At 43.2% G+C, this 144,179-nt stretch overlaps 4 protein-coding genes and 1 pseudogene across 5 annotated transcripts; all 5 read right to left on the minus strand.

Moving 5' to 3' along the window:
• Window positions 1-2,310: 2,310 nt before the first annotated feature.
• Window positions 2,311-14,476, minus strand: LOC310791267 (E3 ubiquitin-protein ligase TRIM21-like). The gene is made up of 2 exons (XM_083652952.1): window positions 14,376-14,476; window positions 2,311-4,548 (listed from the first exon to the last, which is right to left on the minus strand). The coding sequence occupies exon 2, from the start codon at window positions 4,537-4,539 to the stop codon at window positions 2,920-2,922; it is 1,620 nt and encodes a 539-aa protein (XP_083509078.1). The 5' UTR covers window positions 4,540-4,548; window positions 14,376-14,476; the 3' UTR covers window positions 2,311-2,919.
• Window positions 14,477-21,263: 6,787 nt separating this feature from the next.
• LOC310791266 (E3 ubiquitin-protein ligase TRIM39-like) lies at window positions 21,264-44,923 on the minus strand (the record flags this gene model as incomplete). The annotated part of the gene is made up of 3 exons (XM_083652951.1): window positions 44,823-44,923; window positions 28,394-29,011; window positions 21,264-22,295 (listed from the first exon to the last, which is right to left on the minus strand). Exons 2-3 carry the CDS (start codon window positions 29,000-29,002, stop codon window positions 21,264-21,266), a joined length of 1,641 nt encoding a protein of 546 aa, XP_083509077.1. The 5' UTR covers window positions 29,003-29,011; window positions 44,823-44,923.
• An 11,970-nt stretch (window positions 44,924-56,893) lies between these two features.
• LOC310791438 (uncharacterized protein) lies at window positions 56,894-73,347 on the minus strand (the record flags this gene model as incomplete). Its single annotated transcript, XM_083653133.1, has 4 exons — window positions 73,247-73,347; window positions 70,989-72,635; window positions 64,589-66,226; window positions 56,894-57,748 (listed from the first exon to the last, which is right to left on the minus strand). Exons 2-4 carry the CDS (start codon window positions 72,624-72,626, stop codon window positions 56,894-56,896), a joined length of 4,131 nt encoding a protein of 1,376 aa, XP_083509259.1. The 5' UTR covers window positions 72,627-72,635; window positions 73,247-73,347.
• Window positions 73,348-75,392: 2,045 nt separating this feature from the next.
• LOC310791439 (E3 ubiquitin-protein ligase TRIM39-like) lies at window positions 75,393-117,746 on the minus strand (annotated as a pseudogene). Its single transcript has 5 exons — window positions 117,623-117,746; window positions 102,399-103,231; window positions 81,548-82,638; window positions 80,529-80,667; window positions 75,393-75,810 (listed from the first exon to the last, which is right to left on the minus strand). The product of its transcript is annotated as an E3 ubiquitin-protein ligase TRIM39-like (transcript).
• Window positions 117,747-126,061: 8,315 nt separating this feature from the next.
• On the minus strand, window positions 126,062-140,306 carry LOC310791440 (uncharacterized protein; the record flags this gene model as incomplete). Its single annotated transcript, XM_083653134.1, has 3 exons — window positions 126,062-127,246; window positions 133,250-133,417; window positions 138,678-140,306. The coding sequence occupies 3 exons, from the start codon at window positions 140,304-140,306 to the stop codon at window positions 126,062-126,064; spliced, it is 2,982 nt and encodes a 993-aa protein (XP_083509260.1).
• Between the last annotated feature and the right edge of the window lie 3,873 nt (window positions 140,307-144,179).

Genomic DNA, 144,179 nt, shown 5'->3' on the forward strand with positions numbered 1-144,179 from the left:
GTTCCCACTGCGCCGACATGTGAGAATAACAGGGCGAGTAAACAGAACCTCACACAACACGACACGCTGCCTGCCCGCCTGCCTGCCTGCCTGCCTGCCTGAGGCCCTTCTGTTCTGGGAACCCGGTTTATTCGGGGTCGTGCGGCTCTGATCCGGGTCTTGATGTGGGATTAGTCTGTTTCGGTCCGTAGCCACCACAGCGGCCAGCGCATCGCTGCATGCTAACAATAGAGATGACAAGTATTTACAGGGGTAACCGAGGAGTTTGTTTTGTTGACTTGACTACATGCCTCAGATCATGTCCCTCCCAACTTCTTTCACTGCAGAAAATGGTGTTTAGATCCATTGTTTATCCAGAGGCGTTTGAAAAGTTTTCATAAGATATTCTCAACCCATAGAGATCCGTAGGCTAAGGGCTGCAATAATGACTATTTTCATTATGGAGTCATCTATCGATGATTTTCCCATTTAATCATTGAGTCTATATGCACGGTGGCTCAGTGGTAGAGCTGTCGCCTCACAGCTAGAAGGTCCTGGGTTCGATTCCCGCCTGGGAAGCTGTGAGCGCTGAAGGAGTGCGTGCCCGCCCGGGTGGGGTCGTTAAAAGGGCCTTTCTGTGTGGAGTTTGCATGTTCTTCCCATGCCCCCTGGGGGTTTCCTTCATATAGGAACCCCTCACCAAAACATGCAATATCCTGGTCGCTGAGGTGGTGCCTCCTCTGGTCGTTAAGGGCGCCTGTTCAGAGGGAGGGGAACTGGTTGGAATAGCGTGATCCTCCCACGTGCTATGTCCTACCGGTGAAGCTTCCCCTGTCAGGTGAAAAGAAGCAGCTGGCTACTGCCCATGTCTTGGAGGAAGTATGGAGCCAGTTTCGGCTCTCCCCAGATCGGCAGAGGGTGGAGCAGCAACCAGGATAAATAAATTAAAATGAGCACTAATGGGGGATAAAAATGCGATAAAAAAATTGGGAAAAAAATATTAGAAATAATTTAGTCTATAAAATGTCAAACATAATGACATAATAAGGTGCCGTATCCACAGAAAGCTTTTTTTGAGCTGCCAGTGCCTTTCTGCAATTCATTCTCTATGGGGAAAGACGCACTATAGGAGCACATTGGAAGTGCTCTGTACATGATGTCCACACAGACGCACGCACACACACGCACGCACGCACGCACGCACGCACGCACGCACGCACGCACGCACGCACGCACACACACACACACACACACACACACACACACACACATATGAGGGGTATAATGTGCCAGTCTGGGCTGAGTCAATGGCACAATCTACCCCTCATACACACACACACACACACACACACACACACACACACACACACACACACACACACACACACACACACACACACACACACACACACAAATTGGTGCCAGAAGAGTAGTGGTGTGATAGAGCATAAAATGACATTGTGTTAGGAGGTACAGTAAGGAACTTTGTGAGGCGTCTTGCCTTGACTTTCATTGCATGCCAGCACATTGTGAAATGTGCACAGCCTCTAAATGAAAAGGCATTTAGTATCTGCTCTTTTATTTTATCAATATTGTAAAACCACCTGAAGAAAACCAATCTGGAGACGTTTTCAGTCCCCAGAGCCGCCAGACGAAAGCAGCCCGATAAGAGCTGTTCTCTGTGTGGTCCGTCTGGAAGCTGCTGAACAGCATCAACCTCGGCAACCTCAGCAGAACAGACTCGAGGCTGTGAAAGTCAAGGATGCTTCTCTCTTAATGCGGCTTAATGGGGCGGCTTTAGCTCAGGAGGTAGAGCGGGTCGGCCAATGACGCAAGGGTTGGCGGTTCGATCCCCGCTCCCTCCCAGCTGCTGTCGTTGTGTCCTTGGGCAAGACACTTAACCCTCCTTGCTCCCGATGGTGTGTAGGCACCCTGCGTGGCAGCCTGCCGCCATCGGTGTATGAATGGGTGAATGTAGACTATCTACTGATTGTAAAGCGCTTTGGATAAAAGCGCTATATAAATGCAGGCCATTTACCATTTACCATTTTACCATTTAATGCAAAACACTGACAGAATGAGGACAAACAAACAAACAAGAGGAAGAAAATGTAAAAAGTTTAAGCAAAAATGAGCAGAATGACCTAAAGCAGTGGTTCCCAACCTTTTTTGGCCCCTAACCCCTTAAAATAAAACAAGTCTGGGATCCCTTGTCACATGTTGCATCGTCTCCCAGTTAAGTTACTGATTATTGTCTTCATCACCGAATAAATTAGGTAGCCTACGCAGGAAGATAACAGTCATGTAACCATACAAGCTCTTTCTATTGGGGGTTATTTATTTCAGTAAACATACGTTACAATAGATTGCAGAATTATGGCTTTTTCAATAGAATGCTCTTTAGTAATTGTGTATTATTAAAATGCTCAGTATATATCCAGGTCTCAAGGTGATTGACCTGTATAAATAAAGGTTAAATAAAAATAAAAAATATATACACTGCTATGAGAGTAACCACCTTTTAGTTAATATCCTGGACATGTTACAATGAAACAAGAACATTCAAATTTTCACACTCCTGCAATAGTGATTAGATTCAATGACATTTATGATTCCCCGTGTTTGCTGCAACAAGTATATATCACACATAAAAGAAAAACAGAATATATATTTAAAAGAAAATGAATTTACCATATTAACCAGAATTCTTTACATTAACAGTTTTTTTCTGTCTCTCATGATCAAACTAAATCATTTTGCCAAGGAGAAGAAAGGTATTAGAAGAGAAGATACATTTATTTATTTTTCTTCCCACTGACAGGGAGGTTGTCTAATTCTCCTCTCACTCAGTGGAGAGCTCCATTGAAAGAACAAATGTATCTAAGACAAGTCAAATATTTAACCTGACAAAACAAAGCATGTGTACATTTGATGATTAGTCTAATCTGTGTGATTGACAGGAGAGATGATCAGAGGGGTGGAGTTTTCACCACCATGATTACGACCGGGACAGAAGTATGGGTAAAGTTTCTCAGTGAAGCTGCAGCCAGTAAAGGAGTAGATATGAGCTGCAGCATCTACATCATAAAATGAGACCAGACCCTCCTCATAATCCACAAACACCCCCACCTTCTGAGGCTTCATCTTCAGAGAGAGGAGGATACCAGGGCCAGCAAGAGCTTTGTACTCACTTCCATTCCTCAACCTTATGGTCCAGTAGCCATCCTCTGGGCTCACTCTGATGTGTCCCTTCCTGTTGATCGACCCTCTGGCCACTCCTACATCCCACTGAGTCTTCCCTTTAACCTGAACCTCGTAGTAAAACCTTCCTAAAGAGAAGCTCTGCTGTCCTAAGATCATGACACAAGTAGAAAATCTCTCTGGGTTGTCTGGGAGATTCTTCTTTACATCACCATCATGTACTTGTTTCCCATCATCAGAGAGAATAAGATATGGATTTGCTGTATCAGGATCCAGAGTCACATCCGCTGCATAGTGCTGGACCCTCTTCAGCTCAGCCTCAAGCAGCCTCTCCATCTGTTTCCTGAGAGTCTCCTCCAGCTGGGCCACAGCTCTCCTCACAGTCCCCACATATGATGAGCGATGGAGACTAACCTCTGTCCAGTCCTTGGTGTGTGGAGGAGTGTTCAGGGATGGGAAGCTTTGGAGGAGATGGAGGTGATCTTCAGTGCATGAGAGCTGCTCCACCTCAGCACTTCTCTTCATCAGCTCAGAGATGTCCTGTTCCAGCTCTTCGATGAAGCTTTCAGCCTGTTTCTCTGTTGTTTTCTGCTTCTCCTCAATCGTCTCAATGAGCTCTGCCTGGTCTCTCTCCACAGACTGCCTCAGAGCAGTGAAGACCTGCACACCATCTGCTATCTCTCTGTCTGCATCTTCCTTGCTGAGCTCCACCGATTGTTTGATCTCCTGAATCTTCAGTCGTCTCTCCTGGATCTTCTGCTGAATTTCAGCCTTCTTTCCTTTATATTCTTCTTCCAGAGGAACAATGTCATGTGACTTGTGGTGTAAAACAGTGCAGAGCAGACACACACACATCTGGTCTGTCTTGCAGAACAGCTCCAGTGGTTTATCATGCTCTTTACACATCCTGTCTTCCAGGTTCTCCACAGGATTGATCAGCGTGTGTTTTTTCAGGCTGGTGTTTTTCTGATGAGGCTCCAGGTGAGTCTCACAGTAGGAGGTCAGACACACCAGGCAGGACTTCAGGGCCTTCAGTTTGGTTCCAGTGCAGACGTCACAGGGGACTTCTTGGCCCATATTTGGTCTCAAGTATGGGAGGATGCTGGCTTTAATCTGATCTGACTTTCTGAACTGATCAGCCATCTCAGATATTAAAATATTGACCCGCAGCAGAGGTCTTATGTTGAAAAACTCTTTACACATGGGGCACTGGCACTGGACATTACCATCCCAGTACTGTGTGATACAGTTCTTGCAGAAGTTGTGTCCACATGGTGTGGAGACTGGATCAGTGAACACACCCAGACAGATGGAGCACAGAAACTGATCTTCAGATTGAAGATTGCTGGCAGCTGACATATCTAGACACTGAGAGCAAAAGTGAAAGTGTTAAATAACAATACTGTAACACATATTTCTTTTGAGAAAACATCAAAGTTACTTATCGTAATATTATCTACCGTCATGGTAACACTTTACTTGGATAGTCCGCCTACAGATAGTCTACAGAGTATTAGTAACATTTCAACAGCTTATTAGTTGACATTCAACAATTCATCAATTTTTTCATTCTCAAATACACTGCTACCGCATGCGCTAGGACGTGTCATCAGTGATGTTATCTGGGGTCGTTAGGTGTTTCGGGTCTGTCAACATCATACACCCTCGCCCAGTAGACCCAGCCGAGGCCAATTAAGACCCCGACTCACGTCCCAGAAGCCGCTACGGATCAGCCTTACTACTCTATCTGCAACGTTGCCCGCGGGAGGGGTAAAAAGAACCCAATCCGCTGCAATAGAGCTAGTGCTACGCCGCAGTATTGGCCCTTCGGTGCATGGAGGATCTAGGCTCTGTGGGTTTCTCCCGGCCGTGCTCCTCCTTCGTCTCACCAGACCCCCCTTATGTCAAAGGCAATCCAGAGGCTGAAGGGATGCCTCAAGGACGCCCCAAGAGGGCCTGTGCGCTGCACGTCATTTACCTGCGTCGAGCACCTTGCTCTAGCCTGGAGGACCCCAGGCCGCGCCGATCTTGCGCAGATTTTCAGGAAGCTTTGTCTGTAGATGTTTAACAGATGATCTATAGAGTATATGTGACAATTCATGAACAGTGATTCTCAGAATTAATGAGTTGAAGATGAGCTATGCACTCAACCTATGCTTTACAAATGTTCAACAACCTGAATATTCAAGAATTAGTTAACATTTTATTAATATTTGTCGAACATTCTAATGATCAACTAAATGTTCAAGATTATATATACCAATCTTCCACAAAGTTTCAACTGTTTCACTGTTTCAACAAACTGTTTCACTGTGTCTGTGTCACGGTTCAGCCGTGTGGCACCGCTGAACCTCATCAGCTGTTCCACTTCACTGGTACCACCAATGGTACTGTAGTCACTCTCTTGGCTGCTCCAGACAGTTTACCTGAGTTTTCACTCTCGTAGCTGCTCCAGACAGTTTACCTGAGTTTTCACTATCTTGGTTGCTCCAGACAGTTGACCTGAGTTTTCACTATCTTGGTTGCTCCAGACAGTTTACCTGAGTTTTCACTCTCGTGGCTGCTCCAGACAGTTTACCTGAGTTTTCACTCTCTTGGCTGCTCCATACAGTTTACCTGAGTTTTCACTCTCGTGGCTGCTCCAGACAGTTTACGTGAGTTTTCACTCTCTTGGCTGCTCCATACAGTTTACCTGAGTTTTCACTCTCTTGGCTGCTCCAGACAGTTTACCTGAGTTTTCACTCTCTTGGCTGCTCCATACAGTTTACCTGAGTTTTCACTCTCTTGGCTGCTCCATACAGTTTACCTGAGTTTTCACTCTCGTGGCTGCTTCCAGACAGTTTACCTGAGTTTTCACTCTCTTGGCTGCTCCAGACAGTTGACCTGAGTTTTCACTCTCTTGGCTGCTCCAGACAGTTTACCTGAGTTTTCACTCTCTTGGCTGCTCCAGACAGTTTACCTGAGTTTTCACTCTCTTGGCTGCTCCAGACAGTTTACCTGAGTTTTCACTCTCTTGGCTGCTCCAGACAGTTGACCTGAGTTTTCACTCTCTTGGCTGCTCCAGACAGTTGACCTGAGTTTTCACTCTCTTGGCTGCTCCAGACAGTTGACCTGAGTTTTCACTCTCTTGGCTGCTCCAGACAGTTTACCTGAGTTTTCCCAGTGTTGTGTCTGTAGACTTCCTGTTACTTCTGTGTTGAAGATTATTCTCCTCTCTGCTGCACCACTGACTTGTCTGTCAGCCCGTCTGTCTGCTCGGCCTGGATCACAAACTCCCCGTGGCTTCCAGCTTCCATCCATCTTATCATTCACATCCCCTTGACCATCGTTTTGCAAATAAACCTTTTCATCTCCACTCACCTCATGTCTGTGTCTTCCTTTGGGTCCAAGCTAGCCGTAAAAGTCTGTAGATGTTTAACAGAGTAGCTATAGAGCAATAACAGTCCATGAACATATTCTCTGAATAAATTAGTTGAACTTGAACTAATCACTCAACAAACCACAAGTGGAGTACTGCCTTGTCCATGTAGTTTCATAAACCTGTTGCTTTTATCACAGAATTTCAACAACATAATGTAAACGTGAAGTTGACCATCACTTGCACAACCACTAACCATCTGTAGATGTTCATCTGGACTACCCAAGTAAAGTGAAAACGAGTTGATCTACAAATTCACCTCCATATTCACCTTATGCAGCCCCGCCCACTTGACCCATTGTATCACGACTTCCTGTTGAAAACGCCAGATGTTTTACCTGCTCAAACTAGTCTGACTCACCTGGTCAAACCTAGTTTGACTCACATTATGTGTCACAGGAAGTGTAAATACAATCGGAACGTCCGATTGTATTTACACTTCCTGTTAGTCTCTCAAGCCAGACGGTCTCTTCTATAAGGTGAATAAGTAGATATGGATTCTTTCATAACCACTAAACATCTGTAGATTTTCATCTGGACTACCCAAGTAAAGTGAAAACTAGTTGACAGTCTACAAGCTATTTATATCCATACTATTCATGAAAACGTTAACTGTACAGATGAAGCAGAAGTACAAAGTTGTACAAAATTTGTATTTCTCCACACACATAACTTCTAAGGCAGATTAGGCAAAGAGAATTGTGACAGTTGTCATCACTGCCAAAAAAGATGGACTGATGGTTTTAGTAAAAACAAAATGGTATGAGGCCAGCAACACCTGCCTTAGGTCTTAATTTCACACACCGGCTTCAACAGTGAAGGGACACATCCTAACAATTAGCCAAGTCCCAGGGCATCACTAGACTTTTTAGTTTTGGCCGTACCGGGTCGTCCACAAGGCTGGATTAAAGTAGCCATGGGCCCCGGCGCTACGACTTTTTCAAGGGCCCTGTGGGTGAAGATTGATTGATTGATTGGTTGGTTGATTGATTTATTGATTTATTGATTTATTGATTTATTGATTGGTTGATTGATTGATTGATTGATTGATCGATTGATTGATGATGTGATGATGGAGTATTTCTCTGCCTTCTCCTTAATCCTCTCTGGTGAAACAATGTGCATGAGAGCAGGCAGCTGTAGCAGTTTTTTTTTGTTTTTTTTGACAAACCAGCAGTATGTAAATTGAGAACAAATTTCTTCAAATATCCAGTTCCACCCAAAACAAAATAAATTCACTACAAAATAATGAATGACTTCTACCCTTCCAGAAATGTTTTAAGGATGAGATTTGGCTTTGAGAGCAAATAATGTGTGTGTTTTCTGTAAAGGTGATATTGAAACAACTGAGCATCTTTTTGTTTCATGTTCTGAGTCACACCCAACTGTTCTGGAAACAATTCATCGATTGGTTAAATGGAAAAACCACAGTAATGCCTGTTCTTGATTATAATAGTATTGTTTTTGGTGTAATATTAGAAGACAAAAAATTTGACCTAATGATCAATGTGTTACTAATCTGAGCTAAATACTTTATTCATAAGGCAACATTTATAAAAACTCCACCCATTTTTATGTGCTACTACCCAACTACCTAACCCAACTCTACATAAAGTCCCTGAAATTATTGAAATCCAATTTTGCCAAAGACCTCTATTTATCTTTAACAAGTCTCTAGCCATACTGTATGTTTTTATTATTTATTTTAAATTTTATTTTTTTATTTTATTTTTTAGTTTCCCCCTGTTTGTCATGTGTGATTGTGCTGTCATGTGTCTGTTCATGCTTGTCGACGTTGTATACATTTGTGATGATTGCCTTACAGTTGTAAATGCAAAGACTAAATCAATTGTAAAAAAAAAAAAAAAAAAAGCTGTAGCATGTTTTCAAACAGGAAACCTTGTCTAAACCACAAACTGCCTGTCTTGAACATAACGGCTGCAAACATCCCCTTTTGCACGCACAGTCAGCTAAGACAGGAAGCTTTGATCTCAATGAGAGCTGACTGTCAAAAACTGCATCCTTTGAACCATGCTGCCTGAGATAAACGGGTCACGTGACCAGCTTGAGAGGAAGTCAGAAGGAGGGGGCGAGGCTGTTCACTTCATAAACGACTGAGCACCTTCGCTCTGGGCTTTGCTTTCATTTTCACAGTGGATGTTGCAACTCGTCTGTACAGATGAACTGTTTTATTCAATAAATCATCCTGTATTCATTTCCAACGAGTGACTGATTTCCTGATAAGGCATCACAACATTTCTATCACAGCTCCCTTATGACTTTTGCGACCCGTCCCCCCTGTAGAGGGATTTGAACTTTTGAACACACTGGTGGCCGTTTCTCGGAAGCGCCGGATGTTAAACATGGGATAATGAGGGCCAAAACACAGGCCTGGGTGCTTTAACCTCATGAGAGGATGTTGTTCCAGATATTGAAGTATGATTTTTGGATATTGGCTAATCATGGGCGAGAGTGAGACAGGTGATGTTCTCAAACTGGTTGTAGGGTTAAGGTGACCTTGGAGGAGAAGGTTGGGAAACTGAATGATGGGGCTGGTTGTTTTGGCTCTGACAAAGCTATATAGTCAACATCACTGAATGGGGAGGTTGCCACTTTTCTCTATCCTCCATACACTCCACTACCTCACAGCTCTTATACAGTATACTCTCACCACTGTTCTTGACCTGTCTATTCTATCGCTGTAACTTTCATGCAACTTAGAATAAACCACAGCTGAGAAAAAATGGACACGCTTATGATCTTCATTTCTATCACAAGGACCTATGCGTTGATGATATAATAAATGCACCATATTTAAAGGGATATTGCAGAAAGGCTCCAGCCGGCCTTGACTGCCCTCAGACCAATTTCTCGTCAAGCCGAAAGTCCAGAACTCCCACAATGGCTGAAAGCCGTGCCGCAGCCAAGGCCGGATTAAAGTAGCCATGGGCCCCGGGGTTATGACTTTTTCAAGGGCCCTGTGGGTGAAGATTGGTTGATTGATTGATTGATTGATTGATTGATTGATTGATTGATTGATTGATTGATTGATTGATTGATTGATGAAGTATTTCTCTGCCTTCTCCTTAATCCTCTCTGGTGAAACAAGTTGCATGATGAGAGCAGGTAACTATAGCAGGTTTTCAAACAGGAAACCTTGTCTAAACCACAAACTGCCTGTCTTGAACATTATGGCTGCAAACATTCCGTTTTGCACGCACAGTCGGCACACAGGAAGCTTTGATCTCAATGAGAGCTGACTGTCAAACTGCAAGCAAAACAACTTGGTTAAGGCTAGGCAAGCAAAACAACTTGGTTGGGTTTAGGCAACGAAAGGGTTATGGTTGCCTAAACCCAACCAAGTTGTTTAACTTGCCTATAGCCAGGTTGTTGGTGTTAAAAACTGTTAAAACGGGGTTAAAATCTGGACACGTCTGGGCTCAAACCAGCTCTCTACCGACAACAAAGTTGGAAATCAGTAATGCTTCAGGTCCACCAATCCCACCCCTTCGCCCTACCACGCCGCCGGCTTACTTGATTGTTGCACCGTGCTGTGGCGTGGCTTTCGGCCATTGTGGGAGTTCTGCTGGACGACCCGGTTTGTCCAAAACTAAAAAGTATAGTGATGCCCTGGGACTAGGCTAATCGTTAGGATGTGTCCCCTCGCTGTTTAACCAGGTAAGTGTTAATAGCCTAAGGCAGGTGTTGCTGGCCTCATACAATTCTTTTTAATCCATTAAAACCATCAGTCCATCTTGTTTGGCAGTTTGCCTAATGTGCCTTATAAATTGTGTGTGTGGAGAAAAAAGAATACAACTTTGTACTTCTACTTCATCTGTACAGTCAAATTTGTCATGAATAGTATGGAATGGATATTGCCTGTATACTAGTTTTCACTTTACTTGGGTAGTCCAGATGAAAATCTACATATGTTTAGTGGTTATGCAATAATCAACTTCCATATCTACTTATGTGTAAGTGAATTTGTAGACTATCAGCTAGTTTTCACTTTACTTGGGGAGTCTGGATGAAAATCTACAGTTGTTTAGTGGTTATGCAAGTGATGGTCAACTTCACGTTTACATTATGTAGTTGAAATTCTGTGGTAAAAGCAACGGCTTTATGAATGCACTACATGGACAAGGCAGTACTCCACACGTGGTTTGTTGAGTTTTTTTTCTTTCTTTTTCTCCAATATTTTGTTTTTAATCTTTATAGAACAATAATAATACACTAACAAGACAAATAAACAGGCTCAGACACAGGAAATAAAATAAAATAAAACAAAACATACATCATCAACGTTCAACATTACATGTTGCTACCAGCCGCATAAGGTGCTTTTATCTGTAATCGATATTGTGCATGGGGTCCCATGCAAGGGGTCCACGAGAAACCAGACAGGAGAGCCTCAGACACTAATCATTCTTAAGCTCATCAAAGTAGCCCAAAAAAGGATCCCAAATAGTCAAGAACCTTTTAAGCGAGTTGGCTCTCAGGGACCTGAGTCTCTCCATCTGTATAACAGAGATCATGTCCATCAGCCACACCCCATGGTTTGTGAGTGGTTCAAGTTCAACTGATCTACTCTACCAGAGAATATGTTCATGGACTCTTATTTCTCTATAGATAATCTGTTAAACATCTACAGACAACATCTATAGGCTACAGACTTTTACCGCTACCTTGGACCCAAAGGAAGACACAGACATGAGGTGAGTGGAGATGAAAAGGTTTATTTGCAAAGCGATGGTGGTCAAGGGGATGTGAATGATAATGGAAGCTGGAAGCCACGGGGAGTTTGTGACCCAGGCCGAGCAGGCAGATGAGCTGACAGAGAAGCGGCGCAGCAGAGAGGAGAAGAATCTTCAACACAGAAGAAACAGGAAGCCTACAGGTGCAAGAAACACTGGGAAAACTCAGGTAAACTGTCTGGAGCAGCCAAGAGAGTGAAAACTCAGGTAAACTGTCTGGAGCAGCCAAGAGAGTGAAAACTCAGGTAAACTGTCTGGAGCAGCCAAGAGAGTGAAAACTCAGGTAAACTGTATGGAGCAGCCAAGAGAGTGAAAACTCAGGTAAACTGTCTGGAGCAGGAAAAGAGAGTGAAAACTCAGGTAAACTGTATGGAGCAGCCAAGAGAGTGAAAACTCATGTAAACTGTCTGGAGCAGCCAAGAGAGTGACTACCATTGGTGGCACCAGTGAAGTGGAACAGCTGATGAGGTTCAGCGGTGCCACACGGCTGAACCGTGACACAGACACAGTAAAACAGTTGAATCCCCCCACTAATAAGCTGTTGAAACTTTGTGGAAGATTGGTATATATAATCTTGAACATTAGTTGATCATTAGAATGTTCGACATATATATATATATATATATACATTCACATATATAATTTTTTCTTTCCAACAACATATGACCAAAATAAACTGCTCCGACACAGGAAAGGGAAAAAGACAAAAACATACATACCAAGAAAAAGTTATTGCTTATACAGCAAAAAAGGATAAATTAATGTAAACAAAAGTTTGAATCCAAAAACAAAACAAAACAAAGAAATACAAAAAACATTTCCTCAGCCTATGTCCACCTAACTCCAACCCTCACCCCGACTCAAAGTTTCCCACCCACGTTCATAAATTAAATTCTGTTTTTTATTTCTATTAATATCCCTTTCAAGAATCCACTGAAATTTTAGAAATGTTTTAAAACGTTCAATATCTAATTGGTGTCTTTTCGTAGCTTTAAATACTGTATGCTTTCCCCATCATATATAGTTCCAATATTATTCAGGTCTTTTCCTTCTTCATCATCCCTTAAATCCCCAAACATTATGGTTAGAGGATAACTATAAAAATGTGTGCTGTAAACAGAGATCCATTCTTCAATTTTAATCCAAAATAATGCAACTTCCGGACAATACCAAAATAAATTATAAATCACTCTCCTCTTCCTCCTCACAAAATCTACACAAATCACACTGTTGGATGGTCAATTTTTTAAGCATCTTTTTAGTAGGCAAGTACCTATAGATTAGTTTTAATTGTAAAATTCTAATGGATACATCAAAGGTAGTTGTGTAAATGCAAGAAAAAGCTTTGTCCCATGGGATGCACAGCATGTCCAACATATCCTCCCATTTTGACTGAATGGCTACCGGTGCTGCACATATTTAAGATACATATGAAACTGATACATTTTCTTATTTATTTATTTCTTATTTATAACATAAATATATACATCCTGACATAAAGGATACAAATCCTTTATGTCAGGGCAGCATACCATTTGTTTTGTATTTAATAGTAGCTTCCTTTTCCAGGTCTGGGGTATAGCTGCAAAGAGTTGATTATATGTAAAGGAGTCACAAGCGTTGCCATATACTATGAACTCATCATAAAACACGATTTCACCCCCACTATTCAAAAGATCATTCAAAAATAATATTCCTTTTTCAAACATTGATTCAATAAACATAGGTGTATCCTTAATTAAAATATTTCTATTGTACCATAACAATTGGCTTTGAATTTCACAACATGATTCAGATTGATGATATTGGTATTGAAGCCAGCTGACCGTGACCTCTTCTAAAAAGCCTGATAGATATGGGAAAGACTTTCTCTTTAATAAAGTAAACTGAAAAGGAGTTAGCTGAAAATAAGGATACAGTTTTTTAGTTTTTTAGTTAAATTTGACAATAATAATTGTTCGACAAATATTAATGAAATGGTTAACTCGTTGAGTATTCGTATATAAGTGGTTGAACATTTGTAAAGCATAGGTTGAGTGCATAGCTCATGTTCAACTAATTAATTCTGAGAATCGCTGATAATTAGAAGGTTCAACAAATATTAATTAAATAGTTTACAACTTGTTTGTTGAATATTCGTGAAACATCTGTAGGTTGAGTGCATAGTTCAAGTTCAACTAATTTATGAAAATATGTAGATTTGTTCATGAATTGTCCCATATACTCTATAAATCATCTGTTAAACATCTACAAACGAAGCTGAATTGATGAATTGTTGAATGTCAACTAATAAGCTGTTGAAACCTTACTAATCTGTAGACTATCTGTAGGCAGAATATCCAAGTAAAGTGTTACCCATATTTATTTTGAGAAAACATAAAAGTTATTGATTCACTGAAAACGTCATTTTGACAAGTAAGGCGGCATTCAAACCCAAAGCGCTTTTTTTCCGTCAGAACGCTATGAAAATCATGTTGGGAGTGCTTCCATTGTGCACAAAACACAGCGCACGGAGCTGTTTTTTTGTGTGCTCCATTTTGTTTTCCCCTGCAGTCGCGTGCAGTACAGATCAGAACACAATGACCACAAGGACGGTAGCCAGCTAGTTTTGTCTGTTTGATGTTGTTCACTGTCAACATGAAAGCCAGATTATTGCCAATTCTGGCAGCAGTGGAGGTTGAGGATCCCTCGGGAGGAGAAAAGGTAGGAGTGGAAAAGACAAGCAGCGCGCTTTTCCCAATGTTCAACTTTTTTCAGCTTAAAAACGCGCATAGCGCTCGTCCAAAAACAAAAGACGCCACCAGCGCTAAACGCCAAGTGCGTTCATTAAAAGAGGAGCACGTTTAGCACGTCCTTACATAGAGAATAAATTGCAGGAAGACGCTGGCAGCTCCAAAAACGCTTGTGGTGTGAATGTCTCCTAACAGTGCAAAATGCAAACAGGGAAATTTCCCGTCTGAATACAACTCAATTATGTGTAACTGCTCTCTGTTTAAACAGTAAATATGATCTGCTGTACTCACCTGTGTAGGTCTAAGACTGCTGTATTGTTGAGGAAGGCCTGATGATCTTCAGTTTATTATTCTTTCCAGAGAAAGACAGAGACTTGTCGACTGCAGCAGTGCTGTCGCTCTGAGTTAGCCTACTTTCAGGTTGACTTCAGTAATGTCACCTTCAAACACTCCTGTCTCTGCCGTGTTGCTCCGCCTCTTCCTGCAGTTGCACATACACACACAAAAAACACACTATACACTTATATCAGCACAGAAGCACAGATATAAATGACCAACTTAATCCATCGGCAGGTTTTACATGCAACACATTGTAGGATGATGATCTGTTTGGTTTTGAATGATCACTTGCCTCAAATCAAAATAAAATTCCGTCGGCTATTGAATTACCACAAAAGGACACATGTTTAGGTTTGTTTATTTATAGGCTACTTAATGTAGGCCTATATGTCATTATTTAGAGAGAGAGAGAGAGGGAGAGGGAGAGAGAGAGAGAGAGAGAGAAAGAGAGAGAGAGATTTAGGTCCCCTATGCCAGTGATTCTCAACCTTTTTCATATCAAGGACCCCTAATTTAGTCCACCTCGCAGCCCCTTTGATGAGATTTTGTCTCTCAAACCAAAATCTGAATATTTCTGACATGAATTTGTCCAGAGTTCCACAACTGTATAGCTAGAGAGATCAAAGTGAAACTATGATCACAACAGACATTCTCTATGACTTTCGACTATAATTTCAGAAGTGAGACTTCCCCTATAGCAGTGATACTCCACTTGCAGCCCATAGTGCACCTGAACGCAACATGCAAGATACCCGCTGAATAAGTGTCAAAATGTTTATGTCATTCTGGCCAATACTCGACTTCTGTTATAGCATTTCAGTCTGGAATATGGAATATCTTTCAATAATTTATGATTTAGCTGCTAATTTGTCAAATACTGAAGTCTGCTGCTCGCTACCCAGGCACTTATGTATGTACTTAACCTAACTATCTGGTGTGCACAACATTGTCAGACTAAACTCCGGCGGACAACTCAAAAACCTACAATCCGCTACAGAAAAATGCATATTGTTTGTTTATTAACTGGCCCCTGGCCTTCTATCATTTCACGAAAGTGGCCCCCGGGCAAAGCAAGTTGAGTATCCCTGGTCTATAGCAACCACAGGGAGAACTGAAGACAAGAGCCTCAGCAAAAGTTGGTAAAAACAGGAAGCGTGCCCAGATGCTGATTCAGCTGAAGAAATCACCCAGAATGATTCAACACTTGGCGATTATTGGTTAGAGATCTCACAGAGGGAGACAGCCGCCTCTCGCCATCAGTTATCCGGTTAGAAACCTATGTATGTCCAGTTGATGTAGATAGGCTAACCTGGCCACTTGTTAAATTAGAGCTGATCCGGGATCCTGTACTGAATTGCCAAGCAACAGTCAATCCCCCCCCCCCCCCCCAAATCTCACTCCAAACTGAAACTTGCAGTATCCCAACTACAATAGTGTATATCATCTATCCACCTTATTTCTAGATGCCAATCATGCAGTATACAGTAACACTGTAACACTGATCATAATTCTCTTGAGGCTTTTAACAGGCTACCTTACAAGTAATTAATGATACATCAACAAATTATATACAGATCATCATTTGTTCATCATTTGTTCATGATTAACAAATGTGTATAGTGATTAAATAGATACTGATAGACAGAACAGATAGTTGAAATATAAAAACTGAATGACTTACAAGTGATTCATAACCAACGACTAATTACTTATACATCGTTTACTAATGATTTGCTTGTTCATGATTAACAAAGATACTGTTGGAATATAAAAACTTTGAACGACTTACAAGTGATCCATAATATATTGACTAATCACTTGTTAATCATTTACTAATGATTTATTTATGATAATTTCATGATTTACTAAAAGTTTATAGACGACTTACAACACATTTGTGATATGTTTATATAGGACGTATTAATCATCTACTAATGCATAGTAATGTTTTGTAAATTATTAGTTCATCATTAACTTACTACTGAACGTAATTATAAAGTGTTACCAAAGAAATCATTTAACACATTCACTGCCAGCCATTTTTCAATACTGTAGTTAGCTTCTGCCAAGGTTTTTTTTTTAGGATTTTGGCTCATCTTTCAAGAGCCGAGGATTCGTTTCTGTTAGGATTTTGTGAACACACAATATCTCAAAATAACTAATAGAATGTGTGCTTTCTCTGTCTAAAAGAGTTAGTTTGTAGAGTTAGTAGTTATGTAAGCATTAGCAGTTGAATACAGCATGGTTTCAGCGTCAGAAAAAATATTCCGAGATAAACGGCTTTTTGTGAAATTCGATAGAACAGTCACTTTAACCATTCATTTTTGGCATCAGTAAGACCTAAACAATAGTTTTGAACAGTAATTTCCTCCATAACAGCAGGAAACTCCCCTCTGCTTCCAACTCCTCCCTCCGTGGGCGTTCTTCTTGGCTGCAGCGGCGGCCGTGTCACAAGCTTGTCACCAGTCTCACTGCTTTGCTGCTGCTGCTGTCCTGTGCCTGTCTGCGCGGCCGCTCTTTGAGGAAGTCTGGTTGGACTCGCTCGCTTCTTGGAGTTTTGGTTGAGAGCTTTGATGAAGCCTTTGCGATTCTGGTCATATTTATGCTGCGTGTTTCAAAGTGTGTTCCATCCGTGATCTATTATGCAAATTTGCAATCCCGCACTGCCAGCAATCAGCGCGAAAACGAAAGCGTTTTCGCCAATCCATTTTCATGAGAATGGCTTCGTCACACTGCTTTTTGCTTGCCTTCCTCCTTCCTTGTCGCCACTTAGTGGGTCGGTGGAATGGGTTGTACACGTTGTACACGTCCAATACTTATATAAGAGATGTAAAAGGGTTAGATGCACATCCCACCGTCAAAAAAAAAAAATCGATTCTGAAAACGTGTTAACACGTCGTTGGCAGTCAACAGCTGGATTCTGAAAACGTGTTAACACGTCGTTGGCAGTGAACGTGTTAATTGGTTATGCATATGTATATTTTTTAGGCATATGCTATTTGCACACAGGTGTAAATAGAGTATGTGACTATTTACAGCCGGGTGTAAATATCCCATGTGGCGATTTGTACCCAGGTTTAAATAGCATTTCAATCAGGAGAGACTAGAGACCAGAGAACGAATAAAATAATATTTATTACAATAGTGAATCAATGATGATTTACAGAAAATATGATAAGAATTAGGTATTGTTAATAGTCTTTGGCGCTTAGACACCACAGGGAGATATTGAGATAGAGCTGCATCAGCCATGAGCAGCAGCCAGAGCCCAGGCGCGGACTGCATAATCGGGCACGTCGGGCAAATGCCCGGTGGCCTGGCCTGGCCTGGCCTGGCCTGAAAAAAAAAAAAAAAAAGTTTTTTTTTTTTTTTTTGGTGCTCGCAGTCAGGCCACTCACTGAACAGCAGGCCAGGCGCCACCTACTGGTTTACTAGTGGTTTTATTACTTTATTCAGGGTTAAAGTGGGTGCATCTCATTGTAAAATTGGACTCGACGCAAATTGGGCTTCAAACGGCCCAAATTGGGCTTCAAACGGCCCAAATCTGCCTACAAACGACACAAATTGGGCTTCAAATGGCCCAAATCTGGCTTCAAATGGCCCAAATTGGGCTTCAAAGGACTCAAATTTTTCACGCGCGTTGGCCCGTATCGGCCTGGCCTGCTTGGTATCTAATGCCCGGCCTGAATTAGGATCCCAGTCCGCCCCTGGTGATGCCTCTCCTTCTGAGACTGATGAGGCTCTTCAGACTGAAGAATCTGATGACTGATGGGTCTGTGAAGACAGGGTGGAGAGGGGGAGGTGGAGGGTGCGAGACTGACAGCGCAGGGATGAGCAGGCTGAAGGGGGGAAAAAGAAGCATATGGGATTGGCTTAGAATGGGGGTGAATATCAATGTGATAGGCTTACAATGAAGGTGTGTGGGGGTGAGAGGTGATCATGTGATTAAATGAGACCAGGAGGCAAACAGCTGATTATTCAATTGAAGGCGGGAAGTTGACAGGCTATTTTGAATGTGTGAGCAGATTTGAAGGGGTGGAGAAATAAGAAGTGAACTGAGGAAGTGTAAAATGCAGATTATAGTCTTCCTGACTGAGCTTACGTTAGAACTTCATGTGTGTCTATTTACACCCCAATTCACAGGGCCTAACATTTATTTTGCAAATTGGGGGGATTGAGCGCTTTTTTCTGGTACTAGGAATCTCGCACGCTGCGCGCTCGTTGCAGCTCGCCAAGCTGGCCCTGCAGCTCGCATTCGCAGCTAGGCTGCTGCGCGGCAATGCCCGCAACTCGGCTGCTGTGTGGCCAATGAGACCAGCATCACTGATGATGTCAGATTTATGACATCACTGATGACAATCACAGTGGGACAGAGAAACAGAGCCCGAGCTCCCTCATCAGTCGTGGGTTTCTTGGCTGGAGGAGCTTCAGCACCTTCTCTGGCCCATGGAGCTCGCTTTTTCTCAGCAGTAGTCATAGCGCTTTTCTCAGGAGCTAATGATCCTCTTCAGTGATGTCACTCGCTGGGATTTATGACATCACTTATGACATCAGTCATCAGTGGGATTTATGACATCCCTGATGACATCAGTGGGATTTATGACATCACTGATGATGTCACAGTGGGATTTCTGACATCACTGATGATGTCACTGATGATGTCACAGTGGGATTTATGACATCACGGATGATGTCACAGTGGGACAATCTCAGTGGGACAGGGACAGACAGAGCCCGAGCTCTCATTTATGTTGGGGTTTTGTCCTCAGTGAAAATATATCAATTAATTAATATATTATTTATTTATTTATTTTTACCACATCCAGGATTTGAACCCTGGCCTCCAGTGTGGAAGCTTGATATTTTACCACTGTGCTAATCATTCACTGAGATAAACAGTTGAACTATATGATTCAGCAAAGTTTAAAGAATCAAATGTAATTTATTTCATTCAAACCTTAATCCTGAAGAATCATTGAGACTTGTCGACTGTAGCAGTGCATGTCACTCTGAGTTAGCCTACTTTCAGTTTGACTTCAGTAATGTCACCTTCAAACACACCTGTCTCTGCCGTGTTGTTCCGCCTCTTCCTGCATTTAAATATTAATCTCATAGCAGTTAATGTTTTGTACCTTTGGACTCACTGTATGCTAGCTGTCTACACAAGAAGGCTAGCAATGCTTATATTAAATGACTGAACCCACCCAGAACTGATGACTGAACAGCTTTTTCACCAGAGCTGTAGCCTCCATCACCCCTTACACTCCCATAGCTGCTGAGTACTGAAGACTATACTGAGTTAGCTTCTGCCATCCACCAAACTGCTGCTAATGCACTCCAACATTTTATTACCTACATCTAACTTGTTGTGCAATACCTTTTTATTATCTTGATTGTATCTTGCCATGTTGCATGCCAACACTTTATTATTGAACATCTAACTTATGCAATAGCCTAACCTTTTATCATCTTGTTTGTACCCTTTGTTATATGCCTACAATGAAAAATGATCACATGATGCCTTTGACCTCTCTGGATGATGGAAAGAGAAATTCCCAATGTTCTTCACAGTATCAGTGTGCTGTATTTATTCTCACTCTTCCTCTGCATGTTCCCCAATCCCTGTATATCATGTACATGTGTTTAGTGATGTCATAGGGAATTCCCCGCCTCCTGGTGGATCTGGTCCAATGAGAGACTGGGGTTTTTAATCCAAACCGTTACCACACCTGCATGGACTTTAGGCCTGAGACCTGAGACTGTCCTACTACAGGCCTCTCCTTTGTCTAAAAGCACACAGTCTCTGTTCATCTCCATGACAAATCCAAACAGTGATTTGAAAACCCAATCTCAGACAGTTCTGTCAATCAAACAGGATTGTAACCCACAGCTTGTAGTACATCTGGGGGCCCTAAGCAGAACTGAACTGGACTTTGGAGCGTACTCGGATCCTGCTGGAAGCTGCTGAACAGCATCAACCTCAGCAGAACATGTGGGGAAAACAGACTCGAGGCTGTGAAAGTCAAGGATGCTTCTCTCTTAATGCAAAACACTGACAGAATGAAGACAAACAAACAACAGAAAAGAGGAATACAATGTAAGTTGAAGCATAAATGAGCAGAATGACCTTTTTGGCTTGTAAGCTCTTAAAATGAAGCAAGTCTGGGACCCCTTGTCACATGTTGCATTGTCTCCCAGTTAAGTTCCTAATTATTATTAATTAAGTAGCCTATGCAGGAAGATAACAGTCATGTAACCATACAAACTCTTTTTATTTGGTTTTTTTTATTTCAGTAAACATGTACATTGCAGAATTCTCTCTTTTTCAATCAAATGCTCTTTAGTAATTGTGTATTATTAAAATGCTCAGTATATATACAGTATACACTGCTATGAGAGTAATCACCTTGTAGTTCATATCCTGGACATGTTACAATGAAACAGGAAAATGTGTAATTTTCACACTCCTGCAATAGTGATTAGATTCATTGACATTTTATGATTCACCGTGTTTGCTGCAACAAGTATATATCATACATAACAGAAAAACCGGATATAAATAAAGTACAGAATTTACCATATTAACCAGAATCTGAAGTTTAACATTTCTTTAGCTGTACCTACTGTTTTTTCTCTCATGATGAAACTAAATCATTTTGCCAAGGAGAAGAAAGGTATAAGGAGACAAGATACATTTAGTAGTTACTGTTTTTTTCCACAGACAGAGAGTTTGTCTTCTCCTCTCAGTGGAGAGCTCTGTTGAAAGAACAAATGTATCTAAGATAAGTCAAAGTTTGTTTGCACTTGCAAGTCAAAGCATGTGTACATTTGATGATTAGTCTAATCTGTGTGATTGACAGGAGAGATGATCAGAGGGGCGGAGTTTTTACCACCTTCATTATTACAGGGACTGAAGTATGGGTAGAGCTTCTCAGTGAAGCTGCAGCCAGTAAAGGAGTAGATATGAGCTGCAGCATCTACGTCATAAAAGGAGACCAGACCCTCCTCATAATCCACAAACACCCCCACCTTCTGAGGCTTCATCTTCAGAGAGAGGAGGACAGCAGGGCCAGCAAGAGCTGCGTACTCATTTCCATTTCTCAACCATATGGTCCAGTAGCCTTTCTTTGGGCTCAGTGTGATGCTTCCCTTCCTGTTGATCGACCCTCTGACCACTCCTACATGCCAGTCAGTCTTCCCTTTAACCTGAACCTCATAGTAAAACTTCCCTGAAGAGAAGCTCTGCTCTGCTAAGACACAGGGACAAGGAGAAAATCTCTCTGGGTTGTCTGGGAGATTCTTTGTTCCATCACCACGTGTTACTTGTTTCCCATCATCAGACAGGATGAGCCAGGCGTTTGCTGTATCAGGATCCAGAGTCACATCCACTGCATACTGCTGGACCCTCTTCAGCTCAACATCAAGCAGCTTCTCTATCTGTTTCCTGAGAGTCTCCTCCAGCTGAGCCACAGCTCTCCTCATAGTCCCCTCATATGATGAGCGATGGACACTGACCTCTGTCCAGTCCTTGGTGTGTGGAGGAGTGTTCAGGGATGGGAAGCTTTGGAGGAGGTGGAGGTGGTCTTCAGTGTGTGAGAGCTGCTCCACCTCAGCACTTCTCTTCACCAGCTCAGAGATTTCCTGTTCCAGCTCTTCGATGAAGCTTTCAGCCTGTTTCTCTGTTGTTTTCTGCTTCTCCTCAATCGTCTCAATGAGCTCAGCCTGGCCTCTCTCCACAGACTGCCTCAGAGCAGTGAAGACCTGCACACCGTCTGCTATCTCTCTGTCTGCATCTTCCTTGCTGACCTCTATGGAGTGTTTGATCTCCTGAATCTTCAGTTGTCTCTCTTGGATCATCTGTTGAATTTCAGCCTCTGTCTTAGGCCTACTACTCACTGACTTTCTGAACTGAGCAGCCCTCTCCGATATTGATTTGATGAAAGTATTGACCCACAGCTTAGGTCTTCTGTCAAACCTCTCATTACACATGGGACACTGGCATGGGGCATTGATATCCCAGTGCTGTTTGATACAGGTGTTGCAGAAGTTGTGTCCACATGGTGTGGAGACTGGATCAGTGAACACATGAAGACAGATCGAGCACAGAAACTGCTCTTCAGATAGAAGATATTCGGCAGCAGACATATCTAGACACTGAAACCAAAAGTAAAAGCGTGAAGCTAGGCGCCCCTTTTACAACCTCTGCAGGGAAGGAGTTATGACATCACTGATGATATCACTTATTGATAGAATTGGTGATGTCACTCGAGCACTCGATGATGATGTCAGCAGTGATGTCACTCAAGCAATTGTGATGTCATCAGTGATGATGTCACCAGTAGGATTCGGTTCATTTTGGGTAAGACATGGTGGCGGAGCTCGGGCGAGTAGATAGATAGATAGATAGAGTACTTTATTCATCCCCGAGGGGAAATTCTGGCGTTACAGCAGCAGTAGCATCAATGACAGCAACAAGAGCATCAATGACAAGAGCATCAATGACATTAAACAATTAAACAATAAAAAAAGTTACACAAATAAAAAAAAGTTACACAACTAAGGTAAGGTGCAGAAACAGCAGTATTAAAATATTGCAATAAGAAAAGAAACAAACCAATACGCGAAAATATACAATATACAATATATACCACTTTACTTCCACCGCCTTTACATCTTACGTTTCCCAGAAACTGTAGGTAAATTAAATCAAATCAACTAAATACTCCTAAATAGTATTGAATAATACTATTATTTCTATTTCTATTATTTCTATTTTTTTTTTTTTGATTGATTGATTGATTTATTGGGTGAATGTCAACAATACAGGGAAAACACAGACAATCACCGAGGATAAAAACACAATAAAGCCATTGGCTTATTTCCATTGCGGTCCTCTAGAAACAACAGAGGGACAAAAAAAAACAACACACAAATGGATATCACCTTCTATACTCAAATTAAGACTATTTTTAACATTATTACTAGATTTGAATAGGAATAATGGCACACTTGACTATTATACAATACATAAACATTTGTTGTTATATGTAAGGACTTAACATACACAGAGAAACAAGAAATACTAGGGGGGGGGGAAGGAGTGGGTTTGCGGAACGGGGGTTTAGCAGTGGGAGGGGGGGGGGAAGCTCGCTCACACAGGACTGGGGGCTATGCTATCGCTCATAGCAGCCTCCATCTTCAGATGAGAACGAGGGAAGGAGGGGGGGGTGAGGATGAAGCGTGGAGGAAAGATTGCAAGAGCCAGGCTGGAACAAGGCGGCATGGGGGGGGGGGCTGTGTGTGTGTGTGTGTGCGTGTGTGTTTGAGAGTCTGTGAATGTCCAATTGTCCTTGTGTGTGCTAGTGAGCCTGATAGGGGGAGTCGTCTTCCCGGATGGTGAGCGAAACATAGCTGGTCGCTATGGTGACGGCCTCGAGTCCAACAGGTGTCAGGGGGAGGGTGGAGGGTGGATGAGCGCAGTTGCATTCGTAGATATCAGGAGAGGAATTTCGGCTGCGTCCTTGGCAGCTCCGAGTCCAGATTAGGATGAAAATGTTTTGGTTGCCTGAATTCCTATCAGGTCACACAGACCAAACAGAACAGGTCTTAAGTCTCTGGAATCCCAACATAAGTTCATTCCTTATGCAGATCAGTGGAAATTTCCGTGATATAATCCAGGTATAATCCATTTTTCACAGTTCAAATTCACTGACCGCCCATCTCAATTTTCATGACGTCACAGCCTTGGGTCAATCGCTGCTGTCTTCCCGTACCCCGCGGCGAAAATCCGTCTGGGCAGAGGGTGGGGGCTCCCCGGACCTCGCTTTCCTCAAAGTTTAGTTGATTTGCGTTGAGACCAGCTTAAATCCAATAAATCCATGTTTGTCATTTCGTATAGACAAATGCAAGTTTGCTCCGGCTAGCGTGGTGTTGCAGGCAGAGGGAAAAAGGTGCAGGAGCAGGAGAGGGAGGATTTGCGACCGCCCAGGTTCAGAGGCAAGACAAGAAGCTAAACTAAAGCTGTACATTTGTTATTTATATAATGATTGATATGACTATACATACTATACATAGTGAGTGTGCAATGTGGGCATGTGCACAGTGCATTGGATTCAATGTTCAGGAGGGCGGTAGGGAGAGGAGGGCCCTCCTCTCTCTGCGTGTCCAGGAGTTATTGTAAATTGTTATTGCGGTGGGTACGAAAGACCTCCTGTAACGGTCCTTGCTGCAGGGAAGCTGACGGAGCCTCTGACGGAGCCTCTGACTGAAACCCTAGTATTCTGACTGAATACTAGGGAGAAGGAGAGGGAATGGTCCACAAGGTAAATAGAGTAATAGAGTAAAATAAGCTATTTACAAGACATAAATACAGGCATTTTGCATGCCCTGTTTTCCTCGTTTTGAGGTCGCAGTTGAAGCTGATTATCGTTTCTGCTGATGCTAATCAAAGCAAAGTTGTCAGGGTGACTTAAACATCATAAGCTGGAAATCAGGTCTGGGGTGTAAAAAGAAAACGGAATTCTCCTTTAAGCGGTGATTGGAGCCACGGCTCCCGCGACGCGTTACCGGCCCATCTGGATACAGCTCAATAATGTGTCACTGCGTGCTCTCTGTTGAAGTGTTGAAACAGTCAATATGATCTGCTGTTGATTCTCCTGCGTTCATCCAGAGTCCACTGCTGTATTGTTGAGAAAGGCCTGATGACCTTAGCTTTATTATTTATTTCTTTCTCAAAAGAGAGACTTCCTGACTGCAGCAATGCTGTCTGTCTGTCTGTCTCTCTGAGTTACTTTTTACTTTCACTTCAGGAATGTGACGTTGAAACACTCCTGTCTCTCCAGTCCAGTGTTGCTTCGCCTCTGACTGCAGTTGTTCATCTGATTGCAGTAAGTGTTTTGTTGCCTCAGTCACTTTTGGACATTGACCTTCCTGGATGGAGGAAGGGAAAAGAGAATCGTCCTATCAGTTTTGTTGTCACTCCTCTGCAGCTGTTCATGGATTTATATTTCCCCCAAAACGAATCGCACACAACTCAAAACTGTGAAATGCTTCAACTTAACTGAAAAAGAAGAAGAAAAAAAGAGATTTGTAAAGCAGCTATAAAACGTGTGGTTTTTACATGGACTTCCTCAGTAATGTACTACACACACACACACACACACACACACACACACACACACACACACACACACACACACACACACACACACACACACACACACACACACACACACACACACACACACACTCTCTTCTTTTCTTTTCTTTTCCTGTCAACCATTTTATGTGAAGCACTTTGAATTGCCTCTGTGTATGAAATGTGCTATACAAATAAACTTGACTTGACTTGACTTGACTTGACACACACACACACACACACACACACACACACACACACACACACACACACACACACACACACACACACGTGCATATATATGCATAACCAATTAACCAGAGCAGTGAAGACCTGCACACTGTCTGCTATCTCTCTGTTGGATCCTCTGTCCCCTCAGCATCGTGGAGGAGATATAGAGCCATCAAAGCCCGAACAAACAGACTGAAGAACAGCTTTTCACCAGAGCTGTAGCCTCCATCACCCCCTACACTCCCATAGCTGCTGAGGACTGAAGACTATACTGAGTTAGATAAGATAATAAAATGTAAAAAGTTGAATAAAAAATTAGCAGAATGACCTTTTTGGCCTGTAAGCTCTTAAATGGGACCACATGTTGCATTGTCTCCCAGTTAAGTTCCTGATTATTATTAATTAAGTAGCCTATGCAGAAGATAACAGATAACATTATATTCTATATTTCTACATTTTCTATATTTCTCTATCATTATGATTGTTCAATGTGTTACTACTGTAATTGCTATTGTTGTGTCAGCTAGAATTAGCTAGACATATTTTCTGTGAAGCCCTCTGAGACATGCTTGTGAATTAGGGCTATACAAATAAACTTGACTTGACTTGACTTAACAGTCATGTAACCATACAAGCTCTTTCTATTGGGTTGTATTTATTTCAGTAAACATACAGTACAGTAGGTTCAAAAAAGAAAGGTCCAAAGGAACTCTTCTGGCAGAAAGTAAAAAGGCTTTATTTATTGTAGATGGCTATATCATTTTTGAAAGGTTTAAAAACATAGCTAGTGCATGTTAAAAGAGCTGGGACATGACCCACGCGTAGCGGCACAAACAGCCTTCTTCAGGGTACGGCCACAAGGTTTCCCCTATTTAGCATGAGATGATTGCAAACACCTGAGCAGAAAGCCAGTGAACTCACAGGTAATGATGCAAAATGCACCTGACCCACTAGATGGCGCTACAATGTGTATAGCAGAAAACCAAACATACAGTAATGCAGAGAAATGTGGAACACAAACGGAAAATGGATCTGCAGTACAGTCAATTGCAGAATCGTCTCTTTTTCAATCAAATGCTCTTTAGTAATTGTGTATTATTAAAATGCTCAGTATATATATACACTGCTATGAGAGTAATCACCTTGTAGTTCATATCCTGGACATGTTGCCATGAAACAAGAAAATTGTAATTTTCACACTCCTGCAATACTGATTAGATTCAATGACATTTTATGATTCCTCCTGTTTGCTGCAACAAGTATATATCACACATAAAAGAAAAAACAGGATATAAACAAAGTACAGAATTTACCATGTTAACCAGAATCTGCAGTTTAACATTTGTTTAGCTGTACTGTTTTTTCTCTCTCATTATAAAACTAAATCATTTTGCCAAGGAGAAGAAAGGTAAGGAGACAAGATACATTAGTAGTTACTGTTTTTTTCCACAGACAGAGAGTTTGTCTTCTCCTCTCAGTGAAGAGCTCTGTTGAAAGAACAAATGTATCTAAGACAAGTCAAAGTGTTTGTTTGCACTTGCAAGTCAAAGCATGTGTACATTTGATGATTAGTCTAATCTGTGTGATTGACAGGAGAGATGATCAGAGGGGCGGAGTTTTTACCATACTTAAGAGAGGGACTGAAGAATGGGTAGAGCTTCTCAGTGAAGCTGCAGCCAGTAAAGGAGTAGATAAGAGCTGCAGCATCTACATCATAAAAGGAGACCAGACCCTCCTCATAATCCACAAACACCCCCACCTTCTGAGGCTTCGTCTTCAGAGAGAGGAGGACACCAGGGCCAGCAAGAGCTTTGTACTCATTTCCATTCCTCAACCATATGATCCAGAAGCCATTCTCAGGACTCAGTGTGATGCCTCCTTTCCTGTTGATCGACCCTCTGACCACTCCTACATCCCACTGAGTCTTCCCTTTAACCTGAACCTCATAGTAAAACTTCCCTGAAGAGAAGCTCTGCTTTCCTAAGATCATGACACAATAAGAAAATCTCTCTGGGTTGTCTGGGAGATTCTTCTTTACATCACCATGATGTACTTGTTTCCCATCATCAGACAGGATGAGCGTGGCGTGTGCTGTATCAGGATCCAGAGTCACATCCACTTCATACTGCTGGACCCTCTTCAGCTCAGCCTCAAGCAGCTTCTCCATCTGTTTCCTGAGAGTCTCCTCCAGCTGAGCCACAGCTCTCCCCACAGTCCCCTCATATGATGAGCGATGGACACTGACCTCTGTCCAGTCCTTGGTGTGTGGAGGAGTGTTCAGGGATGGGAAGGTTTGGAGGAGGCGGAGGTGGTCTTCAGTGCGTGAGATCTGCTCCACCTCAGCGCTTCTCTTCATCAGCTCAGAGATTTCCTGTTCCAGCTCTTCGATGAAGCTTTCAGCCTGTTTCTCTGTTGTTTTCTGCTTCTCCTCAATCGTCTCAATGAGCTCAGCCTGGCCTCTCTCCACAGACCTCCTCAGAGCGGTGAAGACCCGCACACCGTCTGCTATCTCTCTCTCTGCATCTTCCTTGCTGAGCTCTACTGAGTGTTTGATCTCCTGAATCTTCAGTCGTCTCTCCTGGATCTTCTGCTGAATTCCAGCCTCTGTCTTCCCCAGCTCAGCCTTCTTTCCTTTATATTCTTCTTTCAGAGGAACAATGTCATGTGACTTGTGGCCTACAGCAGTGCAGTGCAGACACACACACATCTGGTCCGTCTTGCAGAACAGCTCCAGTGGTTTATCATGCTCTTTACACATCCTGTCTTCCAGGTTCTCCACAGGATCCATCAGTGTGTGTTTTTTCAGGCTGGTGTTGTTCTGATGAGGCTCCAGGTGAGTCTCACAGTAGGAGGCCTGACACACCAGGCAGGACTTCAGGGCCTTCAGTTTGGTCCCAGTGCAGACGTCACAGGGGACTTCTCGACCCATTGATGGTCTCAACTGTGGGTTGCTGATGGCTTTCATCTGAGTTGACTTTCTGAACTGAGCAGCCATCTCAGATATGAAAGTATTGACATGCAGCTCAGGTCTTCTGTGAAAAAGCTTTTTACACATGGGACACTGGCACTGGACACTAACATCCCAATACTGTGTGATGCAGTTCTTGCAGAAGTTGTGTCCACATGGTGTGGAGACTGGATCAGTGAACACATCCAGACAGATGGAGCACAGAAACTGATCTTCAGATTGAAGATTGCTGGCAGCTGACATATCTAGACACTGAGACCAAAAGTGAAAGTGTTAAATAACAATACTGTAACACATATTTCTTTTGAGAAAACATCAAAGTTACTTATCGTAATATTATCTACCGTCATGGTAACACTTTACTTGGATAGTCCGCCTACAGATAGTCTACAGAGTATTAGTAACATTTCAACAGCTTATTAGTTGACATTCAACAATTCATCAATTCAGCTTTGTCTGTAGATGTTTAACAGATGATCTATAGAGTATATGTGACAATTCATGAACAGTGATTCTCAGAATTAATGAGTTGAAGATGAGCTATGCACTCAACCTATGCTTTACAAATGTTCAACAACCTGAATATTCAAGAATTAGTTAACATTTTATTAATATTTGTCGAACATTCTAATGATCAACTAAATGTTCAAGATTATATATACCAATCTTCCACAAAGTTTCAACTGTTTCACTGTTTCAACAAACTGTTTCACTGTGTCTGTGTCACGGTTCAGCCGTGTGGCACCGCTGAACCTCATCAGCTGTTCCACTTCACTGGTACCACCAATGGTACTGTAGTCACTCTCTTGGCTGCTCCAGACAGTTTACCTGAGTTTTCACTCTCGTAGCTGCTCCAGACAGTTTACCTGAGTTTTCACTATCTTGGTTGCTCCAGACAGTTGACCTGAGTTTTCACTATCTTGGTTGCTCCAGACAGTTTACCTGAGTTTTCACTCTCGTGGCTGCTCCAGACAGTTTACCTGAGTTTTCACTCTCTTGGCTGCTCCAGACAGTTTACCTGAGTTTTCACTCTCTTGGCTGCTCCATACAGTTTACCTGAGTTTTCACTCTCGTGGCTGCTCCAGACAGTTTACGTGAGTTTTCACTCTCTTGGCTGCTCCATACAGTTTACCTGAGTTTTCACTCTCTTGGCTGCTCCAGACAGTTTACCTGAGTTTTCACTCTCTTGGCTGCTCCATACAGTTTACCTGAGTTTTCACTCTCTTGGCTGCTCCATACAGTTTACCTGAGTTTTCACTCTCGTGGCTGCTTCCAGACAGTTTACCTGAGTTTTCACTCTCTTGGCTGCTCCAGACAGTTGACCTGAGTTTTCACTCTCTTGGCTGCTCCAGACAGTTTACCTGAGTTTTCACTCTCTTGGCTGCTCCAGACAGTTTACCTGAGTTTTCACTCTCTTGGCTGCTCCAGACAGTTGACCTGAGTTTTCACTCTCTTGGCTGCTCCAGACAGTTGACCTGAGTTTTCACTCTCTTGGCTGCTCCAGACAGTTGACCTGAGTTTTCACTCTCTTGGCTGCTCCAGACAGTTGACCTGAGTTTTCACTCTCTTGGCTGCTCCAGACAGTTTACCTGAGTTTTCCCAGTGTTGTGTCTGTAGACTTCCTGTTACTTCTGTGTTGAAGATTATTCTCCTCTCTGCTGCACCACTGACTTGTCTGTCAGCCCGTCTGTCTGCTCGGCCTGGATCACAAACTCCCCGTGGCTTCCAGCTTCCATCCATCTTATCATTCACATCCCCTTGACCATCGTTTTGCAAATAAACCTTTTCATCTCCACTCACCTCATGTCTGTGTCTTCCTTTGGGTCCAAGCTAGCCGTAAAAGTCTGTAGATGTTTAACAGAGTAGCTATAGAGCAATAACAGTCCATGAACATATTCTCTGAATAAATTAGTTGAACTTGAACTAATCACTCAACAAACCACAAGTGGAGTACTGCCTTGTCCATGTAGTTTCATAAACCTGTTGCTTTTATCACAGAATTTCAACGACATAATGTAAACGTGAAGTTGACCATCACTTGCACAACCACTAACCATCTGTAGATGTTCATCTGGACTAACCAAGTAAAGTGAAAACGAGTTGATCTACAAATTCACCTCCATATTCACCTTATGCAGCCCCGCCCACTTGACCCATTGTATCACGACTTCCTGTTGAAAACGCCAGATGTTTTACCTGCTCAAACTAGTCTGACTCACCTGGTCAAACCTAGTTTGACTCACATTATGTGTCACAGGAAGTGTAAATACAATCGGAACGTCCGATTGTATTTACACTTCCTGTTAGTCTCTCAAGCCAGACGGTCTCTTCTATAAGGTGAATAAGTAGATATGGATTATTTCATAACCACTAAACATCTGTAGATTTTCATCTGGACTACCCAAGTAAAGTGAAAACTAGTTGACAGTCTACAAGCTATTTATATCCATACTATTCATGAAAACGTTAACTGTACAGATGAAGCAGAAGTACAAAGTTGTACAAAATTTGTATTTCTCCACACACATAACTTCTAAGGCAGATTAGGCAAAGAGAATTGTGACAGTTGTCATCACTGCCAAAAAAGATGGACTGATGGTTTTAGTAAAAACAAAATGGTATGAGGCCAGCAACACCTGCCTTAGGTCTTAATTTCACACACCGGCTTCAACAGTGAAGGGACACATCCTAACAATTAGCCAAGTCCCAGGGCATCACTAGATTTTTTAGTTTTGGCCGTACCGGGTCGTCCACAAGGCTGGATTAAAGTAGCCATGGGCCCCGGCGCTACGACTTTTTCAAGGGCCCTGTGGGTGAAGATTGATTGATTGATTGGTTGGTTGATTGATTTATTGATTTATTGATTTATTGATTTATTGATTTATTGATTTATTGATTTATTGATTTATTGATTGGTTGATTGATTGATTGATCGATTGATTGATGATGTGATGATGGAGTATTTCTCTGCCTTCTCCTTAATCCTCTCTGGTGAAACAATGTGCATGAGAGCAGGCAGCTGTAGCAGTTTTTTTTTGTTTTTTTTGACAAACCAGCAGTATGTAAATTGAGAACAAATTTCTTCAAATATCCAGTTCCACCCAAAACAAAATAAATTCACTACAAAATAATGAATGACTTCTACCCTTCCAGAAATGTTTTAAGGATGAGATTTGGCTTTGAGAGCAAATAATGTGTGTGTTTTCTGTAAAGGTGATATTGAAACAACTGAGCATCTTTTTGTTTCATGTTCTGAGTCACACCCAACTGTTCTGGAAACAATTCATCGATTGGTTAAATGGAAAAACCACAGTAATGCCTGTTCTTGATTATAATAGTATTGTTTTTGGTGTAATATTAGAAGACAAAAAATTTGACCTAATGATCAATGTGTTACTAATCTGAGCTAAATACTTTATTCATAAGGCAACATTTATAAAAACTCCACCCATTTTTATGTGCTACTACCCAACTACCTAACCCAACTCTACATAAAGTCCCTGAAATTATTGAAATCCAATTTTGCCAAAGACCTCTATTTATCTTTAACAAGTCTCTAGCCATACTGTATGTTTTTATTATTTATTTTAAATTTTATTTTTTTATTTTATTTTTTAGTTTCCCCCTGTTTGTCATGTGTGATTGTGCTGTCATGTGTCTGTTCATGCTTGTCGACGTTGTATACATTTGTGATGATTGCCTTACAGTTGTAAATGCAAAGACTAAATCAATTGTAAAAAAAAAAAAAAAAAAGCTGTAGCATGTTTTCAAACAGGAAACCTTGTCTAAACCACAAACTGCCTGTCTTGAACATAACGGCTGCAAACATCCCCTTTTGCACGCACAGTCAGCTAAGACAGGAAGCTTTGATCTCAATGAGAGCTGACTGTCAAAAACTGCATCCTTTGAACCATGCTGCCTGAGATAAACGGGTCACGTGACCAGCTTGAGAGGAAGTCAGAAGGAGGGGGCGAGGCTGTTCACTTCATAAACGACTGAGCACCTTCGCTCTGGGCTTTGCTTTCATTTTCACAGTGGATGTTGCAACTCGTCTGTACAGATGAACTGTTTTATTCAATATATCCTCCTGTATTCATTTCCAACGAGTGACTGATTTCCTGATAAGGCATCACAACATTTCTATCACAGCTCCCTTATGACTTTTGCGACCCGTCCCCCCTGTAGAGGGATTTGAACTTTTGAACACACTGGTGGCCGTTTCTCGGAAGCGCCGGATGTTAAACATGGGATAATGAGGGCCAAAACACAGGCCTGGGTGCTTTAACCTCATGAGAGGATGTTGTTCCAGATATTGAAGTATGATTTTTGGATATTGGCTAATTATGGGCGAGAGTGAGACAGGTGATGTTCTCAAACTGGTCGTGGGGTTAAGGTGACCTTGGAGGAGGAGGTTGGGAAACTGAATGATGGGGCTGGTTGTTTTGGCTCTGACAAAGCTATATAGTCAACATCACTGAATGGGGAGGTTGTAACTTTCTGTAACTGTAACTTTCATGCAACATAGGCCATGTTCAGACTAGGAGGCCAAATCAGATTTGTGAACTTTAGTGACCTATTAATGACTTTATCCAGATTGGTTTTATGAGTCTGGATGCTCCAAGTCTGATTTGTGTCACTTGTCCCAAACCACATAGGAGGTAGTTTCCAATCTGCTTTCGACTGATGTGACTTCAGTGCGGACACGCAGATCCACCAAATCTGATTTGAAAGTCACTCGCAACTCTGCGCAGGAAAACCACGTCACCAACGTACGTATTTACTGACGCCCACGTCGTAACCATAGCAACCCATGCAGATAGGCTGCTTAGGTCTGGACACACAGAGCCGACTTCAGAATCAGATTTGTGGCAGTGCGGACACACTCCCAAATCAGATTTGGGAAACCAATCAAGATAATGATGAATAATGACTTTATCAGCAAATCCGATTTGCCTGTAATGTGAACATGGCCTTAGAATAAACCACAGCTGAGAAAACTTGGACACGCTTATGATCTTCATTTGTATCACAAGGACCTATGCATTGATGATACATATTGAATGCATCATATTTAAAGGGATATTGCAGAAAGGCTCCAGCCACCCTTCTCTGCCCTCAGACCAATTTCTCCTCAAGCCGAAAGACATTTTCCCTCCACACCAACACCCCCCCCCCCCCACCCGACACCATCACAACTCAACAAGTGCCCCGTCCAACCAGCACAAACATCACCCACGCTTAATTTGCATATAATAATGCCATAGTGCATTTTCCCTTCACGTACTGTATTTGGGTCCTCCCCCATTAAGATTGAATTTTTTTCAATTATAGGCAATCAAACATGCAATTTCACATAATTTTGGATCATTATTATTACATCTGTGTAGAAAAGGTCTAATCTAAAGGAAATCTAGGGCAGATAATAAACACCCGAAAAGCTTAAAGACAAATCTTGCTACAGAAAACCAGTGTAAGTGGGAATCAACTACAACCATCAGATCTGGGAAAATACATTTAGCTCATTTTGATTCTCCACATTGATTGGACTGCAGCACAGGCTCACTGTAGACAGATATCTATCTTTCTCACACGTAATGCACGCATGTGAGTGCGCGTGCACACTCCCCTCCCCCCTCACCCCCGATTTTTTCGTGCCTCCGAGCCTCGGGGCTTACCCCTGTAAGCCCATGCATTAAACCAGGGCTGGTAGTCCAGAACTCCCACAATGGCTGAAAGCCGTGCCGCAGCCAAGGCCGGATTAAAGTAGCCATGGGCCCCGGGGTTATGACTTTTTCAAGGGCCCTGTGGGTGAAGATTGGTTGATTGATTGATTGATTGATTGATTGATTGATTGATTGATTGATTGATTGATTGCTTGATTGATTGATTGATGAAGTGATGATGAAGTATTTCTCTGCCTTCTCCTTAATCCTCTCTGGTGAAACAAGTTGCATGATGAGAGCAGGTAACTATAGCAGGTTTTCAAACAGGAAACCACAAACTGCCTGTCTTGAACATAATGCCTGCAAACATTCCGTTTTGCACGCACAGTCGGCACACAGGAATCTTTGATCTCAATGAGAGCTGACTGTCAAACTGCAACCAAAACAACTTGGTTAAGGCTAGGCAAGCAAAACAACTTGGTTGGGTTTAGGCAACGAAAGGGTTATGGTTGCCTAAACCCAACCAAGTTGTTTTACTTGCCTATAGCCAGGTTGTTGGTGTTAAAAACTGTTAAAACGGGGTTAAAATCTGGACACGTCTGGGCTCAAACCAGCTCTCTACCGACAACAAAGTTGGAAATCAGTAATGCTTCAGGTCCACCAATCCCACCCCTTCGCCCTACCACGCCGCCGGCTTACTTGATTGTTGCACTGTGCTGTGGCGTGGCTTTCGGCCATTGTGGGAGTTCTGCTGGACGACCCGGTTTGTCCAAAACTAAAAAGTATAGTGATGCCCTGGGACTAGGCTAATCGTTAGGATGTGTCCCCTCGCTGTTTAACCAGGTAAGTGTTAATAGCCTAAGGCAGGTGTTGCTGGCCTCATACAATTCTTTTTAATCCATTAAAACCATCAGTCCATCTTGTTTGGCAGTTTGCCTAATGTGCCTTATAAATTGTGTGTGTGGAGAAAAAAGAATACAACTTTGTACTTCTACTTCATCTGTACAGTCAAATTTGTCATGAATAGTATGGAATGGATATTGCCTGTATACTAGTTTTCACTTTACTTGGGTAGTCCAGATGAAAATCTACATATGTTTAGTGGTTATGCAATAATCAACTTCCATATCTACTTATGTGTAAGTGAATTTGTAGACTATCAGCTAGTTTTCACTTTACTTGGGGAGTCTGGATGAAAATCTACAGTTGTTTAGTGGTTATGCAAGTGATGGTCAACTTCACGTTTACATTATGTAGTTGAAATTCTGTGGTAAAAGCAACGGCTTTATGAATGCACTACATGGACAAGGCAGTACTCCACACGTGGTTTGTTGAGTTTTTTTTCTTTCTTTTTCTCCAATATTTTGTTTTTAATCTTTATAGAACAATAATAATACACTAACAAGACAAATAAACAGGCTCAGACACAGGAAATAAAATAAAATAAAACAAAACATACATCATCAACGTTCAACATTACATGTTGCTACCAGCCGCATAAGGTGCTTTTATCTGTAATCGATATTGTGCATGGGGTCCCATGCAAGGGGTCCACGAGAAACCAGACAGGAGAGCCTCAGACACTAATCATTCTTAAGCTCATCAAAGTAGCCCAAAAAAGGATCCCAAATAGTCAAGAACCTTTTAAGCGAGTTGGCTCTCAGGGACCTGAGTCTCTCCATCTGTATAACAGAGATCATGTCCATCAGCCACACCCCGTGGTTTGTGAGTGGTTCAAGTTCAACTGATCTACTCTACCAGAGAATATGTTCATGGACTCTTATTTCTCTATAGATAATCTGTTAAACATCTACAGACAACATCTATAGGCTACAGACTTTTACCGCTAGCTTGGACCCAAAGGAAGACACAGACATGAGGTGAGTGGAGATGAAAAGGTTTATTTGCAAAGCGATGGTGGTCAAGGGGATGTGAATGATAATGGAAGCTGGAAGCCACGGGGAGTTTGTGACCCAGGCCGAGCAGGCAGATGAGCTGACAGAGAAGCGGCGCAGCAGAGAGGAGAAGAATCTTCAACACAGAAGAAACAGGAAGCCTACAGACACAAGAAACACTGGGAAAACTCAGGTAAACTGTCTGGAGCAGCCAAGAGAGTGAAAACTCAGGTAAACTGTCTGGAGCAGCCAAGAGAGTGAAAACTCAGGTAAACTGTCTGGAGCAGCCAAGAGAGTGAAAACTCAGGTAAACTGTCTGGAGCAGGAAAAGAGAGTGAAAACTCAGGTAAACTGTATGGAGCAGCCAAGAGAGTGAAAACTCAGGTAAACTGTCTGGAGCAGCCAAGAGAGTGAAAACTCAGGTAAACTGTCTGGAGCAGCCAAGAGAGTGAAAACTCAGGTAAACTGTCCGGAGCAGGAAAAGAGAGTGAAAACTCAGGTAAACTGTATGGAGCAGCCAAGAGAGTGAAAACTCAGGTAAACTGTCTGGAGCAGCCAAGAGAGTGACTACCAGTGGTGGTACCAGTGAAGCGGAACAGCTGATGAGGTTCAGCGGTGCCACACGGCTGAACCGTGACACAGACACAGTGAAACATTTGAATCCCCCCACTAATAAGCTGTTGAAACTTTGTGGAAGATTGGTATATATAATCTTGAACATTAGTTGATCATTAGAATGTTCGACATATATATATATATATATACATATATATATATATATATACATTCACATATATAATTTTGTCTTTCCAACAACATATGACCAAAACAAACTGCTCCGACACAGGAAAGGGAAAAAGACAAAAACATACATACCAAGAAAAAGTTATTGCTTATACAGCAAAAAAGGATAAATTGATGTAAACAAAAGTTTGAATCCAAAAACAAAACAAAACAAAGAAATACAAAAAACATTTCCTCAGCCTATGTCCACCTAACTCCAACCCTCACCCGACTCAAAGTTTCCCACCTACGTTCATAAATTAAATTCTGTTTTTTATTTCTATTAATATCCCTTTCAAGAATCCACTGAAATTTTAGAAATGTTTTAAAACGTTCAATATCTAATTGGTGTCTTTTCGTAGCTTTAAATACTGTATGCTTTCCCCATCATATATAGTTCCAATATTATTCAGGTATTTTCCTTCTTCATCATCCCTTAAATCCCCAAACATTATGGTTAGAGGATAACTATAAAAATGTGTGCTGTAAACAGAGATCCATTCTTCAATTTTAATCCAAAATAATGCAACTTCCGGACAATACCAAAATAAATTATAAATGACTCTCCTCTTCCTCCTCACAAAATCTACACAAATCACACTGTTGTATGGTCAATTTTTTAAGCATCTTTTTAGTAGGCAAGTACCTATAGATTAGTTTTAATTGTAAAATTCTAATGGATACATCAAAGGTAGTTGTGTAAATGCAAGAAAAAGCTTTGTCCCATGGGATGCACAGCATGTCCAACATATCCTCCCATTTTGACTGAATGGCTACCGGTGCTGCACATATTTAAGATACATATGAAACTGATACATTTTCTTATTTATTTATTTCTTATTTATAACATAAATATATACATCCTGACATAAAGGATACAAATCCTTTATGTCAGGGCAGCATACCATTTGTTTTGTATTTAATAGTAGCTTCCTTTTCCAGGTCTGGGGTATAGCTGCAAAGAGTTGATTATATTTCAATCATGAGAGACTCGTAATATAATTTTAACAAACTTTATTGAATCAGAATAGACAGTTTGAGTATGGCGTATGACTCCATGATGTGACGCTCCTCTTGCTTATGAGAGAGGGGCGTCAGTGCTGTATGAGATAGGACATCCCCCCTAAGGGGATTTGTTTCCAACAGGAGTCATGACATTGGTGGTGATCTGGGGAGGTGGTGGGATGAAGCTTTTTGCTCTGGAGATGCTGGATGAATGCGTGATGCTGACACAAGGTGAGTGATGACTGCACAAGTGTGATTTAAGCTGTGGTGATGGGGGCTTTATATAGTACCAGGAGAAGGGCATTTATGATGTCATAACTGATGTCATTTATGATGTCATAGCTGATGTCATTTGGGAGAAGGGCATTTATGATGTCATAACTGATGTCATTTATGATGTCATTTATGATGTCATAACTGATGTCATTTGGGACGTCATGGAGAAGGTGACGTCGGAGATGGTGACGTCATTTAGTGACGTCATTTGGGCTGAGGGGTATGACAGCATGGGGTGCTCTATTAATGCCTTATTTGGTCTTCCATGATTGAACTACAGTCTGCGACTACACTTCAATCATGAGAGACTCGTAATATAATTTTAACAAACTTTATTGAATCAGAATAGACAGTTTGAGTATGGCGTATGACTCCATGATGTGACGCTCCTCTTGCTTATGAGAGAGGGGCGTAAGTGCTGTATGAGATAGGACATCCCCCAAAGGAATTTAAAGTTATTTCAGGAACTGGGAGAGTGAAAACGGGGGTCATGGAGCTCGCCTGGGGTATGCTTTAGTCAGGTCGTGGGCTGACGGGGGGAGAATTTAGGCATGTCGGGAGATGAGGGGCTGACCGGGGTTTTTTAAGGCAAAGCGGGGTTGCAAGGGCGTGGATGTGGATAGCCCGGGCATGGGCGCATTGATGAGGAAAAGGAGAGTTTGATCACCACCAACGAAGTGCTTGTTGCCTCTTTAGTCATGGAAGGAGGGATCTTTGGGCTGATAATATGGTGTCTTGCTCTGGTCGAATGAAAGATGCATAGGCGGATGAGGACCAGCGCCCCAGTTGTTGAAGGGAGGCGGAGGACGCCCCCTGCATGGCTGCTGATGTGGCTGCTCCGATCCTGAAGGAGTGACTGGAATAGTTCTCTGCAGGGATGTTGCATTTCTGGAGTGTGGTCTTGAAGTGAAGGATGAACCAGGATCCTGTCATGTGATGATGGGGAGAGATGAGGAAAAGGGGGCCAAGGGCTGATTGAGGTTTATGCAAATGCCGGAATGATGGGTTATGCAGATTGTCGGGACATTGGCTGACTTGTCAGGACGTGGGCTGACTGAAGTTTAAGCAGGATGCAGGGATAATGGGTTGAGCAAGTTGTCAGGATGTGGACTGACTTCTCGGGACGTGGGCTGACAGGTTTAAGCAGAATGCAGAGATAATGGGTTGAGCAAATTGTCAGGACGGGGGCTGACTTGTCAGGACATGGGCTGACTGATGTTTAAGCAGAATGCAGGGATGATGGGTTGTGCAAATTGTCGGGACGTGGGCTGACTGAGGTTAAGCAATGGCAAGGACACTTATGGGGTTATATGCAAATTGCCCGGGCATGGGCACCAAACGGGTATTGGGAGAGAAGACCGCCACCAATGAAATGCATTAATACTTCCTACCAATCATGGAAGGAGGCATCTTTGGGCTGATGATATAGCAGCTTGCTCTGGATGGATGTAGGACGCATGGCTGATGAGGACAGCAGCCCAGTTGTTGAAGGGAGGACCCCCCCGGGAGGGGACCACCCCCCCCAAAAGAAAAAGGTCAGCGATGACCTGCATTTTTTAAGGTCAGTAATGACCAAGGTCGCAACAACCTGCATGAGCATAGCCAGCAATGGCTTAAAGATGCAATATTTAACCTTTAGCATTATATTATTATGGCATGAAAATGTCTAAAAATGAGTAGACATAATGTTATATTCTTTAGTTGTGCACTTACTTTATCCCAAATTGTATGAGGCAAAGATAGGCTTGATATTTTTCTCATAGTTTTCCTATCTATCCGTTCTATTCCTAATAGATGCACGTTCTGATTTGTGCATTTTGACATTTGGAATATTAAAGGTGGGCTGACCATTGTTAATAAGTACGTTTTCCCCTTGGATTTGACTTTAAGTTGCGTGTCTACAGTATGTCTATTATGGGCCTTTTTCATTTGTTTTGACAGTCGTGTACTGTCACTTCGGGAGAGTTGCACCCGCACCCTCGGCTGAGCTGTTTTACGGTGGACTTAGTTCAGTTGAGGCAGAGACTGGCTGTGGAGACACGCGGTTTTCGTGCCATGACCTTTTTGATTAGTTTTGACGTCCAGCGGGAGGGGGAGCAGTGAATGTGCTGCATCTGTAGAAAGTTTTAAGTCGTCGGCAGACGAGACGATTTCGTCGTAGAAAAATGAGATTCCGTTCCAATTTTCTAAGAGGTGTGCCCAGGGGGTATACTTTTGCTGAAGCCACTGTGCTGTGCCCGGCTATATGCTTTGCTGGAGCCACTGTGCTGTGACCAGGGAGGAGCTCTGCTGAAGCCACTGTGCTGTGACCGGGGATATGCTTTGCTGAAGCCACTGTGCTGTGACCAGGGAGGAGCTCTGCTGAAACCACTGTGCTGTGACCAGGGATATGCTTTGCTGAAGCCACTGTGCTGTGACCGGGGAGGAGCTCTGCTGAAGCCACTGAGCTGTGCCCAGGGATATGCTCTGCTGAGCCACTGCTGTGACCGGGATACAGTGTTGCCAGATGGCAAATGTTGAATTATCGTACCAGAGGGTCAAAATTATCGTTTTTGGAGTGAAATTATCGTACGCCCCCTCCCCAGCGCGCGTGCCTTCGGCGCGCCTATGTCGGGGGGCTGCGCTGATCACCGGCTACTTTTTGGACTTGGCATGATTTTTCAACACTGTGGTCTCAGCCTGCGTTGCAACAACAACAAAACACCCTGCACGTATTAGCTGCAAATATGTTTGTTTGAAGAGATGATTGTATAAACAGATAGAGTGATAGACGTAGGATTCGTCTAAGTGTCACGAAATGATGAGATTTTCGTACGTTTGGGGGATTTGGGGATTATTGATCGTACATCGTACAGAGGTCAAAATTATCGTACAGGTACGATAATTATCGTACGTCTGGCAACGCTGCCGGGATATGCTCTGCTGTAGCCACTGTGCTGTGACCGGGGATGTGCTCTGCTGAATCTACTGCGCCGTGACCGGGGAATGAGCTCTGCTGACCTGACGAGTTATGCATAACGGAAAGCCGGGTGATGCTGCACTGCACATTAAAGCCGTGGTGGACTGGGAGGAGCACCTTTTGTTTATGATCGAGACTGAAGCTTCGTATGCATTTGCAATACCAGAGTAAATCTCGTAGAGGAAGATCGATTCCCTACTGAGAGAAAGTAGGGAACTCATGGTGCCTCTTTTCTGCAACCATTCACCTCTAGAACTTAATTCAAGCATATGCTGAAGCCAGAACCACCCGCGAGCATTTTTCGGTTGAAAAGACGTTTAAATTTGAAAGTGAAAGTTTTTTTTTTTTTTTTTTTTTTTTTTTCCCCCCACTATTTGCAGACGTTTATTGAACTTTCAGATTTAGACCATATTTCACCAGGATCTTAAATTAAAATATCAGCGCGCACACGGGATTCGAACCCCGCTTTCCCACATTCAAGCCAGTCCGCTCTAGCGCTGAGCTATACATTTTCTTATATTTTGAAGGACGGCAACAGCAGAACTGATGATTATCGCCATTTTGCCTGAAGCATGCGACGGGAGACGATAGTGTCGCATCTTGCATTTGCAATGCGCATCTTTGGCAACGCTAGACCGCCACGCGCATGCGCAGTATAGCATGGAAGGCCGGTGGCTAGCCAGGTAGCTAGCGCGCTACTCAGCATGGCCGGAAAAGTTTACAAGGGTTATACTTTATCTAAATGACTGGGATTGGATCGATGGATTGGATGCGTAAGAGAGGAACCATGCTGTGAAAAAGAAAAGGTTGACTGGAAACTGGGACTAGAGGCATGTTGTTAAAACCCGAATGGACACGGGAGAGGGAAGCGGCCGTATGCCGTATGCCGTATGCTAAGGGATTGGCACCCGGCCTGAAATGAGTGCAGCAGCAATGCCGCAACGTTGACTGAAACCAGGGACTAAATGCATGTTTGATAATACCCGACCGGACGCGGGAGAGGGAAGCGGCCGTATGCAACAGGGCAGAGTTGCTCGGGGATTGGCACCCGGCCTGCAATGAGTGCGGCCGCCGGAAGAGATGCCGGCTGAAAAGGGGGGATACGACCTGAAACCTGGGGCAGGGCTGTTTGGGCTGCTGCCGTGGGGAGCGTGGGGCTCGTGAGCGTCCTCGGCCGGGCATCGATGTCGATGAGCGACCCGACCAGTGAAGACATCGTTGCGATCAGGGGATCTTGGAGGCCTGGAGGGGCTGGAGCCTTGGCGCGTCCGCCGAGGAGCCGCCGGTCGTGTTGCGCTTCGCTGGGCCTTTCTTGGAGGTGGACTTCTGGGCTCTTTTGCTGCGGCCACGGCCTCCGGAGTGCTGTGCGGACTGAGATCCGGGGGAGGTGGACTTCTGGGCTCTTTTGCCGCGGCCGCGGCCTCCGGAGTGCTGTGCGGACTGAGATCCAGGCGAGACGAGGACCTCCTTGACGTTGGATCTTCTTTTGCGGCCGCGGCCCCTGGTGAGGGGAGCGTCCCATGAGACGCCTGTGACGCCCGGAGATGGAGCCTGGGGATTGGGGATTTGCCCGAGGCTGGCCGGGGCGTTGAATGTGCTCTGGAGGAAAGCGTCCACGGTGGAGCTGAAACTTTGCTGCTCGTTTTCGGACTCGGACATGGTGCTGGACTGAATGAAGCTTTTTGCTCTGGAGATGCTGGATGAATGCGTGATGCTGACACAAGGTGAGTGATGACTGCACAAGTGTGATTTAAGCTGTGGTGATGGGGGCTTTATATAGTACCAGGAGAAGGGCATTTATGATGTCATAACTGATGTCATTTATGATGTCATAGCTGATGTCATTTGGGAGAAGGGCATTTATGATGTCATAACTGATGTCATTTATGATGTCATTTATGATGTCATAACTGATGTCATTTGGGACGTCATGGAGAAGGTGACGTCGGAGATGGTGACGTCATTTAGTGACGTCATTTGGGCTGAGGGGTATGACAGCATGGGGTGCTCTATTAATGCCTTATTTGGTCTTCCATGATTGAACTACAGTCTGCGACTACACGTAAAGGAGTCACAAGCGTTGCCATATACTATGAACTCATCATAAAACACGATTTCACCCCCACTATTCAAAAGATCATTCAAAAATAATATTCCTTTTTCAAACATTGATTCAATAAACATAGGTGTATCCTTAATTAAAATATTTCTATTGTACCATAACAATTGGCTTTGAATTTCACAACATGATTCAGATTGATGATATTGGTATTGAAGCCAGCTGACCGTGACCTCTTCTAAAAAGCCTGATAGATATGGGAAAGACTTTCTCTTTAATAAAGTAAACTGAAAAGGAGTTAGCTGAAAATAAGGATACAGTTTTTTAGTTTTTCAGTTAAATTTGACAATAATAATTGTTCGACAAATATTAATGAAATGGTTAACTCGTTGAGTATTCGTATATAAGTGGTTGAACATTTGTAAAGCATAGGTTGAGTGCATAGCTCATGTTCAACTAATTAATTCTGAGAATCGCTGATAATTAGAAGGTTCAACAAATATTAATTAAATAGTTTACAACTTGTTTGTTGAATATTCGTGAAACATCTGTAGGTTGAGTGCATAGTTCAAGTTCAACTAATTTATGAAAATATGTAGATTTGTTCATGAATTGTCACATATACTCTATAAATCATCTGTTAAACATCTACAAACGAAGCTGAATTGATGAATTGTTGAATGTCAACTAATAAGCTGTTGAAACCTTACTAATCTGTAGACTATCTGTAGGCAGAATATCCAAGTAAAGTGTTACCCATATTTATTTTCAGAAAACATAAAAGTTATTGATTCACTGAAAACGTCATTTTGACAAGTAAGGCGGCATTCAAACCCAAAGCGCTTTTTTCCGTCAGAACGCTATGAAAATCATGTTGGGAGTGCTTCCATTGTGCACAAAACACAGCGCACGGAGCTGTTTTTTTGTGTGCTCCATTTTGTTTCCCCCTGCAGTCGCGTGCAGTACAGATCAGAACACAATGACCACAAGGACGGTAGCCAGCTAGTTTTGTCTGTTTGATGTTGTTCACTGTCAACATGAAAGCCAGATTATTGCCAATTCTGGCAGCAGTGGAGGTTGAGGATCCCTCGGGAGGAGAAAAGGTAGGAGTGGAAAAGACAAGCAGCGCGCTTTTCCCAATGTTCAACTTTTTTCAGCTTAAAAACGCGCACAGCGCTCGTCCAAAAACAAAAGACGCCACCAGCGCTAAACGCCAAGTGCGTTCATTAAAAGAGGAGCACGTTTAGCACGTCCTTACATAGAGAATAAATTGCAGGAAGACGCTGGCAGCTCCAAAAACGCTTGTGGTGTGAATGTCTCCTAACAGTGCAAAATGCAAACAGGGAAATTTCCTGTCTGAATACAACTCAATTATGTGTAACTGCTCTCTGTTTAAACAGTAAATATGATCTGCTGTACTCACCTGTGTAGGTCTAAGACTGCTGTATTGTTGAGGAAGGCCTGATGATCTTCAGTTTATTATTCTTTCCAGAGAAAGACAGAGACTTGTCGACTGCAGCAGTGCTGTCGCTCTGAGTTAGCCTACTTTCAGGTTGACTTCAGTAATGTCACCTTCAAACACTCCTGTCTCTGCCGTGTTGCTCCGCCTCTTCCTGCAGTTGCACATACACACACAAAAAACACACTATACACTTATATCAGCACAGAAGCACAGATATAAATGACCAACTTAATCCATCGGCAGGTTTTACATGCAACACATTGTAGGATGATGATCTATCTGGTTTTGAATGATCACTTGCCTCAAATCAAAATAAAATTCCGTCGTCTATTGAATTACCACAAAAGGACACATGTTTAGGTTTGTTTATTTATAGGCTACTTAATGTAGGCCTATATGTCATTATTTAGAGAGAGAGAGAGAGGGAGAGAGAGAGAGAGGGAGAGAGAGAGAGAGAGAGAGAGAGAGAGAGAGAGAGAGAGAGATTTAGGTCCCCTATGCCAGTGATTCTCAACCTTTTTCATATCAAGGACCCCTAATTTAGTCCACCTCGCGGCCCCTTTGATGAGATTTTGTCTCTCAAACCAAAATCTGAATATTTCTGACATGAATTTGTCCAGAGTTCCACAACTGTATAGCTAGAGAGATCAAAGTGAAACTATGATCACAACAGACATTCTCTATGACTTTCGACTATAATTTCAGAAGTGAGACTTCCCCTATAGCAGTGATACTCCACTTGCAGCCCATAGTGCACCTGAACGCAACATGCAAGATACTCGCTGAATAAGTGTCCAAATGTTCATGTCATTCTGGCCAATACTCGACTTCTGTTATAGCATTTCAGTCTGGAATATGGAATATCTTTCAATAATTTATGATTTAGCTGCTAATTTGTCAAATACTGAAGTCTGCTGCTCGCTACCCAGGCACTTATGTATGTACTTAACCTAACTATCTGGTGTGCACAACATTGTCAGACTAAACTCCGGCGGACAACTCAAAAACCTACAATCCGCTACAGAAAAATGCATATTGTTTGTTTATTAACTGGCCCCTGGCCTTCTATCATTTCACGAAAGTGGCCCCCGGGCAAAGCAAGTTGAGTATCCCTGGTCTATAGCAACCACAGGGAGAACTGAAGGCAAGAGCCTCAGCAAAAGTTGGTAAAAACAGGAAGCGTGCCCAGATGCTGATTCAGCTGAAGAAATCACCCAGAATGATTCAACACTTGGCGATTATTGGTTAGAGATCTCACAGAGGGAGACAGCCGCCTCTCGCCATCAGTTATCCGGTTAGAAACCTATGTATGTCCAGGTGATGTAGATAGGCTAACCTGGCCACTTGTTAAATTAGAGCTGATCCGGGATCCTGTACTGAATTGCCAAGCAACAGTCAATCCCCCCCCCCCCCCCCCCCCAAATCTCACTCCAAACTGAAACTTGCAGTATCCCAACTACAATAGTGTATATCATCTATCCACCTTATTTCTAGATGCCAATCATGCAGTATACAGTAACACTGTAACACTGATCATAATTCTCTTGAGGCTTTTAACAGGCTACCTTACAAGTAATTAATGATACATCAACAAATTATATACAGATCATCATTTGTTCATCATTTGTTCATGATTAACAAATGTGTATAGTGATTAAATAGATACTGATAGACAGAACAGATAGTTGAAATATAAAAACTGAATGACTTACAAGTGATTCATAACCAACGACTAATTACTTATACATCGTTTACTAATGATTTGCTTGTTCATGATTAACAAAGATACTGTTGGAATATAAAAACTTTGAACGACTTACAAGTGATCCATAATATATTGACTAATCACTTGTTAATCATTTACTAATGATTTATTTATGATAATTTCATGATTTACTAAAAGTTTATAGACGACTTACAACACATTTGTGATATGTTTATATAGGATGTATTAATCATCTACTAATGCATAGTAATGTTTTGTAAATTATTAGTTCATCATTAACTTACTACTGAACGTAATTATAAAGTGTTACCAAAGAAATCATTTAACACATTCACTGCCAGCCATTTTTCAATACTGTAGTTAGCTTCTGCCAAGGTTTTTTTTTTAGGATTTTGGCTCATCTTTCAAGAGCCGAGGATTCGTTTCTGTTAGGATTTTGTGAACACACAATATCTCAAAATAACTAATAGAATGTGTGCTTTCTCTGTCTAAAAGAGTTAGTTTGTAGAGTTAGTAGTTATGTAAGCATTAGCAGTTGAATACAGCATGGTTTCAGCGTCAGAAAAAATATTCAGAGATAAACGGCTTTTTGTGAAATTCGATAGAACAGTCACTTTAACCATTCATTTTTGGCATCAGTAAGACCTAAACAATAGTTTTGAACAGTAATTTCCTCCATAACAGCAGGAAACTCCCCTCTGCTTCCAACTCCTCCCTCCGTGGGCGTTCTTCTTGGCTGCAGCGGCGGCCGTGTCACAAGCTTGTCACCAGTCTCACTGCTTTGCTGCTGCTGCTGTCCTGTGCCTGTCTGCGCGGCCGCTCTTTGAGGAAGTCTGGTTGGACTCGCTCGCTTCTTGGAGTTTTGGTTGAGAGCTTTGATGAAGCCTTTGCGATTCTGGTCATATTTATGCTGCGTGTTTCAAAGTGTGTTCCATCCGTGATCTATTATGCAAATTTGCAATCCCGCACTGCCAGCAATCAGCGCGAAAACGAAAGCGTTTTCGCCAATCCATTTTCATGAGAATGGCTTCGTCACACTGCTTTTTGCTTGCCTTCCTCCTTCCTTGTCGCCACTTAGTGGGTCGGTGGAATGGGTTGTACACGTTGTACACGTCCAATACTTATATAAGAGATGTAAAAGGGTTAGATGCACATCCCACCGTCAAAAAAAAAAAATCGATTCTGAAAACGTGTTAACACGTCGTTGGCAGTCAACAGCTGGATTCTGAAAACGTGTTAACACGTCGTTGGCAGTGAACGTGTTAATTGGTTATGCATATGTATATTTTTTAGGCATATGCTATTTGCACACAGGTGTAAATAGAGTATGTGACTATTTACAGCCGGGTGTAAATATCCCATGTGGCGATTTGTACCCAGGTTTAAGTGTAGTCGCAGACTGTAGTTCAATCATGGAAGACCAAATAAGGCATTAATAGAGCACCCCATGCTGTCATAACCCTCAGCCCAAATGACGTCACTAAATGACGTCTCCATCTCCGACGTCACCTTCTCCATGACGTCCCAAATGACATCAGTTATGACATCATAAATGACATCATAAATGCCCTTCTCCCAAATGACATCAGTTATGACATCATAAATGACATCAGTTATGACATCATAAATGCCCTTCTCCTGGTACTATATAAAGCCCCCATCACCACAGCTTAAATCACACTTGTGCAGTCATCACTCACCTTGTGTCAGCATCACGCATTCATCCAGCATCTCCAGAGCAAAAAGCTTCATTCAGTCCAGCACCATGTCCGAGTCCGAAAACGAGCAGCAAAGTTTCAGCTCCACCGTGGACGCTTTCCTCCAGAGCACATTCAACGCCCCGGCCAGCCTCGGGCAAATCCCCAATCCCCAGGCTCCATCTCCGGGCGTCACAGGCGTCTCATGGGACGCTCCCCTCACCAGGGGCCGCGGCCGCAAAAGAAGATCCAACGTCAAGGAGGTCCTCGTCTCGCCTGGATCTCAGTCCGCACAGCACTCCGGAGGCCGCGGCCGCGGCAAAAGAGCCCAGAAGTCCACCTCCCCGGATCTCAGTCCGCACAGCACTCCGGAGGCCGTGGCCGCAGCAAAAGAGCCCAGAAGTCCACCTCCAAGAAAGGCCCAGCGAAGCGCACCACGACCGCCGGCTCCTCGGCGGACGCGCCAAGGCTCCAGCCCCTCCAGGCCTCCAAGATCCCCTGATCGCAACGATGTCTTCACTCGCGAGCCCCACGCTCCCCACGGCAGCAGCCCAAACAGCCCTGCCCCAGGTTTCAGGTCGTATCCCCCCTTTTCAGCCGGCATCTCTTCCGGCGGCCGCACTCATTGCCTGGTTTCAGTCAACGTTGCGGCATTGCTGCTGCACTCATTTCAGGCCGGGTGCCAATCCCTTAGCATACGGCATACGGCATACGGCCGCTTCCCTCTCCCGTGTCCATTCGGGTTTTAACAACATGCCTCTAGTCCCAGTTTCCAGTCAACCTTTTCTTTTTCATAGCATGGTTCCTCTCTTACGCATCCAATCCATCGATCCAATCCCAGTCATTTAGATAAAGTATAACCCTTGTAAACTTTTCCGGCCATGCTGAGTAGCGCGCTAGCTACCTGGCTAGCCACCGGCCTTCCATGCTATACTGCGCATGCGCGTGGCTGGTCTAGCGTTGCCAAAGATGCGCATTGCAAATGCAAGATGCGACACTATCGTCTCCCGTCGCATGCTTCAGGCAAAATGGCGATAATCATCAGTTCTGCTGTTGCCGTCCTTCAAAATATAAGAAAATGTATAGCTCAGCGCTAGAGCGGACTGGCTTGAATGTGGGAAAGCGGGGTTCGAATCCCGTGTGCGCGCTGATATTTTAATTTAAGATCCTGGTGAAATATGGTCTAAATCTGAAAGTTCAATAAACGTCTGCAAATAGTGGGTGAAAAAACTTTCACTTTCAAATTTAAACGTCTTTTCAACCGAAAAATGCTCGCGGGTGGTTCTGGCTTCAGCATATGCTTGAATTAAGTTCTAGAGGTGAATGGTTGCAGAAAAGAGGCACCATGAGTTCCCTACTTTCTCCCAGTAGGGAATCGATCTTCCTCTACGAGATTTACTCTGGTATTGCAAATGCATACGAAGCTTCAGTCTCGATCATAAACAAAAGGTGCTCCTCCCAGTCCACCACGGCTTTAATGTGCAGTGCAGCATCACCCGGCTTTCCGTTATGCATAACTCGTCAGGTCAGCAGAGCTCATTCCCCGGTCACGGCGCAGTAGATTCAGCAGAGCACATCCCTGGTCACAGCACAGTGGCTACAGCAGAGCATATCCCGGCAGCGTTGCCAGACGTACGATAATTATCGTACCTGTACGATAATTTTGACCTCTGTACGATGTACGATCAATAATCCCCAAATCCCCCAAACGTACGAGAATCTCATCATTTCGTGACACTTAGACGAATCCTACGTCTATCACTCTATCTGTTTATACAATCATCTCTTCAAACAAACATATTTGCAGCTAATACGTGCAGGGTGTTTTGTTGTTGTTGCAACGCAGGCTGAGACCACAGTGTTGAAAAATCATGCCAAGTCCAAAAAGTAGCCTGTGATCAGCGCAGCCCCCCGACATAGGCGCGCCGAAGGCACGCGCGCTGGGGAGGGGGCGTACGATAATTTCACTCCAAAAACGATAATTTTGACCCTCTGGTACGATAATTCAACATTTGCCATCTGGCAACACTGTATCCCGGTCACAGCAGTGGCTCAGCAGAGCATATCCCTGGGCACAGCTCAGTGGCTTCAGCAGAGCTCCTCCCCGGTCACAGCACAGTGGCTTCAGCAAAGCATATCCCTGGTCACAGCACAGTGGTTTCAGCAGAGCTCCTCCCTGGTCACAGCACAGTGGCTTCAGCAAAGCATATCCCCGGTCACAGCACAGTGGCTTCAGCAGAGCTCCTCCCTGGTCACAGCACAGTGGCTCCAGCAAAGCATATAGCCGGGCACAGCACAGTGGCTTCAGCAAAAGTATACCCCCTGGGCACACCTCTTAGAAAATTGGAACGGAATCTCATTTTTCTACGACGAAATCGTCTCATCTGCCGACGACTTAAAACTTTCTACAGATGCAGCACATTCACTGCTCCCCCTCCCGCTGGACGTCAAAACGAATCAAAAAGGTCATGGCACGAAAACCGCGTGTCTCCACAGCCAGTCTCTGCCTCAACTGAACTAAGTCCACCGTACAACAGCTCAGCCGAGGGTGCGGGTGCAACTCTCCCGAAGTGACAGTACACGACTGTCAAAACAAATGAAAAAGGCCCATAATAGACATACTGTAGACACGCAACTTAAAGTCAAATCCAAGGGGAAAACGTACTTATTAACAATGGTCAGCCCACCTTTAATATTCCAAATGTCAAAATGCACAAATCAGAACGTGCATCTATTAGGAATAGAACGGATAGATAGGAAAACTATGAGAAAAATATCAAGCCTATCTTTGCCTCATACAATTTGGGATAAAGTAAGTGCACAACTAAAGAATATAACATTATGTCTACTCATTTTTAGACATTTTCATGCCATAATAATATAATGCTGAAGGTTAAATATTGCATCTTTAAGCCATTGCTGGCCATGCTCATGCAGGTTGTTGCGACCTTGGTCATTACTGACCCTAAAAAATGCAGGTCATCGCTGACCTTTTTCTTTTGGGGGGGGTGGTCCCCTCCCGGGGGGGTCCTCCCTTCAACAACTGGGCTGCTGTCCTCATCAGCCATGCGTCCTACATCCATCCAGAGCAAGCTGCTATATCATCAGCCCAAAGATGCCTCCTTCCATGATTGGTAGGAAGTATTAATGCATTTCGTTGGTGGCGGTCTTCTCTCCCAATCCCCGTTTGGTGCCCATGCCCGGGCAATTTGCATATAACCCCATAAGTGTCCTTGCCATTGCTTAACCTCAGTCAGCCCACGTCCTGACAATTTGCACAACCCATCATCCCTGCATTCTGCTTAAACATCAGTCAGCCCATGTCCTGACAAGTCAGCCCCCGTCCTGACAATTTGCTCAACCCATTATCTCTGCATTCTGCTTAAACCTGTCAGCCCACGTCCCGAGAAGTCAGTCCACATCCTGACAACTTGCTCAACCCATTATCCCTGCATCCTGCTTAAACTTCAGTCAGCCCACGTCCTGACAAGTCAGCCAATGTCCCGACAATCTGCATAACCCATCATTCCGGCATTTGCATAAACCTCAATCAGCCCTTGGCCCCCTTTTCCTCATCTCTCCCCATCATCACATGACAGGATCCTGGTTCATCCTTCACTTCAAGACCACACTCCAGAAATGCAACATCCCTGCAGAGAACTATTCCAGTCACTCCTTCAGGATCGGAGCAGCCACATCAGCAGCCATGCAGGGGGCGTCCTCCGCCTCCCTTCAACAACTGGGGCGCTGGTCCTCATCCGCCTATGCATCTTTCATTCGACCAGAGCAAGACACCATATTATCAGCCCAAAGATCCCTCCTTCCATGACTAAAGAGGCAACAAGCACTTCGTTGGTGGTGATCAAACTCTCCTTTTCCTCATCAATGCGCCCATGCCCGGGCTATCCACATCCACGCCCTTGCAACCCCGCTTTGCCTTAAAAAACCCCGGTCAGCCCCTCATCTCCCGACATGCCTAAATTCTCCCCCCGTCAGCCCACGACCTGACTAAAGCATACCCCAGGCGAGCTCCATGACCCCCGTTTTCACTCTCCCAGTTCCTGAAATAACTTTAAATTCCTTTGGGGGATGTCCTATCTCATACGGCACTGACGCCCCTCTCTCATAAGCAAGAGGAGCGTCACATCATGGAGTCATACGCCATACTCAAACTGTCTATTCTGATTCAATAAAGTTTGTTAAAATTATATTACGAGTCTCTCATGATTGAAGTGTAGTCGCAGACTGTAGTTCAATCATGGAAGACCAAATAAGGCATTAATAGAGCACCCCATGCTGTCATAACCCTCAGCCCAAATGACGTCACTAAATGACGTCTCCATCTCCGACGTCACCTTCTCCATGACGTCCCAAATGACATCAGTTATGACATCATAAATGACATCATAAATGCCCTTCTCCCAAATGACATCAGTTATGACATCATAAATGACATCAGTTATGACATCATAAATGCCCTTCTCCTGGTACTATATAAAGCCCCCATCACCACAGCTTAAATCACACTTGTGCAGTCATCACTCACCTTGTGTCAGCATCACGCATTCATCCAGCATCTCCAGAGCAAAAAGCTTCATCCCACCACCTCCCCAGATCACCACCAATGTCATGACTCCTGTTGGAAACAAATCCCCTTAGGGGGGATGTCCTATCTCATACGGCACTGACGCCCCTCTCTCATAAGCAAGAGGAGCGTCACATCATGGGGATGTCCTATCTCATACGGCACTGACGCCCCTCTCTCATAAGCAAGAGGAGCGTCACATCATGGAGTCATACGCCATACTCAAACTGTCTATTCTGATTCAATAAAGTTTGTTAAAATTATATTACGAGTCTCTCATGATTGAAATAGCATTTCAATCAGGAGAGACTAGAGACCAGAGAACGAATAAAATAATATTTATTACAATAGTGAATCAATGATGATTTACAGAAAATATGATAAGAATTAGGTATTGTTAATAGTCTTTGGCGCTTAGACACCACAGGGAGATATTGAGATAGAGCTGCATCAGCCATGAGCAGCAGCCAGAGCCCAGGCGCGGACTGCATAATCGGGCACGTCGGGCAAATGCCCGGTGGCCTGGCCTGGCCTGGCCTGAAAAAAAAAAAAAAAAAAGTTTTTTTTTTTTTTTTTTTGGTGCTCGCAGTCAGGCCACTCACTGAACAGCAGGCCAGGCGCCACCTACTGGTTTACTAGTGGTTTTATTACTTTATTCAGGGTTAAAGTGGGTGCATCTCATTGTAAAATTGGACTCGACGCAAATTGGGCTTCAAACGGCCCAAATTGGGCTTCAAACGGCCCAAATCTGCCTACAAACGACACAAATTGGGCTTCAAATGGCCCAAATCTGGCTTCAAATGGCCCAAATTGGGCTTCAAAGGACTCAAATTTTTCACGCGCGTTGGCCCGTATCGGCCTGGCCTGCTTGGTATCTAATGCCCGGCCTGAATTAGGATCCCAGTCCGCCCCTGGTGATGCCTCTCCTTCTGAGACTGATGAGGCTCTTCAGACTGAAGAATCTGATGACTGATGGGTCTGTGAAGACAGGGTGGAGAGGGGGAGGTGGAGGGTGCGAGACTGACAGCGCAGGGATGAGCAGGCTGAAGGGGGGAAAAAGAAGCATATGGGATTGGCTTAGAATGGGGGTGAATATCAATGTGATAGGCTTACAATGAAGGTGTGTGGGGGTGAGAGGTGATCATGTGATTAAATGAGACCAGGAGGCAAACAGCTGATTATTCAATTGAAGGCGGGAAGTTGACAGGCTATTTTGAATGTGTGAGCAGATTTGAAGGGGTGGAGAAATAAGAAGTGAACTGAGGAAGTGTAAAATGCAGATTATAGTCTTCCTGACTGAGCTTACGTTAGAACTTCATGTGTGTCTATTTACACCCCAATTCACAGGGCCTAACATTTATTTTGCAAATTGGGGGGATTGAGCGCTTTTTTCTGGTACTAGGAATCTCGCACGCTGCGCGCTCGTTGCAGCTCGCCAAGCTGGCCCTGCAGCTCGCATTCGCAGCTAGGCTGCTGCGCGGCAATGCCCGCAACTCGGCTGCTGTGTGGCCAATGAGACCAGCATCACTGATGATGTCAGATTTATGACATCACTGATGACAATCACAGTGGGACAGAGAAACAGAGCCCGAGCTCCCTCATCAGTCGTGGGTTTCTTGGCTGGAGGAGCTTCAGCACCTTCTCTGGCCCATGGAGCTCGCTTTTTCTCAGCAGTAGTCATAGCGCTTTTCTCAGGAGCTAATGATCCTCTTCAGTGATGTCACTCGCTGGGATTTATGACATCACTTATGACATCAGTCATCAGTGGGATTTATGACATCCCTGATGACATCAGTGGGATTTATGACATCACTGATGATGTCACAGTGGGATTTCTGACATCACTGATGATGTCACTGATGATGTCACAGTGGGATTTATGACATCACGGATGATGTCACAGTGGGACAATCTCAGTGGGACAGGGACAGACAGAGCCCGAGCTCTCATTTATGTTGGGGTTTTGTCCTCAGTGAAAATATATCAATTAATTAATATATTATTTATTTATTTATTTTTACCACATCCAGGATTTGAACCCTGGCCTCCAGTGTGGAAGCTTGATATTTTACCACTGTGCTAATCATTCACTGAGATAAACAGTTGAACTATATGATTCAGCAAAGTTTAAAGAATCAAATGTAATTTATTTCATTCAAACCTTAATCCTGAAGAATCATTGAGACTTGTCGACTGTAGCAGTGCATGTCACTCTGAGTTAGCCTACTTTCAGTTTGACTTCACTAATGTCACCTTCAAACACACCTGTCTCTGCCGTGTTGTTCCGCCTCTTCCTGCATTTAAATATTAATCTCATAGCAGTTAATGTTTTGTACCTTTGGACTCACTGTATGCTAGCTGTCTACACAAGAAGGCTAGCAATGCTTATATTAAATGACTGAACCCACCCAGAACTGATGACTGAACAGCTTTTTCACCAGAGCTGTAGCCTCCATCACCCCTTACACTCCCATAGCTGCTGAGTACTGAAGACTATACTGAGTTAGCTTCTGCCATCCACCAAACTGCTGCTAATGCACTCCAACATTTTATTACCTACAGCTAACTTGTTGTGCAATACCTTTTTATTATCTTGATTGTATCTTGCCATGTTGCATGCCAACACTTTATTATTGAACATCTAACTTATGCAATAGCCTAACCTTTTATCATCTTGTTTGTATACTTTGTTATATGCCTACAATGACAAATAAAGTGTCTTATGCGTTATGTTTTCTCACTCTGTTGTAAATGATCACATGACGCCTTTGACCTCTCTGGATGATGGAAAGAGAAATTCCCAATGTTCTTCACAGTATCAGTGTGCTGTATTTATTCTCACTCTTCCTCTGCATGTTCCCCAATCCCTGTATATCATTTACATGTGTTTAGTGATGTCATAGGGAATTCCCCGCCTCCTGGTGGATCTGGTCCAATGAGAGACTGGGGTTTTTAATCCAAACCGTTACCACACCTGCATGGACTTTAGGCCTGAGTCCTGAGACTGTCCTACTACAGGCCTCTCCTTTGTCTAAAAGCACACAGTCTCTGTTCATCTCCATGACAAATCCCAACAGTGATTTGAAAACTCAATCTCAGACAGTTCTGTCAATCAAACAGGATTGTAACCCACAGCTTGTACATCTGGGGGCCCTAAGCAGAACTGAACTGGACTTTGGAGCGTACTCGGATCCGGCTGGAAGCTGCTGAACAGCATCAACCTCAGCAGAACATGTGGGGAAAACAGACTCGAGGCTGTGAAAGTCAATGATGCTTCTCTCTTAATGCAAAACACTGACAGAATGACGACAAACAAAACAAGAGAAAAGCGGAACAAAATGTAAAACGTTTAAGAACATTTTTGCAGAATGACCTTTTTGGCCCGTAAGCTCTTAAAATAAAGTAAGTCTGGGACCCCTTGTCACATGTTGCATTGTCTCCCAGTTAAGTTCCTGAATATTATTAATTAAGTAGCCTATGCAGGAAGATAACAGTCATGTAACCTACAAGCTCTTTATATTGGGGTTTATCTATTTCAGTAAACATACAGTAGATTGCAGAATTCTTACTTTTTCAATCAAATGCTCTTTAGTAAATCTGTATTAATAAAATGCTCAGTATATATACAGTATACACTGCTATGAGAGTAATCACCTTTTAGTTCATCCCCTGGACATGTTACAATGAAACAGGAAAATTGATCATTTTCACACTCCTGCAATACTGATTAGATTAATTTGTTTTATGATTCCACGTGTTTGCTGCAACAAGTATATGTATATCACACATAAAAGAAAAACAGGATATATAAAAATAAATAAATACAGAATTTACCATAATCCAGAATCTGGAGTTTAACATGTCTTTACCTGTACAGTTTTTTCTCTCTCTCTCATGATCAAACTAAATCAGTTTGTCTAATTCTCCTCTCTCTCAGTGGAGAGCTCCATTGAAAGAACAAATGTATCTAAGACAAGTCAAATGTTTACCTGACAAAACAAAGCATGTACATTTGATGATTAGTCTAATCTGTGTGATTGACAGGAGAGATGATCAGAGGGGCAGAGTTTTTACCACCATCATTAAAACAGGGACTGAAGTATGGGTAAAGTTTCTCAGTGAAGCTGCAGCCAGTAAAGGAGTAGATAAGAGCTGCAGCATCTACATCATAAAAGGAGACCAGACCCTCCTCATAATCCACAAACACCCCCACCTTCTGAGGCTTCATGTTCAGAGAGAGGAGGACAGTAGGGCCAGCAAGAGCTTTGTACTCATTTCCATTTCTCAACCATATTATCCATAAGCCTTTCTCTGGGCTCGCTATGATGCTTCCCTTCCTGTTGATCGACCCTCTGGCCACTCCTACATCCCACTCAGTCTTCCCTTTAACCTGAACCTCATAGTAAAACTTCCCTGAAGAGAAGCTCTGCTTTGCTAAGACACTGGGACAAGGAGAAAATCTCTCTGGGTTGTCTGGGAGATTCTTCTTTACATCACCATGATGTACTTGTTTCCCATCATCAGACAGGATGAGCCTGGCGTATGCTGTATCAGGATCCAGAGTCACATCCACTTCATACTGCTGGACCCTCTTCAGCTCAACATCAGCACACAGCTTCTCCATCTGTTTCCTGAGAGTCTCCTCCAGCTGAGCCACAGCTCTCCTCACAGTCTCCCCATATGATGAGCGATGGACACTGACCTCTGTCCAGTCCTTGGTGTGTGGAGGAGTGTTCAGGGATGAGAAGCTTTGGAGGAGGCGGAGGTGGTCTTCAGTGTGTGAGAGCTGCTCCACCTCAGCGCTTCTCTTCATCGGCTCAGAGATCTCCCGTTCCAGCTCTTCGATGAAGCTTTCAGCCTGTTTCTCTGTTGTTTTCTGCTTCTCCTCAATCGTCTCAATGAGCTCAGCCTGGCCTCTCTCCACAGACTGCATCAGAGCAGTGAAGACCTGCACACCGTCTGCTATCTCTCTGTCTGCATCTTCCTTGCTGACCTCTATGGAGTGTTTGATCTCCTGAATCTTCTCTTGGATCATCTGTTGAATTTCAGCCTCTGTCTTAGGCCTACTACTCACTGACTTTCTAAACTGAGCAGCCATCTCCGATATTGATTTGATGAAAGTATTGACCCACAGCTTAGGTCTTCTGTCAAACTTCTCATTACACATGGGACACTGGCATGGGGCATTGATATCCCAGTGCTGTTTGATACAGGTTTTGCAGAAGTTGTGTCCACATGGTGTGGAGACTGGATCAGTGAACACATCCAGACAGATGGAGCACAGAAACTGCTCTTCAGATAGAAGATATTTGGCAGCAGACATATCTAGACACTGAAACCAAAAGTAAAAGCATGAAGCTAGGCGCCCCTTTTACAACCTCTGCAGGGAAGGAGTTATGACATCACTGATGATATCACTTATTGATAGAATTGGTGATGTCACTCGAGCACTCGATGATGATGTCAGCAGTGATGTCACTCAAGCAATTGTGATGTCATCAGTGATGATGTCACCAGTAGGATTCGGTTCATTTTGGGTAAGACATGGTGGCGGAGCTCGGGCGAGTAGATAGATAGATAGATAGATAGAGTACTTTATTCATCCCCGAGGGGAAATTCTGGCGTTACAGCAGCAGTAGCATCAATGACAGCAACAAGAGCATCAATGACAAGAGCATCAATGACAAGAGCATCAATGACATTAAACAATTAAACAATAAAAAAAAGTTACACAAATAAAAAAAAGTTACACAACTAAGGTAAGGTGCAGAAACAGCAGTATTAAAATATTGCAATAAGAAAAGAAACAAACCAATACGCGAAAATATACAATATACAATATATACCACTTTACTTCCACCGCCTTTACATCTTACGTTTCCCAGAAACTGTAGGTAAATTAAATCAAATCAACTAAATACTCCTAAATAGTATTGAATAATACTATTATTTCTATTTCTATTATTTCTATTTATTTTTTTTTGATTGATTGATTGATTTATTGGGTGAATGTCAACAATACAGGGAAAACACAGACAATCACCGAGGATAAAAACACAATAAAGCCATTGGCTTATTTCCATTGCGGTCCTCTACAAACAACAGAGGGACAAAAAACAACAACACACAAATGGATATCACCTTCTATACTCAAATTAAGACTATTTTTAACATTATTACTAGATTTGAATAGGAATAATGGCACACTTGACTATTATACAATACATAAACATTTGTTGTTATATGTAAGGACTTAACATACACAGAGAAACAAGAAATACTAGGGGGGGGGAAGGAGTGGGTTTGCGGAACGGGGGTTTAGCAGTGGGAGGGGGGGGGGAGAAGCTCGCTCACACAGGACTGGGGGCTATGCTATCGCTCATAGCAGCCTCCATCTATATGGCCCCATTCAGATGAGAACGAGGGAAGGAGGGGGGGGTGAGGATGAAGCGTGGAGGAAAGATTGCAAGAGCCAGGCTGGAACAAGGCGGCATGGGGGGGGGGGCTGTGTGTGTGTGTGTGTGCGTGTGTGTTTGAGAGTCTGTGAATGTCCAATTGTCCTTGTGTGTGCTAGTGAGCCTGATAGGGGGAGTCGTCTTCCCGGATGGTGAGCGAAACATAGCTGGTCGCTATGGTGACGGCCTCGAGTCCAACAGGTGTCAGGGGGAGGGTGGAGGGTGGATGAGCGCAGTTGCATTCGTAGATATCAGGAGAGGAATTTCGGCTGCGTCCTTGGCAGCTCCGAGTCCAGATTAGGATGAAAATGTTTTGGTTGCCTGAATTCCTATCAGGTCACACAGACCAAACAGAACAGGTCTTAAGTCTCTGGAATCCCAACATAAGTTCATTCCTTATGCAGATCAGTGGAAATTTCCGTGATATAATCCAGGTATAATCCATTTTTCACAGTTCAAATTCACTGACCGCCCATCTCAATTTTCATGACGTCACAGCCTTGGGTCAATCGCTGCTGTCTTCCCGTACCCCGCGGCGAAAATCCGTCTGGGCAGAGGGTGGGGGCTCCCCGGACCTCGCTTTCCTCAAAGTTTAGTTGATTTGCGTTGAGACCAGCTTAAATCCAATAAATCCATGTTTGTCATTTCGTATAGACAAATGCAAGTTTGCTCCGGCTAGCGTGGTGTTGCAGGCAGAGGGAAAAAGGTGCAGGAGCAGGAGAGGGAGGATTTGCGACCGCCCAGGTTCAGAGGCAAGACAAGAAGCTAAACTAAAGCTGTACATTTGTTATTTATATAATGATTGATATGACTATACATACTATACATAGTGAGTGTGCAATGTGGGCATGTGCACAGTGCATTGGATTCAATGTTCAGGAGGGCGGTAGGGAGAGGAGGGCCCTCCTCTCTCTGCGTGTCCAGGAGTTATTGTAAATTGTTATTGCGGTGGGTACGAAAGACCTCCTGTAACGGTCCTTGCTGCAGGGAAGCTGACGGAGCCTCTGACGGAGCCTCTGACTGAAACCCTAGTATTCTGACTGAATACTAGGGAGAAGGAGAGGGAATGGTCCACAAGGTAAATAGAGTAATAGAGTGAAATAAGCTATTTACAAGACATAAATACAGGCATTTTGCATGCCCTGTTTTCCTCGTTTTGAGGTCGCAGTTGAAGCTGATTATCGTTTCTGCTGATGCTAATCAAAGCGAAGTTGTCAGGGTGACTTAAACATCATAAGCTGGAAATCAGGTCTGGGGTGTAAAAAGAAAACGGAATTCTCCTTTAAGCGGTGATTGGAGCCATGGCTCCCGCGACGCGTTACCGGCCCCTCTGGATACAGCTCAATAATGTGTCACTGCGTGCTCTCTGTTGAAGTGTTGAAACAGTCAATATGATCTGCTGTTGATTCTCCTGCGTTCATCCAGAGTCCACTGCTGTATTGTTGAGAAAGGCCTGATGACCTTAGCTTTATTATTTATTTATTTCTCAAAAGAGAGACTTCCTGACTGCAGCAATGCTGTCTGTCTGTCTGTCTCTCTGAGTTACTTTTTACTTTCACTTCAGGAATGTGACGTTGAAACACTCCTGTCTCTCCAGTCCAGTGTTGCTTCGCCTCTGACTGCAGTTGTTCATCTGATTGCAGTAAGTGTTTTGTTGCCTCAGTCACTTTTGGACATTGACCTTCCTGGATGGAGGAAGGGAAAAGAGAATCGTCCTATCAGTTTTGTTGTCACTCCTCTGCAGCTGTTCATGGATTTATATTTCCCCCAAAACGAATCGCACACAACTCAAAACTGTGAAATGCTTCAACTTAACTGAAAAAGAAGAAGAAAAAAAGAGATTTGTAAAGCAGCTATAAAACGTGTGGTTTTTACATGGACTTCCTCAGTAATGTACTACACACACACACACACACACACACACACACACACACACACACACACACACACACACACACACACACACACACACACACACACACACACTCTCTTAGCCATGAGAGTGAAATGATAAAAACTGCCATGAAGATCATAGGGCAGAGGGACTTCCCCCCCCTCCAGACCATTTACGATAAGAAAGCAGTGAATCTGGCTCTTAAAATTTTGGATGACCCCACCCACATTCTATATCCTGACTTTGAGCTACTACCTTCTGGAAGGCGCTTCAGAGCCTGTAGCTTTAAGAGTAACCGCTATAAGCGCTCCTTCCTCCCAACATCTATAGCCTTATTAAATAAACTGCCTGTCCTCCCACTTGAGGGTAGAGCTCTGTCCTCTGTGAGGTCAGAGCCCGGCTACCCAGGAACCCTCCATTAAGAGCCTGACGACCCAGGAAACCTCTGGATTAACGTTTCCTGGTCGTGAGAGGACAGAGCTCGGTGATTCTGGAACCCTCCTTAAAGAGCCGGATGATCCGAGAAATCTCTGATGGTATTGGTATTGGTGTGGCATACATGGTAGCTCACTCTGAGCTCGGCTGTCCCTGCAGCCTGTCTGGTCATGTGATATTTATCTTGCCTTAGTTAGTTTTATATTCATTTTATTTCATTTCATTTCTCTTATCATTTTATCTTTTTATTTCTTTTACCCTTTACTGTGGTTTTAATGTTTTTAGTTTTAAGTAACCATGGTTTTATGATGGTTTTGGTTTGATATGCAGTTTTGGAATTGTGCAATACTTGAAGTGCAATATTTGAATTTGAATACTGAAGTGCAATATTGGGGTAGGTAGAGTTGTTAACTCGTAGCCCAGGCTGTATCATGTACTATGTTGTCCTCTTGTTTACATGCCGTTCGTCTTCAGATGTACTGTACTGTCTGTTACGTTTGTCATTGCCCTATTGCTGCTGTACAAATGCCTAAGACAAATTTCCCTTTGGGACAATAAAGTTAAACTCAACTCAACTCAACTCTTCTTTTCTTTTCTTTTCCTGTCAACCATTTTATGTGAAGCACTTTGAATTGCCTCTGTGTATGAAATGTGCTATACAAATAAACTTGACTTGACTTGACTTGACACACACACACACACACACACACACACACACACACACACACACACACACACACACACACGTGCATATATATGCATAACCAATTAACCAGAGCAGTGAAGACCTGCACACTGTCTGCTATCTCTCTGTTGGATCCTCTGTCCCCTCAGCATCGTGGAGGAGATACAGAGCCATCAAAGCCCGAACAAACAGACTGAAGAACAGCTTTTCACCAGAGCTGTAGCCTCCATCACCCCCTACACTCCCATAGCTGCTGAGGACTGAAGACTATACTGAGTTAGATAAGATAAGATAATAAAATGTAAAAAGTTGAATAAAAAATGAGCAGAATGACCTTTTTGGCCTGTAAGCTCTTAAATGGGACCACATGTTGCATTGTCTCCCAGTTAAGTTCCTGATTATTATTAATTAAGTAGCCTATGCAGAAGATAACAGATAACATTATATTCTATATTTCTACATTTTCTATATTTCTCTATCATTATGATTGTTCAATGTGTTACTACTGTAATTGCTATTGTTGTGTCAGCTAGAATTAGCTAGACATATTTTCTGTGAAGCCCTCTGAGACATGCTTGTGAATTAGGGCTATACAAATAAACTTGACTTGACTTGACTTAACAGTCATGTAACCATACAAGCTCTTTCTATTGGGTTGTATTTATTTCAGTAAACATACAGTACAGTAGGTTCAAAAAAGAAAGGTCCAAAGGAACTCTTCTGGTAGAAAGTAAAAAGCCTTTATTTATTGTAGATGGCTATATCATTTTTGAAAGGTTTCAAAACATAGCTAGTGCATGTTAAAAGAGCTGGGACATGACCCACGCGTAGCGGCACAAACAGCCTTCTTCAGGGTACGGCCACAAGGTTTCCCCTATTTAGCATGAGATGATTGCAAACAGCTGAGCAGAAAGCCAGTGAACTCACAGGTAATGATGCAAAATGCACCACTAGATGGCGCTACAATGTGTATAGCAGAAAACCAAACATACAGTAATGCAGAGAAATGTGGAAAACAAACGAAAAATGGATCTGCAGTACAGTCGATTGCAGAATCGTCTCTTTTTCAATCAAATGCTCTTTAGTAATTGTGTATTATTAAAATGCTCAGTATATATATACACTGCTATGAGAGTAATCACCTTGTAGTTCATATCCTGTACATGTTGCCATGAAACAAGAAAATTGTAATTTTCACACTCCTGCAATACTGATTAGATTCAATGACATTTTATGATTCCTCCTGTTTGCTGCAACAAGTATATATCACACATAAAAGAAAAAACAGGATATAAACAAAGTACAGAATTTACCATGTTAACCAGAATCTGCAGTTTAACATTTGTTTAGCTGTACTGTTTTTTCTCTCTCATTATAAAACTAAATCATTTTGCCAAGGAGAAGAAAGGTATAAGGAGACAAGTTACATTAGTAGTTACTAGGGGTGTCACAATATATCGTCCCACGAAATTTCGCGATAGTAAAACGTCACGATATGTATCGTTGAGATGAAATCTCATATCGTGAAAAAAAAAAAAAAAACATTTTTTTTTTTTTTTTTTTTTTTTTTCAAAAGTAGACAAAGAAACGTCTTTGTTTGTTGAAGTTCAATGTGTGGAAAGTAGTTCAGTTGAACAAGTCTCTGAAGAGACACATGAGAAGTTATACAGGAGAGAAACCATTCAATTGAGTTTCTGGCAAAACTGTTTACTTGACAGGAAAAACTGAAGATGCATAAAAAATAGACTAAGAAAAGTCTTGTTGTTTGAGTTTGAAGAAAAACTGAAGATGCATAATGAGAATTTATACTGCTGAGAAACCTTTTAGTTCAAAGTAAATCTAAGTGACGGTGTAACTCATTCTATTTCAAGATAAGCCTTATCTCCAATCTCATGTTTTTTCTAGTTGTTATTGTAATAACAATTTCCCACAACAGCATGTTTTGTATTTGTGCATTTCAAATAAAATACTACTTTTCCAGTCATATATTGTCATTATTCAAGTTTAAAAAAATATTGTTAAAATCGTATCGTATCGTATCGTTATCGTGAACCCAGTATCGTGATACGTATCGTATCGTGAACTGAGTGTATCGTGACACCCCTAGTAGTTACTGTTTTTATCCACAGACAGAGAGTTTGTCTTCTCCTCTCAGTGGAGAGCTCTGTTGAAAGAACAAATGTATCTAAGACAAGTCAAACAATTACCTGACAAAACAAAGCATGTGTACATTTGATGATTAGTCTAATCTGTGTGATTGACAGGAGAGATGATCAGAGGGGCGGAGTTTTTACCACCTTCATTATTACAGGGACTGAAGTATGGGTAGAGTTTCTCAGTGAAGCTGCAGCCAGTAAAGGAGTAGATAAGAGCTGCAGCATCTACATCATAAAAGGAGACCAGACCCTCCTCATAATCCACAAACACCCCCACCTTCTGAGGCTTCATCTTCAGAGAGAGGAGGACAGAAGGGCCAGCACCAGCGTTGTACTCATTTCCATTCCTCAACCATACAGTCCAGAAGCCATACTGTGGTCTCAGTGTGATGCTTCCCTTCCTGTTGATCGACCCTCTGGCCACTCCTACATCCCACTCAGTCTTCCCTTTAACCTGAACCTCATAGTAAAACTTCCCTGAAGAGAAGCTCTGCTTTGCTAAGACACAGTGACAAGGATAAAATCTCTCTGGGTTGTCTGGGAGATTCTTCTTTACATCACCATGATGTACTTGTTTCCCATCATCAGACAGGATGAGCCTGGCTTGTGCTGTATCAGGATCCAGAGTCACATCCATTGCATAATGCTGGACCCTCTTCAGCTCAAGCAGCTTCTCCATCTGCTTCCTGAGAGTCTCCTCCAGCTGACCCACAGCTCTGCTCATAGTCCCCTCATATGAGGAGCAATGGACACTGACCTCTGTCCAGTCCTTGGTGTGTGGAGGAGTGTTCAGGGATGGGAAGCTTTGGAGGAGCTGGAGGTGGTCTTCAGTGTGTGAGATCTGCTCCACCTCAGCACTTCTCTCCATCAGCTCAGAGATCTCCTGTTCCAGCTCTTCGATGAAGCTTTCAGCCTGTTTCTCTGTTGTTTTCTGCTTCTCCTCAATCATCTCAATGAGCTCAGCCTGGCCTCTCTCCACAGACTGCCTCAGAGCAGTGAAGACCTGCACACCGTCTGCTATCTCTCTGTCTGCATCTTCCTTGCTGAGCTCCACCGTGTGTTTGATCTCCTGAATCTTCAGTCGTCTCTCCTGGATCTTCTGCTGAATTTCAGCCTCTGTCTTCCCCAGCGTAGCCTTCTTTCCTTTATATTCTTCTTTCAGAGGAACAATGTCATGTGACTTGTGGCCTACAGCAGTGCAGTGCAGACACACACACATCTGGTCCGTCTTGCAGAACAGCTCCAGTGGTTTATCATGCTCTTTACACAACCTGTCTTCCAGGTTCTCCACAGGATCCATCAGCTGGTGTTTTTTCAGGCCTGCCATTTTTTGATGAGGCTCCAGGTGAGTCTCACAGAAGGAGGCCAGACACACCAGGCAGGACTTCAGGGCCTTCAGTTTGGTTCCACTGCAAACGTCACAGGGAACTTCTTGGCCCATATTTGGTCTCAACTCTGGGTTGCTGCTGGTTTTCATCTGAGCTGACTTTCTGAACTGAGCAGCCATCTCAGATATGAAAGTATTGACATGCAGCTCAGGTCTTCTGTGAAAAAGCTTTTTACACATGGGACACTGGCACTGGACACTAACATCCCAGTACTTTGTGATACAGGTCTTGCAGAAGTTGTGTCCACATGGTATGGAGACTGGATCAGTGAACACACCCAGACAGATGGAGCACAGAAACTGATCTTCAGATTGAAGACCGCTGGCAGCTGACATATCTAGACACTGAGACCACAAGTGAAAGTGTTAAATAACAATACTGCAACACATAATTATTTTGAGAAAACATTAAATTTATTGATCGTGATATTATCAAAAGTCATTTTGAGTCTTGCACTTCACTGAAAACATAATTTTGACAAGTAACAGTGCAAAATGAAAACAGGGAAATTTCCCGTCTGAATACAGCTAAATTATGTGTCACTGCTCTCTGTTTAAACCATCGACATATCAGTGGTTTAAACAGTAAATATGATCTGCTGTACTCACCTGTGTAGGTCTAAGACTGCTGTATTGTTGAGGAAGGCCTGATGATCTTCAGTTTATTATTCTTTCCAGAGAAAGACAGAGACTTGTCGACTGCAGCAGTGCTGTCACTCTGAGTTAGCCTACTTTCAATCTGACTTCAGTAATGTCACCTTCAAACACACCTGTCTCTGCCGTGTTGCTCCGCCTCTTCCTGCAGGTAAATATTAATCTCATAGCAGTTAATGTTTTGTACCTTTGGACTCACTGTATGCTAGCTGTCTACACAAGAAGGCTATAATGCTTCAATTACTGTAAATGACTGATGAAACTGTGAACCTCTAATGTTAAAACCTGGAATAAAGCAATACAACTAGAAGGAGCAACATCAGTAGTAAGGAAACAACCCACACAGAACTGAAGACTGAGGAACAGCTTTTTCACCAGAGCTGTAGCTTCCATCACCCCCTACGCTCCCATAGCTGCTGAGGACTGAAGACTATACTGAGTTAGCTTCTCCCATATCCACCACCCACACCACCAAACTGCTGCTAATGCACTCCAACATTTTATTATTGTATGTGCCTGATATTGTCAAAGGGCCAAGCACCAAATACCATCTTATCTTTGTTGAGTAAATCAATCTGCTAACTTTATGAGATAACATTTAACCACCTTGGATCAATAGTTCTTTTGTCTGTTGTCAGACTTTGTCCCTGCTGGCCACCGTACAGACTAGTGAGCTATAAATCACTCTGGATTCTGTTACACTCTATGATGAATTATAAACTTGCTCCACTGACTGTATAGGTGAGGGAGCAAGTTTTAAATCATCACCCATCATCTGATTCTACACACAAAACAGTCATGATTATTACACTTTGTAATAACACTTTTAAATTGCCAGCTCCATCGCTAGAAATATGTGCCTCAGAAATAAATTCTGCAGTCAGTCAGTGAACTTTTATCCATTTATTACATCATAATTATGGTTCTATCGAATCGTGAAAGTCAAATTGCATATCGAATTGTATTGTGAGATAAGCAGATATAGCCATCTTCATTCTTGGTAGTTTTTTTTTTTTAAGTTTAGTTTAGGTTTTTTTGTTTCGAAAGTAAATGCTGGGCAGTGGCAGTCTCTCTGGTAGCCGCTGCATTGCTGCAGCACACAGACAGACAGCAGGCAGGGTTACACAGAAATGCATGCTCCAACCCTGCAGGGCTCAAACAAGGACATAGCTGTCAACCTCCCCAATAACAGTTTTAATGAGAGAGATACTGAGGGTGAGAGAGAGAGATACAAAGGTTCAGAGAGGGAGAGAGAGGGACAGAGTGAGATGAAGGACCAGAGAGAGAGAGAGAGAGAGAGAGAGAGAGAGAGAGAGAGAGAGAGACACGTCACATATTTATAGAAATTGATTGACTTATTTGCTTTTTATTGATTTACGTATTTTATTGATTTATATTTGTTGACATATCTAGTGTATCTATGGCAATTAGAGTATTAAATAAGAGATAAGCGGGTGGGGAATTTTTTATTTTGATGGGGCATATCGTATATTTAGATTGTATTCTGTATTTTGACTGTAACTATATGATGTATACGTATACGTGGGTTGGTTGAATACCAGACGGGCTGCAGCGTTCTGAATGCTAAGCAGAACTAAACTGGACTTTGGAGCGTACTCAGATCCGACTGGAAGCTGCTGAACAGCATCAACCTCAGCAGAACATGTGGGGGAAACAGACTCGAGGCTGTGAAAGTCAAGGATGCTTCTCTCTTACATTTTCTATATTTCTCTATCATTATGATTGTTCAATGTGTTAATATTACTACTGTAATTGCTATTGTTGTGTCAGCTAGAATTAGCTAGACATATTTTCTGTGAAGCCCTCTGAGACATGCTTGTGAATTAGGGCTATACAAATAAACTTGACTTGACTTGACTTAACAGTCATGTAACCATACAAGCTCTTTCTATTGGGTTGTATTTATTTCAGTAAACATACAGTACAGTAGGTTCAAAAAAGAAAGGTCCAAAGGAACTCTTCTGGTAGAAAGTAAAAAGCCTTTATTTATTGTAGATGGCTATATCATTTTTGAAAGGTTTCAAAACATAGCTAGTGCATGTTAAAAGAGCTGGGACATGACCCACGCGTAGCGGCACAAACAGCCTTCTTCAGGGTACGGCCACAAGGTTTCCCCTATTTAGCATGAGATGATTGCAAACACCTGAGCAGAAAGCCAGTGAACTCACAGGTAAAGATGCAAAATGCACCACTAGATGGCTCTACAATGTGTATAGCAGAAAACCAAACATACAGTAATGCAGAGAAATGTGGAAAACAAACGAAAAATGGATCTGCAGTACAGTCGATTGCAGAATCGTCTCTTTTTCAATCAAATGCTCTTTAGTAATTGTGTATTATTAAAATGCTCAGTATACACTGCTATGAGAGTAATCACCTTGTAGTTCATATCCTGGAAATTTGGTAATTTTCACACTCCTCCAATAGTGATTAGATTAATTTGTTTTAGGGATGCACCGATATGAAAATTTTGGGCGATGCCGATAACCGATATTAACATTGCCGTTATGGCCGATAACCGATATTTACCGATGTCTATCTGTATAAAACCACATTTTTATGATCATCACATTTTGTACATACTGAAAAACACATGTTAACACTGAATTTGAAAAAGTTAAGCATTTCTTTATTTGCAAAGCCTTTGGAAAAGCCCATAAATCATAGATTTACTGCATTATTTCATATCAATGTGAAGAATTTGGCTGATAATGATAACCGATATTAACATTGCAACATCTGACCGATACCGATATGACCGATATGTTAAGAAATGACTAACATCGGCCGATACCGATATGATTGCCGATATATCGTGCGTCCCTAATTTGTTTTATGATTCCCCGTGTCTGCTGCAACAAGTATACGTATATCACAAATAAAAGAAAAACAGGATATATTAAAAAAAATACAGAATTTACCATATTAACCAGAATCTGGAGTTTAACATTTCTTTACCTGTACAGTTTTTTTCTCTCTATCATGAGAGAGTTACCCACAGAGCCTAGATCCTCCATGCACCGAATGGCCAATACTGCGGTGTAGAACTAGCTCTATTGCAGTGGATAGGGGTGTACAAACCTTCTGCGGGAAACTTTGCAGACAGAGTAGGAATTGCTGATCCGTGAGCGGCTTCTGGGACGCGAGTCAGGGTCTTAATTGGCCTCGGCTGGGTCTACTGGGCGAGGGTGTATGATGTTGAGAGACCCGAAACACCTTAGGACCTCAGATAACATCACTGATAACGCATCCTAGCGCATGCTGTAGTATGTATTTTAAAACATAGAATCCTGGCTCCCCGGGTCAGTGACACTTAGGAATAGACTAGGTGACAACCAAGTATAGATTGGTGACGAGCTGGAGAGACAGTTGACGGTCGGAGAGACGGCATTCGGTACGGGATGGGTTTAGCACCCCAGCCTGGCTCTCTCGTAAGGGAGAAATCCACAAATGGTACGGATTAGCCTCCTGAAAATCTGTGCAGATCGGCGCGGCCTGGGGTCCTTCAGGCTAGAGCGAGGTGCTCGGCGCAGGCGAATGACGTGCAGCGCACAGGCCCTCTTGAGGCGTCCTGTAGGCATCCTCTCAGCCTCTGGATTGCCTTTGCCCCGTGAGGGTCTGGTGAGACGGAGGAGGAGCGCGGCCGGGAGTTACCCACAGAGCCTAGATCCTCCATGCACCGAAGGGCCAATACTGCGGGGTAGCGCTAGCTCTATTGCAGCGGATAGGGGTGTACAACCCTTCCGCGGGCAACGTTGCAGACAGAGTAGGAAGGCTGATCCGTGAGCAGCTTCTGGGACGCGGGTCGGGGTCTTAATTGGCCTCGGCTGGATCTACTGGGCGAGGGTGTATGATGTTGAGAGACCCGAAACACCTTACGACCCCAGATAACATCACTGATGATGCGTCCTAGCGCATGCTGTAGTATGTATTTTAAAACAAACAACAAATGCTCAGTATATATATACATTGCTATGAGAGTAATCACCTTTTAATTCATCCCCTGGAAAATTGGTAATTTTCACACTCCTGCAATAGTGATTAGATTAATTTGTTTTATGATTCCCCGTGTCTGCTGCAACAAGTAGCCTATACGTATATCACAAATAAAAGAAAAACTATAGAAAAAAAAACTAACTATAAAAAAACTATACAAATACAGAATTTACCATATTAACCAGAATCTGGAGTTTAACATTTCTTTACCTGTACAGTTTTTTTCTCTCTATCATGATCAAACCAAATCATTTTGCCAAGGAGAAGAAAGGTATTTGAAGACAAGATACATTAGTAGTTTTTCCCCCACTGACAGGGAGTTTGTCTAATTCTCCTCTCTCTCAGTGGAGAGCTTGAAAGAATAAATGTATCTAAGACAAGTCAAACAATTACCTGACAAAACAAAGCATGTGTACATTTGATGATTAGTCTAATCTGTGTGATTGACAGGAGAGATGATCAGAGGGGTGGAGTGTTCACCACCATGATTACGACCGGGATATAAGTATGGGTAGAGTTTCTCAGTGAAGCTGCAGCCAGTAAAGGAGTAGATAAGAGCTGCAGCATCTACATCATAAAAGGAGACCAGACCCTCCTCATAATCCACAAACACCCCCACCTTCTGAGGCTTCATCTTCAGAGAGAGGAGGACAGTAGGGCCAGCAAAAGCACTGTACTCCTTTCCATTTCTCAGCCATATGGTCCAGTAGCCATCCTCTGGGCTCACTCTGAAGCTTCCCTTCCTGTTGATCGACCCTCTGACCACTCCTACATCCCACTCAGTCTTCCCTTTAACCTGAACCTCATAGTAAAACTTCCCTGAAGAGAAGCTCTGCTTTCCTAAAACCTGGGGATATTGAGAAAATCTCTCTGGGTTGTCTGGGAGCTTCTTCTTTACATCACCACATTTTACTTGTTTCCCATCATTAGACAGAATAAGATATGGATTTGCTGTATGAGGATCCAGAGTCACATCCACTGCATAGTGCTGGACCCTCTTCAGCTCAACATCAGCACACAGCTTCTCCATCTGTTTCCTGAGAGTCTCCTCCAGCTGAGCCACAGCTCTCACCACAGTCCCCTCATATGATGAGCGATGGATACTGACCTCTGTCCAGTCCTTGGTGTGTGGAGGAGTGTTCAGGGATGGGAAGCTTTGGAGGAGATGGAGGTGGTCTTCAGTGCATGAGAGCTGCTCCACCTCAGCGCTTCTCTCCATCAGTTCAGAGATTTCCTGTTCCAGCTCTTCGATGAAGCTTTCAGCCTGTTTCTCTGTTGTTTTCTGCTTCTCCTCAATCGTCTCAATGAGCTCAGCCTGGCCTCTCTCCACAGACTGCCTCAGAGCAGTGAAGACCTGCACACCGTCTGCTATCTCTCTGTCTGCATCTTCCTTGCTGAGCTCCACCGATTGTTTGATCTCCTGAATCTTCAGTCGTCTCTCCTGGATCTTCTGCTGAATTCCAGCCTCTGTCTTCCCCAGCTCAGCCTTCTTTCCTTTATATTCTTCTTTCAGAGGAACAAAGTCATGTGACTTGTGGTGTAAAACAGTGCAGAGCAGACACACACACATCTGGTCCGTCTTGCAGAACAGCTCCAGTGGTTTATCATGCTCTTTACATATCCTGTCTTCCAGGTTCTCCACAGGATCCATCAGCGTGTGTTTTTTCAAGCCTGCCATTTTTTGATGAGGCTCCAGGTGAGTCTCACAGTAGGAGGCCAGACACACCAGGCAGGACTTCAGGGCCTTCAGTTTGGTCCCAGTGCAGACGTCACAGGGAACTTCTTGGCCTATTCTTGGTCTCAAGTCTGGGTTGCTGCTGGCTTTCATTTGAGCTGACCTTCTGAACTGAGCAGCCATCTCAGATATGAAAGTATTGACATGCAGCTTAGGTCTTCTGTGAAAAACCTCTTTACACATGGGACACTTGCACTGGACATTAACATCCCAGTACTGAGTGATACAGTTCTTGCAGAAGTTGTGTCCACATGGTGTGGAGACTGGATCAGTGAACACATCCAGACAGATGGAGCACAGAAACTGGTATTCAGATTGGAGACTGTGAGCAGCTGACATATCTAGACACTGAGACCAAAAGTGACACATAATTATTTTGAGAAAACATCAAAGTTACTTATCATAATATTATCAAAAGTCATTTTTAGTGTAGTTAAATTGCTGAAAACATCATTTTGACAAGTATCAGTGTAAAATGACAACAGGGAAACATCCTATCTGGATACAACTCAATTATGTGTCACTGCTCTCTGTTTAAACCATCGACATATGGTCCTTTAAAAAAAAATTGAAAATCATGGAAAAGTTTGTTTTTCTCCATAATTCCTTTCAAAAAGTGAAACTTTCATAGATTATAGATTCATTACACACAAACTAAAGTATTTCAATTATTTATTTGTTTAACTTTGCATAAGTCTGGCTTCCAGCTCATAAAACCTCCAAAACAGTATTTCAAGAAATCAAATATCACATAAAACCAATCAAAAACCGATATTTTCAAAACAGAAATGTTGATCTTCTGAAAAGTTATCTTCATGCCTGCACTCAATACTTGGTCGGGAATCCTCTTGCTTTAATTACTGCCTCAATGCCATGATATTTCCATGATATTCTAATTTTTTGGAAAGGATCTGTATATCTCAGTGGTTTAAACAGTAAATATGATCTGCTGTACTCACCTGTGTAGGTCTAAGACTGCTGTATTGTTGAGGAAGGCCTGATGATCTTCAGTTTATTATTCTTTCCAGAGAAAGACAGAGACTTGTCGACTGCAGCAGTGCTGTCGCTCTGAGTTAGCCTACTTTCAGTTTGACTTTATGTCACCTTCAAACACACCTGTCTCTGCCGTGTTGCTCCGCCTCTTACTGCAGTTAAGTATTAATCTCATAGCAGTTCATGTTTTGTAACTTTGGACTCACTGTAATGTATGCTACAGAAGGCTAGCAATGCTTGAATTAAATGACTTATGAAACTGTGAACCTCTAATGTTAAAAACTGGAATAAAGCAATACAACTCTAGAAGGCTAGCAACATCAGTAAGGACCAGTGTGTGAAATACCAGGTGGCAATCAGGCGGTCCCGTACAGTACCTAGTGGTCCAGCGTGTGCTCACGCGGTAGCACACTTACGACGGAGGCTCGGTCTTTCGTGTGGGCGACGCGGGTTCGAATCCGACCCGAGGTCCTTTGCCGCATGTCATCCCCCCCCCCCTCCCCCGAAAAGAAAAAGAAAAAAAGTTATGCAGATTTGCATAACAATAAGGCCACTCACACACAACTACACAACAAATACAGTTTGCTCTGCAACAACCCCAGGCACGTGCACAGATAGACGACAGGAGGTGCTCAAGCACCTGCCCATTTGACATCGCCCATCACAACATGTCTAATACTGCCTTGGCATGGTAGAGCTTCTCTTTATTATTGATCTTTGATCAGCCTTGATTATTACTTGCCAGCTCTTTCCTTAGTGACCTGCCCACCTCTGTTATAGATGGCAGCTTAGAGGTATGTAGATATACAGGTATGCCTGATCCAGATCTCATCAAGGTGTTATGACTTCCTTACTGGATTGTGAACGAACAACAATGCTGTCAAGCAGGTGGTTTCTGTGATGAGACAACCAGATAGGAGCCTCTCTGCATAGCTCTCATGATGCCAAGTTAGATGTGCTTTTTGGTATGCAGAAATTGGCTGTAGATGCAGCAGAGGCAGGTTTTCATGATGAGTTCTTCCTCCTCTGTGGTCGCTGAAGTCATCTGCTGCAGTGTTGGAATGAAAGGCTGCAGACTCACGGTTCTCCACAACACGTCGTTGCCCAAATCCCTGCGATAACATGAAGTTTGCACTGTGGAATAGCAGTCAATACAGAGCAAACTAGTTCTGGTCGCTGCACTAGCTGGGAAGTTGGGGCGCCTGGTCGGGGTGGAAGAGAACTGGTGGGAATAGCGCGATCCTCCCACGTGCTACGTCCTACCGGTGAAGCGCCCCCTGTCAGGTGAAAAGAAGCAGCTGGCTACCTCCCATGTGTTGGGGGAAGCATGGTGCTAATCTCGGCTCTCTCCAGATCGGCAGAGGGTGAAGCAGCGACCGCGGCAGCCGGCAACATGGGGATAAATTGGCCAAGTATAATTGGGGAGAAAATGTGGAAAAATCAGAAAAAAATACAGAGCAGACTAGAGGGCACTCAGTAGAGGGCATAGTAGTCAAACATCAAATAAATTAAGTAGCCTATACAGTCATGTAACATACAAGCTCTTTTTATTGGGCTTTATTTCAGTAAACATACAGTAGATTGCAGAATTCTTTCTTTCTTTTTCAATCAAATGCTGTTTAGTAATTGTGTATTATTAAAATGCTCAGTATATATATACACTGCTATGAGAGTAATCACCTTGTAGTTCATCCCCTGGACATGTTACAATGAAACAGGAAAATGTGTAATTTTCACACTCCTGCAATAGTGATTAGATTCAATGATGTTTTATGATTCCCCATGTTTGCTGCAACAAGTATATATCACACATAACAGAAAAAACAGGATATAAAAAAAATACAGAATTTACCATATTAACCAGAATCTGAAGTTTAACATTTCTTTAGCTGTACTGTTTTTTCTCTCGCACGATAAAACAAAATCATTTTGCCAAGGAGAAGAAAGGTATAAGGAGACAAGATACATTAGTAGTTACTGTTTTTTTCCACAGACAGAGAGTTTGTCTTCTCCTCTCAGTTGAGAGCTCTGTTGAAAGAACAAATGTATCTAAGATAAGTCAAAGTTTGTTTGCAGTTGCAAGTCAAAGCATGTGTACATTTGATGATTAGTCTAATCTGTGTGATTGACAGGAGAGATGATCAGAGGGGCGGAGTTTTTACCACCATCATTAACACAGGGACTGAAGTATGGGTAGAGCTTCTCAGTGAAGCTGCAGCCAGTAAAGGAGTAGATAAGAGCTGCAGCATCTACATCATAAAAGGAGACCAGACCCTCCTCATAATCCACAAACACCCCCACCTTCTGAGGCTTCATCTTCAGAGAGAGGAGGACAGGAGGGCCAGCATTAGCTGTGTACTCATTTCCATTTCTCAACCATACAGTCCAGAAGCCATTCTTTGGGCTCGCTGTGATCTGTCCCTTCCTGTTGATCGAGCCTCTGGCCACTCCTAAAGTCCAGTTAGTCTTCCCTTTAACCTGAACCTCGTAGTAAAACTTCCCTGAAGAGAAGCTCTGCTGTCCTAATAGTCTAGTAGAAATTTCTTGGACCCAGAAATGTTGTTTCCTATGAACTTTTATGATTGAAATGTCATCTATAGGCTTATTGGATGAAATTCAACTTGGTTGCTAAAAGTTGCATGTTGGGCAATTAGATTAATTAGCATAATGAGCTAATTAATCGTCACAAACAGGAAATGGCTATAATTCTGCTTGTTGTTGACTTAGAAAGGTGATCTAAGAGTCTAAGTCCATGTTTGTGATGTCCAGAAATTCATCTATCACCATGGTGTAGTCATGCAACCATTCCTCATAAGCATAATTTCCATAAATTATGGAAAAATTGGGTAAAAATCAGGAAATTTTTATATTTTTCACTTTTAGTCAACTTAAAAATGTGATCTTCTCTAAGTCTATCATAGTTTTGATGTCCATAAATTAATCTCTTGCCTTGCTTGCTAAGAGTTGGATTTTGCGCAATTTGTGTCCCTTATTAGCTAATTATCAAGTAAAGAAGAAAAACAAAAATCGCCACAGACTTCCCAAAGCACTTTATTTCAATGATAATGTACCATAATTATAGTACATATAAAATATAGGAATGTCTAGCCTTATTGTCATGCACTTGAATTTGCATATTAATATAATAAGAACACCAAATTTAATGAAACAAGTGAAAATTCAATAATGGTAAAAAAAAAAAAAAGGGCCCAAGTTAGCTTATTTGAAAGATATAAACATGTAGATTGAAATCACAGAATACAAGAAACAGCAATAAGTGCATTTAAAGTTGACTTAGAACAACCACAACCTCACACTCAATGGCCTTCACCCTCTTCATCATCTCTCTCCTCATTCCCTTCAGCCTCCTCACTTTCTATGTCTTTGTCTTCATGTATTGTGAATGGGTTGCAGCAGCGGACCTCCCCTCCTTCACACTTGCAGTAGTCAGTGCAAGTGAGACCTGCAGCATGGCAGCTGCAGTTCTTTTGGCTGCAGGCCTTCAATGCACTGCAGCTGCAGCTGGTGACGTCAAGCAATTTAGCTGGAGCCACTGCTTGGGTGGAAACGGCGGGCATGACAACCCCTCCTTTCGCAACCTCCCACCCGAATTTAGTGATGTCTCTAGCCTCTGCAGGTGGTTCCCTCTGATCTGCAGCCTTCCACAACATTACCTGGAGATGTGCACGCAGTATGTGAAGCATCATGTTGACATCAGTTGGAGGAAGCTTTTTAAGTTCAGGTGGCTTTTTCCTCCGTCTGTAGATCTGGTAGCGAGCGTAATTCATCGACTTGGCCTTTTTCTGCCCATAGAGTGTGAGGAAGAACTCAGTTCCTGTATCTTTTAGGTCAGTGTGAGTGGCATCAGGTTCCCCAAGCACTGTAGTAAGACCAGGGATGGGACTTCCTTGAAGTACTTTCAGTGCAGATACCTTGCCCTTTCCACAGGGGTAGGAGACAGTGTCACATCTCAACAATGCATGCATCCCCAGGAGACACTGACATTTGTCACCCAACGCCCTAACTGTGGCATTGATGTCCAGGATTGTGCCATCCCACTTCTCCATCTGCACTGCTGATTGAATGTCGGCCTTCGACGTCCAGTACACTAACAGGACAAATACATCAGTGTCATCACTTAGGATACGTATGATAGGTGCCCCTGCTGTAGCTGCTTGCAGCATGTAGCTAACGAGGGTGATGTCAGCTTCCTCATGCTTGATGAGGCAGTCCTTCTGGTTCACAAGCAGGATCTTATCAGCAGTGAGGTCATATGTGCACAGAAGATGTGATAGTTGTGCCTTGTTTGATGTGCTCTTCATCACTGCCTCTCAATCTGGAAGCGGTGTGTTGATTGTCAGCTTGTACTCAGCTGCACCAACTCCTGCTCATCTTCTCCTCTCATGATCTTTGGAACTGGGCTCATCATTGTAACGGTCAAAGATGACAAGGGTCTCATCAACTCCAGCTGCAGTATAGGCATTGGCGAGGCGTGCTTTGATGCTAGATGCAATGTTGCTGATCGTACCTGCCACAGGCCAGACAATGTGGTAGAGCAGCTGACTTGCATCAACTAGGACAACATTGGGAAGTGGAGCATTTTTATCAGGTACTCCCACTTTCCTGACAAGGACAGACTTGTCACCCTTTCTCAGACAACCAAATTCATCGATGAGTGATGGTGGAACAGGGCTGAGCTCATGATCAAAAACATCTTTCATTTCTATGCCGCGCTGCTGGCCCACAACTAAGAGTCGAGCAAAGAGGGCCTCCATGTCGTAGATGGGCTTGCCTTTAACAGTCATAGCTTTCTTCATCACCTCCATGGTTTTGACTCTCCTCTCAATGGTGCTATGGAAGCCTTCTGGGAGAGACTCTGCTAAATCTTTACTCTGCTGTTCACCAATCTGAAGAGCATTCTGCACATTCACACAGTCTGGAGCCACCTGTCCATTCACAATGTTGTACAGGTTTGCTGATTCTCTTTCAAGGGATGAGAGTGTTTCTGGAACTCCTCCATGATTTTCTCACGGTCCCTTTGATCCAGCGCTCGTCTTCTCTCACCGTCCTCCTTATGTTTGATGCACTGACCTCCAGGGGGGGCTGGTGTGTCCTGACTTATGTACATTTCTTCCACTGTCTGGGAAAGATGGGAACAAATGGGATGGGAATTGATCCACACTGCAACTTGCTCTTCATTGGTTGAGATGCCTTTCAACCCACCTTGTCCTTTCCCTTGTTTAATGTAGGTCTGCTCCCCAAACTGGTCAGCAGGTACAGCAGTTCCACCGTTAAGAGTGGCGGCAGACGTGAGCCCCAGCTAACAGGTCCTGCTTGGCCTCATGTGGAAGATTCTGCATAATCCTGAGTACCAGGTTATGTATCGTGCATAATTATGGTGCCCAGCAGCAAAGAAGTACAGGACCATCTGCTTGAGGCAGTGCTGCTGTAGGAGGAAGTCTCCCTCTCTCTCTGCACGAAGAAAATGAAGTGCGATGAAGGTGGGACGAATCAGACAGTCCACCCAGAGCCTGCCTGTAGGGTGCTCACTCACATGCCTTGTCCAGATATTCTGCGATAGCAGCATCAGTTTGCAGCCCATCATTGGGGAGTCAAGTGGAGAGTAGCAGGTGACCAGTGGGAGAAGGGTGGGGAAGGGAGGACTGCACATCGCTGCTCATGAAATCTTTTTTTACATGTTATGAAACATTTGGGGTCGGGGACAAATAAATAGCACAATGAAAAATAAAAAATAAATAATATCTAATACCATGTCGCTTTTAAATGGACGTGGATCCAGATTACGCGGAAAGGTTCCATGACAGTTTTGGAAATAAATGAATTTCTGGACATCCAAACATAGGCATAGACTCTTAAATAACCTTTAAATGGACTAAAATAAAAAATATAGCTATTTCCTGGTTTCGGACTAATAATTACACAATGTATGCAAATTATACTAATAAAGAAAGGTTGCCTGATTTAGTTATGGCAAGAGATTGATTTCTGGACATCAAAACATAGACTTAGACTGTAAGAGAATCTTTCTAAGTTGACTGAAAGCAAAAAAACCTAGCCATTTCCAGGTTTTGACCACATTTCTACATAATTTATGCAGATTATGCTAATGAGGAAAGGTTGTATTAGCACACCATGGTAACAGATGGATGTCTGGACATAACAAACATGGACCTAGACTCTTACATCACCTTTATAAGTTAACTACAAGCAGAATTATAGCCATTTCCTGTTTTTGGTGATTAATTAGCTCATTATGCTAATTACGCGAATTGCCCAAAATGCAACTTTTAGCAACCAAGTTTAATTTCATCCACTAGGCCTATAGATGACATTTCAATCATAAAAGTTCATAGGAAACAACATTTCTGGGTTCACTATAGGCCATATAGGGGTTTCTACTAGACCAGTGATTCCCAACCTGTGGGCCGCGGCCCCCTGGTGGGCCGCGAAGGTATTGCAAGTGGGCCGCCAAATCATTTCCAAAAAAGTATGATTTTTGAAAAAAAAAAAATCAAAAACATTTTTTTTTTCAATTTTTTTTTTGAAAGATTTTGAAAAATCATACTTGAAAAAGTATGATTTTTGTTTCTTTGATGTTATTGCTTTTGTTTGAATTGAAGTTTCATCTTTACATCATCTTTATATTGGGTTTGTGTTTATTTGTAACCCTATCGATTTAATGGGCTTTCTTCTGATATTTGGATCTGATATTGGATGTCAAATTGTTATGAGAATGCATTTTTCCATTGTTGAAGGATACCGTTATTTATTAATCATTTGTTAATTAGCCTGTTACAGACAGCCCCTTGCTTGTCATTTCTGACATCTGTGTGGTGCTGATGGACAGCTCCTTGAATGATTGGTGTGTGTGTGTGTGTGTGTGTGTGTGTGTGTGTGTGTGTGTGTGTGTGTGTGTGTGTGTGTGTGTGTGTGTGTGTGTGTGTATGTATGTGTGTGTGTGTGTGGACAGCTCCTTGAAAACTGTAATACTGAAGGTGTTGCAACATGTTACAGGTGCTGTGTTAGTGACTGTGGAGCTTCCAACATGTTTCTCCTGTATTCAGTTCAGTCCTTTATGTTCAATTTTCAATAAAAAAGTGCTCTGAGAACGCATTATATGGCCTTTGTATTTATGGGGTCGGAGGTGGGCCGCGAACATTTTTGAGACATAAAAGTGGGCCCTGAGTTGGAAAAGGTTGGGAACCACTGTACTAGACTATAAGACACAGGCAGAAGAAGAAAATCTCTCTGGGTTGTTTGGGAGATTCTTCTTTACATCACTATCATGTACTTGTTTCCCATCATCAGACAGAATGAGATCAGGATGTGCTGTATCAGGATCCAGAGTCACATCCACTTCATACTGCTGGAGGCAGGGGTGGGCAACTGTTTTTCATGGGGGGCCACATGAGAAACCCAGATTGTTGCCGGGGGCCGAACAAATATTGTCACGCCGTAACCCATGGATGGGCAACTTTGATCATAGAGAGGGCCACAAAAAATGTCCTCGCTACCAGTTTTTGCTGAGGGCTGAACGGCGCCAGCGCGAAACATTTTGGGCATTTGAAGCCAGGTTTAGAGGAATAACTCATTTTAAATTAACAGTTGTGATGTCATTATTCAGTCTTAACCACCAATATTTGATCCTTTTCTCACTCACTCCTATGTCACCACCCGCTCTCCCTCTTCAGTGCTTGAAATTAACTTTTTTGACCACCTGCCAATATGGCTGCTAGATTTTAAAGTTACCAGCCAATTCGAATTTCCACTAGCCGAAATGTTTTTCTTGAAATAAACCAGAATATGAGTGGGTTATTTTAAGCTTAAGTATCAGTAAGTGGCCCGGGATTCTCAAAGCCTGTGTTGAGGGTCACACAAGAACAAAAATGCACTCTTGAAGCTAAATAAATCCAAAATCAACAAGTTAATTATTTAAATTTCTACTTCAATGTAGAACAGTCATTTCTTACACATGAGATTACTTTTAGCCTTTTAGTCATAAATATTATTGAAATATATTCCATATTCCAGACTGAAATGCTATAACAGAAGAGTATTGGCCAGAATGACATGAACATTTGGACACTTATTCAGCGGGTATCTTGCATGTTGCGTTCAGGTGCACTGTAAAAAAAAAAAAAAAAAAAAAAAAAAAAAATTTTTTTTTTCCCCAATTCCATCGCGGGCCACACAGGGGGCGCCCGCGGGCCGCATACGGCCCGCGGGCCGTATGTTGCCCATGTATGCTGGACCCTCTTCAGCTCAGCCTCATCAGCTTCTCCATCTGTTTCCTGAGAGTCTCCTCCAGCTGAGCCACAGCTCTCCTCACAGTCCCCTCATATGAGGAGCGATGGACACTGACCTCTGTCCAGTCCTTGGTGTGTCGAGGAGTGTTCAGGGATGGGAAGCTTTGGAGGAGGTGAAGGTGGTCTTCAGTGTGTGAGAGCTGCTCCATCTCAGCGCTTCTCTTCATCAGCTCAGAGATCTCCTGTTCCAGCTCTTTGATCAAGCTTTCAGCCTGTTTCTCTGTTGTTTTCTGCTTCTCCTCAATCGTCTCAATGAGCTCAGCCTGGCCTCTCTCCACAGACCTCCTCAGAGCAGTGAAGACCTGCACACCGTCTGCTATCTCTCTGTCTGCATCTTCCTTGCTGAGCTCCACTGTGTGTTTGATCTCCTGAATCTTCAGTCGTCTCTCCTGGATCTTCTGCTGAATTTCAGCCTCTGTCTTCCCCAGCTCAGCCTTCTTTCCTTTATTTTCTTCTTTCAGAGGAACAATGTCATGTAACTTGTGGCCTACAGCAGTGCAGTGCAGACACACACACATCTGGTCCGTCTTGCAGAACAGCTCCAGTGGTTCATCGTGCTCTTTACACATCCTGTCTTCCAGGTTCTCCACAGGATCCATCAGCTTGTGTTTTTTCAAGCCCGCCATTTTTTGATGAGGCTCCAGGTGAGTCTCACAGTAGGAGGCCAGACACACCAGGCAGGACTTCTGGGCCTTCAGTTTCGTCCCAGTGCAGACGTCACAGGGGACTTCTTGACCCATTGATGGTCTCAAGTCTGGGTTGCTGCTGGTTTTCATCTGATCTGACTTTCTGAACTGAGCAGCCATCTCAGATATGAAAGTATTGACCCGCAGCAGAGGTCTTATGTTGAAAAGCTCTTTACACATGGGACACTGGCACTGGACATTAACATCCCAGTACTTTGTGATACAGTTCTTGCAGAAGTTGTGTCCACATGGTATGGAGACTGGATCAGTGAACACATCCAGACAGATGGAGCACAGAAACTGATCTTCAGATTGAAGACCGCTGGCAGCTGACATATCTAGACACTGAGACCAAAAGTGAGTGTTAAATAACAATAGGCTACTGCAACACATTTATTTTGAGAAGACATCAAAGTTATTGATCGTAATATTATCAAAAGTAATTTTGAGTCTTGCACTTCACTGAAAACATCATTTTGACAATTAACAGTGCAAAATGAAAACAGGGAAATTTCCAGTCTGAATACAGCTCAATATGTGTCACTGCTCTCTGTTTAAACCATCAACATATATATCTCAGTGGTTTAAACAGTAAATATGATCTGCTGTACTCACCTGTGTATGTCTAAGACTGCTGTATTGTTGAGGAAGCCCTGATCAACTTCGGGTTATTATTCTTTCCAGAGAAAGACGGAGACTTGTCGACTGCAGCAGTGCTGTCGCTCTGAGTTAGCCTACTTTGACTTCAGAAATATGTCACCTCGAAACACACCTGTCTCTGCCGTGTTGCTCCTCCTCTCATTGCAGTTCAATATTAATCTCATAGCAGTTAATCATTAACTAGCAGTTAATCATTAACTGCTATGAGATTAAACTGTTTTGTAACTTTGGACTCACGGTGCTGTCTACACAAGAAGGTTAGCAATGCTTGTCAATTCGTTTTTTTATTCATTTTATTAAAAAGAAAACCCGCTTAATTGGTTATGCATATATATATACACTATATATATATATATATATATATATATATATATATATATATATATATATATATATATATATAAAAACAATATTTTTTCATAACTGTGGCAGGATGAATTAAATGACTGATGAAACTGTAAACCTCTAATATTAAAACCTGGAATAAAGTAATAAAAGAAGAAGGATAGCAACATCAGTAAGGACCCGCCCACCCAGGTCACAGTCTGTTTGTCCCCTCGTCATCGGGGAAGAGATACAGAGCCATCAAAGCCCGAACAAACACACTGAAGAACAGCTTTTCACCAGAGCTGTAGCCTCCATCACCCTCTACACTCCCATAGCTGCTGAGGACTGAAGACTATACTGAGTTAGCTTCTCCCATCCACCACCAAACTGCTGCTAATGCACTCCAACATTTTATTACCTACATTTAATTTGTTGTGCAATAGCTTTTTATTATCTTGATTTTATCTTGCATGCCAACACTTTATTATTGAACATCTAACTTATGCAATAGCCTAACCTTTTATCATCTTGTTTGTATACTTTGTTATATGCCTACAATGACAAATAAAGTGTCTTATGCATTATGTTTTCTCACTCACTGTTGTAAATGATCACATGACACCTTTGACCTCTCTGGATGATGGAAAGAGAAATTCCCAATGTTCTTCACAGTATCAGTGTGCTGTATTTATTCTCACTCTTCCTCTGTATCTTCCCCAATCCCTGTATATCATTTACATGTGTTTAGTGATGTCATAGGGAATTCCCCGCCTCCTGGTGGATCTGGTCCAATGAGAGACTGTTTTTTTTAATCCAAACTGTTACCACACCTGCATGGACTTTAGGCCTGAGACTGTCCTACTACAGGCCTCTCCTTTGTCTAAAAGCACACAGTCTCTGTTCATCTCCATGACAAATCCCAACAGTGATTTGAAAACCCAATCTCAGACAGTTCTGTCAATCAAACAGGATTGTAACCCACAGCTTGTACATCTGGGGGCCCTAAGCAGAACTGAACTGGACTTTGGAGCGTATTCGGATCCGACTGGAAGCTGCTGAACAGCATCAACCTCAGCAGAACATGTGGGGAAAACAGACTCGAGGCTGTGAAAGTCAAGGATGCTTCTAATGCAAAACACTGACAGAATGAAGACAAACAACAGAAAAGAGGAACAAAATGTAAAAAGTTTAATAAAAAATAAGCAGAATGACCTAACGCAGTGGTTCCCAACCTTTTTTGGCCCCTAACCCCTTAAAATAAAGCAAATCTGGGACCTCTTGTCAAATGTTGCATTGTCTCCCAGTTAACTTACTGATGATTGTCTCCATCACCGGTTAATCGTTTTGTCCATAAAATGTCAGAAATATGAAAAACATCTGTTCAAGTTCCCCACAGTCCAAGGTGACATCTTCAAGTGTCTAGTCTTGTCTGACTAACAGTCCAACACCTAATGATATTCAGTTTATCATCATGTTCCACAAAGATATTGTGATGGTCACATGTCACGTTATTTGCGAGCTGTCGATGGTCAGATGAATATGAGTCATGAACAGCTCATAAGGTCACATTATTTAGGCACCACTGGAGTAAATGTCAGGCAACGTCACCCATCTGAGGGATTGGCTAGCCTTCACACAGGTGTAGAATGTTTGGGCTGTGATTGGTTCACACCTGGCTGAGATGGCGGCCCGACGAGCTGTCAAACATTTCCCCAGGGAAGCGAAAAGGGGTGTGGCAGATGATTGAGAGGATTGAGACTCAGAGAGACACGCCAACTAAGAGAATCTCTGTCTTATCCTCATTTAGTTGGAGAAAATTGTTATTGACCAAGTATAATTGGGGAGACAATGGGGAAAAATCTGAAAGAAATACAGAGCAAACTAGAGGGCACTCGGTAGAGGGCATAGTAGTCAAACATAGAATAAATTAAGTAGCCTATACAGGAAGATAACAGTCATGTAACATACAAGCTCTTTCTATTGGGTTTTATTTATGTCAGTAAACATAGGCTACAGTACAGTAGATTGCAGAATTCTTTCTTTTTCAATCAAATGCTCTTTAGTAATTGTGTATTATTAAAATGCTCAGTATATATATACACTGCTATGAGAGTAATCACCTTGTAGTTCATACCCTGGACATGTTACAATGAAACAGGAAACATTTTAATTTTCACACTCCTGCAATAGTGATTAGATTCAATGATGTTTTATGATTCACCGTGTTTGCTGCAACAAGTCACACATAACAGAAAAACAGGATATCAATAAAGCACAGAATTTACCATATTAACCAGAATCTGGAGTTTAACATTTCTTTAGCTGTACTGTTTTTTCCTCTCTCATGATAAAACTAAATCATTTTGCCAAGGAGAAGAAAGGTATAAGGAGACAAGTTACATTAGTAGTTACTGTTTTTTTCCACAGACAGAGAGTTTGTCTTCTCCTCTCAGTGGAGAGCTCTGTTGAAAGAACAAATGTATCTAAAGACAAGTCAGAGTGTTTGTTTGCAGTTGCAAGTCAAAGCATGTGTACATTTGATGATTAGTGAAAAAAGAAACAATCCGCACACCAAGGAGCTCCCGTTTAGGTTTTTTATTTGCAACACAGCGTAACGTTTCGGGCCACACTGGCCCTTCCTCAGACGCTTTCTGAAGTGGCAGAGAGACGCCGTCTTAAATACATGGCATCACCAGGTGTTCATCAATTAGTAATTAGAAGGATAATTAAAAAAAAAATTAAAAGTTGTACACACAAATAGGTTATTATAGACATAAATGTACAGATTCTAACAGTATATATATATATATACAGTATAGACAGAATAGGACAAATATAATTATACATGTCCCCCAAGAAAAGGAAGTAGTTTGTGGGCTCTACATTATAGTAGTCAATTAGAGTTTAACAAATCCAAATATAAGTGTAAATGCACATACATCCTGGAGGCGACTCCATTAACCACAACATACTGCATTAGCAGAAATGGGGACCTAGTCTATTACTTAAAATAAATAGCAAAAAGTTTAAAAAAATACACAGAACAACCATTTATGTATATGAGATCACCACTAGAGGGGAGAGAGAACAGTAGAGAACGAAAGAGCATCACAATAGGGATATCCTAATAACAGATTATAGGATTAAATCACCTTCTATAGGAAAGGTCTCATATCGAATTCCTCATTTAGGCCTTTTGGCGCCATGGTGCCCAATGTATAAATCCAGAATAATTCTCTTTGAAGTAGTAAGTTATTGATGTCACCCCCTCTGCGTGGCAATTTGAGAGCCTCAATCCCAATATATTTGAGAGTGGATACAGAATGTTTAGCAGAGGTAAAGTGGACAGCCACCGGGCTAGATGTAACATTATTTCTGATTGTGCTGCGGTGTTCAGAGATACGAGTTTTGAGTGGTCTCAATGACTTACCTATGAAAGTCCACATGGACAACGCAGCATATAAATAACATTGACAGTGGAACATGAGATAACACTTTTGATTTTATATTTTTTACCACTGTGGGGATGGTAAAAACAGTTGGTTTTATAGGTAAAATTACACTGTTGACACCGGCCACAAGGATAGTTGCCAGAGGGGATCGAGCTGAGGAAATGGGCAGGTGGAGTAGGTGGGAGGTCTGCCCTCACCAACATATTCCGTAAATTTGGGGGCCTTTTGTAGACCACCAAAGGCGGTCTAGAAAAGCACGCCTTGAGTGCCGGATCACTCTCAATAATGTGCCAATGTTTTTTTATGGCTTTCTCAATCTCTCTGGAGACAGGGGGAAATTGAATGGCACAGACCACTCGGTTTTCTTTTACTTTTGGTCTGGTGGACTCCAGGCACTGAGTCTGGGACACATTGGAAAATCGTGTAGTTGCATTTTTGATCCAACTCTCTTGATACTCCCTTTTTCTGAATCTGGTCTCAAGATCTTTGATTTGAGTTTGGAAATCCACATTAGAGCTGCAAATTCTTCTGATCCGGTTACATTGAGAAATGGGCAAGCTTTTTTTGAGTGGTGTGGGATGATATGAAGAGCCATGGAGGAGAGAGTTTCTATCGGTAGGTTTACGGTATAAGTCAGTTTTAAGGCAGTTGTTTTCTTTTATAACCCACATATCCAGGAAATTCATCTTAGTTAAATCAAAGGACATTGTGAACTGTAAATGTTTATTTCTAGAATTAATGAACCGGTGAAAGTCCTGCAGTTCGGACACAGCTCCTGTCCATATGAAGAACACGTCATCAAGGTACCTTTTCCAATGAGAGATGTTTTGGAGGTAGGGGAAGTCTTCTTGGTTGAACAGTTCTTTTTCGAAGAGTCCCACATATAGGGAGGCGAAGCTTGGTGACATTTTTGAGCCCATGGCCACTCCTGACACAAAATGATGAAATTATCGTACATTTGGGGGATTTTGGGATTATTGATCGTACATCGTACAGAGGTCGAAATTATCGTACAAATACGATAATTATCGTACGTCTGGCAACGCTGGGTCTTAATACACCACTTCCTGTGCTCAACGAATTTCAAAGTAAAACGCCTCCGGCATTTCTTCAGAAGCAGAATCAGAATGACTTTAATGATCCCCGAGGGGAAATTGGGACAAGTTACAGTAGCTCGCTCACAGAACACACATAGCTTAAAATAAAATAAACAGTAGTAAATGCAATGCAAATGCAGTATTAAGCAATAAGCAGAAAAACACAACATAGCATAGAATAACTAGTAAATGCGCTAGAAGCAAAAAAAAAAAAAAAGAAAAAAAGTGGAATGTCTAAGTAGCAAAATACAAAATACGTCAGGCAAGTATACATTGTCAATTATCATTATTGCACCCTGGACTATATTAAGTCGGCTTGCCCTATACGTTACACGTGGCTCAGCCAGGCACAGTTAACCTATCGGCTGGCTCAGTCTCAGGGAGACTGAACGTCTCCGAGGTGCTCTTTTAAGAGAGGCATTAAATAGACCAATGGCCACAGGCAGGAATGATTTCCCGTGCCTCTCCGTACTGCATCTAAGTGGAATCAGTCTCTCACTGAACGTACTCCTGTGTTCGATTAGCACGCCGTGGAGTGGGTGCGAGTCATTGTTCATGGTGGAACGTAGCCTGGACAACGTTCTCTTCTCTGACACCGCAGTCAGAGAGCCCAGATCCAGCCCTACAATGTCCCTGGCCTTACGGATCAGTTGTTGAGTCGTTGGCATCCTCTGCCTTCAGCCTGCTGCCCCAGCACACAATAGCATACAGGAAGGCACTAGCCACTACCGACTCATAGAACATCCTCAGCATGGTCCGGCAGACGTTGAAGGACCTCAGCCGTCTCAGAAAGTAGAGACGGCTTTGCCCCTTCTTAACCATAAACAATACCAAAGCTAAAATAATTGATACAGTGTCACGCTAGTCAGGTAACAAGAGGCTGCGAACCCCATCGCTATATGTGGCCAACCATAACATATCACTGCGAGTTGCAACTAGCAGTCCATGGTGCTCTTGCAAGGCGGTGAAACCATCGCTTTCTCTCACTTGTTTATTAACCAGTTTCTTTATATCTCATGCATTAAGCACTACATTTCAGCTGTTGCCGCCAGAATGAACCGTTCGCCCCATGGACCTTTCAGTCTGCCCAGAGTGCCCGAGATGCTACGGCACTCCAGCTTCAGCGCTTCTCCAAGCCGGTTCCCGTCAATCACCGTGAATCTGCCCAGACTTCCCCGTGGTCTGGCCCCAGCTGCGCCAGCAGGGCTATGAGCAGTCCGTAGCAAACGGGCGTTTGCTCAGGGGGAAAAGATGGTCGCTATCTGATGACATCATCACCGGCCGTCACCGCCCCGGACCGGCCCCTCGGCTCCCCTGTTCCTCATCGCACCTTGTCACCACATGACAAGATCCTGGTTCACCCTGCACCTCAAGCAGACGCTCCAGCAATGCAACCTCCCGACGAAGAACTACTCCAGCCACTCCTTCAGGATCGGAGCGGCCACCTCGGCCGCCGAGCAAGGAGTGTCCTCCGCCTCCCTCCAGCAAATGGGCCGCTGGTCCTCATCGGCATTCTCCAGCTACATCCGCCCGGAGCAGGCGGCCATACTGGCGGCCCAAAGAACCCTCCTCCCTTAATCGGTGAGCATGGCAACGAACAGTGTCCCGGACTTTAAAATGTCTCGTTGGTGGTGGCTCCCCGTAAGCATGGCGCCCAGTAAGGCGCAGTAAATTCCCCGGCTCATTTTTGGGGGGGGATAGAGAAAGAGAGAGTCGAGAAAGTCAGGGTAGTTGCGCCAAGGCAGCCAAGTAGGCCAAGCCGGGAAGCGCCAAGTCAAACATTAATGTACCAAGATCAAAGGCCCGACCGAGTCGGGAGCGCCAGCCGCAATTAGCTTGTAAGTTACAGAGTTGGGGTCCGTTACTCAAAAAAGTAATATATTACACATTACACATTACTTTCAAAAAAAGTAATGCCTTACTTTACTTGATTACTCCCTGGAGAAAGTAATTCGTTACACTACTCTTACATTACTTTTGCGTTACTCCGTAAGCCTGAGATGCATTGTCACGTAATTTGCCAGTTAACAATACAACATTAATCCTTACATATATGCCCATATATTAGCACAAATCTCTATCGTAATAAGGTAGGTTGCAAAACTTTTCCTGTCTGATGGTGGCTGTCCGTTCCCTGCCATCTGTATTTTGCTCAATATGTTTCTGAAAAATGGCGATTTCATTCTACTGTTGAAACTGGCAACATTTCCTCTACCATGTAGGAGGAGGCAACACGCCTGTCCATCTCTGATTTTGATGTTACCTGGTGAAAAGCAAGCTGTTGCTGCTTGCTTGGGGTTAGCTGCTTCTGTCCAGGGCGTTTGCAGTTTCACATTCTTGTCCTTCCGCGCAACAAAAACTTGTTGTAGAAGACGGCGCTTTTTGGCCCGCACTGCGCCCACTTCCCTAGAACACGTTGTATTAACAAGGGGTATTTACAGACCCCATCGCTGCATGTGGGTTTCTCTTATGGTTTACTTTAAATTTAATTTAATTTAATTTTGTCCAATATTCAGATATTCCAGAATTGCATGTTGTGTTAAAATACATATTATTTATATCTAACACTCTTTAGCCTGATTTAATTGTAAAACAGAGTGTAAAAAGTTATGCAAAGCCTTCTGGGAAATTTGACCCGTGGAAGAGGAAAGTGGGCGGAGTTCCCAGCATGCCCTGGACATGCCACTGTGTTTTTGTGTCAATTGTTTGTTTGTCATGTGTTTTGGAGGTTAAAATGATTTATTGTTCTATATGCATGATGTTAGTTATCTGATAAGTTATCTGTCGACTAATAGTGCTGTTCTGCATGCTAATACAAAGTTGAAATGTTGGCACCATGGGTGATTCTGCTGTGCAGTTAAGTGACCCGTCTGATGGGACACAGGATCTGCTATTAAAACGGAGATCTTTTCTCTCTTTACTTATCTTGCTAGTAAGCGTTTGATTAGTAACTGTAATGTGATTACTGCACTTAGGTACAGTAGTGCCTTGCTCTGGGGGATGGACTGTATAGAAGTGCAATTGATCTTGCACGGCATTGGCTAAAATGTCTATGTTGATAAAAAAAAACACCTGTGATGTCACTGACCCTAACACTGTTTTGCATATGCCTTCCCCCAGGTGTGACAGACCAGGAACATCCTGACATCATCAAAACAAACCAATCTAGCCTGTGACCTTTACCCTGATTTAAAGGGTAAAGGTCCATTTATCGCTAAATGTATATTAGATATACATATGATGATTATTATTATTCCAGACAGACACACAAATGGGAAAACACAGAAAAACAAACATGTATTGTCAACATTCAATCTTACAACCAGCCGCATAAGATGCTTATATGGTTGTAAGCAATATTGTGCCTGGAATCCATGCGGTCCACGAGGGAACCAGCCTGTCATCCATCTCTCAATCATGTTTGGTCCTTGAATTTGAGCAAATTGGGCCTGCAAAGTTCTTGAAATTAGACATGGCTCAGTGAAAGTGATTTCATTTCTTTATTTTGCAACGGGCTGAGGTTGAGTTTGTTTTGATTTGATGTGCAACAGCAGAGTTGATTAGTGTTCACACAGTCAATTCTGAAGCACCTTGAATTTCTAAATGCACTCCCTGTAAATATTGTACAGTACTATATTGTACTCACTTAACTAGTGGAAACACTATTTTGAACAGTTAGTCATCATAGATGGAAAGAGCTCAGTGCTGTTTTATGCTGTCTTTCGCCTATCCTCATTCATTGGTTTGTTTGTGTGTGAAGGGCTAGGTAATGTGGCCTAAATGTTTCCCTATTGAACCGTTTAAAAATCGATGCAATTTGAAATGCAAAAATGAATTTGAGTCGCCGGCAAGCCGTCAGAAGTGGTCACTGCACGGAATTGAACCGCGTCCCGGAACCAGGAGTCCAACACCAGTGACGGTTTTTCAGGCTACAGGCGACCCATTAAATCTAGTGTTTGTACGGTATATTGTTTAAAGTGACCTACATTTGATTGACATATAGATTGGAATATAATCTGACTTTGGATCCATTTAAATGGCAGATAAAGCTCTTTGAAAAGAGGTTTGGTTGAGTATTAAAGATAATTGCAGTCTAATCCAGATAGAGGATAATCTTAACACATTGAGTGCCAAGGACGTCTGTGCACGTCCTAAAAAAAAGTAACGTTCAGTGCCAAGGACGTCTGTGTACGTCCTAAAATCATAATTCATATTATTCCATAATTCTGCTGTTTAAGGTCGTACCCAGCCAGTGAGCATGAATCCCTTCAAGGGATCACACGGCGCCACCTTAAACATCGACACGGAAGCTGCGCCACCCACCTCAGATCCTTTACTTTGTACAGGAGACAGCAGGGAAAGACGTGATCAAAGAGGAAACCGATGCATGCTTCAGCCAGAGCCGTATATATTGCTCTGTCTACAGCGGAGAGTGGGCTCGGCTGCATCCGCGCTCACAACTGAGCTCTTATGCTTCTATCTATCTCCACACGATTCCCTGCCAGAAAGCCAGCATCCGAAGCCTAACGGCCAAGCCTTTTCGTTCAGTCGCGTTTGGCATTTCCTTGATGCGCGCTGGGATTCGTCCGGGGCAAAAACGGAGTCTCAGAAAACAAACTCTGTGCGTGTGGGGAGGAGCCCGCAGCTCAGAGGTGGAGAGGGGGGGGGGGGGGGGGGAGAGGGGGGGGGGGGCACGCAGGCTGCACAGAAACCACACCACGCCACCACATCAGAAAACACCAGCCAGAGTCAGTGAATGTGCTCGAAATTAGAGTGCAAAAGGTATTCATAAAAGTGACTATATCTTGGAAAGTAAAAAAAAACGACAGAAAACCCTTGAAGCAGGAGTGTTCAATGTTTCATTAAAGTCCAGCCCTATCAATATAGCCCTAATAGAAAAAATTCTATAGCTGTTTTCAACTGAATGGAAGTGAATCTGGCACAGGCTGCAGACAATTTTACTGAAGCGCTGTGGCACTCAATGTGTTAATAGTCCAATATAACTTTTTAGCTTGTTCTCTCTCACACACTCACTCACACACACACACACACACACACACACACACACACACACACACACACACACACACACACACACACACACACACACACACACACACACACACACACACACACACACACACACACACACACACACACACACACACAGAAGAAGAAACAGAATTACAGGAGAACCCCTCACAAGCTGTTGGTTGTGTGTAACCCAGGTCATGAAATGTTACCATGTAAAGAACAGGACGCTTACTGGAGGGTGGAGGGGCCCGGGCTTTCCGGGGGGGGGGGGCGGCCGCCCTCTTCTCCTGGTCCCGGCCGTGCACGTAGCACTGGAGCATGTGCATGGCTGACCCTGGCGCACACACACGCTCTCTCCTCACCCAGCTCACATAGCTATGAGCACAAAACATCAGAGCAGTGATTCACACAGCATCACACACACAATCACTGCAATTAATTAATCCATTACAACACTTACCCTGGGAGCCCAGGGCTGGTGGACTCATAGAGCCCGGCGTAGGTAAACCCACCAGCCCTCACTGACACGGTAATCCATTCTGCAAAATGACAGCACAGATTTTGAGCTAGTTCCATTACATTTACATTAACATTATGACATTTAGCAGACGCTTCTGTCCAAAGCGACTTACAATATCACATTTTGTCAACAGTAGAACTATGCAACACAATCAATGACAGCTAAGACATTTTGATTGACTAAGGTAGCATCCTGTAGAAAGTAGTTTGAGAAGGACTATTAGTTAGTCTTCACGGCATGACTGATCAAATAAAACTAAATATACTACCAAAGAGATTAGAGCAAAGATAAGCATATTCATTCAATTCAAAGCTTACAGTGTTATCAATTTTACTTTCTGCAATGCAATGCTGTACACAGGCCAGCTAGATGCATTTATGCCAATTTTCCTAGGTTTGACAGTAAGCCATGTTATCTGCATGTCAAAATGACATGTCAGTTTCAAAGCTGCACACGCAGCAACAAGTGTTATCAATTTTACATTCTGCAATGCAATGCTGTACACAGGCCAGCTAGATGCATTTATGCCAATTTTCCTAGGTTTGACAGTAAGCCATGTTATCTGCATGTCAAAATGACATGTCAGTTTCAAAGCTGCACACGCAGCAACAAGTGTTATCAATTTTACATTCTGCAATGCAATGCTGTACACAGGCCAGCTAGATGCATTTATGCCAATTTTCCTAGGTTTGACAGTAAGCCATGTTATCTGCATGTCAAAATGACATGTCAGTTTCAAAGCTGCACACGCAGCAACAAGTGTTATCAATTTTACATTCTGCAATGCAATGCTGTACACAGGCCAGCTAGATGCATTTATGCCAATTTTCCTAGGTTTGAGAGTAAGCTATGCATGCAAGCTATGCATGTCAACATGACACATGTCACTTTCAAAGCTACACACGCAGCAACGAGCATTAGGCAGTTACAGACAGCACAGCTAGAAATATGTAATTCATGTTTACTATAACAGGTAACGTTATCTGCAAGTCAACACGATACAGTCGGTTAACGTTAAATTCTCCACACAGCCCAGCGGCGGCCTTAACGCAGCAGCGGCATAGTTGGGTTATTTTAAGCATATGAAATGGATGGCACGGCAACACCAATCAATTCGGCATACATTTAATACACATACAATAACTATTACAACATAAAACCCGGGCTGTCCTCGCCCTTTTGAGGCTCGGCGAAAACGGCATGTATTTTAATAGAGTTTGGCGAACAGAGTTTCGCCCTGCAAATAACGTTACGTTACGTTTTTCCTCTCAACAAGACTCGCTTTTATCGCATAATTAGATATAAAATCCAGCTCTTACCTCTTAGCGCGGAGAAATTCTCTGAATAAGGCGAAATAAGACAATCCAACACAATCCAACAGACTGTGACTTTCCACGGCAGAAAAATGGCGGCTCTGAAAAACAGTTTCTTTGTTGAGGGTGGGTGGGGCGACTGGGGGGGAGCAGGCCAGAACCAATGAGAGGAGAGTCTACGTTATATGGCTCTCGGATTTGCTCAGATGTCTACATGAACGTAGACATCTGAGCCAATGAGAGGCCGAGATTGTCTACGTTGTACATGAACGTAGACATCTGAGCCAATGAGAGGCCGCGATTGTCTACGTTTCAACGTAGACTTTGCACCTCCGTACAGAAAAGCTCTGCGAGCGAACTGTACCCCCAACTCTGGTAAGTTACTAAAAAGGTCGAAGGCCGGAAAAGTACAATCGCGAAGCGCCAAGGCGGCCAGGTGAGCCAAGCTGGGAAGCGCTATCGCGAGGTGCCCGACCGAGTTGGGAGCACCAGCCGCAAATAGCTTGTAAGTCGCCAAAAAAGGTCGGAGGCAGGAAAAGTACGTACCAAGATCGAAGGCCCGACCGAGTTGGGAGCGCCAGCCGCAAATAGCTTGTAAGTCGCTAAAAAGGTCGAAGGCAGGAAAAGTACGTACCAAGATCGAAGGCCCGACCGAGTTGGGAGCGCCAGCCGCAAATAGCTTGTAAGTCGCTAAAAAGGTCGAAGGCCGGAAAAGTACAATCGCGAAGCGCCAAGGCGGCCAGGTGAGCCAAGCTGGGAAGCGCTATCGCGAGGTGCCCGACCGAGTTGGGAGCGCCAGCCGCAAATAGCTGTAAGTCGCTAAAAAGGTCGAAGGCCAGAAAAGTACAATCAACTACCGGTGCCCGCAGATCTCAATTAACCTCCGGTAATCAGATCTTCCTTTTGGGGGATCTCCTAGCCTATGCAGATGCCCTCCTCTTGCCTCAAGAGCAGCGCCACTGGCTAATGGAGTCATGCGCCAAAGTATTTGCCATGCACGCCGATTGCTAAATAAAGTTTGTTAAATCCTACCAACTGGCCTCTCATGATTGAAGTGAGGTCTCTAGACCATATTTCAAGCAGAAGGCCATTCGTGCATAATCTAATCCGATCACCCCTGACGTCAGTCAAGTTCTAGTATGACGTGGTCAGTCCAAGTCTTAGTATGACGTCCGTAATGACGTCAGATATGACGTCAGTTAATTCTCATATATATAGCAAGGGTTCTACGTCACCTCTCTCTCTCTGGCCGATCATAACAGCAGCTAGCTTCACGGCAGGCAATCTCCCCTGAAGCCGTCCTCCGAAGCGTTGTTTTGCCCACCCACCTCCCCAGTCCGCCACCAACGAGTCGTGACTCCTGGGGGGGGGGGGGGGGATCTCCTAGCCTATGCAGATGCCCTCCTCTTGCCTCAAGAGCAGCGCCACTGGCTAATGGAGTCATGCGCCAAAGTATTTGCCATGCACGCCGATTGCTAAATAAAGTTTGTTAAATCCTACCAACTGGCCTCTCATGATTGAACTGACAGTATGTCAGGTGTAGTACGAGGAAGGATAACATTTTAGATAAATGTTATGGGAACATCAGGGGGGCCTACACAGCCAGGGCTAGGCCTCCACTCGGCACCTCCGACCATGAAACTGTACATCTCCTCCCGACATACCGGTCAGTATGTAAATCCAGTAAACCGGTGAAAAAGACAGTGCATGTGTGGTCCAGGGACGCAACTGAGGAGCTAAAAGGATGCTTCGTGTGTACTGACTGGGACATTTTCTTTGAGGATGCAGACATTAACACTGCCACTGAGTCTATTACTGCTTAAATTTCCTTCTGTGTTGATCTGATAGTACCACAGAAAACTATAACAAAGTATCCGAATAATTGAGCATACCTCACAAATGAAATCAAGGAGTGCATACATAGGAAAACAGATGCCTTCAGATCAGGAGACACGGCAGCTTTGAAGGCTGCACAAAAAGAACTGAATAAACAACTGAAAGAATCCAGAAGGAAGTATACTGAACCATATATAATGTCAAATCTAAAAAGAGGACAGACGTCCCTATGTGCTCAGTTAAGAACTGCTACCCTACCACTGGCAATTGAGGTAGGTAGATATACATGTGTTCCTGAAGAGTTGCGTTTGTGTGTTTTTTGAGATCTTGGTGTTGTGGAGAATGAATTTCATTTGGTGTTTCATTGTCCCATATACAATGATTTGAGAAATCCTTTATTTGAGAAAATCCAGTTGAAGAATCCCGATTTGTTTTGGCTGTCAGAAGGTCATATGTTGAGTTGGCTTTTTGATAAGGAAATTTTTATTTTAGCCAGATTTATAGAAAATGCCTGGCGACTAAGACAGGGAACATTGTACCCAGTATAATTGCTTCTGGAAAGTGAATGTCTCAGTGAAATGCCCTTTCTTTTCTTTTCTTTTCTTGATTCTGTACAAAGGTATATTATGATTTGTTGTGTGGCCATCTTGGTGATTGTAATTATGATATAGTGTCTTGTAAGCCCATATGGGCTGGGCACCCAAAGGTGCATGACACTTAAATAAAAAATATCAATCAATCAATCAATCATAAAGAGCGTGCGGAGCAGGACTTAGTCAACTGGAACACCAAGAGACTCTGGGACTCTATCAGGGAGATGACCAATATGAAGCCTGAGAGAAAGCCCATTATTGCTCTAGATGAGAGTGCCAGGGCGAATGAGCTAAATAATTTCTTTATGCGTTTTGAATCTGACACTTCTCAGGGATGCTGTGATGTAATTAGTGAACTGAATTGTAATGCTAATAATGACAGGATGCTAATAGATCTGGACACTGTCTGTAAAGTGTTTAAAACCATACAGGCCAACAAGGCGACGGGACCAGATGGAATGCACGCGTCTCTGTTAAAAACATGTGCTGAGGAATTAGCCCCGTTTCCAGCTATCGTTAGATTCACATACAGTGCCGGAGCGCTGGAAAAAGTCAGTGATAGTCCCAGTCCTGAAAAAAAACATGTCGACTTGAGAATAACGATTATAGGCCTGGCTGTGGCTATAACATCAAATGTAGTAAAATCACTGGAGAGGATTTTGACGGAGGCACTCCGAAAAGAGGTAGGACCTCGACTAGACCAGTATCAATTTGCCTATTCAAAAAATCGCAGTACGTGCGATGCAATCTCTACAGTAGCACATTTCATTCTGAAACACCTGGAAAGTACTGTAGCATACGCCAGACTGCTTTTTATTGACTTTAGCTCGGCCTTTAATGCAATCCAGACAATCTTACAATTAAGACAATCCTGTTGCGTAAATTAGCTCAGTTAAATGTGAACCCCTTTATAATCAAATAGTATTTTTCCTTTCTTTCCAGGAGACCACAGAGGGTGAGATTCAACTCTCTGGTCTCTGAGGAGACACTATGTAGTACAGGGGTGCCCCAAGGAACAGTCAGTTCCTCCTTTCTGTTTACTTTGTATACAGACGACTGTGTCAGCTCACATCACATCCCAATCAGTTCGTAATTCAATTTTCAGACGACACCGGGATACTTAGTCTGCTCACGAGCGATTCTAACATCCTCAGCCATACATCTGGAGTGGACAGGTTCATAGAATGGTGCGATCGATCAGCATAATTAAAAAAAAAGTAAACAAAACAGAGGAGGTCATCGAAGACCCCAGGTCCATAGGAGACCACACTATGATCAGTGTTCACACGACACAACCATAACATCAAACAGGTCTCCTCCTATAAATATCTAGGAGTGCAGATTGATCAGGATTTGAGCTGGCACACGCATGTTACAACCTTCTGCGCAAAGATACATCAGCGTCTACACTTTCTTCGAAGACTCAGGCTTTTTGGAGTCAGTGTGAATATTATGTTGATTTTCTACAGGGCTAGTATAGAATCCATCCTGAGATATGGTATTTCCAGCTGGTTTGGCAACCTGACTGTTAAATACAAATCTCAAATTGCTAGGCTAGCAAAAATGGCTGGGAAGATCATGTCCACCCCCCCGATCACCCCCCAAGCCATTTTTGAGCAGGCAGTGATAAGACAAGCTCGGAATATCTTATCCGACCCCTCGCATGTACTGAACCCAGAGTACGAACTACTGCAATCTGGCAGGAGATATAGGATCCTGCGGTGCAAATATAATAGATATAAACACTCATTCGTTCCTCTGTCAATCAAAATGATCAATGACATTAACTAGAAGTGACTAGATGCACTTCAATCATGAGAGACTCGTAATATAATTTTAACAAACTTTATTGAATCAGAATAGACAGTTTGAGTATGGCGTATGACTCCATGATGTGACGCTCCTCTTGCTTATGAGAGAGGGGCGTCAGTGCTGTATGAGATAGGACATCCCCCCCGGGGGGGGTGGTCCCCTCCCGGGGGGGTCCTCCCTTCAACAACTGGGCTGCTGTCCTCATCAGCCATGCGTCCTACATCCATCCAGAGCAAGCTGCTATATCATCAGCCCAAAGATGCCTCCTTCCATGATTGGTAGGAAGTATTAATGCATTTCGTTGGTGGCGGTCTTCTCTCCCAATCCCCGTTTGGTGCCCATGCCCGGGCAATTTGCATATAACCCCATAAGTGTCCTTGCCATTGCTTAACCTCAGTCAGCCCACGTCCTGACAATTTGCACAACCCATCATCCCTGCATTCTGCTTAAACATCAGTCAGCCCATGTCCTGACAAGTCAGCCCCCGTCCTGACAATTTGCTCAACCCATTATCTCTGCATTCTGCTTAAACCTGTCAGCCCACGTCCCGAGAAGTCAGTCCACATCCTGACAACTTGCTCAACCCATTATCCCTGCATCCTGCTTAAACTTCAGTCAGCCCACGTCCTGACAAGTCAGCCAATGTCCCGACGATCTGCATAACCCATCATTCCGGCATTTGCATAAACCTCAATCAGCCCTTGGCCCCCTTTTCCTCATCTCTCCCCATCATCACATGACAGGATCCTGGTTCATCCTTCACTTCAAGACCACACTCCAGAAATGCAACATCCCTGCAGAGAACTATTCCAGTCACTCCTTCAGGATCGGAGCAGCCACATCAGCAGCCATGCAGGGGGCGTCCTCCGCCTCCCTTCAACAACTGGGGCGCTGGTCCTCATCCGCCTATGCATCTTTCATTCGACCAGAGCAAGACACCATATTATCAGCCCAAAGATCCCTCCTTCCATGACTAAAGAGGCAACAAGCACTTCGTTGGTGGTGATCAAACTCTCCTTTTCCTCATCAATGCGCCCATGCCCGGGCTATCCACATCCACGCCCTTGCAACCCCGCTTTGCCTTAAAAAACCCCGGTCAGCCCCTCATCTCCCGACATGCCTAAATTCTCCCCCCGTCAGCCCACGACCTGACTAAAGCATACCCCAGGCGAGCTCCATGACCCCCGTTTTCACTCTCCCAGTTCCTGAAATAACTTTAAATTCCTTTGGGGGATGTCCTATCTCATACAGCACTGACGCCCCTCTCTCATAAGCAAGAGGAGCGTCACATCATGGAGTCATACGCCATACTCAAACTGTCTATTCTGATTCAATAAAGTTTGTTAAAATTATATTACGAGTCTCTCATGATTGAAGTGTAGTCGCAGACTGTAGTTCAATCATGGAAGACCAAATAAGGCATTAATAGAGCGTATGACTCCATGATGTGACGCTCCTCTTGCTTATGAGAGAGGGGCGTCAGTGCTGTATGAGATAGGACATCCCCCCTAAGGGGATTTGTTTCCAACAGGAGTCATGACATTGGTGGTGATCTGGGGAGGTGGTGGGATGAAGCTTTTTGCTCTGGAGATGCTGGATGAATGCGTGATGCTGACACAAGGTGAGTGATGACTGCACAAGTGTGATTTAAGCTGTGGTGATGGGGGCTTTATATAGTACCAGGAGAAGGGCATTTATGATGTCATAACTGATGTCATCTATGATGTCACAACTGATGTCATTTGGGAGAAGGGCATTTATGATGTCATAACTGATGTCATTTATGATGTCATTTATGATGTCATAACTGATGTCATTTGGGCTGAGGGTTATGACAGCATGGGGTGCTCTATTAATGCCTTATTTGGTCTTCCATGATTGAACTACAGTCTGCGACTACACTTTATCACAGGGGTATGTGCAATGGTGTATTATGCAATGTTTTTGGTTCTTGGTGTTTTTTTTGTAAAATGTTTCTATGTATGCAGCTGTGGCCCTGTCTCAAAGACAAATTTCTCCCAAGGGAGACAAATAAAGACAACCTTGAACCTTGAACCTTGGCTAGCCTTCACGCGGGTGTAGAATGTTTGGGCTGTGATTGGTTCAGACCTGGCTGAGATGGCCGCCCACAAGCTGTCAATCATTATCCCAGGGAAGCGAAAAGGGGCGTGGCAGATGATTGAGAGGATTGAGAGAGAGACATGTGTGGGGCATCAGATTGACAGGAGCCAACTAAGAGAATCTCTGTCTTATCCTCATTTAGTTGGAGAAAAGTGTTGTTCAGTGTTGTTCATACATTGATTGATTGCAGATATACAGCTAAAGCTGACATTGTGTTCTCTGGTGATATTATGGGCAGCATATAAACAAACAGAAGGGGAGCTAGAAAACGTCCTTGTGTAAATAGCTTCATGTGCAACAACAACAACAATAATTCAGTGAGATTTCTCATGAAGTTTGCACTGTGGAATAGCAGTCAATACAGAGCAAACTAGTCCTGGTCGCTGCACTAGCTGGTCAGTCGGGGCGCCTGGTCGGGGTGGAAGGGAACTGGTGGGAATAGCGTGATTCTCCCATGTGCTACGTCCTACCGGTGAAGCTGTCCCTGTCAGGTGAAAAGAAGCAGCTGGCTACTGCGCATGTGTCGGAGGAAGCATGGTGCTAGTCTCGGCTCTTCCCAGATCGGCAGAGGGTGGAGCAGTGACCGGGGCAGCCAATAGGGCAGCATGTGGATAAATTGGCCAAGTATAATTAGGGAGAAAATGGGGAAAAATCTGAAAAAAATACAGAGCAGACTAGAGGGCACTCGGTAAAGTGCATAGTAGTCAAACATCAAATAAATTAAGTAGCTTATGCAGGAAGATAACAGTAATGTAACCATACAAGCTCTTTCTATTGGGTTTTATTTATTTCAATAAACACACAGTACAGTAAATTGCAGAATCTTATTTTTCAATCAAATGCTCTTTAGTAATTGTGTAATATTAAAATGCTCAGTATATATATACACTGCTATGAGAGTAATCACCTTTTAGTTCATACCCTGGACATGTTACAATGAATGAAACAAGAACATTTGTAATTTTCACACTCCTGCAATAGTGATTAGATTCAATGATGTTTTATGATTCCCCGTGTTTGCTGCAACAAGTATATATCACACATAAAAGAAAAACAGGATATAAACAAAGTACAGAATTTACCATATTAACCAGAATGTGGAGTTTAACATTTCTTTAGCTGCACTGTTTTTTCTCTCTCATGATGAAACTAAATCATTTTGCCAAGGAGAAGAAAGGCATTATAGAAGACAAGATACATTAGTAGTTTTTCCCCCACAGACAGGGAGTTTGTATAATCTTCCTCTCAGTGGAGAGCTCTGTTGAAAGAACAAATGTATCTAAGACAAGTCAATTACCTGACAAAACAAAACATGTGTACATTTGATGATTAGTCTAATCTGTGTGATTGACAGGAGAGATGATCAGAGGGGCAGAGTTTTTACCACCATCATTAAAACAGGGACAGAAGTATGGGTAGAGCTTCTCAGTGAAGCTGCAGCCAGTAAAGGAGTAGATAAGAGCTGCAGCATCTACATCATAAAAGGAGACCAGACCCTCCTCATAATCCACAAACACCCCCACCTTCTGAGGCTTCATCTTCAGAGAGAGGAGGACATCAGGGCCAGCAAGAGCTTCGTACTCATTCCCATTTCTCAACGCTATAGACCAGAAGCCACTCTTAGGGCTCAGTTCGATGTTTCCCTTCCTGTTGATCGGCCATCTGGCCACTCCTACATCCCACTTAGGCTTCCCTTTAACCTGAACCTCATAGTAAAACTTCCCTGAAGAGAAGCTCTGCTTTGCTAAGACACTGGCAACATAAGAAAATCTCACTGGGTTGTCTGGGAGATTCTTCGTTACATCACCATGATGTACTTGTTTCCCATCATCAGACAGGATGAGCGTGGCGTGTGCTGTATCAGGATCCAGAGTCACATCCACTGCATACTGCTGGACCCTCTTCAGCTCAGCCTCAAGCAGCTTCTCCATCTGTTTCCTGAACTGAGCAACCATCTCAGATATGAAAGTATTGACCTGTAGCTCAGGTCTTTTGTCGAAAAGCTTAATACACATGGGACACTTGCATAGGACATTAACATCCCAGTGCTGTGTGATGCAGTTCTTGCAGAAGTTGTGTCCACATGGTGTGGAGACTGGATCAGTGAACACATCCAGACAGATGGAGCACAGAAACTGATCTTCAGATTGAAGATTGCTGGCAGCTGACATATCTAGACATTGAGACGAAAAGTTAAAATGTTAAATAACAATACTGTAACACATATTTATTTCGAGAAAACATCAAAGTTACTTATCGTAATATTATCTACCGTCATGGTAACACTTTACTTGGATAGTCCGCCTACAGATAGTCTACAGATTATTAGTAACATTTCAACAGCTTATTAGTTGACATTCAACAATTCATCAATTCAGCTTTGTCTGTAGATGTTTAACAGATGATCTATAGTATATGTGACAATTGATGAACAGTGATTCTCAGAATTAATTAGTTGAAGATGAGCTATGCTTTACGAATGTTCAACAACCTATATATGAATATTCAAGAATTAGTTAACACTTAATCAATATTTGTCGAACATTCTAATGATCAACTAATGTTCAAGATTATATATACCAATCTTCCACAAAGTTTCAACGGCTTATTAGTGGGGGGATTCAACTGTTTCGCTGTGTCTGTGTCACGGTTCAGCCGTGTCGGTCTTCAATGGCACCACTGAACCTCATCAGCTGTTCCACTTCACTGGTACCACCAATGGTAGTCACTCTCTTGGCTGCTCCAGACAGTTTACCTGAGTTTTCACTCTCTTGGCTGCTCCAGACAGTTTACTAGCCTGGGTAAACCCAGCCTCGATCACGTGACTTGCTCTCAGACCTGCTCTCAATCACTACAGTCTGGACTTGAGCCATTCAAATCGGTTTCTGGGACGAGGCGCACACCCTCGAGAATCGCAGCCAATGAGTGACGGCGTGACTGCCAACATCAGTCCTGCCGTGATCGGCCAATCAGAGCGTCTTTGTCAATGACGTATAACAGCTGCAGCGGCTTCAGCACTGCTAGCCATTAGCTTTTGGCCTTTCCAAAGCATAGCTCCCGAGCTAGCTACTAGCTATATGGCTATGCAACTACGTTGAGGAAATTCAAGTGAAAACAGCTGTTAATGTTAATGTGGGAATCATGGTGTTGCAGATCGGTGGGGAGAATGATAAAGATGAGGATTTACATGGACGCTGTGAGCTTGTGTATGCAAATCCAGAGAACTTGATGAAAACAAAGTGGCGAAATATCCTGGCATCGGGTACACGAAAATTAACGCTATTAAATGCTGTAACGTTAACGGTAATTCTCATGTGTATTGTTTATTTAGCCTACTCAATCTCTCAGCCCATTTTGAGGCTGAACCAAATGACCAGTCCGGCTGCAATGATTGATTTGTGACTGTGACTGAGAGCAGGGTAAGCCTGAGAGCAGGTCACGTGGGGGATGGGTTTACCCAGGCTAACAGTTTACCTGAGTTTTCACTCTCTTGGCTGCTCCATACAGTTTACCTGAGTTTTCACTCTCTTGGCTGCTCCAGACAGTTTACCTGAGTTTTCACTCTCTTGGCTGCTCCATACAGTTTACCTGAGTTTTCACTCTCTTGGCTGCTCCAGACAGTTTACCTGAGTTTACCCAGTGTTTCTTGTGCATGTAGGCTTCCTGTTACTTCTGTGTTGAAGATTCTTCTCCTCTCTGCTGCACCACTGACTTGTCTGTCAGCCCGTCTGTCTGCTCGGCCTGGATCACAAACTCCCCGTGGCTTCCAGCTTCCATCCATCTTATCATTCACATCCCGTTGACCATCGTTTTGCAAATAAACCTTTTCATCTCCACTCACCTCATGTCTGTGTCTTCCTTTGGGTCCAAGCTAGCCGTAAAAGTCTGTAGATGTTTAACAGAGTATCTATAGAGCAATAACAGTCCCTGAACGTATTCTCTGAATAAATTAGTTGAACTTGAACCACTCACTCAACAAACCACCACATACTGCCTTGTCCATCTAGTGCATTCATAAACCTGTTGCTTTTATCACAGAATTTCAACTACATAATGTAAACGTGAAGTTGACCATCACTTGCACAACAACCATCTGTATATTTTCATCTGGACTAACCAAGTAAAGTGAAAACGAGTTGATCTACAAATTCACCTCCATATTCACCTTATGCAGCCCCGCCCACTTGACCCATTGTATCATGACTTCCTGTTCAAAGCGCCAGATGTTTTACCTGCTCAAACTAGTCTGACTCACCTGGTCAAACCTAGTTTGACTCACATTATGTGTCACAGGAAGTGTAAATACAATCGGAACGTCCGATTGTATTTACACTTCCTGTTAGTCTCTCAAGCCAGACGGTCTCTTTTATAAGGTGAATACGGTAAGTAGATATGGATTCTTTCATAACCACTAAACATCTGCAGATTTTCATCTGGACTACCCAAGTAAAGTGAAAACTAGTTGACAGTCTACAAGCTATTTATATCCATACTATTCATGAAAACGTTAACTGTACAGATGGAGCAGAAGTACAAAGTTGTACAAAATTTGTATTTCTCCACACACATAACTTCTAAGGCAGATTAGGCAAAGAGAATTGTGACAGTTGTCATCACTGCCAAAAAAGATGGACTGATGGTTTTAGTAAAAACAAAATGGTATGAGGCCAGCAACACCTGCCTTAGGTCTTAATTTCACACACCGGCTTCAACAGTGAAGGGACACATCCTAACAATTAGCCAAGTCCCAGGGCATCACTAGACTTTTTAGTTTTGGCCATACCGGGTCGTCCACAAGGCTGGATTAAAGTAGCCATGGGCCCCGGCGCTACGACTTTTTCAAGGGCCCTGTGGGTGAAGATTGATTGATTGATTGGTTGGTTGATTGATTTATTGATTTATTGATTGGTTGATTGATTGATTGATCGATTGATTGATGATGTGATCATGGAGTATTTCTCTGCCTTCTCCTTAATCCTCTCTGGTGAAACAATGTGCATGAGAGCAGGCAGCTGTAGCAGTTTTTTTTTGTTTTTTTTGACAAACCAGCAGTATGTAAATTGAGAACAAATTTCTTCAAATATCCAGTTCCACCCAAAACAAAATAAATTCACTACAAAATAATGAATGACTTCTACCCTTCCAGAAATGTTTTAAGGATGAGATTTGGCTTTGAGAGCAAATAATGTGTGTGTTTTCTGTAAAGGTGATATTGAAACAACTGAGCATCTTTTTGTTTCATGTTCTGAGTCACACCCAACTGTTCTGGAAACAATTCATCGATTGGTTAAATGGAAAAACCACAGTAATGCCTGTTCTTGATTATAATAGTATTGTTTTTGGTGTAATATTAGAAGACAAAAAATTTGACCTAATGATCAATGTGTTACTAATCTGAGCTAAATACTTTATTCATAAGGCAACATTTATAAAAACTCCACCCATTTTTATGTGCTACTACCCAACTACCTAACCCAACTCTACATAAAGTCCCTGAAATTATTGAAATCCAATTTTGCCAAAGACCTCTATTTATCTTTAACAAGTCTCTAGCCATACTGTATGTTTTTATTATTTATTTTAAATTTTATTTTTTTATTTTATTTTTTAGTTTCCCCCTGTTTGTCATGTGTGATTGTGCTGTCATGTGTCTGTTCATGCTTGTCGATGTTGTATACATTTGTGATGATTGCCTTACAGTTGTAAATGCAAAGACTAAATCAATTGTAAAAAAAAAAAAAAAAAAAAGCTGTAGCATGTTTTCAAACAGGAAACCTTGTCTAAACCACAAACTGCCTGTCTTGAACATAACGGCTGCAAACATCCCCTTTTGCACGCACAGTCAGCTAAGACAGGAAGCTTTGATCTCAATGAGAGCTGACTGTCAAAAACTGCATCCTTTGAACCATGCTGCCTGAGATAAACGGGTCACGTGACCAGCTTGAGAGGAAGTCAGAAGGAGGGGGCGAGGCTGTTCACTTCATAAACGACTGAGCACCTTCGCTCTGGGCTTTGCTTTCATTTTCACAGTGGATGTTGCAACTCGTCTGTACAGATGAACTGTTTTATTCAATATATCCTCCTGTATTTGTCACGGGGTGACAAGGGAGATGTGGTGTGCTGTGTATTATTTAATGCGATTGTGTGCTGTGCCTTATCAAAATATTTTGTGTGACTCGGTATTGTTTGCGGTTTCATATAATCTTATTGTGTGCTGTGCCTTATCAAGTGACTTTGTTTCTACTATGCGCCAAACTTGTTTAGTGCGGTGAATATAGTTCTTATGAGTGAAGGACAATGCATGGACTTATTTGCATGTACAAATCATGGACAATTGCACACACACTTTCCCCTTACTCCCCCTCCTACACACTAATTGTCTCCCACTGATTGGCCCCGGCCAGCCTGCACCTGCTATAAAGGCAGGTGGAACTTACCTGTGAGCCCCTTCCTCTTCCGTGTACCTACCTGGGATTCTACCAGACGCCACGGCCGACTGTGCAGCAGCGACCAGAACCAACGCCGAGCCGAGCCAGTAGCAGCCACTGGAGGAACGGAGACGGCGATGTGATACGCTCTAAAACGATAAGTAAAAGGAATGTAACCCAGCCATCCACATCTGTATGAATGGGTTGTGACTGCTGACAGGCCGGACGGTGATTGTGTGTGCGCCTCTGTGCTCTCCTCCACTCAGCGTGACGGCGTTTCCACCTCCATCTGCCGTGAGGACCGTGGAAGGACAGACGGGACGACGAGAGGGCGGCTTGGTACACGCAGAGGACTGCACGGAGCGGTGGCAGCGAGCCACGGGCGGAGTTACCGGATCACGGAGGGACCTTGCCCTTTCCCCAGCCTCAGCCCATTGACTGTGCCTGAGGGGGAGAAACCATTTAGCTGCTCAATAGGCTTTTTACACCTTTTTATCTAGAACTACTGACTGGCCAGTAGCAGGTTTTAATTATTGTTTTTGTACACCCTTTTAGATTATTTTGTAATCATTTTATACCGTAAACTTACCTGCCTCTTGTGTCTGTGTTGATGTGGCCCGGGGATTCCTGAAACAAACCTGTGACATAATTTGGCGTTGGTCGGCAGGATCCCCTTACCACACTTCACAGGGCAAGATGTCAGATATTGAGCAAGAGAATGAAGGCTTAGCTGGGCCAGCTGTTGCCCCCACGATGGCCATGCCATGGTTCATGGCTTTGCCTTTTATACCAAAATTTTCAGGAAAAGAGGGCGATGTCAAATTTGGAGTATGGGTGGAACAAATGGAGTCTATGCTGAGGGCACAGGGCCTAGACACCCAGCAAAAAGTCGATTTTCTGCTTTGGGGATTAGATGGAGTGGCAAAAAGAAAAGTGATGTTACTAGAACCAAACCAGCGGGGGTCCTCTACAGCCATTTTAAATGAATTAAAACGACTTTATGGCCAGCCTTGTTCCCTTGCTCATATCAGGGTTCAGTTCTTTCAGTGCAGGCAGAGAGATGAAGAAAGTGTTGAGCTATATGTACTGCGTTTTAGAGAACTGTTTTCTCGGTGGAGAGAAAGTGAGCCACAGGTGGTTGCACAGGTGGAGCCCACTGCTAGAGACCAGTTTGTTAAAGGACTAAAGCCAGGCAAAGTACAGAGGAAAATGGAGCACCTGATTAGACAGAGCTTAACTTTTCTCAGGCCTGCACTGAAGCTCAAGCCTTAGAACGAGAGGAGAACAGGAAGAGTGAGGCCCAAGCTGCCAGGGTAGTAGCCCCATCCCCCAGAGAGACAGGCATACATGAGCTTAATCGATGGAAAGAGGAAGTTAAAATTGAACTGAGGCAGGAGATACATGACCATCTAGCTACAATTAGCAAGACCTTAGTAGATGAGGTGCGAAGACAGCTATCTCCCCCAGTGCCGGTTAACCCTCACCAAGAAAGACGCGACTATCCAAGGGGTGGAGTGGAACATGGCCGCTACCAACAAAGACCACGCTCAGGTGAGGACTTTCAGTGGGACAGCCGGGGGAGGCCTATATGTAGAGCCTGTGGAAAGCCCGGCCATATCCAGCGCTACTGCGGTGCTAATGCTCAACGAGGGAATGCGTTAAACTAGAACCCCCAGCTACTATAGGGCAAGTAGCTGGGGATGTTGATTGTGGGGAAAAGGTGCAACGGCCTGACATTGTGGGGACATGCCCTGGGGTTGTGGTGGAGGTTGAAGGGGTGGAGGTACCCTGCATACTGGACACAGGCTCTCAAGTAACACTCTTCAGTGAGACATTTTTTCGAAAATGGTTTGGCCACATTCATCCAAGAGACAAGGGCGACCTCTACTGGTTGACATTGAAAGCTGCCAACGGGCTGAAGATTCCGTACACTGGCTATGCAATCCTAGACTTTGTCATTGGGGGGGTAAGAGTTTCAGACAAAGGGGTCGTAATTGTAAAGGATGAGTGTTTGGGGCCAGACAAGGGGATTCTGGGAATGAATGTGATTAACCAATGTTGGAAGGCTCTGTTCCAGGGAGACCACCCAGGCATGACAGCATTCACCACCACCATTCTACCAGAGGCAAAGGGAACCTGGGAGAAGGCCTTCACCACGTGCAGGCAAATAGAAGAGGAGTCACCACCTGATGGGAAAGTGGGTGTGGCCAGGCTGACCAGACAAGAACCCGTGGAGGTACCGGCTTGTAGTGAGATGATACTCTGGGCTCAGGTACTGGAAAGCTCCAAATTCACACACTCATGTGTTCTGATCGAGGGTATAAGTGATGAGGAGCAATGGCATGTAGCCAAAACATTAGCTGTCGTGAAAAATGGAAAAGTCCCCATTCGTATAAAAAATGTTAACCCATTCCCTGTTGTTGTCCCACAGCGTCGTCCTCTCGCTGTAGTGTACCAGGTTCTCCCCAGTGACATCCACGGCGAGAAAGAACTGGTATTTCGCACTGACCAGCCGGGGACCGTGGAGGTAGACGTTCAAAACGTACAGCAGTCACCTGAGGGAGAACATCCAGCATTCTCATTGAAGAGTGAAGGGCTGACCTCGACAGAACAACAAGCAATGGACCAGCTCCTCCGCAGATGGAGCAAGGTGTTTGCAGCCCATGAGGACGACTATGGCCGCACAGATGCCGTGCAGCACCAGATCCCCACCGGCACAGCCCCACCAAGTCGAGAGCGGTATCGGCCAGTCCCACCTTCCCTTTTCCCAGAACTAAGGAAGCTGCTTCAAGGTATGCTCGATAGTGGGGTGGTTAGTGAGCCACTGGAGGAACGGAGACGGCGATGTGATACGCTTTAAAACGATAAGTAAAAGGAACGTAGCCCAGCCGTTCACCTCCGTATGAATGGGTTATTGATTGACGACAAGCCGGACGGTGATTGTGCGTGCGCCTCTGTGCTCTTCTCTACTTAGCGGGACGGCGTCTCCACCTCCACCTGCCGTGAGGACCGTGGGAGGACAGACGAGACGGGACGACGAGACGGTGCTGTGATACGCTCTAAAACGATAAGTAAAAGGAATGTAACCCAGCCATCCACATCTGTATGAATGGGTTGTGACTGCTGACAGGCCGGACGGTGATTGTGTGTGCGCCTCTGTGCTCTCCTCCACTCAGCGTGACGGCGTTTCCACCTCCATCTGCCGTGAGGACCGTGGAAGGACAGACGGGACGACGAGAGGGCGGCTTGGTACACGCAGAGGACTGCACGGAGCGGTGGCAGCGAGCCACGGGCGGAGTTACCGGATCACGGAGGGACCTTGCCCTTTCCCCAGCCTCAGCCCATTGACTGTGCCTGAGGGGGAGAAACCATTTAGCTGCTCAATAGGCTTTTTACACCTTTTTATCTAGAACTACTGACTGGCCAGTAGCAGGTTTTAATTATTGTTTTTGTACACCCTTTTAGATTATTTTGTAATAAATCATTTTATACCGTAAACTTACCTGCCTCTTGTGTCTGTGTTGATGTGGCCCGGGGATTCCTGAAACAAACCTGTGACATATTCATTTCCAACGAGTGACTGATTTCCTGATAAGGCATCACAACATTTCTATCACAGCTCCCTTATGACTTTTGCGACCCGTCCCCCCTGTAGAGGGATTTGAACTTTTGAACACACTGGTGGCCGTTTCTCGGAAGCGCCGGATGTTAAACATGGGATAATGAGGGCCAAAACACAGGCCTGGGTGCTTTAACCTCATGAGAGGATGTTGTTCCAGATATTGAAGTATGATTTTTGGATATTGGCTATTCATGGGCGAGAGTGAGACAGGTGATGTTCTCAAACTGGTCGTGGAGTTAAGGTGACCTTGGAGGAGGAGGTTGGGAAACTGAATGATGGGGCTGGTTGTTTTGGCTCTGACAAAGCTATAGTCAACATCACTGAATGGGGAGGTTGTAACTTTCTGTAACTGTAACTTTCATGCAACATAGGCCATGTTCAGACTAGGAGGCCAAATCAGATTTGTGAACTTTAGTGACCTATTAATGACTTTATCCAGATTGGTTTTATGAGTCTGGATGCTCCAAGTCTGATTTGTGTCACTTGTCCCAAACCACATAGGAGGTAGTTTCCAATCTGCTTTCGACTGATGTGACTTCAGTGCGGACACGCAGATCCACCAAATCTGATTTGAAAGTCACTCGCAACTCTGCGCAGGAAAACCACGTCACCAACGTACGTATTTACTGACGCCCACGTCGTAACCATAGCAACCCATGCAGATAGGCTGCTTAGGTCTGGACACACAGAGCCGACTTCAGAATCAGATTTGTGGCAGTGCGGACACACTCCCAAATCAGATTTGGGAAACCAATCAAGATAATGATGAATAATGACTTTATCAGCAAATCCGATTTGCCTGTAATGTGAACATGGCCTTAGAATAAACCACAGCTGAGAAAACTTGGACACGCTTATGATCTTCATTTGTATCACAAGGACCTATGCATTGATGATACATATTGAATGCATCATATTTAAAGGGATATTGCAGAAAGGCTCCAGCCACCCTTCTCTGCCCTCAGACCAATTTCTCCTCAAGCCGAAAGACATTTTCCCTCCACACCAACACCCCCCCCCCCCCCCACCCGACACCATCACAACTCAACAAGTGCCCCGTCCAACCAGCACAAACATCACCCACGCTTAATTTGCATATAATAATGCCATAGTGCATTTTCCCTTCACGTACTGTATTTGGGTCCTCCCCCATTAAGATTGAATTTTTTTCAATTATAGGCAATCAAACATGCAATTTCACATAATTTTGGATCATTATTATTACATCTGTGTAGAAAAGGTCTAATCTAAAGGAAATCTAGGGCAGATAATAAACACCCGAAAAGCTTAAAGACAAATCTTGCTACAGAAAACCAGTGTAAGTGGGAATCAACTACAACCATCAGATCTGGGAAAATACATTTAGCTCATTTTGATTCTCCACATTGATTGGACTGCAGCACAGGCTCACTGTAGACAGATATCTATCTTTCTCACACGTAATGCACGCATGTGAGTGCGCGTGCACACTCCCCCCCCCTCACCCCCGATTTTTTCTTGCCTCCGAGCCTCGGGGCTTACCCCTGTAAGCCCATGCATTAAACCAGGGCTGGTAGTCCAGAACTCCCACAATGGCTGAAAGCCGTGCCGCAGCCAAGGCCGGATTAAAGTAGCCATGGGCCCCGGGGTTATGACTTTTTCAAGGGCCCTGTGGGTGAAGATTGGTTGATTGATTGATTGATTGATTGATGGATTGATTGATTGATTGATTGCTTGATTGATTGATTGATGAAGTGATGATGAAGTATTTCTCTGCCTTCTCCTTAATCCTCTGTGGTGAAACAAGTTGCATGATGAGAGCAGGTAACTATAGCAGGTTTTCAAACAGGAAACCTTGTCTAAACCACAAACTGCCTGTCTTGAACATATAACGGCTGCAAACATTCCCTTTTGCACGCACAGTCGGCACACAGGAATCTTTGATCTCAATGAGAGCTGACTGTCAAACTGCAACCAAAACAACTTGGTTAAGGCTAGGCAAGCAAAACAACTTGGTTGGGTTTAGGCAACGAAAGGGTTATGGTTGCCTAAACCCAACCAAGTTGTTTTACTTGCCTATAGCCAGGTTGTTGGTGTTAAAAACTGTTAAAACGGGGTTAAAATCTGGACACGTCTGGGCTCAAACCAGCTCTCTACCGACAACAAAGTTGGAAATCAGTAATGCTTCAGGTCCACCAATCCCACCCCTTCGCCCTACCACGCCGCCGGCTTACTTGATTGTTGCACCGTGCTGTGGCGTGGCTTTCGGCCATTGTGGGAGTTCTGCTGGACGACCCGGTTTGTCCAAAACTAAAAAGTATAGTGATGCCCTGGGACTAGGCTAATCGTTAGGATGTGTCCCCTCGCTGTTTAACCAGGTAAGTGTTAATAGCCTAAGGCAGGTGTTGCTGGCCTCATACAATTCTTTTTAATCCATTAAAACCATCAGTCCATCTTGTTTGGCAGTTTGCCTAATGTGCCTTATAAATTGTGTGTGTGGAGAAAAAAGAATACAACTTTGTACTTCTACTTCATCTGTACAGTCAAATTTGTCATGAATAGTATGGAATGGATATTGCCTGTATACTAGTTTTCACTTTACTTGGGTAGTCCAGATGAAAATCTACATATGTTTAGTGGTTATGCAATAATCAACTTCCATATCTACTTATGTGTAAGTGAATTTGTAGACTATCAGCTAGTTTTCACTTTACTTGGGGAGTCCGGATGAAAATCTACAGTTGTTTAGTGGTTATGCAAGTGATGGTCAACTTCACGTTTACATTATGTAGTTGAAATTCTGTGGTAAAAGCAACGGCTTTATGAATGCACTACATGGACAAGGCAGTACTCCACACGTGGTTTGTTGAGTTTTTTTTCTTTCTTTTTCTCCAATATTTTGTTTTTAATCTTTATAGAACAATAATAATACACTAACAAGACAAATAAACAGGCTCAGACACAGGAAATAAAATAAAATAAAACAAAACATACATCATCAACGTTCAACATTACATGTTGCTACCAGCCGCATAAGGTGCTTTTATCTGTAATCGATATTGTGCATGGGGTCCCATGCAAGGGGTCCACGAGAAACCAGACAGGAGAGCCTCAGACACTAATCATTCTTAAGCTCATCAAAGTAGGCCAAAAAAGGATCCCAAATAGTCAAGAACCTTTTAAGCGAGTTGGCTCTCAGGGACCTGAGTCTCTCCATCTGTATAACAGAGATCATGTCCATCAGCCACACCCCATGGTTTGTGAGTGGTTCAAGTTCAACTGATCTACTCTACCAGAGAATATGTTCATGGACTCTTATTTCTCTATAGATAATCTGTTAAACATCTACAGACAACATCTATAGGCTACAGACTTTTACCGCTACCTTGGACCCAAAGGAAGACACATACATGAGGTGAGTGGAGATGAAAAGGTTTATTTGCAAAGCGATGGTGGTCAAGGGGATGTGAATGATAATAGAAGCTGGAAGCCACGGGGAGTTTGTGACCCAGGCCGAGCAGGCAGATGAGCTGACAGAGAAGCGGCGCAGCAGAGAGGAGAATAATCTTCAACACAGAAGAAACAGGAAGCCTACAGGTGCAAGAAACACTGGGAAAACTCAGGTAAACTGTCTGGAGCAGCCAAGAGAGTGAAAACTCAGGTAAACTGTCTGGAGCAGCCAAGAGAGTGAAAACTCAGGTAAACTGTCTGGAGCAGGAAAAGAGAGTGAAAACTCAGGTAAACTGTATGGAGCAGCCAAGAGAGTGAAAACTCAGGTAAACTGTCTGGAGCAGCCAAGAGAGTGACTACCATTGGTGGTACCAGTGAAGCGGAACAGCTGATGAGGTTCAGCGGCGCCACACGGCTGAACCGTGACACAGACACAGTGAAACATTTGAATCCCCCCACTAATAAGCTGTTGAAACTTTGTGGAAAATTGGTATATATAATCTTGAACATTAGTTGATCATTAGAATGTTCGACATATATATATGTCGAACATTATATCAATACCAATATATATATATATATATATATATATATATATATATATATATATATATATATATATATATATATATATATATATATTTTTTTTTTTTCTTTCCAACAACATATGACCAAAACAAACTACTCCGACACAGGAAAGGGAAAAAGACAAAAACATACATACCAAGAAAAAGTTATTGCTTATACTGTATAAGCAACTTTTGTTTACATTAATTTATCCTTTTTTGCTGTACAGCAAAAAAGGATAAATTAATGTAAACAAAAGTTTGAATCCAAAAACAAAACAAAACAAAGAAATACAAAAAACATTTCCTCAGCCTATGTCCACCTAACTCCAAACCTCACCCCGACTCAAAGTTTCCCACCCACGTTCATAAATTAAATTCTGTTTTTTATTTCTATTAATATCCCTTTCAAGAATCCACTGAAATTTTAGAAATGTTTTAAAACGTTCAATATCTAATTGGTGTCTTTTCGTAGCTTTAAATACTGTATGCTTTCCCCATCATATATAGTTCCAATATTATTCAGGTCTTTTCCTTCTTCATCATCCCTTAAATCCCCAAACATTATGGTTAGAGGATAACTATAAAAATGTGTGCTGTAAACAGAGATCCATTCTTCAATTTTAATCCAAAATAATGCAATTTCCGGACAATACCAAAATAAATAATAAATAACTCTCCTCTTCCTCCTCACAAAATCTACACAAATCACACTGTTGGATGGTCAATTTTTTAAGCATCTTTTTAGTAGGCAAGTACCTATAGATTAGTTTTAATTGTAAAATTCTAATGGATACTTCAAAGGTAGTTGTGTAAATGCAAGAAAAAGCTTTGTCCCATGGGATGCACAGCATGTCCAACATATCCTCCTATTTTGACTGAATGGCTACCGGTGCTGCACATATTTAAGATACATATGAAACTGATACATTTTCTTATTTATTTATTTCTTATTTATAACATAAATATATACATCCTGACATAAAGGATTTGTATGACATAAAGGATACAAATCCTTTATGTCAGTCAGGGCAGCATACCATTTGTTTTGTATTTAATAGTAGCTTCCTTTTCTAGGTCTGGGGTATAGCTGCAAAGAGTTGATTATATGTAAAGGAGTCACAAGCGTTGCCATATACTATGAACTCATCATAAAACACGATTTCACCCCCACTATTCAAAAGATCATTCAAAAATAATATTCCTTTTTCAAACATTGATTCAATAAACATAGGTGTATCCTTAATTAAAATATTTCTATTGTACCATAACAATTGGCTTTGAATTTCACAACATGATTCAGATTGATGATATTGGTATTGAAGCCAGCTGACCGTGACCTCTTCTAAAAAGCCTGATAGATATGGGAAAGACTTTCTCTTTAATAAAGTAAACTGAAAAGGAGTTAGCTGAAAATAAGGATACAGTTTTTTAGTTTTTCAGTTAAATTTGACAATAATAATTGTTCGACAAATATTAATGAAATGGTTAACTCGTTGAGTATTCGTATATAAGTGGTTGAACATTTGTAAAGCATAGGTTGAGTGCATAGCTCATGTTCAACTAATTAATTCTGAGAATCGCTGATAATTAGAAGGTTCAACAAATATTAATTAAATAGTTTACAACTTGTTTGTTGAATATTCGTAAAACATCTGTAGGTTGAGTGCATAGTTCAAGTTCAACTAATTTATGAAAATATGTAGATTTGTTCATGAATTGTCACATATACTCTATAAATCATCTGTTAAACATCTACAAACGAAGCTGAATTGATGAATTGTTGAATGTCAACTAATAAGCTGTTGAAACCTTACTAATCTGTAGACTATCTGTAGGCAGAATATCCAAGTAAAGTGTTACCCATATTTATTTTGAGAAAACATAAAAGTTATTGATTCACTGAAAACGTCATTTGGCGTCATTCACACCCAAAGCGCTTTTTTCCGTCAGAACGCTATGAAAATCATGTTGAGAGCGCTTCCATTGTGCACAAAACACAGCGCACGGAGCTGTTTTTTTGTGTGCTCCATTTTGTTTTCCCCTGCAGTCGCGTGCAGTACAGATCAGAACACAATGACCACAAGGACGGTAGCCAGCTAGTTTTGTCTGTTTGATGTTGTTCACTGTCAACATGAAAGCCAGATTATTGCCAATTCTGGCAGCAGTGGAGGTTGAGGATCCCTCGGGAGGAGAAAAGGTAGGAGTGGAAAAGACAAGCAGCGCGCTTTTCCCAATGTTCAACTTTTTTCACTTAAAAACGCGCATAGCGCTCCTCCAAAAACAAAAGACGCCACCAGCGCTAAACGCCAAGTGTGTTCATTAAAAGAGGAGCACGTTTAGCACGTCCTTACATAGAGAATAAATTGCAGAAAGACGCTGGCAGCTCCAAAAACGCTTGTGGTGTGAATGTCTCCTAACAGTGCAAAATGAAAACAGGGAAATTTCCCGTCTGAATACAACTCAATTATGTGTCACTGCTCCCTGTTTAAACAGTAAATATGATCTGCTGTACTCACCTGTGTAGGTCGAAGACTGCTGTATTGTTGAGGAAGGCCTGATGATCTTCAGTTTATTATTCTTTCCAGAGAAAGACAGAGACTTGTCGACTGCAGCAGTGCTGTCACTCTGAGTTAGCCTACTTTCAGGTTGACTTCAGTAATGTCACCTTCAAACACTCCTGTCTCTGCCGTGTTGCTCCGCCTCTTCCTGCAGTTGCACATATTTCACACACAAAAAACACACTATACACTTATATCAGCACAGAAGCACAGATATAAATGACCAACTTAATCCATCGGCAGGTTTTACATGCAACACATTGTAGGATGATGATCTATCTGGTTTTGAATGATCACTTGCCTCAAATCAAAATCAAATTGTGTCAGCTATTGAATTACCACAAACGGACACATGTTTAGGTTTGTTTATTTATAGGCTACTTAATGTAGGCCTATATGTCATTATTTAGAGAGGGAGAGAGAGAGAGAGAGAGAGAAAGAGAGAGAGAGATATAGGTTCCCTATGCCAGTGATTCTCAACCTTTTTCATATCAAGGACCCCTAATTTAGTCCACCTTGCGGCCCTTTGATGAGATTTTGTCTCTCAAACCAAAATCTGAATATTTCTGACATGAATTTGTCCAGAGTTCCACAACTCTATAGCTAGAGAGATCAAAGTGAAACTATGATCACAACAGACATTCTCTATGACTTTTGACTATAATTTCAGAAGTGAGACTTCCCCTATAGCAGTGACACTCAACTTGCAGCCCATAGTGCACCTGAACGCAACATGCAAGATACCCGCTGAATAAGTGTCGAAATGTTCATGTCATTCTGGCCAATACTCGACTTCTGTTATAGCATTTCAGTCTGGAATATGGAATATCTTTCAATAATTTATGATTTAGCTGCTAATTTGTCAAATACTGACGTCTGCTCGCTACCCAGGCACTTATCTATGTACTTAACCTAACTATCTGGTGTGCACAACATTGTCAGACTAAACTCCGGCGGACACCCCAAAAACCTACAATCCGCTACAGAAAAATGTATATTGTTTGTTTATAAACTGGCCCCTGGCCTTCTATCATTTCACGAAAGTGGCCCCCGGGCAAAGCAAGTTGAGTATCCCTGGTCTATAGCAACCACAGGGAGAACTGAAGACAAGAGCCTCAGCAAAAGTTGGTAAAAACAGGAAGCGTGTCCAGACGCTGATTTAGCTAAAGAAATCAGCCAGATTGATTCAACACTTGACCATGACTGGTTAGAGATCTCACAGAGGGAGACAGCCGCCTCTCGCCATCAGTTATCCGGTTAGAAACCTATGCTGCTACATGTCCAGTTGATGTAGATAGGCTAACCTGGCTACTTGTTAAATTAGAGCTGATCCGGGATCCTGTACTGAATTGCCAAGCAACAGTCAATCCCCCCCCCCCTTCCCCAAATCTCACTCCAAGCTGAAACTTGCAGTATCCCCACTACAATATAGGGTATCATCTATCCACCTTATTTCAAGATGCCAATCATGCCATGATGCCTTACGTGAAATATGGGTGCTTCTTCCGGTGTACTAGTTATGGTACAGTAACACTGATCATAATTCTTTTGAGGCTTTTAACAGGCTACCTTACAAGTAAATAATGATACATCAAAAAATTATACAGATCATATACTAATGATTTGTTCATCATTTGTTCATGATTAACAAATGTGTATAGTGATGAAATAGATACTGATAGACAGAACAGATAGTTGAAAGATAAAAACTAATGACTTACAAGTGATTCATAACCAACGACTATTACATCGTTTACTAATGATTTGCTTGTTTATGATTAACAAAGATACTGTTGGAATATTAAAACTTTGAACGACTTACAAGTGATCCATAATATATTGACTAATCACTTGTTAATCATTTACTAATGATTTATTTATGATAATTTCATGATTTACTAAAAGTGTATAGACGTCTTACAACACATTTGTGATATGTTTATATAGGACGTATTAATCATCTACCAATGCATAGTAATGTTTTGTAAATGATTAGTTCATCATTAACCTTACTACTGAACGTAATTATAAAGTGTTACCAAAGAAATCACTTAATTGGTTATGCATATGTATATTTTTTAGGCATATGCTATTTGCACACAGGTGTAAATAGAGTATGTGACTATTTACAGCCGGGTGTAAATATCCCATGTGGCGATTGGTTTAAATAGCATTTAAATCAGGAGAGACTAGAGACCAGAGAATGAATAAAATAATATTTATTACAATAGTGAATGAATGATGCATTACAGAAAATATGATGAGAATGAGGTGTTGTTAATAGTCTTTGGTGGTTAGACACCACAGGGAGATATTGAGATAGAGCTGCATCAGCCATGAGCAGCAGCCAGATAGATCCCCCTGTAGAGTCTATGGTGGTGGTGATGGTGATGCCTCTCCTTCTGAGACTGATGAGACTCTTCAGACTGAAGAATCTGATGGGTAGAGAGGGGGAGGTGGAGAGGGGAAGGTGGAGGGTGCGAGACTGACAGAGCAGGGATGAGCAGGCTGAAGGGGGGAAAAAGAAGCAGATGTGATTGGTTTAGAATGGGGGTGAATATCAATGTGATAGGCTTACAATGAAGGTGTGTGGGGGTGAGAGGTGATCATGTGATTAAATGAGACCAGGAGGCAAACAGCTGATTATTCAATTGAAGGCCGGAATTTGACAGGCTATTTTGAATGTGTGAGCAGATTTGAAGGGGTGGAGAAATAAGAAGTGAACTGAGGAAGTGTAAAATGCAGATTATAGTCTTCCTGACTGAGCATACGTTAGAACTTCATGTGTGTCTATTTACACCCCAATTCACAGGGCCTAAAATTTATTTTGCAAATTGGGGGGATTGAGCGCTTTTTTCTGGTACTAGGAATCTCGCACGCTGCGCGCTCGTTGCAGCTCGCCAAGCTGGCCCTGCAGCTCGCATTCGCAGCTAGGCTGCTGCGCGGCCTTGCCCGCAACTCGGCTGCTGTGTGGCCAATGAGACCAGCATCACTGATGATGTCAGATTTATGACATCACTGATGACAATCACAGTGGGACAGAGAAACAGAGCCCGAGCTCCCTCATCAGTCGTGGGTTTCTTGGCTGGAGGAGCTTCAGCACCTTCTCTGGCCCATGGAGCTCGCTTTTTCTCAGCAGTAGTCATAGCGCTTTTCTCAGGAGCTAATGATCCTCTTCAGTGATGTCACTCGCTGGGATTTATGACATCACTGATGACATCAGTCATCAGTGGGATTTATGACATCCCTGATGACATCAGTGGGATTTATGACATCACTGATGATGTCACAGTGGGATTTCTGACATCACTGATGATGTCACTGAGGATGTCACAGTGGGATTTATGACATCACGGATGATGTCACAGTGGGACAATCTCAGTGGGACAGGGACAGACAGAGCCCGAGCTCCCATTTATGAGTGAGCGCTGTGGTTGTGTTCCCCCCCATATCTTCAGTGCCTACTGCCCAGGTGGGTTATCTCGTCGTAAGGGCCTTTCTCTCTGTGTGGAGTTTGCATGTTCTCCCCGTACCCCCCAGGGGGTTCCTCCATATATAACCCCCCCACTAAAAACATGCAGAAGATCAGATCGTCATCGTCATCCGACCAGTGCCGACAACATCCGAAGTTGGTCCCCGGGCGCTGTATGAGAAAGCAACCACTGCTCCTGGCCTGCCCCTTGGAGGAAAGGACATGCCTGGATGGGTTAAATGCAGAGGACACTTTTCACCGGCCACCGTCAGCATGAGTGTGTTGTGGCCGCATGCATGTATTGTGGTGTTCGTGTGACAATAAAAGACGGGCTTGTCCGTTACGAGAGTTTTTTTTTTTTTTTTTTTTACACAAGAATAGCAATACTTCAATTAAATGACTGAACCCACCCATAACTGAAGACTGAAGAACAGCTTTTTCACCAGAGCTGTAGCCTCCATCACTCTCTACACTCCCATAGCTGCTGAGGACTGAAGACTATACTGAGTTAGCTTCTCCCATCCACCACCCCCACCACCAAACTGCTGCTAATGCGCTCCAACATTTTATTACCTACATCTAACTTGTTGTGCAATACCTTTTTATTATCTTGATTTTATCTTGCCATCTTGCATGCCAACACTTTATTATTGAACATCTAACTTATGCAATAGCCTAACCTTTTATCATCTTGTTTGTACCCTTTGTTATATGCCTACAATGACAAATAAAGTGTCTTATGCGTTATGTTTTCTCACTCTGTTGTAAATGATCACATGACACCTTTGACCTCTCTGGATGATGGAAAGAGAAATTCTCAATGTTCTTCACAGTATCAGTGTGCTGTATTTATTCTCACTCTTCCTCTGCATCTTCCCCAATCCCTGTATATCATTTACATGTGTTTAGTGATGTCATAGGGAATTCCCCGCCTCCTGGTGGATCTGGTCCAATGAGAGACTGGGGTTTTTAATCCAAACCGTTACCACACCTGTATTTGGCCTGTAAGCTCTTAAAATGAAGTAAGTCTGGGACCCCTTGTCACATGTTGCATTTTTCTCCCAGTTAAGTTCCTGATTATTATTAATTAAGTAGCCTATGCAGGAAGATGACAGATAACATTCAATTCTATATTTCTACATTTTCTATATTTCTCTATCATTATGATTGTTCAATGTGTTACTACTGTAATTGCTATTGTTGTCAGATAGAATTAGCTAGACATATTTTCTGTGAAGCCCTCTGAGACATGCTTGTGAATTAGGGCTATACAAATAAACTTGACTTGACTTGACTTAACAGTCATGTAACCATACAAGCTCTTTCTATTGGGTTGTATTTATTTCAGTAAACATACAGTACAGTAGGTTCAAAAAAGAAAGGTCCAAAGGAACTCTTCTGGCAGAAAGTAAAAAGCCTTTATTTATTGTAGATGGCTATATCATTTTTGAAAGGTTTCAAAACATAGCTAGTGCATGTTAAAAGAGCTGGGACATGACCCACACGTAGCGGCACAAACAGCCTTCTTCAGGGTACGGCCACAAGGTTTCCCCTATTTAGCATGAGATGATTGCAAACACCTGAGCAGAAAGCCAGTGAACTCACAGGTAATGATGCAAAATGCACCACTAGATGGCGCTACAATGTGTATAGCAGAAAACCAAACATACAGTAATGCAGAGAAATGTGGAAAACAAACGAAAAATGGATCTGCAGTACAGTCGATTGCAGAATCGTCTCTTTTTCAATCAAATGCTCTTTAGTAATTGTGTATTATTAAAATGCTCAGTATATATATACATTGCTATGAGAGTAATCACCTTTTAATTCATCCCCTGGAAATTTGGTAATTTTCACACTCCTCCAATAGTGATTAGATTAATTTGTTTTAGGGATGCACCGATATGAAAATTTTGGCCGATGCCGATAACCGATATTAACATTGCTGTTATGGCCGATAACCGATATTTACCGATGTCTATCTGTATAAAACCACATTTTTATGATCATCACATTTTGTACATACTGAAAAACACATGTTAACACTGAATTTGAAAAAGTTAAGCATTTCTTTATTTGCAAAGCCTTTGGAAAAGCCCATAAATCATAGATTTACTGCATTATTTCATATCAATGTGAAGAATTTGGCTGATAATGATAACCGATATTAACATTGCAACATCTGACCGATACCGATATGACCGATATGTTAAGAAATGACTAACATCGGCCGATACCGATATGATTGCCGATATATTGTGCGTCCCTAATTAGTGGCCGGGCCAGCGAAGCGCCAGGCCACTTCTTGTATTTGCCTGTATTCTTCATCCTCCCGGGAAGTTCGACTTCCCATGGATGAAAACTAACCAAACTTTGCACAAAGGTCCAGTCCCATGCCAAACGTCTTTGACACAAATTTGGGGCCAATAGTCCTAACGGTGGCACTACAGCGACCGTCTAAAGTTTAAAACTTAAAAAATTCATAAAAAATCAGGCGTACGTGCTACGGCTTTGCAACTTTCACCGAAATGTGCGCCTAAATGAGGGGAAGCTTTTGTACAATGCAACCTATGGCCAATTATGAAGTCTAAAGACCGCAAAACTGCAAAAACTGCAAAAACGATTTAAACCCTACTCCTCCCACATTTTTTCTTCAAACGACACCAAACTTCAGTATCTGCATCGTTAGACTGTTCTACACAAAAGTATCAAACCAGATTTTCGATCGGTCAAAAATTGAGCCCACAGTGCATCAAAACGTTGAATTCTGGCCCCGTGTATAGCCTAATTACCTTAATTACCTTTGGCAATTAGGTTGTATTTGTGATGTCATCAGTCAGTCAAGCAATTGTGATGCCATCACTAATGTCACTCGAGCAATTGTGATGTCATAATATTTTTTTTCCCCATTGACTTGCATGGGGTTTCGAAAAATCTTGTTACATTTGGCAATTAGGTTGTATTTGTGATGTCATCAGTCAGTCAAGCAATTGTGATGCCATCACTGATGTCACTCGAGCAATTGTGATGTCATAATATTTTTTTTCCCCATTGACTTGCATGGGGTTTCGAAAAATCTTGCAGTAAATTAGCTGTAATTCAGAAACCATAACAGCTACAGCTACGAAACTTGGTAGGGAGGTGCACAGAGGGGCCTTTTATTCTACACGAAAGAATTACACAAATTGAGCAGATGGTGGAGCTATAACAGCCCTCTTTACATTCTGGTCCATAACTTCTGAACCGTATGGTCTATCATCAAAGCCTTGAGACTTGCCCGGCCACGACCCATTGCTGCGCAGCAGCTATAATTTGTTTTATGATTCCCCGTGTCTGCTGCAACAAGTATACGTATATCACAAATAAAAGAAAAACAGGATATATTCAAAAAAATACAGAATTTACCATATTAACCAGAATCTGGAGTTTAACATTTCTTTACCTGTACAGTTTTTTTCTCTCTATCATGAGAGAGTCACCCACAGAGCCTAGATCCTCCATGCACCGAAGGGCCAATACTGCGGTGTAGCACTAGCTCTATTGCAGTGGATAGGGGTGTACAAACCTTCCGCGGGAAACTTTGCAGACAGAGTAGGAAGGCTGATCCGTGAGCGGCTTCTGGGACACGAGTCAGGGTCTTAATTGGCCTCGGCTGGGTCTACTGGGCGAGGGTGTATGATGTTGAGAGACCCGAAACACCTTAGGACCTCAGATAACATCACTGATAACGCATCCTAGCGCATGCTGTAGTATGTATTTTAAAACATAGAATCCTGGCTCCCCGGGTCAGTGACACTTAGGAATAGACTAGGTGACAACCAAGTATAGATTGGTGACGAGCTGGAGAGACAGTTGACGGTCGGAGAGACGGCATTCGGTACGGGATGGGTTTAGCACCCCAGCCTGGCTCTCTCGTAAGGGAGAAATCCACAAATGGTACGGATTAGCCTCCTGAAAATCTGTGCAGATCGGCGTGGCCTGGGGTCCTTCAGGCTAGAGCGAGGTGCTCGGCGCAGGCGAATGATGTGCAGCGCACAGGCCCTCTTGAGGCGTCCTGTAGGCATCCTCTCAGCCTCTGGATTGCCTTTGCCCCGTGAGGGTCTGGTGAGACGGAGGAGCGCGGCTGGGAGTTACCCACAGAGCCTAGATCCTCCATGCACCGAAGGGCCAATACTGCGGTGTAGCGCTAGCTCTATTGCAGCGGATAGGGGTGTACAACCCTTCCGCGGGCAACGTTGCAGACAGAGTAGGAAGGCTGATCCGTGAGCAGCTTCTGGGACGCGGGTCGGGGTCTTAATTGGCCTCGGCTGGATCTACTGGGCGAGGGTGTATGATGTTGACAGACCCGAAACACCTTACGACCCCAGATAACATCACTGATGACGCGTCCTAGCGCATGCTGTAGTATGTATTTTAAAACAAACAACAAATGCTCAGTATATATATACATTGCTATGAGAGTAATCACCTTTTAATTAATCCCCTGGAAAATTGGTAATTTTCACACTCCTGCAATAGTGATTAGATTAATTTGTTTTATGATTCCCCGTGTCTGCTGCAACAAGTAGCCTATACGTATATCACAAATAAAAGAAAAACTATAGAAAAAAAAACTATAGAAAAAAAAACTAACTATAAAAAAACTATACAAATACAGAATTTACCATATTAACCAGAATCTGGAGTTTAACATTTCTTTACCTGTACAGTTTTTTTCTCTCTATCATGATCAAACCAAATCATTTTGCCAAGGAGAAGAAAGGTATTTGAAGACAAGATACATTAGTAGTTTTTCCCCCACTGACAGGGAGTTTGTCTAATTCTCCTCTCTCTCAGTGGAGAGCTATGTTGAAAGAATAAATGTATCTAAGACAAGTCAAACAATTACCTGACAAAACAAAGCATGTGTACATTTGATGATTAGTCTAATCTGTGTGATTGACAGGAGAGATGATCAGAGGGGCGGAGTTTTTACCACCTTCATTAGGAGCGGGACAGAAGTATGGGTAGAGTTTCTCAGTGAAGCTGCAGCCAGTAAAGGAGTAGATAAGAGCTGCAGCATCTACGTCATAAAAGGAGACCAGACCCTCCTCATAATCCACAAACACCCCGACCTTCTGAGGCTTCATCTTCAGAGAGAGGAGGACAGCAGGGCCAGCAGCAGCTTGGTACTCATTTCCATTTCTCAACCCTATCATCCAGAAGCCATTCTCTGGGCTCAGTGTGATTTGTCCCTTCCTGTTGATCGACCCTCTGACCACTCCTAAATTCCACTGAGTCTTCCCTTTAACCTGAACCTCATAGTAAAACCTTCCTGAAGAGAAGCTCTGCTGTCCTAAGATCATGACACAAGGAGAAAATCTCTCTGGGTTGTCTGGGAGATTCTTCATTACATCACCATTATGTACTTGTTTCCCATTATCAGACAGGATGAGATAGGCTTGTGCTGTATGAGGATCCAGAGTCACATCCACTGCATACTGCTGGACCCTCTTCAGCTCAACATCAGCACACAGCTTCTCCATCTGTTTCCTGAGAGTCTCCTCCAGCTGAGCCACAGCTCTCCTCACAGTCCCCTCATATGAGGAGCGATGGACACTGACCTCTGTCCAGTCCTTGGTGTGTGGAGGAATGTTCAGGGATGCGAAGCTTTGGAAGAGATGGAGGTGGTCTTCAGTGTGTGAGAGCTGCTCCACCTCAGCGCTTCTCTTCATCAGCTCAGAGATTTCCTGTTCCAGCTCTTCGATGAAGCTTTCAGCCTGTTTCTCTGTTGTTTTCTGCTTCTCCTCAATCATCTCAATGAGCTCAGCCTGGCCTCTCTCCACAGACTGCCTCAGAGCAGTGAAGACCTGCACACCGTCTGCTATCTCTCTGTCTGCATCTTCCTTGCTGACCTCTATGGAGTGTTTGATCTCCTGAATCTTCAGTTGTCTCTCTTGGATCATCTGTTGAATTTCAGCCTCTGTCTTAGGCATACTACTCACTGACTTTCTGAACTGAGCAGCCATCTCCGATATTGATTTGATGAAAGTATTGACCCACAGCGTAGGTCTTCTGTCAAACCTCTCATTACACATGGGACACTGGCATGGGGCATTGATATCCCAGTGCTGTTTGATACAGGTTTTGCAGAAGTTGTGTCCACATGGTGTGGAGACTGGATCAGTGAACACATGAAGACAGATGGAGCACAGAAACTGCTCTTCAGATAGAAGATATTTGGCAGCAGACATATCTAGACACTGAAACCAAAAGTAAAAGCGTGAAGCTATAGGCGCCCCTTTTATAACCTCTGCAGGGAAGGAGTTATGACATCACTGATTATATCACTTATTGATATAATTGGTGATGTCACTCGAGCACTCAATGATGATGTCAGCAGTGATGTCACTCAAGCAATTGTGATGTCATCAGTGATGATGTCACCAGTAGGATTTGGTTCATTTTGGGTAAGACATGGTGGAAGGTAGAAGGTAGAAGGTAGAAGGTGAATAGAGTAATAGAGTAAAATAAGCTATTTACAAGACATAAATACAGGCATTTCACATGCCCTGTTTTCCTCGTTTTGAGGTCACAGTTCAAGCTGATTATCGTTTCTGCTGATGCTAATCAAAGCGAAGTTGTCAGGGTGACTTAAACATCATAAGCTGGAAATCAGGTATGGGGTGTAAAAAGAAAACGGAATTCTCCTTTAAGCGGTGATTGGAGCCATGGCTCCCGCGACGCGTTACCGGCCCCTCTGGATACAGCTCAATAATGTGTCACTGCGTGCTCTCTGTTGAAGTGTTGAAACAGTCAATATGATCTGCTGTTGATTCTCCTGCGTTCGTCCAGAGTCGACTGCTGTATTGTTGAGAAAGACCTGATGACCTTAGCTTTATTATTTATTTATTTCTCAAAAGAGAGACTTCCTGACTGCAGCAATGCTGTCTGTCTGTCTGTCGCTCTGACTTACTTTTTACTTTCACTTCAGGAATGTGATGTTGAAACACTCCTGTCTCTCCAGTCCAGTGTTGCTCCGCCTCTGACTGCAGTTGTTCATCTGATTGCAGTAAGTGTTTTGTTGCCTCAGTCACTTTTGGACATTGACCTTCCTGGATGGAGGAAGGGAAAAGAGAATTGTCCTATCGGTTTTGTTGTCACTCCTCTGCAGCTGTTCATGGATTTATATTTCCAAAATAAATGAAAAAAATAAATGAAAAAAAAAAAAAAAAAATTGGGCCAGGTGACGCGTTTCGCGTCGAAACGCGTCACCTGGCCCATTTTTTTTTTTTTTTTTTTTTTTTCATTTTTTTTTTTCTCTGGCTGTGAACAAGCAATTTCAAAAATTTCAACGGATTCGAAATTTAAGATTTTTTAAGAATTAATATATATTCATGTTCCCCACGGTAAACCCGGCCTTTAACTGAAAAAGAAGAAGAAAAAAAGAGATTTGTAAAGCAGCTATAAAACGTGTCGTTTTTACATGGACTTCCTCAGTAATGTACTACACACACACACACACACACACACACACACACACACACACACACACACACACACACACACACACACACACACACACACACACACACACACACACACACACACACACACACACACACACACACACACACACACACACACATATATATTATAACTGTGGCAGGATGAATTAAATGACTGATGAAACTGTAAACCTCTAATATTAAAACCTGGAATAAAGTAATAAAAAAAGAAGGATAGCAACATCATTAAGGACCCGCCCACCCAGGTCACAGTCTGTTTGTCCCCTCGTCATCGGGGAAGAGATACAGAGCCATCAAAGCCCGAACAAACACACTGAAGAACAGCTTTTCACCAGAGCTGTAGCCTCCATCACCCTCTACACTCCCATAGCTGCTGAGGACTGAAGACTATACTGAGTTAGCTTCTCCCATCCACCACCAAAGTGCTGCTAATGCACTCCAACATTTTATTACGTACATCTAACTTGTTGTGCAATAGCTTTTTATTATCTTGATTTTATCTTGTCATCTTGCATGCCAACACTTTATTATTGAACATCTAACTTATGCAATAGCCTAACCTTTTATTATCTTGTTTGTACCCTTTGTTATATGCCTACAATGACAAATAAAGTGTCTTATGCATTATGTTTTCTCACTCACTGTTGTAAATGATCACATGACACCTTTGACCTCTCTGGATGATGGAAAGAGAAATTCCCAATGTTCTTCACAGTATCAGTGTGCTGTATTTATTCTCACTCTTCCTCTGCATGTTCCCCAATCCCTGTATATCATTTACATGTGTTTAGTGATGTCATAGGGAATTCCCCGCCTCCTGGTGGATCTGGTCCAATGAGAGACTGGGGTTTTTAATCCAAACCGTTACCACACCTGCATGGACTTTAGGCCTGAGACTGTCCTACTACAGCCTCTCCTTTGTCTAAAAGCACACAGTCTCTGTTCATCTCCATGACAAATCCCAACAGTGATTTGAAAACCCAATCTCAGACAGTTCTGTCAATCAAACAGGATTGTAACCCACAGCTTGTACATCTGGGGGCCCTAAGCAGAACTGAACTGGACTTTGGAGCGTACTCGGATCCGGCTGGAAGCTGCTGAACAGCATCAACCTCAGCAGAACATGTGGGGGAAACAGACTCGAGGCTGTGAAAGTCAAGGATGCTTCTAATGCAAAACACTGACAGAATGAAGACAAACAACAGAAAAGAGGAACAAAATGTAAAAAGTTTAATAAAAAATAAGCAGAATGACCTAACGCAGTGGTTCCCAACCTTTTTTGGCCCCTAACCCCTTAAAATAAAGCAAATCTGGGACCTCTTGTCAAATGTTGCATTGTCTCCCAGTTAACTTACTGATGATTGTCTCCATCACCGGTTAATCGTTTTGTCCATAAAATGTCAGAAATATGAAAAACATCTGTTCAAGTTCCCCACAGTCCAAGGTGACATCTTCAAGTGTCTAGTCTTGTCTGACTAACAGTCCAACACCTAATGATATTCAGTTTATCATCATGTTCCACAAAGATATTGTGATGGTCACATGTCACGTTATTTGCGAGCTGTCGATGGTCAGATGAATATGAGTCATAAACAGCTGATAAGGTCACATTATTTAGGTACTTTAATTTCAGTTGCGCCAGTGGAGTAAATGTCAGTCAACGTCACCCATCTGAGGGATTGGCTAGCCTTCACACAGGTGTAGAATGTTTGGGCTGTGATTGGTTCAGACCTGGCTGAGATGGCGCCCGACGAGCTGTCAATCATTTCCCCAGGGAAGCGAAAAGGGGTGTGGCAGATGATTGAGAGGATTGAGACTCAGAGAGACACGTGTCAGATTGACAGGAGCCAACTAAGAGAATCTCTGTCTTATCCTCATTTAGTTGGAGAAAATTGTTATTGACCAAGTATAATTGGGGAGACAATGGGGAAAAATCAAAAAGAAATACAGAGCAAACTAGAGGGCACTCGGTAGAGGGCATAGTAGTCAAACATCAAATAAATGTAGCCTATACAGGAAGATAACAGTCATGTAACATACAAGCTCTTTCTATTGGGTTTTATTTATGTCAGTAAACATACAGTACAGTAGATTGCAGAATTCTTTCTTTTTCAATCAAATGCGCTTTAGTAATTGTGTATTATTAAAATGCTCAGTATATATATACACTGCTATGAGAGTAATCACCTTGTAGTTCATACCCTGGACATGTTACAATGAAACAGGAAACATTTTAATTTTCACACTCCTGTAATAGTGATTAGATTGATGTTTTATGATTCACCGTGTTTGCTGCAACAAGTCACACATAACAGAAAAACAGGATATCAATAAAGCACAGAATTTACCATATTAACCAGAATCTCCCCTCCCCCCCCTGCCACCCCTCCCCCCTCACCATCCCCCCCCTCTCCGTCCACCCTTCATCCCCCCCCCCGACCACCATCCCTCCTCCTCCCCCCGACCACCACCCTCCCCCCTCTCCCCCCCCCCCCACCAGCTCCACGACCCGCTGCAATTTGCATACCGCCCCAACAGGAGCACAGCGGATGCAGTAGCACACGTGCTCCACACCGCCCTGTCCCACCTGGAGGGGAAGGACACCTATGTAAGAATGCTGTTCGTGGACTACAGCTCAGCATTCAACACCATAGTACCCTCCAGGCTGGTAAGCAAACTCAGGGATCTGGGACTAAACACGGCAATGTGCGACTGGATCCTGGATTTCCTGACAGACCGCCGCCAGGTGGTGAGGGTGGGCAACCTCACCTCCTCCCCACTGACCATTAGCATAGGAGCGCCCCAGGGGTGCGTCTCCAGCCCCTTCTGGTACGACCTCTACACCCACGACTGCGTGGCGACTCAAACTTCAAACACAATTGTGAAGTTTGCAGACGACACAGCGGTCGTGGGGCTGATCTCGGGGGGCGACGAGACGGCCTACAGAGAGGAGGTGGGGGTACTGGAACAATGGTGCCAGGACAACCACCTCTCCCTGAACGTCTCCAAGACCAAGGAGATCATTGTAGACTACAGGAGAGGGGGGGGCGCACACCCCCCAATCACCATCAACGGCACAGTGGTGGAAAGGGTGGACAGCTTCAAGTACCTGGGAGTCAACATCCACCAGGACCTGACCTGGGCCGGCCACACCGCCACTGTTGTCAAAAAGGCCCAACAGCGACTACACGGACTCAGGCGCCTGAAGAAATTCGGGCTGAGGAAAGAAATCCTCGGGGACTTCTACAGAGGCACCATTGAAAGCCTGCTGACAGGCGGCTTCACCGCCTGGTACGGGAACTGTACCACCATGGACCGCAGAGCGCTACGGAGGGTGAGGCGCGCGGCCCAGCACGTAACAGGAGGTGAACTGCCAGAACTGCACGAACTGTACAACCAGCGGTGCCTCAGGAGGTCCCTGAAGATCATCAAAGACACAAACCATCCCCACAACAGCCTGTTCTCCCTGCTACCCTCAGGGAGGAGATACAGGGTTCCAAAAACACGCACAAATCGCTTGAGGAACAGTTTCTTCCCGCAGGCCACGAGACTCCTAAATATGCACAAATAGTGCAGTAGTCGTACCGTACCGTACTGCAGCTGCTACTATTACGGATGCCTAACGTTTAATTGTAAATTTAAGTGTATGTTTAATAAGGTGCCTAACGTTTAATTGTAAATTTAAGTGTATGTTTAATAAGGTACATGCTATTTGCACATGTATGTATAAAACGTCGAATTTGGAATGTCTGAACACGTCTAACGTATGCACATGACATGTGCACATATGTGCAATGAATATGCCACTGTCGTATAAGCCACCGACTTGTCTTATTGCTTATAGATGCCTATTTCTTATTGCCTTATTGCTGTCTTATTGCCTATTGATGCCTATTCTTATTGCCTATTACTTATTGCCTGTTGCCTATTTGTACTATGTCGTAAACGGAGTCCACTGCACAAGAATTTCACACGTGGTACTTGTACCATGGAGTGACAATAAAAATCTTGAATCTTGAATCTTGAATCTTGAATCTTGAATCTTGAATCAGCATCTACGTCATAAAAGGAGACCAGACCCTCCTCATAATCCACAAACACCCCCACCTTCTGAGGCTTCATGTTCAGAGAGAGGAGGACAGTAGGGCCAGCAAGAGCTTTGTACTCATTTGCATTTCTCAACCATATGACCCAGTAGCCATCCTCTGGGCTCAGTGCAATGTGTCCCTTCCTGTTGATCGACCCTTTGGCCACTCCTACATCCCACCCAGTCTTCCCTTTAACCTGAACCTCATAGTAAAACTTCCCTGAAGAGAAGCTCTGCTCTGCTAAGACACAGGGACAAGGAGAAAATCTCTCTGGGTTGTCTGGGAGATTCTTTGTTACATCACCACGTGTTACTTGTTTCCCATCATCAGACAGGATGAGCCAGGCGTTTGCTGTATCAGGATCCAGAGTCACATCCACTGCATACTGCTGGACCCTCTTCAGCTCAACATCAGCACACAGCTTCTCCATCTGTTTCCTGAGAGTCTCCTCCAGCTGAGCCACAGCTCTCCTCATAGTCCCCTCATATGATGAGCGATGGACACTGACCTCTGTCCAGTCCTTGGTGTGTGGAGGAGTGTTCAGGGATGGGAAGCTTTGGAGGAGGTGGAGGTGGTCTTCAGTGTGTGAGAGCTGCTCCACCTCAGCGCTTCTCTTCACCAGCTCAGAGATTTCCTGTTCCAGCTCTTCGATGAAGCTTTCAGCCTGTTTCTCTGTTGTTTTCTGCTTCTCCTCAATCGTCTCAATGAGCTCAGCCTGGCCTCTCTCTACAGACCTCCTCAGAGCAGTGAAGACCTGCACACCGTCTGCTATCTCTCTGTCTGCATCTTCCTTGCTGACCTCTATGGAGTGTTTGATCTCCTGAATCTTCAGTTGTCTCTCTTGGATCATCTGTTGAATTTCAGCCTCTGTCTTAGGCCTACTACTCACTGACTTTCTGAACTGAGCAGCCCTCTCCGATATTGATTTGATGAAAGTATTGACCCACAGCGTAGGTCTTCTGTCAAACCTCTCATTACACATGGGACACTGGCATGGGGCATTGATATCCCAGTGCTGTTTGATACAGGTGTTGCAGAAGTTGTGTCCACATGGTGTGGAGACTGGATCAGTGAACACATGAAGACAGATCGAGCACAGAAACTGCTCTTCAGATAGAAGATATTCGGCAGCAGACATATCTAGACACTGAAACCAAAAGTAAAAGCGTGAAGCTAGGCGCCCCTTTTACAACCTCTGCAGGGAAGGAGTTATGACATCACTGATGATATCACTTATTGATAGAATTGGTGATGTCACTCGAGCACTCGATGATGATGTCAGCAGTGATGTCACTCAAGCAATTGTGATGTCATCAGTGATGATGTCACCAGTAGGATTCGGTTCATTTTGGGTAAGACATGGTGGCGGAGCTCGGGCGAGTAGATAGATAGATAGATAGATAGATAGAGTACTTTATTCATCCCCGAGGGGAAATTCTGGCGTTACAGCAGCAGTAGCATCAATGACAGCAACAAGAGCATCAATGACAAGAGCATCAATGACATTAAACAATTAAACAATAAAAAAAAAGTTACACAAATAAAAAAAGTTACACAACTAAGGTAAGGTGCAGAAACAGCAGTATTAAAATATTGCAATAAGAAAAGAAACAAACCAATACGCGAAAATATACAATATACAATATATACCACTTTACTTCCACCGCCTTTACATCTTACGTTTCCCAGAAACTGTAGGTAAATTAAATCAAATCAACTAAATACTCCTAAATAGTATTGAATAATACTATTATTTCTATTTCTATTATTTCTATTTTTTTTTTTTTGATTGATTGATTGATTTATTGGGTGAATGTCAACAATACAGGGAAAACACAGACAATCACCGAGGATAAAAACACAATAAAGCCATTGGCTTATTTCCATTGCGGTCCTCTACAAACAACAGAGGGACAAAAAAAAAAACACACAAATGGATATCACCTTCTATACTCAAATTAAGACTATTTTTAACATTATTACTAGATTTGAATAGGAATAATGGCACACTTGACTATTATACAATACATAAACATTTGTTGTTATATGTAAGGACTTAACATACACAGAGAAACAAGAAATACTAGGGGGGGGGGAGGAGTGGGTTTGCGGAACGGGGGTTTAGCAGTGGGAGGGGGGGGGAGAAGCTCGCTCACACAGGACTGGGGGCTATGCTATCGCTCATAGCAGCCTCCATCTATATGGCCCCATTCAGATGAGAACGAGGGAAGGAGGGGGGGGGGTGAGGATGAAGCGTGGAGGAAAGATTGCAAGAGCCAGGCTGGAACAAGGCGGCATGGGGGGGGGGGGCTGTGTGTGTGTGTGTGTGCGTGTGTGTTTGAGAGTCTGTGAATGTCCAATTGTCCTTGTGTGTGCTAGTGAGCCTGATAGGGGGAGTCGTCTTCCCGGATGGTGAGCGAAACATAGCTGGTCGCTATGGTGACGGCCTCGAGTCCAACAGGTGTCAGGGGGAGGGTGGAGGGTGGATGAGCGCAGTTGCATTCGTAGATATCAGGAGAGGAATTTCGGCTGCGTCCTTGGCAGCTCCGAGTCCAGATTAGGATGAAAATGTTTTGGTTGCCTGAATTCCTATCAGGTCACACAGACCAAACAGAACAGGTCTTAAGTCTCTGGAATCCCAACATAAGTTCATTCCTTATGCAGATCAGTGGAAATTTCCGTGATATAATCCAGGTATAATCCATTTTTCACAGTTCAAATTCACTGACCGCCCATCTCAATTTTCATGACGTCACAGCCTTGGGTCAATCGCTGCTGTCTTCCCGTACCCCGCGGCGAAAATCCGTCTGGGCAGAGGGTGGGGGCTCCCCAGACCTCGCTTTCCTCAAAGTTTAGTTGATTTGCGTTGAGACCAGCTTAAATCCAATAAATCCATGTTTGTCATTTCGTATAGACAAATGCAAGTTTGCTCCGGCTAGCGTGGTGTTGCAGGCAGAGGGAAAAAGGTGCAGGAGCAGGAGAGGGAGGATTTGCGACCGCCCAGGTTCAGAGGCAAGACAAGAAGCTAAACTAAAGCTGTACATTTGTTATTTATATAATGATTGATATGACTATACATACTATACATAGTGAGTGTGCAATGTGGGCATGTGCACAGTGCATTGGATTCAATGTTCAGGAGGGCGGTAGGGAGAGGAGGGCCCTCCTCTCTCTGCGTGTCCAGGAGTTATTGTAAATTGTTATTGCGGTGGGTACGAAAGACCTCCTGTAACGGTCCTTGCTGCAGGGAAGCTGACGGAGCCTCTGACGGAGCCTCTGACTGAAACCCTAGTATTCTGACTGAATACTAGGGAGAAGGAGAGGGAATGGTCCACAAGGTAAATAGAGTAATAGAGTAAAATAAGCTATTTACAAGACATAAATACAGGCATTTTGCATGCCCTGTTTTCCTCGTTTTGAGGTCGCAGTTGAAGCTGATTATCGTTTCTGCTGATGCTAATCAAAGCGAAGTTGTCAGGGTGACTTAAACATCATAAGCTGGAAATCAGGTCTGGGGTGTAAAAAGAAAACGGAATTCTCCTTTAAGCGGTGATTGGAGCCATGGCTCCCGCGATGCGTTACCGGCCCATCTGGATACAGCTCAATAATGTGTCACTGCGTGCTCTCTGTTGAAGTGTTGAAACAGTCAATATGATCTGCTGTTGATTCTCCTGCGTTCATCCAGAGTCCACTGCTGTATTGTTGAGAAAGGCCTGATGACCTTAGCTTTATTATTTAGTTCTTTCTCAAAAGAGAGACTTCCTGACTGCAGCAATGCTGTCTGTCTGTCTGTCTCTCTGAGTTACTTTTTACTTTCACTTCAGGAATGTGACGTTGAAACACTGTCTCTCCAGTCCAGTGTTGCTTCGCCTCTGACTGCAGTTGTTCATCTGATTGCAGTAAGTGTTTTGTTGCCTCAGTCACTTTTGGACATTGACCTTCCTGGATGGAGGAAGGGAAAAGAGAATCGTCCTATCAGTTTTGTTGTCACTCCTCTGCAGCTGTTCATGGATTTATATTTCCCCCAAAACGAATCGCACACAACTCAAAACTGTGAAATGCTTCAACTTAACTGAAAAAGAAGAAGAAAAAAAGAGATTTGTAAAGCAGCTATAAAACGTGTGGTTTTTACATGGACTTCCTCAGTAATGTACTACACACACACACACACACACACACACACACACACACACACACACACACACACACACACACACACACACACACACACACACACACACTCTTCTTTTCTTTTCTTTTCCTGTCAACCATTTTATGTGAAGCACTTTGAATTGCCTCTGTGTATGAAATGTGCTATACAAATAAACTTGACTTGACTTGACTTGACTTGACACACACACACACACACACACACACACACACACACACACACACACACACACACACACACACACACACACACACACACACACACACGTGCATATATATGCATAACCAATTAACCAGAGCAGTGAAGACCTGCACACTGTCTGCTATCTCTCTGTTGGATCCTCTGTCCCCTCAGCATCGTGGAGGAGATACAGAGCCATCAAAGCCCGAACAAACAGACTGAAGAACAGCTTTTCACCAGAGCTGTAGCCTCCATCACCCCCTACACTCCCATAGCTGCTGAGGACTGAAGAGTAGTTAGATAAGATAAGATAATAAAATGTAAAAAGTTGAATAAAAAATGAGCAGAATGACCTTTTTGGCCTGTAAGCTCTTAAATGGGACCACATGTTGCATTGTCTCCCAGTTAAGTTCCTGATTATTATTAATTAAGTAGCCTATGCAGAAGATAACAGATAACATTATATTCTATATTTCTACATTTTCTATATTTCTCTATCATTATGATTGTTCAATGTGTTACTACTGTAATTGCTATTGTTGTGTCAGCTAGAATTAGCTAGACATATTTTCTGTGAAGCCCTCTGAGACATGCTTGTGAATTAGGGCTATACAAATAAACTTGACTTGACTTGACTTAACAGTCATGTAACCATACAAGCTCTTTCTATTGGGTTTTATTTATTTCAGTAAACATACAGTACAGTAGGTTCAAAAAAGAAAGGTCCAAAGGAACTCTTCTGGCAGAAAGTAAAAAGCCTTTATTTATTGTAGATGGCTATATCATTTTTGAAAGGTTTGAAAACATAGCTAGTGCATGTTAAAAGAGCTGGGACATGACCCACACGTAGCGGCACAAACAGCCTTCTTCAGGGTACGGCCACAAGGTTTCCCCTATTTAGCATGAGATGATTGCAAACACCTGAGCAGAAAGCCAGTGAACTCACAGGTAATGATGCAAAATGCACCCCTAGATGGCGCTACAATGGGTATAGCAGAAAACCAAACATACAGTAATGCAGAGAAATGTGGAAAACAAACGAAAAATGGATCTGCAGTACAGTCGATTGCAGAATCGTCTCTTTTTCAATCAAATGCTCTTTAGTAATTGTGTATTATTAAAATGCTCAGTATACACTGCTATGAGAGTAATCACCTTGTAGTTCATATCCTGGACATGTTGCCATGAAACAAGAAAATTGTAATTTTCACACTCCTGTAATAGTGATTAGATTCAATGACATTTTATGATTCCTCCTGTTTGCTGCAACAAGTATATATCACACATAAAAGAAAAAACAGGATATAAACAAAGTACAGAATTTACCATGTTAACCAGAATCTGCAGTTTAACATTTGTTTAGCTGTACTGTTTTTTCTCTCTCATTATAAAACTAAATCATTTGGCCAAGGAGAACAAAGGTATAAGGAGACAAGTTACATTAGTAGTTACTGTTTTTTCCCACAGACAGAGAGTTTGTCTTCTCCTCTCAGTGGAGAGCTCTGTTGAAAGAACAAATGTATCTAAGATAAGTCAAAGTGTTTGTTTGCACTTGCAAGTCAAAGCATGTGTACATTTGATGATTAGTCTAATCTGTGTGATTGACAGGAGAGATGATCAGAGGGGCGGAGTTTTTACCACCTTCATTATTACAGGGACAGAAGTATGGGTAGAGTTTCTCAGTGAAGCTGCAGCCAGTAAAGGAGTAGATAAGAGCTGCAGCATCTACATCATAAAAGGAGACCAGACCCTCCTCATAATCCACAAACACCCCCACCTTCTGAGGCTTCATCTTCAGAGAGAGGAGGACAGCAGGGCCAGCAAGAGCTGCGTACTCATTTCCATTTCTCAACCATATGGTCCAGTAGCCTTTCTTTGGGCTCAGTGTGATGCTTCCCTTCCTGTTGATCGACCCTCTGACCACTCCTACATGCCAGTTAGTCTTCCCTTTAACCTGAACCTCATAGTAAAACCTTCCTGAAGAGAAGCTCTGCTTTCCTACGACACAGTGACAAGGATAAAATCTCTCTGGGTTGTCTGGGAGATTCTTCTTTACATCACCATGATGTACTTGTTTCCCATCATCAGACAGGATGAGCCAGACTTGTGCTGTATCAGGATCCAGAGTCACATCCATTGCATAATGCTGGACCCTCTTCAGCTCAAGCAGCTTCTCCATCTGCTTCCTGAGAGTCTCCTCCAGCTGACCCACAGCTCTGCTCACAGTCCCCTCATATGAGGAGCAATGGACACTGACCTCTGTCCAGTCCTTGGTGTGTGGAGGAGTGTTCAGGGATGGGAAGCTTTGGAGGAGCTGGAGGTGGTCTTCAGTGTGTGAGATCTGCTCCACCTCAGCACTTCTCTCCATCAGCTCAGAGATCTCCTGTTCCAGCTCTTCGATGAAGCTTTCAGCCTGTTTCTCTGTTGTTTTCTGCTTCTCCTCAATCATCTCAATGAGCTCAGCCTGGCCTCTCTCCACAGACTGCCTCAGAGCAGTGAAGACCTGCACACCGTCTGCTATCTCTCTGTCTGCATCTTCCTTGCTGAGCTCCACCGTGTGTTTGATCTCCTGAATCTTCAGTCGTCTCTCCTGGATCTTCTGCTGAATTTCAGCCTCTGTCTTCCCCAGCGTAGCCTTCTTTCCTTTATATTCTTCTTTCAGAGGAACAATGTCATGTGACTTGTGGCCTACAGCAGTGCAGTGCAGACACACACACATCTGGTCCGTCTTGCAGAACAGCTCCAGTGGTTTATCATGCTCTTTACACAACCTGTCTTCCAGGTTCTCCACAGGATCCATCAGCTGGTGTTTTTTCAGGCCTGCCATTTTTTGATGAGGCTCCAGGTGAGTCTCACAGAAGGAGGCCAGACACACCAGGCAGGACTTCAGGGCCTTCAGTTTGGTTCCACTGCAAACGTCACAGGGAACTTCTTGGCCCATATTTGGTCTCAACTCTGGGTTGCTGCTGGTTTTCATCTGAGCTGACTTTCTGAACTGAGCAGCCATCTCAGATATGAAAGTATTGACATGCAGCTCAGGTCTTCTGTGAAAAAGCTTTTTACACATGGGACACTGGCACTGGACACTAACATCCCAGTACTGAGTGATACAGTTCTTGCAGAAGTTGTGTCCACATGGTATGGAGACTGGATCAGTGAACACACCCAGACAGATGGAGCACAGAAATTGATCTTCAGATTGGAGATTGCTGGCAGCTGACATATCTAGACACTGATACCAAAAATGAAAGTGTTAAATAACAATACTGCAACACATAATTATTTTGAGAAAACATTAAATTTATTGATCGTGATATTATCAAAAGTCATTTTTAATGTAGTTAAATTGCACTAAGCTGTGTCAGTGTAAATGACAACAGGGAAAAATCCTATCTGGATACATCTCAATTGTGTCACTGCTCTCTGTTTAAACCATCGACATATATATCTCAGTGGTTTAAACAGTAAATATGACACTCACCTGTCTAAGACTGCTGTATTGTTGAGGCCTGATGATCTTCAGTTTATTATTCTTTCCAGAGAAAGACAGAGACTTGTCGACTGCAGCAGTGCTGTCGCTCTGAGTTAGCCTACTTTCAGGTTGACTTCAGTAATGTCACCTTCAAACACACCTGTCTCTGCCGTGTTGCTCCGCCTCTTACTGCAGTTAAATATGATCTCATAGCAGTTAATGTTTTATACCTTTCGACTCACTGTATGCTAGCTGTCTACACAAGAAGGCTAGCAATGCTTGAATTAAATGACTCAACCCACCCAGAACTGAAGACTGAAGAACAGCTTTTTCACCAGAGCTGTAGCCTCCATCACCCTCTAAACTCCCATAGCTGCTGAGGACTGAAGACTATACTGAGTTAGCTTCTCCCATCCACCACCCCCACCACCAAACTGCTGCTAATGCACTCCAACATTTTATTACCTACATCTAACTTGTTGTGCAATACCTTTTTATTATCTTGATTTTATCTTTATCTATGCCAACACTTTATTATTGAACATCTAACTTATGCAATAGCCTAACCTTTTATCATCTTGTTTGTACCCTTTGTTATATGCCTACAATGACAAATAAAGTGTCTTATGCATTATGTTTTCTCACTCACTGTTGTAAATGATCACATGACACCTTTGACCTCTCTGGATGATGGAAAGAGAAATTCTCAATGTTCTTCACAGTATCAGTGTGCTGTATTTATTCTCACTCTTCCTCTGTATCTTCCCCAATCCCTGTATATCATTTACATGTGTTTAGTGATGTCATAGGGAATTCCCCGCCTCCTGGTGGATCTGGTTCAATGAGAGACTGTTTTTTTTAATCCAAACCGTTACCACACCTGCATGGACTTTAGGCCTGAGACTGTCCTACTACAGGCCTCTCCTTTGTCTAAAAGCACACAGTCTCTGTTCATCTCCATGACAAATCCCAACAGTGATTTGAAAACCCAATCTCAGACAGTTCTGTCAATCAAACAGGATTGTAACCCACAGCTTGTACATCTGGGGGCCCTAAGCAGAACTGAACTGGACTTTGGAGCGTACTCGGATCCTGCTGGAAGCTGCTGAACAGCATCAACCTCAGCAGAACATGTGGGGAAAACAGACTCGAGGCTGTGAAAGTCAAGGATGCTTCTCTCTTAATGCAAAACACTGACAGAACAAAATGTAAAAAGTTGAAGCATAAATTTGCAGAATGACCTTTTTGGCCCGTAAGCTCTTAAAATAAAGTAAGTCTGGGACCCCTTGTCACATGTTGCATTGTCTCCCAGTTAAGTTCCTGAATATTATTAATTAAGTAGCCTATGCAGGAAGATAACAGTCATGTAACCTACAAGCTCTTTATATTGGGGTTTATCTATTTCAGTAAACATACAGTAGATTGCAGAATTCTTACTTTTTCAATCAAATGCTCTTTAGTAAATCTGTATTAATAAAATGCTCAGTATATATACAGTATACACTGCTATGAGAGTAATCACCTTTTAGTTCATCCCCTGGACATGTTACAATGAAACAGGAAAATTGATCATTTTCACACTCCTGCAATACTGATTAGATTAATTTGTTTTATGATTCCACGTGTTTGCTGCAACAAGTATATTGTAACGTATCCGTTATCTCATGAGGCAGAGGCTTCTTGATGGTACAAGGGTCTTTATTCACAGTTAGTTATATTACAACTCTCAGCGGTTGTCACGCTCAAAGCTAGCAGCTTTCCCTCCAAGAAGTGTGTGTGGACTGACGCGCATGCTCAGTCCACTCCAGAAGTCTCCCCACCGCATAGTGTTCCCCCAATACAACACTCCCACACATCAGTTCCTATCTGCAGTCGAGACACTACCAATGCTCACCCCTGTATGTGTACTGCTGATTCGCTACATACTCCCCGCCCAACAATAAGGTCAACGCCCACGTTGATAACACATCACACACCCCCTTGTACCAAAACATCTTTTTTTTTTCTTTAACAGCTTCTTTTTTTTTCAATCACAGCATGTTGCACTCTCAGACTTCCCCACATCATCTCCCCCACAATATCTCATGTCATGCACCTTTTTTTTTACTTTCTGTTACAACAATACAACATCTCCAACCACCATCTCCTCTTTTTTTTTTTTTTTTTTTTTTTTTTTTTAGTACAACTCAAAGTTGTGGAATCGTCCTGGAGCCCTTGGCTCTCTCCGTGGCCGTGTTAGTCTCTGTGAATCTGTCTGCGGGGCTGATCCCACCTGCAGTGTCTCTGGGCTTTCACGCCCCTGGGTGGGGCCCGCCCGGTCATAGCCGGACGCCCCTCTCTGTGGGAACAGAGTCCTTCTTTCAGCCGGTCTAGGTGAAACCGCCGGGCGGCCGAGATCTGGGGGAAAGGTGCACCCCCCCCGGTATGGGGCCAACCTGTCTCTGTGGAGTACCTTCCTGCCACCAAGTGGCATCTGCACTCGGTACACCACTTCCCCCATTCTCTCCATGACCCTGCATGGGCCTGTCCAGTGACAGTCCAGTTTAGGGCTACGCCCTTTTTTTCTCTGGGGTGTGTACACCCAGACCAACTCCCCCCCCTGGAAATGGTTTCCTTTTGCCCTCACATCATAGTTCCTTTTTTGTTTCATGCCTGCTTTCTCTAGCTGGTCCCGCGCGAAGTGGTGAGCGGACTCTAAGCGATCTTGTAGCCTCCTGGCGTACTCTCGCCCTGGGGGAGCGTCCAGTGCATCTGGTGGCTTACCGAACGCTATTTCTGCTGGTGTCCGCAGTTCTCGACCTAACATGAGCAGAGCTGGGGTGCAGGAGGTGGACTCGTGTGTGGCAGATCTGTAGGCCATGAGGATGAGCGGCAGGTGCGTGTCCCAGTCTCTCTGGTGTTCCTCCGTGAGGATGGCCAACTGCTTTTTCAGCGTTCTATTGAATCTTTCTACAAGGCCATCGCTCTGGGGGTGCAATGCTGTGGTCCGTGTCTTTTTAATGTTCAGTTTCTCGCACATGGTGGCGAACACTCGTGACTCAAAGTTTCTCCCTTGGTCACTGTGTAGGGTCTCTGGTGCTCCGAACCTACTGAACATGCCGGTTACTAGTGCGTCGACCACCGTCCCCGCCTCCTGGTCGGGTAGTGCGTACGCCTCTGGCCATTTTGTGAAATAGTCCATGGCGACCAGGACGTACTTGTTTCCACTGTCTGAGCAGGGAAAAGGTCCCATCACGTCTACCCCTACCCTCTCCATGGGGGCTCCTGCTGCTAGCTGTTGAAGCGGGGCGCGAGACTGATCTAACGGCCCTTTGTACGCTGCGCAGAGGTCGCAGCGTCGACAGAAGTCCTGTACGTCTCTCCCCATCCTCCCCCAATAAAACCCTTGTCTGATACGGCGGAGCGTTTTGTTTACCCCGAAGTGCCCAGCCCCTACAGTTCCATGGCAGCTCCTGCACACCTCCTCCCTCAACGTTGTCGGCACTACTTTCCGCCACTTATGCTCTCCTGTCGCTGGCTCCTTCCAGGACTTCATCAGCACTCCGTTACTCAAACTCAGGGTGTCGAACCCCGCCCACAGCCCTTTGGTTGTGTCGGTGGCCCCTGCCACCTCTTCCCAGGGCG

Source organism: Poromitra crassiceps (genome assembly GCF_964638095.1).
Source record: "Poromitra crassiceps genome assembly, chromosome: 16".
Lineage (NCBI taxonomy): Eukaryota > Metazoa > Chordata > Actinopteri > Beryciformes > Melamphaidae > Poromitra > Poromitra crassiceps.

What these genes read in the sequence shown, in the direction of transcription:
- LOC310791267 (XM_083652952.1), bottom strand. Translation starts at nt 4,539, where the DNA reads ATGTCAGCTGCCAGCAATCTTCAATCTGAAGATCAGTTTCTGTGCTCC.